The sequence below is a fragment of the Mauremys mutica genome, chromosome 12 (assembly GCF_020497125.1).
Source record: "Mauremys mutica isolate MM-2020 ecotype Southern chromosome 12, ASM2049712v1, whole genome shotgun sequence".
In the NCBI taxonomy this organism is placed as follows: domain Eukaryota; kingdom Metazoa; phylum Chordata; order Testudines; family Geoemydidae; genus Mauremys; species Mauremys mutica.
The window spans coordinates 15,364,212-15,502,436 of NC_059083.1; the positions used below are offsets into that span (position 1 = coordinate 15,364,212).

The 138,225-nt window shown below is 52.1% G+C and overlaps 6 protein-coding genes, 1 long non-coding RNA gene and 3 pseudogenes across 16 annotated transcripts; 7 read left to right on the forward strand and 3 right to left on the reverse strand.

Annotated features, from left to right (window-relative positions):
- Window positions 1-1,815: 1,815 nt before the first annotated feature.
- On the reverse strand, window positions 1,816-5,788 carry LOC123346051 (zinc finger protein 420-like). 2 transcript variants are annotated; one of them, XM_044983256.1, is made up of 3 exons: window positions 5,734-5,788; window positions 4,998-5,111; window positions 1,816-4,692 (listed from the first exon to the last, which is right to left on the reverse strand). In XM_044983256.1, the coding sequence occupies exons 1-3, from the start codon at window positions 5,765-5,767 to the stop codon at window positions 2,999-3,001; spliced, it is 1,842 nt and encodes a 613-aa protein (XP_044839191.1). In that variant the 5' UTR covers window positions 5,768-5,788; the 3' UTR covers window positions 1,816-2,998. The 2 variants fall into 2 exon arrangements, with proteins under 2 accessions (XP_044839191.1, XP_044839190.1); XM_044983255.1 differs by having other exon boundaries at window positions 1,816-4,695.
- A 7,697-nt stretch (window positions 5,789-13,485) lies between these two features.
- Window positions 13,486-17,777, reverse strand: LOC123346597 (annotated as a pseudogene).
- A 13,377-nt stretch (window positions 17,778-31,154) lies between these two features.
- LOC123346598 lies at window positions 31,155-46,578 on the forward strand (annotated as a pseudogene).
- Window positions 46,579-47,602: 1,024 nt separating this feature from the next.
- Window positions 47,603-51,775, forward strand: LOC123346599 (annotated as a pseudogene).
- Window positions 51,776-56,328: 4,553 nt separating this feature from the next.
- Window positions 56,329-74,415, forward strand: LOC123346054 (zinc finger protein 436-like). 3 transcript variants are annotated; one of them, XR_006572910.1, is made up of 4 exons: window positions 56,329-56,504; window positions 57,788-57,901; window positions 58,192-60,483; window positions 73,667-74,415. XR_006572910.1 is itself a non-coding variant. In XM_044983259.1 (3 exons), exons 1-3 carry the CDS (start codon window positions 56,378-56,380, stop codon window positions 59,469-59,471), a joined length of 1,521 nt encoding a protein of 506 aa, XP_044839194.1. In that variant the 5' UTR covers window positions 56,329-56,377; the 3' UTR covers window positions 59,472-61,547. The 3 variants fall into 3 exon arrangements, 2 of the variants coding, with proteins under 2 accessions (XP_044839194.1, XP_044839195.1); XM_044983259.1 differs by lacking the exon at window positions 73,667-74,415 and having other exon boundaries at window positions 58,192-61,547; XM_044983260.1 differs by lacking the exon at window positions 73,667-74,415 and having other exon boundaries at window positions 58,195-61,547.
- Window positions 70,093-73,673, forward strand: LOC123346057 (zinc finger protein 250-like). Of its 2 annotated transcripts, none has more exons than XM_044983264.1 (3): window positions 70,093-70,145; window positions 70,769-70,882; window positions 71,196-73,673. In XM_044983264.1, exons 1-3 carry the CDS (start codon window positions 70,112-70,114, stop codon window positions 72,470-72,472), a joined length of 1,425 nt encoding a protein of 474 aa, XP_044839199.1. In that variant the 5' UTR covers window positions 70,093-70,111; the 3' UTR covers window positions 72,473-73,673. The 2 variants fall into 2 exon arrangements, with proteins under 2 accessions (XP_044839199.1, XP_044839200.1); XM_044983265.1 differs by having other exon boundaries at window positions 71,199-73,673.
- Window positions 74,416-83,356: 8,941 nt separating the features above from the next.
- LOC123346049 (zinc finger protein 850-like) lies at window positions 83,357-88,367 on the forward strand. Of its 2 annotated transcripts, none has more exons than XM_044983252.1 (3): window positions 83,357-83,905; window positions 84,529-84,642; window positions 84,956-88,367. In XM_044983252.1, exons 1-3 carry the CDS (start codon window positions 83,779-83,781, stop codon window positions 86,818-86,820), a joined length of 2,106 nt encoding a protein of 701 aa, XP_044839187.1. In that variant the 5' UTR covers window positions 83,357-83,778; the 3' UTR covers window positions 86,821-88,367. The 2 variants fall into 2 exon arrangements, with proteins under 2 accessions (XP_044839187.1, XP_044839188.1); XM_044983253.1 differs by having other exon boundaries at window positions 84,959-88,367.
- A 10,259-nt stretch (window positions 88,368-98,626) lies between these two features.
- Window positions 98,627-102,544, forward strand: LOC123346056 (zinc finger protein 484-like). Of its 2 annotated transcripts, none has more exons than XM_044983263.1 (3): window positions 98,627-98,675; window positions 99,299-99,412; window positions 99,729-102,544. In XM_044983263.1, exons 1-3 carry the CDS (start codon window positions 98,642-98,644, stop codon window positions 101,000-101,002), a joined length of 1,422 nt encoding a protein of 473 aa, XP_044839198.1. In that variant the 5' UTR covers window positions 98,627-98,641; the 3' UTR covers window positions 101,003-102,544. The 2 variants fall into 2 exon arrangements, with proteins under 2 accessions (XP_044839198.1, XP_044839197.1); XM_044983262.1 differs by having other exon boundaries at window positions 99,726-102,542.
- Window positions 102,545-104,309: 1,765 nt separating this feature from the next.
- LOC123346067 lies at window positions 104,310-111,671 on the forward strand. The gene is made up of 6 exons (XR_006572911.1): window positions 104,310-106,352; window positions 107,213-107,347; window positions 107,548-107,650; window positions 108,723-108,788; window positions 109,614-110,623; window positions 110,758-111,671. It is a non-coding gene; the product is annotated as an uncharacterized LOC123346067 (long non-coding RNA).
- A 10,020-nt stretch (window positions 111,672-121,691) lies between these two features.
- Window positions 121,692-125,925, reverse strand: LOC123345090 (zinc finger protein 271-like). Of its 4 annotated transcripts, none has more exons than XM_044981731.1 (3): window positions 125,872-125,925; window positions 124,680-124,793; window positions 121,692-124,376 (listed from the first exon to the last, which is right to left on the reverse strand). In XM_044981731.1, the coding sequence occupies exons 1-3, from the start codon at window positions 125,903-125,905 to the stop codon at window positions 122,101-122,103; spliced, it is 2,424 nt and encodes an 807-aa protein (XP_044837666.1). In that variant the 5' UTR covers window positions 125,906-125,925; the 3' UTR covers window positions 121,692-122,100. The 4 variants fall into 4 exon arrangements, with proteins under 4 accessions (XP_044837666.1, XP_044837665.1, XP_044837669.1 ...); XM_044981730.1 differs by having other exon boundaries at window positions 121,692-124,379; XM_044981734.1 differs by having other exon boundaries at window positions 121,692-124,379; window positions 124,617-124,793; window positions 125,872-125,904.
- Window positions 125,926-138,225: the final 12,300 nt, after the last annotated feature.

Genomic DNA, 138,225 nt, shown 5'->3' on the forward strand with positions numbered 1-138,225 from the left:
TCCAATTTATTTATGTTGTTGGCCTTTATAGATACTCCAAATTGCAGCTGCGCTACTGGCACCATTTTATAGGTGATTAGTGAAGTCCCCCCCCTTCTTTTTTTCTTTTTAGAGGAAACCCAGGCCCTTTGCTGTGCTAACCTAATGGCAGCTCCTTTTGAGCAATTAGAATATATAGAGGTGACCTGAAAACTGGAGACGGGCAGTGTACATTTTATAGTCCCGAGCATAGCATTAATTAGTTTATTGCTATTTTAGCTTTATTTTTTCTATTATTTTTTTTTAGGTGAAGTACCATGCCACATTTATTGGCTAAACACTTTTAGATACTTTGGGGAGGCATTAGCATGGGAAGGGATATATTGCAATATGGTGCAGGTTAAATTATTGGTTACTGGGATTATTTTAGTACAGGTAAAATTTCCGGTGGCAGAACAGACTTTTCGGGTATACGTGTGATTATTTACCCTAGTTGGGTGACTAAGTAACAATCAGGGCCTTTTTCATTTCACATGCTATACATTTCGGGAACGGCCATTATATTTACCTTGCTATAGAACCCATTAATTTTAGATTTTGGGGGCTTATTTGTAGTGATAGTCTAGATTTCTATTTTTATTGACCCATTTGTTTTTTTACTTGTTTGCTTATATGTCATAGGTCTCACCCCCACTTAGAGCTGTTGGGTTCCAAAATGGGGACCTGCATTGGTTTCCCTCTAAACTAAAAATCCTAGTTTACATCTGGTAAAAGCTGCCACCACCCAATAAGGTACGTGTATTGGGACACAGTCCTTCCCCAAAATCCTTGGGGATCCCAAGAGCCCCAAATCCATGGAGTTCTTACACCTAGGAGAAATAAACCATTCCCCCCTGCTTCCTTCCCCCTCCCTTTTCCTAGGAGAGATACCGGAATCCAACTATAGAGGGATACCTCCCTCCTCTTCTTTCCCTGAGAATCCACCCAAGGAAAGATCAACCAAGTCCTTTACAGAAAAGATTTATTAAAGAATAAAAGAAAGTCACTGTCTCTGTAACCACGATGGAACAATATACAGGGTCTAAACTTATCAATCTCTGGAGAGAATTCCCCCTCCTTTCTTTCTCAGTAAAAGCAATAACGGTACAGACTTAAAGAAATTCTATAGCAAAACACAGAATTGCAAATACAGAAATAAAAGTATAAGAATACTAGTTCCTTGCTAATACTCACTAGCTTGAATAGAAGAATTTATTGCAGAAACCTGGGAGGACTTGATTAAGATGTCTGGACTCTCTTAATTCCCAAGAGAGACTCTCTAAAAAAAAACAAAGAACAGGAAAAAAAACTTCCCTCCACAGGGATTTGAAAATATCTTGTCCCTCATTGGTCCTCTGGTCAGGTGTCCACAGGTACTGCTTGTTAACCCTTTACAGGTAGACAAAAACCTTAACCCTTAACTAACTGTTTATGACATTATATGACTTCTTTTGAATTTTAAAGAATCTATTTTTTTGAGCAGAATTTTAGTAAATCACTAAGACATGAAGGCCTTGGCCACTGTATTTCATTAGAATATATTTGTATTTGGGTATATTACAGGGGAGGTAGTGGTGGTGGGGGAGATGGTAGGAGTAGCATTTGTGGCAGCAAAATGCCTTTGGTATTCATCGTCTGAAAGCCAACTGGGGAGTGCTATACATGCTGAAGGTACTTGTCCAAAAGCACAGCATGCATTACTTGGAATAAACCCCAAAGTCCAACGAACGCCACATTTCCAAGACTCGTCCCCATAATTTCCTTCTTGCTAGTATACAATATTTTGGGGTTTTTTTCCCCACCAGTGCCAGTTTTTAATGTTCTTTGTGGTCAGAAATCCCTGGGATTTGGTGGTTTCAGTAGAGCGAGTGTTCCTACCTCTTTCTTGGCACCGTGGTGGTTTAGCATTATGCAGGGGAGAGGTTACTAGCACATCACCCTGTAATGCTTTAGGTTTTTTAGCACAAGCCAAATGCATGGTAGTTCTGTCAGTGGACAAGGGAGAGGTTACTAGCATTTTATCTTATCCTTTTTTTCTGCTGCCCAAAAGAAACAGCAGCACCAGAAGGAGAGACAGGCTGATCATCAGTCGTAAAGTCCCCTTGAGGTGGAGAGGCCTTTTTGCAGTGAGAAGCACGGGTCCAGGCAGTCAGTTCTTGGCATTTTACAGCGGTGTTGGTAGTCAGCAGGACTTGATAAGGGCCTTTCCAGCGTGGAGCCAGGGCGGTCTTTCGCTGATGGACCTTTATGTAGATCCAGTTTTCTGGTTTCAGCAAGCGGCAAGGTTGTTCAGGTATAATCATTATTGTCGATTAAAAAAAAGGTAGAAAATCTTGCTCCAACTGTTTATCTTTGGAGCCCTACCTGGAGTAAGAGAGATTACCTGCCCGGGTGTGCAGTTCCTCTCTTGCAATTGCTTAAGAATAAACTGTCTCTGATTTGTTACAACCAACCTAAAAGTAAAAACTCTGTTTTCTTCCACAATTATTGATGCCATGACTCGGATGGTAACGCCCAGCTCAGCCAGCGGCACCTACTGCGGACTGTTCCCCTTCGAACCCCAAGGCGCCAATCAACAGGTAAGAGACCTTTTGAAATCTCTAATGGGGTATTGCCGCTCTCAATAAGATTACTTTGAAGTGATCAGGGCCAGCTCAAGCTTTTTTGCCACTCCAAGCAAAAAGTGCCGCCCCAGGCACGTGCTTCCTCGTCTGGTGCCTGGAGCCGGCCCTGGAAGTGGTACTGAGGATTTAGTTTTCCCTGATGTGTAACAAGGCCTGATCTGAGTCAATTACATGGAAGCTGCTTAACCCTTTTTGTCATGTGTCACAGAAGTTTAGATCCTGTGTGGATTCTCCCATGTTCAATGAGGTCTGATCTCCATGTGAAACTTTTCCCACAGTCCAAGCACTTACACAGTCACTCTCCTGTGTGGATTTTCTGGTGTTTAACCAGTGCTGATCTCTGTCTGAATGTTTACCTACAGAGCATTCACCTGTGGGGGTCTCTCTCCTGTGTGGACTGCCTGATGTCGAACAAGGTGTGACCTTCTTATGAAACTTTTCTCACAGTCCACGCACTTGTGGGGTCTCTCTCCTGTGTGGACTGACTGATGACAAACAAGGTCTAACCTTCGTATGAAACTTTCCCCACAGTCCAAGCACTTGTGGGGTCTCTCTCCTGTGTGGACTGACTGATGACAAACAAGGTCTGACCTTCTTATGAAACTTTTCCCACAGTCCAAGCACTTGTGGGGTCTCTCTCCTGTGTGGACTGCCTTATGTTGAACAAGGTGTGACCTTCTTATAAAACTTTTATCACAGTCCACGCACTTGTGGGGTCTCTCTCCTGTGTGGACTGACTGATGACAAACAAGGTCTGACCTTCGTATGAAACTTTCCCCACAGTCCAAACACTTGTGGGGTCTCTCTCCTGTGTGGACTGACTGATGACAAACAAGGTCTGACCTTCGTATGAAACTTTTCCCACAGTCCACGCACTTGTGGGGTCTCTCTCCTGTGTGAATTGCCTGATGGTGAACAAGGTCTGACCTTCTTATGAAACTTTTCCCACAGTCCACGCACTTGTGGGGTCTCTCTCCTGTGTGGACTGACTGATGACAAACAAGGTCTGACCTTCTTAAGAAACTTTCCCCACAGTCCAAGCACTTGTGAAGTCTCTCTCCTGTGTGGATTCTCCCGTGCTCAATGAGGTTTGATCTCCATGCGAAACTTTTCCCACAGTCCAAGCACTTATGGGGTCTCTCTCCTGTGTGGATTTTCTGGTGTTTAACCAGGGCTGACCTCCGTTTGAAACTTTTCCCACAGTCCAAGCACCTGTGGAGTCTCTCTCCTGTGTGGACTACTTCATGTCTAACAAGGTCTGACCTCTGTATGAAACTTTTCCCACAGTCCAAGCACTTATGGGGTCTCTCTCCTGTGTGGACTGCCTGATGATAAACAAATTCTGACCTTCGTATGAAACTTTTCCCACAGTCCAAGCACTTGTGGGGTCTCTCTCCTGTGTGGATTGCCTTATGTCGAACAAGGTGTGACCTTCTTATGAAACTTTTCTCACAGTCCACGCACTTGTGGGGTCTCTCTCCTGTGTGGACTGACTGATGACAAACAAGGTGTGACCTTCGTATGAAACTTTCCCCACAGTCCAAGCACTTGTGGGGTCTCTCTCCTGTGTGGACTGACTGATGATAAACAAGGTCTGACCTTTGTATGAAACTTTTCCCACAGTCCAAGCACTTGTGCGGTCTCTCTCCTGTGTGGATTGCCTGATGTGTAACAAGGTGGGACCTTTGCTTGAAACTTTTCCCACAGTCCAAGCACTTGTGGGGTCTCTCTCCTGTGTGTAATGCCTGATGTTTAACAAGGTGTGACCTCTGCATGAAACTTTTCCCACAGTCCAAGCACTTGTGGGGTCTCTCTCCTGTGTGGATTGCCTTATGTTTAACAAGGTGTGACCTTTGCATGAAACTTTCCCCACAGTCCAAGCACTTATGGGGCCTTTCTCCTGTGTGGCTTTTCTTAAGTGACTTTTGTGCTGAGTTTGGACTGAAACATTTCCCTTTAGCTCCTCCCACAAAGGTCGCCTGTGGTTGCACTTCTCCAGGAACTTCCTGATGTTGATTCTCCTCCTCATTCTCATTCCCTCGCTCAGCACCTGCTGGGAGAGAGACAATCCAGACAGGAGTCATTGTGCTGGGAAGAGAGGAATAGCACCGAGGGAAAACCCAACAGAGAGACTGAGCAATTGGATTCTGCCTCCACATCCCACCCAAAGTGAAGGAGAAATGGGAAGGAAACTCCTGCAGCTAAGAGGATGGGTGGAAAGTCGTGAGCGATATTTGCTGACTACAGCCCTGTCCTGGCTGAAACGAGGAAGAACTGAAGGTGTTTACTCACACCATATTTGGGGATTCTCAACTTTTTCCTTCCCTCCCTAGATGGTTCTGTGTCAGTCCTCACCTGTATGGAGGCATCTCGGAAGCCTTCTTTCCTCGCAGGCCTGGAGATCGGGCACCCACGGCTCTTCCCCTTGCTCCAGGCGGGCAATAAGCTCAGGTTTGGGAATGGGAAATCCTGCGCAGGGGGTGAAATCAGACCAGATCAGGGTGCATGGAGCATTGGTGGAGTATTTGTCACTAAGGACATTCCATGAGTGGAACCTGTCCCTGTGCTCTGTTGGAGGAATGTGGAATCCAAGAGGAAGGGAACGTGGTCACTGAGCCCCCTTGCGCAGAGGAAGTTGTCTGGGGAGGTGAGTTGAATTATTACTACACCCTCACTAGGCGTTCCCACGATCTGTGCGCTCTGGGGGCCTTGATGACTCACACAGTTCTGCACTTAAACCCCTGCCTCTTTCTAAACCTGCAAAGCCCAGAGCCCTCCCCTGGGCTGGAGCTAGTCCCAAGGAGGGAGGTGAACAGGGATTGTGTGTGCAGCCGAGAAACAACACAGACAGGACAATGCTGGATTTATGCCCCTTTGAAAGGTGGAGGGGTGGGGATGGTTTGGTTGTCCACTGGGTTTTGACACCCATGTTCCACTGGAGCGGGCACGGAGATGCAAGTCTCTCTCACATGGCAGCTGTGAATTATGGAACCCACTCACCTCCGATCTAACTGACATGGGAAGAACCTGAACACATTCAGATACGTAGGTCCCACGGCTTCTAATAACAGAGTGGATGGGAAGCCCTTACCCAGCGAGGTCACCGTCTCGTAGTTCTCCTGCATGACGTCCCTGTAGAGGGCTCTCTGAGCAGGGTCCAGCAGAGCTCCCTGCCCCTGGGTGAAATACACAGCCACCTCCTCGAAGGTCACCGGCATCTGAAACAACAAGAGTCCCCCACTCAGCACCTGCGGCCCCAGCCACAATTCCGCTAGTCATGGGAAAGAAAGAAAGAAAAAGGTGAATCTCTGGGAGGGCCAGAGTAGCAGAATCCCACCTCCACCCTGCTCAGAGCAGTCAGGAGGCTTCAGGGGGTGGGGAAAAGGTGAGAGCTCCTTGTCCCCGTTCCCCCCTACCGCCCCCCAGCACATGGAACAGGGCAGGGTCTTCTCATTTCCCACACACCTGCCAGCCACAGGGTGATATGAGAAGCAGAGCTCTGAGCCGGGGACAGGGACAGGAATCCCAACAGCTTCCCTGCGTATTTCACAGCAGCCTCTGGCTAATGCAGTGGCTCTTAAACTTTTTTACTGGTGACCCCTTTCACATCGCCAGCCTCTGAATGCGACCTCTCTTATAAATTAAAAACACTTTTTTATATATTGAACACCACTATAAATGAAGCAGGCAAACCGGCCCCCAGTCTGAGACCCCCCCCTCTAGGCTAATGGGTTCAGACTCCAGCACTGGGAGCATGGAAAATGTTCCCAGCCGTGCCGAGGGGGTTGTATCCTGTTTGAGAAATGGGGGAATGTCCCCTCCCCCGCCACCAATGGGCCTACTCAGAAAAACAGTAGGTTTATCACATGCTGTCTCCTCCCTGCCCCCACTCAGCAGCTCCCTGAAAATCCCCTACCTGAGCTGGCTCCATCACCGCCATTTCCCTTCCCTGTCTCCTGGAAGATGGTCCCATCTGGAGCAAAATGTGGATGTGATTCCTCAGCCTGTCGGGACGAGAGGAGTGATGGGGGAGGTACCAGAAGGGGCTTCAGTCCATGTCACACCCGGATTCCCCCCAGGTGCTTCAGACCCTCCCAGTAACGGCATCTCTGAGCCAAACACTAAAAAAAGTGCAGAATCAAAGGGGCCACTTTGGGGGATTGACACCCATTGCCGTGTAAACCCCTCCCGCTTAGCAATAGCCGGAGCCCTCTGGTGGCAACACCTGAAGAACGAGCTGCCCTAGACTCCTGCAGCAGCCCCCAGGGACAGGCAGGCAGAGGCTGAGCCCAGTGGCCCATCCGCACTCCCCTCTGCCAGAGCCAGCAGTGACTCCGGTCTGACAGGGGTGTGGCTGAGATGTGAATCCTGCAGGGAAAACAGACCAGGGCCTCGGGCAGCCCCCAAAATCCAAGAGACACAAACCCCACCAGCACCGGAGGAGGGTGCGCGGGGGCGGGGGCGGCTGGGTTTTGCCTTGTAGTCTCTGCGCCCTGAGGGGTTAGTCCCTGATCACTCCCAAAGCTGGTTTGATCAGTTCCAGCAGGAGAAAAGCTTTTCTCCGCCCCTCTCCCATAGTGTCCAATGGGGCGGAGAAGCTGCCTGGGCATCTCCCCCCTCCCTATATCCCCCCTTTCCCCCGCCAGTCTCCCCACACCCCCCTTCCCTCGCAGTGTCCCCCCCTCACATCTTCCCCCATTCCAGCCTCGCTCCCCTCAGCCCCACAATCCCCCTGATCCCCCCGCATCGCCCCATCTTCCCTTCAGTGCCCCCGCCCCCATCCCAGCCTGCCCCCCGCAGCCCCGCACCCGCCTCCTGCCCCCACCCCGCTCCCCCGCCTGCCCTCACCCCCGGCACCTCTTTAGCCTCCGCCCCCTGCAGCCCGGGGGGGGCGGGTCTCTCTCACCTTCCCTCCGAGCGGGGCCCCCGGGGCAGGGGCCGGGCCGGGCCGGGCCGGGCTGGGGGCTCTGCCCTGGGAGAGGCTCCTGGGGCGGGGGGGGAGCAGCGGGAAGGGCCCTGCTGGAGATTCCCCTCTCCCGGCTGCAGCCAGGGCTCCGGGCTCCCAGCACCAGCCGCCCCCCGGGGCTCGGGGATCTCGCCAGGAGCCTGGGAGCCAGAGTCACCGCAGCGACTGCGAGTCACTTCCTGCGGCCGGGCCTGAGCCCAGCGCCCGCTGCCCGGAGCCGCCTCCCGGCTGCTCCTGGGTCCTAGCGCTGAAGGGATCACGCTGCAGCATCTCTGGGTCCGGGTTCTCTTACACCCATCGCCTTGCACACCGGAAAAATGACACCCAGGCAATGACACCTACATTTGGTGCCGTCCATTGGCTCCCCAGACTCCCCACTAACCCCTGCCCCCCATGTACCCCGAACCACTCATCTGTGCGTTCCCCCTTCACCCCAACACCTGCACTCCCCTCCTGTGCCTCTAAACCCTGCACCGTGCCCCCGTCACACCAACCCCTGCTCTGTGCATGCACCCTTCACCCCAAGCACTTCCCTCTCCTGTGCCCCTAACCCCTGCTCTGTGCGTGCCCCCTCACCCCAGTCCCTGCATTCTCCTCCCGCACCCTTAACTCCTGCACTGTGAGTGTCCCCTCAAGCCAACCCCACATCTGCCTCTTGCACCAACGTGGGGGAACTGACCTGGATGCATAAGGGAGCTGTCATTGCTGCTCGCTGCCCGGCTGGACTGCTTCTCCTCCACCCTGTGCAGCCCTAGGGGGCTGGAGTCAGGAGCCCCGTCAGGCCTCCCTGCATCCAGGTCACTTTCCCCAGAAGGCAGGACAGAAACAGCTGCTGTTGCCTCATAGCACAGCCCAGGTGGGAAGTAACCTGGCTGCAGGGAGCCCTGGTGTTGTGTTTGGGGGATGGAGCGGGAGTGTGTGTGTGCCTGAGTCAGTGTAGCAGCGCACTGCCTCTTTAAGAAACCATTCAGCGTTAGGAACCTGAAGGCCTGTTCGGACACAAGCAGCTGCCAGCAGCTCCAGACCCACAGAGGCTGCAGCACCCACAGATTCCTCCTGTACTGTCACCCCAGCTCATTGGAGACCGGTACCCAGGTTGGGGGGTGATACCCTGACTTCAAACGCACAGCAGACGGGAGGAGCTCCCAGTCCAGAGTGGCCAGGGGCTCCAGGGAGGAAGTGGTGGGGCAGGAACAGGAGAGCAGGGGAGGGGTACCCCTGCTCCAGATGAATCACCTGGCTCAGCTCCTCCTCCAACAGCCCCCTGCAGCTGGGGTCTCCCCCCTCCCCAGACACTGCTGCTCACCTGCCTGCCACCTACCTCAGCCCAGCCGGCTCTCAGCACGACAGGTGGGAATCAGGCAAACCCAGCACAGGGTGTCTTCTTTGGTGGGCTGCCTGCCTGTACCGGCCACCCCAAAGGCCACCCTGAACCCTGCCCCAGATCCTGCCCCTTGGAGCTCCACCTCACCTGGGTTTGGGTGGTGTGATGTTCTGATTAAAATATGACCATAGAGATCACTGTTATATATTTGCCACAAATCTTGTACAATGTGTGACATGTGAGATGTCTATGTGAAGGTTACTATTTGCTGAAGATGATGATGCTATTTGTACACATGTATAATTTCTCTATCTGAAGATATGAATATTAGCCACACCCCTGTATTTCAAAGGTTGGCCCCTGTGGTAAGACCCATGAGTATTTAGCCAGCGCATTGTGAAGGGACTAGTCAAGGTGAATGGCCCATCTAGGTACACTTTGCTCACAAGGGCCCTCAGAAGATGCCCAGCTACACCTAATGGACTTTCTTGTGAAGGTTCAAACTAGAGTGAGGGTAATGGCTTCTGCTGTGATTAAGCAAAATTATGCACGGCCGTGTGACTCCATACCCCATCTTTACCTGTCACGTTCCACAGTAAGAACAATGGGATTCCCTCCACATGGCAGAAGCTATATAAGGCCATGGAATTTTTGGCGTCACCTCCATCTGGCCTCTTTCCTGCTCCAGCCTCTTTCCTGCACAAACCTCTGGACTATGCACTTATGCTAAGGGGAGCGTTCTAACTGGGGAACGGAGGACCTTCTAAAGATTTGGAAGCAACCAGAGACTTGATTTAAGCCAGTGCTTTATTCCAACACTCCTACAAACCTGAACCAAGAACTTTGCAATTATTGTGTGTATTTGATTCCTATAACCAATTTTAACTGTCACCTTTCTTTCTTTCTTTCCAGGGCTGTCTCTAGTGGGATATGGGGCCTGGGACAACCCTCCTCTCCCCTCCATCCCAGGCCCTGCCCCACCCCACCTCTTCCCACCCCTGCTCTGCTCCCTCCCACACCAGGGGGAGGGATAGCTCAGTGGTTAGAGCATTGGCCTGCTAAACCCAGGGGTGTGAGTTCAATCCTCGAGGGGGCCACTTAGGGATCTGGGGCAAAAATTGGTCCTGCTAGTGAAGGCAGGGGGCTGAACTTGATGACCTTGCAAGGTCCCTTCCAGTTCTAGGAGATTGGTGTATTTCCAATTATTACTTATTACCTTCCTCCAAACCCCCTTCCCTGAGCGATGTGGCTGGGAGCTGGGGTGGTTCGTTCCATTTCCCACCACTGCCAGCGTTACCTCACAGGGGAACCAGGGGAACTCTATACGTATAGTGGTGCAGGTATCACGAGCTAAGACAAGCCCTTTTTACTCAGAAGAGCAGACCCGCCCTCTGCCATATGTGTCACCGGTGCACTAGTACGCAGACAGATCACACCCCCCCCCTCTTCCCTACGTGCAGTGCGGGAAATAAAGCCAGACTATAAGTGAAGTTAGAAAACAACAGGTAAGTGTATTGCGGGAATAAGTACAAGGAGGGGAAGGGGATAAGCACGAACTCAACGGTAGCTATGGAAATTAACACAAAACAGTGAAACAGCAGCTTACGACAGGAGCACGAAGCTCAGGCCCAAAATACAAAATCACCCTGGCAATGACCACGTAAAACCCTGACTAAAGAACCCGAATGATCTCCCTATCAGCACGGCGGCGACGGCAGTGAAGCCCAGGACCTGCACTCATTGGGTAACTGGAACCCACCGAGGAGGAGCCCTGGAGAGTCCCTCCATGGCGACCGGGATGGAAGAAGCGGGCCGGGAACCCTCTGGAGATGTCGTCCCTAGGAGCAGAAGCAGGTGAGGTGGAATGTCGTCTTCTCTCTTCTCGTCCCTTCAGGAACGGTGGCATCCTTCGACCGCGCACCGATGCCGCGAAAGCCTGAGTCGCGCATGCACAGTCACTAGGACGGACTGCGGCACTTGTCCGTGGTCACAGTTCCTTTATGCAGTGTGTGGCGGGAAAACGGTACGGTCCTGGCAAAGGTGGGACATAGTCTGAGGTAAAATTGTTCTTGGGACCTCCCAGTGGCGGGAAAAACCAATTTGATCAAGGATGATCTAGGCCAGCATGACAGAGCACAAAGGAGGTCACAAGATGGAGGTTACAAAATGGTGGTTCAGACTCCATTTTGAATTGCTGCTCTGTCCTTACAAATTAAATCACACCCAACACCAGTGAGTGCGGGAGTGGGCCCAACCTCTGCTGACACCACCAGGTCCCCCGCTAATACTTCAGCCTGTCCTGGGCCTCTTTCTTTCTATAAATAAACCTTTAGATTGTATATACAAAAGGATTGGCAACAGTGTGATTTTTGAGTAAGATCTGAGTGTGTGGTGGGTCCTTTGGGATCAGAAGAACCTGTAATTTGAGGAGACAGGTTGTAAAGAACCACTCATCTTTCAATCCAGTGTTTGGGGGGGTGATACAAAGACTAGAATGCCTCTGGAAGCTGCTTTTATGACGTCTTGTTAGCCGGTGCAGTGAGATAGAAGTTTCCTGTTGTGGCTGGTTTGGTGTATCTTTTGGGAGGAAAAACACCTGCATTTTGGGGTGTATTTATCCTGTTTCTCAGCAGTGTGACCTGAATTTGGTATTCTCAGTGGTGACCCCCAAAGATGCAGTTACAGGTGGGCAGCTTTTCTCAGCATTAAGGGTGCAGCATGCGTACAAGCTTCTGCTACCAGGGCTCAGTCTCACTTGCAGCCTCCCTGCAGGAGAAACCCGGACATGGCCCGACTGCTGATCAGCCCTTGTGAGACTTGGAAAACTTCTCTCCGTGTTGGGCTGCTTAAGGCTCCCAGACAGCCCAGTTAAACGTGGTGGGGATTACTGAACATCTTCTTCACATCATATAAAACGTGCTACCAATCCTGAAGGATCAGACACATCACTCAGCAAGTTAATGATTTCTTTGCTTCTGACCAAAATAAATGCTTACAGCCAGTTCTTATTAACTAAACTAAGATTTCTCACAACAAGAAAAGAGAGAGCATATGGGTTAAAAGATCATGCAGAGATGAATAGAGTCCTTAGGTCAGTTTCACTGTAGAGATGATGCATTAGAATTGCAAAGAGTCCGTTTCAGAATCATTCATCAGGTGAACAATATACTTTTCAAGTAACCTTCTACTTCCTGAACAAAAAAACCAGGAGTACTTGTGGCACCTTAAAGACTAACAAATTTATTATAGCATGAGCTTTCGTGAGCTAAAGCTCACTTCTTCGGATGCATAGAATGGAACACACAGACAGGAGATATTTATACATACAGAGAACATGAAAAGGTGGAAGTATGCATACCAACAGGCAGAGTCTAATCAATTGAGATGAGCTATCGTTAGCAGGAGGCAAAAAAACTTTTTGAAGTGATAATTAAGATGGCCCATAGAAGGTGTGAGGAGAACTTAACATAGGGAAATAGATTCAATTGGTGTAATGACCCAACCATTCCCAGTCTTTATTTAGACCACAGTTAATGGTATCTAGTTTGCATATTAATTCAAGTTCAGCAGTCTCTCTTTGGAGTCTGTTTTTGAAGTTTTTTTGTTGCAAAATTGCCACCTTCAAGTCTGTAACTGAGTGGTTAGAAAGGTTGAAGTGTTCTCCCACTGGTTTTTGAATGTTATGATTCCTGATGTCAGATTTGTGTCCATTTATTCTTTTGCGTAGAGACTGTCCGGTTTGGCCAATGTACATGGCAGAGGGGCATTGCTGGCACATGATGGCATATATCACGTTGGTAGATGTGCAGGTGTACGAGCCCCTGATGGTGTGTCTGATGTGATTAGGTCCTGTGATGGTGTCACTTGAATGGATATGTGGACAGAGCTGGCATCGGGCTTTATTGCAAGGATAGGTTCCTGGGTTAGTGTTTATGTTGTATGGTGTGCGGTTGCTGGTGAGTATTTGCTTCAGGTTGGGAGGCTGTCTATAAGCGAGGACTGGCCTGTCTCCCAAGAGCTGTGAGAGTGAGGGATCATCTTTAAGGATAGGTTGTAAATCTTTGATGATGCGCTGGAGAGGTTTTAGTTGGGGGCTGTAGGTGACGGCTAGTGGTGTTCTGTTATTTTCTTTTTTAGGCCTGTCCTGTAGTAGGTGGCTTCTGGGTACTCTTCTGGCTCTGTCAATCTGTTTTTTCACTTCAGCAGGTGGGTATTGTAGGTTTAAGAATGCTTGATAGAGATCTTGTAGGTGTTTATCTCTGTCCGAGGGATTGGAGCAAATACGGTTGTATCTTAGAGCTTGGCTGTAGACAATGGATCGTGTGGTGTGTCCGGGATGGAAGCTGGAGGCATGTAAGTAAGTATAGTGGTCAGTGGGTTTCCGGTATAGGGTGGTATGTATGTGACCATCGTTTATTAACACAGTAGTGTCTAGGAAATGGACCGCTTGTGTGGATTGGTCTAGGCTGAGGTTGATGGTGGGATGGAAATTGTTAAAATCTCGGAACACCGGTAATTATTTACATGGATTAAAATAAGGTAAACATCCATAAAGCAGTTAATAGACAGTTTACTACAAACGTTACAGAGACATGTAGATAATGACGTTATTTTATCTACATGTTAATATTTTCTTTCCATCTCAGATTGAACAAAATACAACCCTTTGGTTACACTGTTAACCCTTAACAAGATGCAAATAAACAGACTATTACAATTACTATCTTCTTCCAGTTCTTTAACCATGAAAGTTTATATTTACATAGCTTATCTAATATGGAATGGCCCTAATTTCCATTTACACACATTTCTAAAATGTGTCTACAGGTTGAATCTGGGTCAATTAGCCTGCAAGTTGCTTAACCCTTTCTGGCCATGTGTCACAGAAGTTTAGATCCTGTGTGGATTCTCTCATGTTTAATGAGGTGTGATCTCTGTGTGTAACTTTTCCCACAGTTCAAGCACTTATGGGGTCTCTCTCCAGTGTGGATTCTCTGATGTGCTCTAAAATGTGATCGCCATGTGAAACATTTTCTACATTCCAAACACTAATGAGGTTTCTCTCCTGTGTGGATCCTCTGATGTGCTCTAAGATCTGACCTCTGTATGAAATTTTTCCCACAGTCCAAGCACTGATGGGGTCTCTCTCCAGTGTGGACTGCCTGATGTATTATAAGGTATGACCTCCATGTGAAACATTTTCCACATTCCAAACACTTATGAGGTTTCTCTCCTGTGTGGATCCTCTGATGTGTTCTAAGATCTGACCCATGTACGAAACTTTTGCCACAGTCCAAACACTTATGGGGTCTCTCTCCTGTGCGGATTGCCTGATGTTTAAAAAGATCTGACCTCCGTATGAACCTTTTTCCACAGTCTAAGCACTTATGGGGTTTCTCTCCCGTGTGGATTCCCTGATGTTTAAAAAGATCAGACCTATGTATAAAACTTTTCCCACAGTCCAAGCATTGATGAGGTCTCTCTCCTGTGTGGCTTTTCTGATGTTTAACAACGGATGACCTCCGTATGAAACTTTTCCCAGTCTAAGCACTTATGAGGTCTCTCTCCTGTGTGGATTGCCTGATGTAAAACAAGGGATAACCTCCGTATGAAACTTTTCCCACAGTCCAAACACTTATGGGGTTTCTCTCCTGTGTGGATTTTCTGATGTTTAACAATGGATGACCTCCATATGAAACTTTTTCCACAGTCCAAACACTTATGGGGTTTCTCTCCTGTGTGGATTTTCTGATGTTTAACAACGGATGACCTCCATATGAAACTTTTTCCACAGTCTAAACACTTAATGGGTCTTTCACTTGTGTGGATTCTCTGATGTGTTAGGCATTGAGAGGGTTTCTCCTCTGTGTGGCTTCTCCCATGGTTATTAAGGTCTAAGCAGTTATTGAAGCTTTCCCCATGGTCCAAGGATTGAAGAGGTTTCTCTCCAGTATGGATTGTCTGATGTGTTACAAGCTGTGCGCTCAGAATGAATCTTTTCCCACACTGCAGGCCGTCCCTGGGTGTCTCTTCCTTGGGATTTGTCTGCTGCACTCTGGGATCCTTGTTTCCTCCCCCACAGTTAATAGATTCATCCACTTTCTTCCCTGGGTGGTTTCCCAGCAGCCTCTGTGACCTCTGCCAATTTTCCCAGGCTTCTGCCTGCTCCAAGCAGTGGGAAAAATTCCATGCAGCACTTCCCATAAAGGTCTCCTGTGCTTCCACTTTACCAGGAACTTCTGCATCATGATTCTCCTCTTCATTCTCACTCACTCTCTCATCACCTGCTGGGAGAGAGACAATCGAGACAGGAGTCATTGTGCTGAGCAGAAAGAGGAATAGCACCGAGGACAAACCCAACACGAAGACTGAGCAATTGGATTCTCCCTCCACTTCTCACCCAAACACTCACAGAGAAGGAAAGCTGGAAAGGAAACTCCTGCAGCTAACGGGGTGGGTGGAAAGGCATGAGCGATATCTGCTGACCACAGCCCTGCCCTGGGTGAGAGGAGGAAGAACTGAGGGCGCTTACTCACAGCACGTTTTTGGAATTCTCAACTTTTTCCTTCATTCCCCAGATGGTTTCTGTGTCAGTCCTCACCTGTGCAATCGCCTCTCGGGTTCTCTCTTTTCTCGCAGGCCTGGAGATCGGGCACCCACGGCTCTTCCCCTCGTTCCAGCTGGGCGATCAGTTCAGGTTTGGGAATGGGAAATCCTGCGCAGGAGTGAAATCAGACCAGATCAGGGTGTTACGGGGTGCTCCAATGCTTTCTGAAAATATCCTTATCAATATGAATATGACATAACTGGAACATGCTTTATGCAAAAGATCCCATGGAAGATCATTGGAAAAGTTGTAATCTACTGAATATGGTTTTCCTATTTGTATGTATGTATCATTCTTATATTTACAGTTAGGAATATGAAGTACAAATCTAAGGTCCCATTGTGCTTATGCTAAGTGAGGGTCATTAATGATACTTTAAGAACTTAATTGCTCCATTTATCCAGAACAATGGGCTCAGAATGTTTTTTTTTTACCTGTAAATCTTCCTGTGTAGGTGAGGATCAGCCCATGAAAAATGGAGACGGGGGTCTTACAGAGGCATGGGACCATGTCACCTGATACTGGAATCCATTTTAAGCCGTTGACTTTTCCGTAAAGAACTGGGAGGGGAACAAGCTGGAACAAAGGACTCCCGCCTTTTGCCAAATCTATATGAGGGGGCTGCCAGTCATGGTGAGGAGACCCCTGCTTATCACCCAAGATGTCTGAGGAACTAACGGACACTAAACAGGGGAAAGGATTGGGCCCAGGTTAGAAATAAGTCTGGTCTGTGAAAGAAGCTTACTGAAACATTTTTGAGGGTGAGAAACTATTATTTGTAACCAGTTTCTTAGTGTATTAAGCTTAGCCTTGCGTGTTTGTTTTATTTTGCTTAGTGACTTTCTTTGTTCTGTCTGTTATTACTTAAAACCACTTAAATCCTACTTTTTTATAATTAATCAAATCACTTTTGCTTATTAATAAATTCAGTGTAAGTAATTGCTATACAGTTCGTGCATCTCTCTCTTTTAGTGATGAAGAGGGCGAACACTTAAGAAGTTACCCTGTGTAACGTGTACACAGAGTAAGATGGATTTATCTGGGGTTTAGATCCTATGGGGGCTGGGTATCTGAGTGCTGGAGATAGGGATCTTGCTGTGCTGTTTTCAGTAAAGATGTGCAGCTTGGGGGCATGGCCCGGACCCTGAATCTCAGCTGCAGCAGGTTGGAGGGTCTGGTTCAACAAGAGAGGGTACTGGGGGCCCAAGCTGGCAGGGAAAACAGGCTCAGTGGTCATTTCAGCACATCAGGTTACAGTCCCAAGGGGGTCTCCGTGACTGAACTCTTCGTACAGGGCGCATGGAGCATTGGGGGAGTGTCTGCCACAAAGGGCGTTGTGTGAACGGAACCTGTCCCCATGCTGTGCTGGTGAGAATATGGAACCTAACAGGATAGGAACATGGTCACTGAGCCGCCTTGGAGGAGGCAGGCATCTGGGGAGGAGACGGGAATTTTTACACCCTCACTAGGCGTTCCCAGGATCTGTGCTCTCTGGGGGACTTGCTGACGCACACCCAGCTCTGGTGTTAAACCTCTGCCTATCTCTAAACCTGCAGAGCCCAGAGCCCTCCCCATAGCTGGAGCTATTTCCAAGAAGGGAGGTGAACAGGGAATTGCATCTATTTCCCCATGTTAAGTATCGGCACCCCTTTGTGTCAACTGTCAGAAATGAGCCATCTTAATTATCACTACAAAAGATCTTAATTATAACAACTCATCTTAATTAATTAACCTGTTAGAGCTGGTATGGCAACTTTCACCTTTTCATGTTCTCTGTATGTATAAATATCTTCTTACTATATGTTCCATTCTGTGCATCTGATGAAGTGGGCTGTAGCCCACGAAAGCTTATGCTCAAATAAATACGTTAGTCTGTAAGGTGCCGCAAGTACTCCTGTTCTCTTTGCGGATACAGACTAACACGGCTGCTACTATGAAATGTGTCGGACTGGGAATCATACAGACAGGACAATGAATGAATTCTGTCCCTCTGAAACCTGGAGGGATGGGGATTTGCTAGCATGGCCATTAGGATTTGACACCTGTAACCCATTGGAGAGGGCACGGAGATGCAAGTCTCTCTCACAGCACCTGTGCATTACGCAAAACATTCCCCTCTGATCTAACTGACCAGGGAAGAACCTGACCAGAGTCCGACACACTGACCCCAGCAATAACCGAGGGGATGGGAATCCCTTACCCAGCGAGGTCACCGTCTCGTAGTTCTCCCGCATGACGTCCCTGTAGAGGGCTCTCTGACCGGGGTCCAGCAGAGCCCCTTGCCCCTGGGTGAAATACACAGCCACCTCCTCGAAGGCCTCTGCCATCTGAAACAACAAGAGTCCCCCACTCAGCACCTGCTGCCCCAGCCACAATCCCGCTAGTCACAGGAAAAGGAAAAGAACTCAAAGCTCTGGGAGGGCCAGAGTAACAAACTCAGACCCCTACTGTTCAGAGCAGGCAGGAGGCTTCAGGGGGTGGGAGAAGGTGAGAGCTCCTTGTCCCCCCAGCACACAGAGCAGGGCAGGGTCTTCTCATTTCCCACACACCTGCCAGCCACAGGCTGATGCGGGAAGCAGAGCTCTGAGCCGGGGACAGGGATCCCGACAGCTTCCCTTCGTATTTCACAGCCAGTGGGTTCAGGCTCCAGTCCTGTGCAGGGGGGGTTGTGTCCTGTTTTTGAATTGGGCGAATGTCCCTCTCCCCAACTGCCACCAATGGTCCTACTCAGAAAATCAGCAGGTTTATCACACCCTGTCTCTTCCATGCTTCTCCCTTTCCTCCCAAGCAGCTCCCTAAAAACCCAGGGACAGGCAGGCAGAGGCTGATCTCATTGGCCCATCTGCACTCACCCCCGGCCAGAGCCAGCAGTGACTCCGGTCTGACACCAGTGTGGCTGAGATCTGAATCGTGCACGGAAATCAGACCAAGACCCAGGGCAAATCGAGCAACCCCATAACACTCAGGAATCAGAACCCCAAAGATTATAAGTGTGCCTCTTTTTTTAGAGTGGTAGCCGTGTTAGTCTGTATCAGCAAAAACAATGAGGAGTCCTTGTGGCACCTTTGAGAATAACAAATTTATTTGGGCTAAAATTTTTTGGGCTGGAATCATGAAAGTTATGCCCAAATAAATCTGTTAGTCTCTAAGGTGCCACAAGGATTCCTTGCTGGTTTTTCTCATTTTTAAATAAATCCAATGTAAGCTGGGAGCAGCGTGTGTGCGCGCAGGAAGGGAGGGGGTTGCATGTGGCTATCTGCCCTGTAACTACTACTTGCATCCAACGAAGTGGGTATTCACCCACGAAAGCTCATGCTCCCAAACGTCTGTTAGTCTATAAGGTGCCACAGGATTCTTCGCTGCTTTTACAGATCCAGACTAACACGGATCTGTACCCCTCTGATACCTGCCTTGTAACTAGGCACTGTCGGGGAAATGTAACTTGGACAGACGACATTGTCTGTTATCCCTGTCGTACATGGGGATGGTCATAGCGCTGTGTCTGTGACTGCCATGCTCACAAAGGTGTGAGGCACAGTCTGGCAGGTGTAACAAAAACAAATCAAGCTCACTTTACTCATGTGATGAGTTTTGAGATAAGCCTATGAAATCAGTCAGCACTGCCCTCAAATTACAACATTCCAATAGAAACAGGAACTGTTACAGTGTCACCCTGAGATGTGATTGCAGAAGCTACTCGCAACTATTCATATTTCCCATGAAGATTTGCTATTACAAATATAAATACCATGGTACAATTACATCCCTCCACACAACGCTAGTGAAGTTGAAGAGGTCACAGTAATAAAATAATATTTTGATAAGGAACTAATGTAAAGGAGGGAAACTGCCCAGCCTGGATTCCAAGAGGAGTGAAACTCAGGGGCACAGGGACAGTGGCGAGGACACGTGGATGAAGCGCTGGGCGGCTTTACGCAGACACAGGGACTGAGACCTGGATTCTTTAAACACTGGAAGCAGATGTGACAGTGAGATCTTTGGGGGGGGTGTCTGCAAATATTTCACTGTGTTAGACAATAAGGCCAGATATATGCTTAAGCCAAATAAGGCCAGATATATGCTTAAGCCAAATATATCCTCAGGCATTTGTCATTTTCCCCGCTTGTTTTTCCAGTTGCTACCCCCGTCCAAAATTACATGGACACAAGATATATATATATTGTATACCAAAAATGGGAATGAGTTAAACAAATGTGCCTGCCCATGGGAGAGGATGCAAAGAAAGGGGGGAGGCGAACAGGTGGTCCCTAATTTCTGCCAGACACAAATGTAAAGAATGCATATGTTGCCGGCCCAAAAGGCCTGAGGCAGCAAACAGTGATTCGTTGCCCGGAGTGCCTCGCTTTAATTAGACACACCAGGGTGGAGAAGCAAAAAAAGTTTATTTGAGATTTCAAAGCACGTGCTCGGAGACACAGTCAGGTCTTAGATTAAGCACACCCCATACAAGCAGCTTTTTGTTTTTATACATGATTTTAGCTAAGCATGTTTATTACCCCCAATGCCCAGCTCCCCCCTTTCCCCCCCTTTTTTTTTTCCTTTTTAGTTCTTATACAGCAAATACATTATGAAGCAGCAATTACTTTAAACAGGTTAGATTATACTTGGCAAAAAACATATTATTTTATTAGTAACTTTTTTTGACTGGTCATTTTGTTTTACTTCCTTTAGCCAGGTGCAAGCAGGCTGTATAATTGCTTCCTGGTACTGATAACTAGTTGCCACACATTTTATTTTTTTTATTTAGCCTGTGGAGTTAATTAAAGTTTAAACATGGAAGCGGTTCAGACAAGCAGAGGCCTAATACAGGGAGCCTTCATTGGCACTGTTATTTTCTACCCCTCTGTCAACACTGGGTCATGCCTGGTGCCACCAACAATTCCCTCCTTTGAGAATACTCAACAAACCTTTGGCTGAGTGTTCTCATATACTGTGGACAAAACGTAATTGAGTTCTATGGAGCTGGGGCTGTCAATGAGAGGGTACATAGGGACCTTCGGGACACGGGGGGTACAAAGTTTACGGAGGAGCAGTTTAAAACAAGCAAGCAGGAGAAGGGTGACCAGGCACAGTATCACACCTGTGAGGAGGAGACGCACAAGGCCACTTCCCAGTCCTCCTAGGTTGGGCAACCAACTCCAAAGGGAATCAAAAATTGTGGGTTCCCTTTCCTGGGCCTTCCACTCCTTGAAAGCCTGTTCGGCTGACAGGATGTGTTTGTTAATGTCCTGTGAGTTTTCTGGGACATAAGTACAGCATTCGTTTCCAATAAGGGCACATACCCCGCCCTGAGAGGCTAAAACATAATTTAGGGCCTGTCTGTTCTGCAAGGCCAGCAACCGGAGCTGATAAAGCTCTGAGTTAAGACTTTTTTCTATGGCCAGGGTCTCATTAGCAAACTTGGTGAGAAACGTAGAGAGCTTACGGTAAATTTGAGACAGCCGGCCCACCCCATAGGATGGGAGGAGGATCATGCCAAGTCTGTCTCCCTCCCTAATGGGCTCTGGGGTGGCATACAAGGACCTACGCTGCCTGGGGCGACCAGGGGGCAGCTTAGGGAGCACTCGAAGGGGAGGGGCAAGATATTCTACATAACAGTTTTTATACCACCGATTTGGGAGCCATTTATAGGCAGAGGTACCATAAACGTAAAAGGAGTGGCCATTTTTTACCAACCCATTATTTTTATTTTTTTATTGTTTTGCTTTGGCACCATTGAGAGTTCCAAACCGGGCGATGGAGTTGGATTTGTCATTAACATAGACTGGGAGAGAATCATTATCATCAGGGGAGACATAATACTGACAGGTGCTATTTCCAGCAGACCAAGTGTGATTGTCGGACTGGAACTGTCGATAGCATACTAACCCGGGGTCCACTGACCGTAGCCTAATAGGGGTAGGAATACGTGTCGAGTTGGCCTGCGGTTCCCAGGGGTCGTCCCTCAATGCATACTGGGATTCAATAGTACAGTTTTGTGACAAGAGGGTACCCGAGGTGTTCTTTCCCCTACTGAACCATCCCCAACAGAGATCTGACCAATTTTGGGGAACCACCCTCCAGGGCAACCCAGCTGCATGGTGCGGGATTTGGGAGCATATCCAGCAGTTAGAGAGATTAAACTTTTGGGCAAAGCAAATCTTCAGGTTTTTATACGTATTTGACTCTAATTTGTTAGGGGTTCCCCTCCATCCCGCATGTGCCTGGGGAGAAACGGGAGTCAACGAGAGGAGTGTTCCCATAGCAAAGAGTAACATTGTGGCAAGCCCTAGGCCTGGATCCATACTGGGCAAGTGATCCTAAGGCCTAACAATTACAATTCCCCAAATACCCACAAAATTACTATTACTAACAATAAGCAGATTAAAAACAAAAGGGACCAGGCCCACAGGTTAGGCTGGCCCTGTGAAAATAAACACAGCCAACGCTCAGAGTGTTTACGGGGAGTGCGCTGTAACTGTCCAAAGGGGTCACAGGGCATTCCCAGCAGGCCTTACTGTCGCCTGAATAACAGCTTAAGTCCCAGATTGTCGTTGGCAGTCTTCTCCGCAGGTTGGACAGTCCACCGTTCAGGAGCTGGCACTGCTTTCAGACGGGAGTAGTGGATCCAGTTCTTGTATCCCTCGACCTTTGCTGCTGTGTGGGTGATCAGCAGGACGGTGTGAGGTCCCTTCCACTTCTCTTGGAGAGGCTCGTCCTTCCAGGTACGAACGAGAACGGAGTCACCAGGCTGCAGGGAGTGGACAGGGGCATCCAGCGGGAGAGGCTGCAAATCTTTGGTATACCTGTGGAGAGAACAGAGAACAGCAGACAGAGAGCACATGTACTGAGATAAGAAACCGCAGCCTACCTTCCACTCCCCTAACAGAACTGGTGTACCATTCATAGGCCATGCCCTTCCAAACATAATCTCGAAGGGACTAAGCCCTAACCTGCCCTTTGGGAGAGCACGAACTCGGAGCAAAACAAGGGGTAAGGCATCAGGCCACCGAAGAGAAGCCTCTTGGCAGACCTTTGAGAGATGCCGCTTGAGTGTCTGATTAGTACGTTCCACTACTCCACTGGCCTGTGGTCGCCATGGAGTGTGGAGCTTCCAGGTGATTTGTAGAACATCCGAAATCCCCTGAATGACTTGCGATGTGAAGTGTGTTCCATTGTCAGATTCCATCCACTGGGGGAGTCCAAAGCGAGGAATGATCTCCTTGACAAACTTGAGAGCCACTGTTCTGGCAGTGTTGTTTCGGCATGGGAAGGCTTCAGGCCATCCGCTGAATCGATTCACCATGACAAGGAGGTACCTGAACCCTTGGGTCCGGGGGAATTCAGTGAAGTCTACTTGCCACACCAATCCTGGCCCTGGGGTAGGTTCCAGAGTGGCTGGTGGCACTGACACTCCTGGTCGAGGGTTGTTCTTTTGACAGACTAAACACTCAGCCTGTACCTGGGAACCCAGGGGTCTTAATCCAGAGGTTAGAAAATACTTATTCATAAGCTGGGTGAGAGCCTCCCTTCCAGCGTGAGTGGTCTGATGTAGTTTCTGTAGTACTGGCCGTATTAGGCTTTTAGGTAGGAGCATTTTTCCTTCTGTGGAGTGGAGCCATCCCTCCTTTTCCTGGAGCCCAAGGGAGTCGGCCAGATTCCTTTCTTCACGAGAGTACTGAGGGGCTGGGAGCTCACCCACTGATGGGATGAGGGCATGCACATGGGCCTCCTCAGCTTCCAATGGTTCCAGGGTGGCAGCCCGCTTGGTTTCCCTGTCGGCCCTGGCGTTGCCCTTGGCTACGTCCTGGTCTTCTCGTTGATGAGCTTTGCAGTGCACCACTGCTACCTCTGAGGGGAGCTGCACCGCTTCCAGAAGCCGGAGAATCTGTGTCCCATGCTTGACCGGGGACCCCTGAGCTGTAAGCATTCCCCTTTGTTTCCACAGACCAGCGTGAGCATGCAATACCCCAAAAGCATATTTTGAGTCAGTAAAAATATTAACCCGTTTGTCTTTTGCCAGTTCAAGTGCACGGGTTAATGCTACTAGTTCAGCAAGCTGGGCAGATGTTCCAGCAGGTAAACTCTCTGCTTCCACTGTATCGTAGAGGGTCACAACAGCATAGCCCGCCCTCCTTTGCCCATCTATGACAGCACTGCTTCCATTAGTATACCACTCACAGTCTGCATTTGAGAGCGGTTGATTTTTTAAATCTGGACGGCTGGAGTACTGGGCATTTATGATTTCTAAACAGTTATGTTTCTGCTCCTCTGTTTCTGGTAACATAGTGGCTGGGTTGAGGGAGGGGCAGGTCTGCAGGGTAACTTCAGGATTTTCTAGGAGTTTAGCCTGGTACCGAGCTACCCGAGCTTGCGTGAGCCAGAGACCACCCTTAGTGTCCAGCAGGGCTTGAACCATATGAGGGGTATACACCTGCACAGTCCCCCCCAAAGTCAGTTTCTTTGCTTCACTAAGCACTAGGGCAGTTGCCGCGACAGCTCGCAAGCAAGCTGGCCACCCCTTGGCAACTTGATCCAGTTGTTTAGAGAAATATGCCACAGGACGTTTCCAAGTGCCTAATAATTGAGTAAGCACCCCTAGAGCCACTCCCTTCCTTTCATGCACATACAGTTGAAACGGCTTAAAGATGTCTGGGAGACCGAGTGCTGGAGCTTCCATTAGCTTTTTCTTTAACACTTTAAATGCCTTGTCAGCTTCTGAGGACCAGTGAAAGGGATCGTGATCCATTTCCTTAACACATTCATACAAGGGCTTAGCCCACAGTCCGAACTCTGGGATCCATATTTTGCAAAAGCCTGCCATGCCCAGAAAAGCCCTGAGCTGTTTACGATTGCTTGGGATAGGAATTTGACAGATGGCTTCCTTCCTCTTGTTTGAAAGCTGTCTCTCCCCCTGTCTTATGTGAAATCCTAAGTACTGTACTTCTGAGAGGGCAATTTGAGCCTTGCTCTGAGCTACCCGGTATCCTCTGAGTCCAACAAAGTTCAGGAGGCTCACAGTGGCGTGGAGGCAAGGGGTTAATCCCACCGCCCCTATTAACAGGTCGTCCACATACTGCACGAGGAGAATCCCGTCCGGAATATTCCACTCCTCCAGGTCTTTGGCCAGAGCCTGGCCGAACAGCGTGGGGGAGTTCTTAAATCCCTGTGCTAACACAGTCCAGCAAAGTTGCTTCTTAACTTTTCGGTCGTCTTCCCACTCGAAGGAGAAAATCTCCTGAGATTGTGTGTCGACCGGAATTGTGAAGAAAGCATCTTTCAGGTCTAGGACTGAAAAGTGGGTGTACTGCCCTCCTATAGATGCCAACAGTGTATATGGGTTTGGAACAAGGGGGTGCAGAGTCTTAACCCGTTCATTAACTGCCCTCAGGTCCTGGACCAGCCGATAGGTGCCATTGGGCTTTCGAACAGGCAGGATGGGGGTGTTCCAGGCTGACTGACATTCTCGCAGTACCCCGTACTTTAGAAACTGATTTATAGTTTCCTGCAGCCCTTCTCTGGCCTCCCTCTTTATCGGATACTGCTTGATTCGCACCGGACTTTTTCCTGGCAGGAGCTGAACTTTAATGGGGGTGTGATGTGCTGCCTTTCCTGGGACCCCTGATGCCCATACTAGAGGAAAAACCTGGTCCTCCCACTGGCTCCACTCTGGGGCTTGCATGGCTGAGGGCTCAACTGCAAGAGTCATTATCCAGGCATTCTCTGGGGGCAAGGTGAGGGTGATTTCATTTTGGGTGAAGTGCAGGGTGGCACCTAAGCGACAAAGCAGATCCCGTCCCAGTAGAGGCGTTGGGCAGTCGGGGAGGTAAACCAGCTTGTGGGAGAGAATTTTGTCTCCCAAAGCACATTCTGCTGGGGCATACACTGGACATTTGATTCCTTTTCCTGTAGCGCCGACCACAGTGAGGGAATCTGCCACAGGCAGCCGGAGGGGTTGATTTACAGCGGTTCGAGCTGCTCCAGAGTCTACTAAAAAGTTTATTTCAGAATTTCCCACCCGCATTTTTACTCGGGGTTCCGGGGGCAGGATAGTCCGTCTCCCCTGACACCCCTAGTCTTGATTCTCTGCTGCCATCATAGGGGTATCTTCCCTCTCTGGGCACTCATTTTTTCAGTGTCCCTCCTTCCGGCATATGGCACACTGATTGCGACCCAAACGCCTTTCCTGTGAGCCAGGGCGCCCATGTCCATGACCTCTCATCCCCCGGCCCCTTCCACCACCTTTCTGAAACTTTCTCTTGTTACTGGCCTGTACTGCTGCAACCATCATTTTTACTTGCCTTTTTTTTTTTTCTCCCTCTCTAAGGCTGTAAACCTTGTTTGCAGTTTTCAAAATTTGTGCCACAGACATGCCCATCAAATTTTCCTTTTTTTGCAATTTCCTTTTAATGTCAGGGGCAGCACGGCTGGTAAAGATACCTTTTATAATTGCCTCAGTTGCTGCATTATCAGGGTCTGCGTTAGTGTTTTGCCGAATGGTATCCCGGATGCGCTGCAGAAAAGCGACCGGACTTTTCTTAGGCTCCTGTATGAGCTCATAAGGCTTGGCCCAATTGTTATGGCGAACAGCTGAGCGTCGGAGTCCTAGCAAGAGCAGCTCCTTGTACACAGTGAGGCGGGTCTGACCATTAGGCTCATTAGGATTCCACCTAGGATCTGCTAGGGGGACCATATTGGCAGGAGTGGCAACATTAGCTGGATCCCGATCATGCCTTAGTTGTGCTTCTTCTCTTGCCTTAGCTATAACCTGATTCCTCTCCACTTCAGACAACAGGGTCCTCATAAGGATATTACAGTCATCCCAGTCAGGCTTGTGACTGGCAAAACATCCCTCAAAAACCGAAATAAACTTGCTGGGATTCGTGGAGAATTCCCCTGCCTGTGCCTTAAAGGCTGCTAAGTCCACTGGGTTAAAAGGCACATGTGAGTAAACTAGCATAGTAGTGGCCCGGCGCCCCTCTGCTCCCGGGCGAGCCACCACAGTCTCAGTAATCAACGGATAAAATCCCACTGAAGGAGCAATCTCTGAAACCTGAGGCACCTGGTCTTTATACGGTGGGGGTGTAGGAGCCGAAGGGGACACCGACTCTGCCATTACAACCGGGGAGGGGTTCGGGGAACTAACAACAGTGACTGCCGAGCCTGTCGGAGTCAGATTACACTCTTGCAACAGATTTGACCTATCTCTCAACAACATAAACAACTGTGCATACATAAATTTATTCCACTTATTTATTTGCTGACAAAACAAAGCTAATTGAAGGATTGTGTTGTAATTAAGTGATCCCTCCGGTGGCCACCTTTTTTGGCCCTCTAGCTGATACTGAGGCCAGTTTACTGTACAGAATCTTTTTAGTTTACTTTTAGTTAATGGATCTTTTTTAAACACTTTTTAATTTATTAGAATGCATTTTAAGGGTGTACACCGTACCCTGCCTGTACTCTGTCCCTGCCCCATACCTATGGGAAGACACTGGGCGTCCCCAGGTCTTAACAGGCAAACAAAAGGTTAACAGCACTGGACTGTTCCTACCTTGTCCACGAGACCGGTTCCCCACCGTCGCCCGTAGCTGCTTCTCCACTATCTGAGCGCGTTGCACCGTAGTGCCCTCCGGGGTCGACCACACCGCGTCTCCGCCGAGGCCCCCGATGAAGTCACCGGTGCGCGCTAAGCATCGGTCGTCGCTGCAATCCGTCGACCTCCAGGAGGGGTCCGGGCAAGGCTAAATTTAGCCTCAAGCCCACCCAGGGACGCCAAAACTGTTGCCGGCCCAAAAGGCCTGAGGCAGCAAACAGTGATTCGTTGCCCGGAGTGCCTCGCTCCAATTAGACACACCAGGGTGGAGAAGCAAAAAAAGTTTATTTGAGATCTCAAAGCACGTGCTCGGAGACACAGTCAGGTCTCAGATCAAGCACACCCCATACAAGCAGCTCTCTGTCTTTATACATGATCTTAGCTAAGCATGTCTATTACCCCCAATGCCCAGCTCCCCCCTCCTCCCCCCTCTTCTCCCTCCTTTTTAGTTCCCATACAGCAAATACATTATGAAGCAGCAATTACTCTAAACAGGTTAGATCATACTTGGCAAAAAACATATTATTTCATTAGTAACTTTTCTTGACCGGTCATTCTGTTTCACTCCCTTTAGCCAGGTGCAAGCAGGCTGTATAATTGCCTCCTGGTACTGATAACTAGTTGCCACACATTCCATTCTTTCCATCTAGCCTGTGGAGTTAATTAAAGTTTAAACATGGAAGCGGTTCAGACAAGCAGAGGCCTAATACAGGGAGCCTTCATTGGCACTGTCATTTTCCACCCCTCTGTCAACACTGGGTCATGCCTGGTGCCACCAACACATAGGTTAGCAGAATTCGACACACTAAGCTGTTTGTTCGTGGGTATAAAAGAACATGCTTCGGGCCTGTATAGTGTGCTCCTTTCTCAGGCGCGAGCCGAGAGGGACACCCGCTCAGCTGACCGAATAAAGAATCTGGTAACCGTCCCCCTGTCTCTCCGTGCCTCCTTGGGGTAATTGGAAAAGCTCCAGGGGGAACGAGCCTATTTGGCTAACAACTGGATCAAGTCTCCTTTGCTATTACAAATATAAATACCATGGTACAATTACATCCCTCCACACAACGCTAGTGAAGTTGAAGAGGTCACAGTAATAAAATAATATTTTGATAAGGAACTAATGTAAAGGAGGGAAACTGCCCAGCCTGGATTCCAAGAGGAGTGAAACTCAGGGGCACAGGGACAGTGGCGAGGACACACGGATGAAGCGCTGGGCGGCTTTACGCAGACACAGGGACTGAGACCTGGATTCTTTAAACACTGGAAGCAGGTGTGACAGTGAGATCTTTGGGGGGGTGTCTGCAAATATTTCACTGGATCAAGTCTCCTTTAGCAGCTCAGTAACATCTTGTACAGGAGGAGAGTGGCCCTGTCTGGGCACTGCGATGCACTGGGCCTTTAAGGACACGGCCCTGGGAAAAAGGAGAGGAAAAGTCCCCCTCCCTTTCTCCACCCCCCTTTTTTTTTTGCATCCACTGCAGTTGGCTCCCCCATCTAAGGGAACTTTTATTTCTTCTGCCCCTCCCTATTCCTGGGGTTTCCTCTCCGCTCTGCCTGGCGGGGCCTGTACCCCGGCTCTCACCCCCACCCTGCTCCCCACGTGGCTCTGTCCCGGGCTGGCGGCAGCTTTCCCGGGCCCCGGGCGGGAATCGCAGCCAGCTCCGCGGGGAGCAGCCTGGGGCCAAACCTCCCCCTGCAGCCCGGGGGTGCCGGGGGGGGGCGGGTCTCTCTCACCTTCCCTCCGAGCGGGGCCCCCCGGGGCAGGGGCCGGGCCGGGCTGGGGGCTCTGCCCTGGGAGAGGCTCCTGGGGGGGAGCAGCGGGAAGGGCCCTGCTGGAGATTCCCCTCTCCCGGCTGCAGCCAGGGCTCCGGGCTCCCAGCACCAGCCGCCCCCCGGGGCTCGGGGATCTCGCCAGGAGCCTGGGAGCCAGAGTCACCGCAGCGGCTGCGAGTCGCTTCCTGCGGCCGGGCCGGAGCTATAAAGGCCGCTCCCCGAGCTGCGGTTGTGAGTTTCGGGGTCCGGGTCTAGCCTGGGTGAGTGGAGCTTCTGGTTCGTCCCCTCCCCGGGCAGGGCTCCCCATGGCCCAGCCCGGGGGTGTCACCGGGGCTTCCACTGAGCAGGGATCGGGGCGGAAGCGAATGCCCCGGTCTCCCTGCACGGCCGGGCGGGCTCTTGTCTGGGCAGGAGATGGAGCAGGGAGGGCAGCAGGGAGGGCTGTTGGCGGAGGGGGGAGCGGGGTTGCCCCATGGCCGTTGATGGTGGGGGGCCCAATGTAAGCGCTCTAGTGATATGCAGCGGGGTTCAGGGCGGGTGCTCCAGAGACAAAGGAGTTTTGGTTTCTAGAGCGACTCTGGATGCCAGGTTAAGGAGTCTCTGTCCTATCAGCAGGAGATGGCTCTAGCAGGGAGCTGCTCCTCAGGTTATAGCCCACTGGGATGCAAGCTTGGGAAGTCCCTCCTTGGCAGCGCCAGACTTGTCAGGCTTTAGTACCAAAGCAGGATGGGCTCTAGGCACCAGCAAAGCAAGCAACTGCCCGGGGTGGCACATTTCCAGGGGCGTCATTCTGGCCAGCCTTTTTCTTTGAGGCACTTGCACTCTCAGAGCTGTGCCACTTAGATGGGGTGAGGGCAGGGGTGGCTCTAGCCATTTCACCGCCCCAAGCATGGCGGCACGCCGCGGGGGGCGCTCTGCCGGTTGCCGGTCCCGTGGCTCCGGTGGACCTCCCACAGACGTGCCTGCGGATGCTCCACCAAAGCCGCGGGACCAGCGGACCCTCCGCAGGCACACCTGCGGGAGGTCCACCGGAGACGCCTGCCGCCCTCCTGGCGACCGGCAGAGCGCCCCTCGCGGCAGGCCGCCCCAAGCACGCGCTTGGCGTGCTGGGGCCTGGAGCCGCCCCTGGGTGAGGGCGCTGTGCCCTCGGCCCCAGCTGGAAGGGGAAGCCCCAGCCCCGGGATGCTGAACTGCCAGGGCCCAGCCACTAGCTGGGGAGGAGCGGGCGAGTCGAGCCGGGGCTGCGCCGCCTCAGCTGTGCACTGGCTGCTGCTTTGCCTTGTGCCACCCCTTATATCGGGGCGTCTCTGTGTGGCCGGGTGGGGGAGGGGGTAAAGCTGGGAGAAGGTGACATCACTCTCTCCGCTTCCAGCGCTGCCTGCGAGCCCCAGCATCGCCTGAGCTTGGGTCGGCAAAAAGCCTAGAGCCGGCCCTGGACCCAAGGGAAAGGCTGCTGCAGCTGGTGTCCAGGAAGCTCCAGGCAGGTAAGGAAGCCAGGGCCTGGGAAAGACCAGTTGCTGCACCTTAGTCTCTTCGGAGAAGGCAGGCAGGGAGTGGCTGTTGTGCCTCCCTGGAGAGCCCAGCACCAGCTGTTATGGGGGGAGGGGGGCAGGAGCTGGAGGCGCTGGGAGTAAAAGCTTAGAGCCAGCTGCATGCAGGAGGGTCTCGGAGAGGCTCTGGCTGTGAGGGAACCGCACTGAGCCGCCAGGCAGCTGGGGCCAGGTCCAGCTCTGTGCAGCAGCCCTGAGCCGGAGTGTGCAGGGGGGAAGGGCAGGAAAGGAGCCAGCTGTGCCCGGGAGGTGTGGGGCAGGTGCTGGGCCCTGAGGGCTAGAGCCAGCTGTGTGCAGGGGGGAGGGAGGGAGCGGGAGCCAGCTGTGCAGCGGAGGTGAGCTGGGAAGAGGGGCTGTGGGCGCTGCGGAGGGCAGGTGCGAGCACTGGCCGCTCTGCAGCATGGCGAGGGTTGAGGGAGCCGGCGCCCTGCCGCCAAGTGCCCTGCCCACCCAGGGAAGCTCCGTGACGGTTTTACAGACCCCAGGCCTGTGCCCTGGGGAAGAGTCAGGTGGCTGCAGTGGATATAAACCCCGACAGGAATCGGGGAGGGGGGGGAGGGGAGAGTGGGATATGAGACCCCCCCCACACACACACACACATTGCTTCTGGGGAGCAGGAAGGGCTGTTGGCTGTGTGGGGGATCCAACCTACCCCTTTCCCACTGCAGCTTGAGATCATTGCTCCTTGTTCTGTCATCTGCCACCACTGAGAACAGCCGAGCTCCAGCCTCTTTGGAACCCCCCTTCAGGTAGTTGAAGGCTGCTATCAAATTCCCCCTCACGCTTCTATTCTGCAGGCTAAACAAGTTCCCCCAGCCTCTCCTCGTAAGTCATGTGCCCCAGCCCCCTGATCATTTTTATTGCCCTCTGCTGGATTATCTCCAATTTGTTCATGTCCTTTCTGTAGTGGAGGGCGCAAAACTGGACACAATACTCCAGATGAGGCCTCACCAGTGCCGAATAGAGGGGAATAATCACTTCCCTCGATTTGCTGGCAATGCTCCTGCTAATGCAGCCCAATATGCTATTAGCCTTCTTGGCAACAAGGGCACCCTGCTGACTTGTATCCAGCTTCTCGTCCACTGTAACCCCTAGTTCCTTTTCTGCAGAACTGCTGCTTAGCCAGTCGGCCCCAGCCTGTAGCAGTGCAGGGGATTCTTCCTTCCTAAGTGCAGGACTCTGCACTTGTCCTGGTTGAACCTCATCAGATTTCTTTTGGACCAATCCTCCAATTTGCCTAGGTCACTCTGGACCCTATCCCTACCCTCCATCGTATCTACCTCTCAGTAGCTCAGTAACCTACAGCTTGTCACAAAGGGACCCAGTGGCAGTTCAGCCCTGGTAACGCCCTGTCTCTCCCCACAGGATGCTGCCATTCACGGACTGGGTGCTGGAGCTGCTGAGCATGGAGCGGACCCCCCTCCATGCTTACACCATTTCCGCCCTGCTCCTTGCCCTGCTGGCCCTGCTCTTCCGCACCCTCCTGCAGCTCGGGAACTCCTGGCACTGCTACTATGTGAACTGCCAGCGGCTGCGCTGCTTCCCAGAGCCCCCGCGTCGCAACTGGCTGCTGGGACACTTGGGAATGGTAGGTGTCATGTCACGTGGAGGTGGGGAGGGGGCGAGTGTCTTCTCTTCCCTCTTACTCCTTGCTGCCACTGAGACATGGCTTGATCCCTGCTGGGAGATGCCACCCTTGCCCACCCCAAGGGAGGGGCTGGTGGAATAGCCCCTGCGAGGGCTGGGGGTAGGTGACTCTGCTGGTTCAGGCCTCTCCCTCCATCCCAGGTGAAAGGTTTTGTTCCCAGCTGGTGCATGGCCTGGAAGGTTGCTCAGGGAGTCGTGCCCATCCATCAGACACATGGGAATGGGGCTGGGACCGAGCAGGGGTAGGAGACAAGGGTCCTGGGACAGCTCCACCAGGTTCTCAGCACACGCCCTGTCTGGCACCAGAGTGGGCAGCGTCTGAACCCAACGAGGAAGCTGGAGTCAGAGGCATCGGTCACACTGCTGTTCCCATCCTGCTGTGGATCGGGCCCTTCCTATGGCTGCTGGCTCTGATGCACCCCTGATACAGCAGGGCCCTGGGCTCCATCTCTGGCACTGGATGGGGCGGGAGTGGTGGGGCAGCTGGGGCTCTGGCCCACATGCAGAATGAGGGGGGGGGGTGAATGGCCCCCTACCCACCCAGTGCCCTGCACTCAAATGCCGCATTCTCCAGGCAGGGCCCAAGGCTGAGTGTGGGATGTGCCCTGGTGGGTGACTCTGGGCTCCGGTGCCCAGACACTTGCCCAGTGGCAGGGGGCTGTAAGGGAACCAATCCATAGAAGCCTCTCTGCTCGCCCCTGCCCCTGCCATGCTCCCTGGCCCAGCCCTGTGCCACCCCTGCCAGCCCGCTGCACCCCCATGGCTCTGCCTGCATTGGCGGTGAGTGGCCCCTGGGCCTGTTCGGTCGCCTTTGCTGTGGAGCAGGAAGGGTTATAAAGCCCTTGGCGGGATGGCCCCACCTGGTGTAGCTGTGGCAAGGGCGTAGCCAATCACCATGTGCCGTGATATCAGGCATGGGCCATGCTCAGGAGTGAGGGTCTTGACAGATACACTTGGTGCGGCACGGCACGTGGCAGTGGGCAGATCCCTGCCTCTGATCAGAGGATCTGATTCTGCCCCATCTGGTGTGCACTGACTTGCTCTGGACTCTAGGAGGGACCCAATCCTACCCTATATTAACTCTGCCCTGTCCCTCCTGCAGTTCATATCTGATGAGGAGGGGCTGAGTTTGGTGTCCCAAACAGTGGCTACATTCTCCCAGGCCTGTGTGACATGGATGGGGCCCTTCCTACCAGTCCTGGCCCTGGTGCACCCTGATTACCTCAAGCCGATCACAACAGCCTCAGGTACGCTGGCTCCTGGGGGTGGTGGTGAGACTGAGGGTATGTCTGCACTGCATGTAGACACCCGTGGCTGGCCCGTGTCAGCTGGCTCGGGCTGTGTCAGGCTTCCTTCTCCGCTCTGAACTTTAGGGTACAGATGTGGGGACCCATATGAAAGACCCCCTAAGCTTATTTACCAGCTTAGGGTAACAGTAAGCTGCCACCACCAAGCATGTTTCAAATCTTGGTGGTGGCACTTGGGAAATAGTTGGGGGGAGAGGCAGAGTTCCAAGTCCCGAGCGCCCCCCCCCTTTCCTGGGCAGATGTGAGACTAATTCCTCCCCCCCCCCAAGTCCTTACACCCCTGTTCCTGGGTAGGCTTGACAGTATACCCTCACCAATTAGTCCTGGTGAACACGGATCCAAAACCCTTGGATCTTAAAACAAGGAAAAATCATTTAGGTTCTTAAAAGAATTTTATTAAAAAGAAAAGGTAAAGTTCATCTCTGTAAAATCGGGATGGAAATAACTTTACGGGGTAATCAGATTCAGAGAGCCCAGAGGAACCCCCTCTAGCCTTAGGTTTAAAGTTACAGCAAACAGAGGTAAACCCTCTAGCAAAAGGAACATATACGGGTTGAGAAAACAAAGATGAAAACTATGAGAGACTGGTTCAGAAAGATTTGGAGAACATGGATTGATGTCCAGTCCCTCTTAGTCCCAAGAGTGAACACCACCAAAACAAAGAGCACAAACAAAAGCCTCCTTCCCCCGCCCAAGATTTGAAAGTATCATGTCCCCTTATTGGTCCTTTAGGTCAGGTGTCAGCCAGGTTAGCTGAGCTTCTTAACCCTTTACAGGTAAAAGGATTTTGGTGCCTCTGGCCAGGAGGGATTTTACAGAATTGTACACAGGAGGGTTGTTGCCCTTCCCTTTATAGTTATGACAGGCCATTACACTGCAGTGTAGATATTTTGGTTGGGGCTGGAGCCTGGCCTCTGGGTCCTCCCCGCCATGGGGTCCCAGAACTTAGGCTCAGGGCTGTAGAACTGCAGTATAGACATTGGGATCAGGCTGGAGCCCGAGTCAGCTGACAGGTGTCTAATTGCAGTGTAGACACAACCTGTGGGGCTAGAGATGAGAGACACTACCTGGGCCCCTCTAGCCTGTCCCCGGGGAACCTATGCAGGACTGGCCTCAGCAGTGTGTTCTCCAGGGCCCTGGCCAGGCTGCTGTGACCATCCCAAGGGACAGGGCTCCCAGCCAGTCCCTCACCCCCAGCAGGGCCGGCTTTAGGAAGTGTGGGGCCCAATTCGAACATTTTTGGCGAGGCCCCGGCAGGGATGACTAAAAAAAAAAAAACTTGTAAAAAAAAGCCTTTCATTTCTTAGCAACCGGTTCCCTGTAAAAAGTTCTGCTTTAAGGGATGTGCCACAGTATGTATTTTTTGTACCAATAGGGTTACCATACGTCCGTATTTTTAAAAATTCCTCCCGGATGGCGATTTAAGAACCAAAAAGCTGGACATGTCTGGGAAAATGCGGCTGTATGTTAACCCTGCCTAAAGTTCTTTTTTAAAAAGATAGGCCTGAACTAGAAATGAGCTCCGTTTCACATGTGTGGGTCCCCACCACACCTTGGGGGTGTGCTAAGGTGACCAGATGTCCAGATTTTATAGGGACAGTCCCGATTTTGGGGTCTTTTTCTTATATAGGATCCTACTACCCCCCACCCCTGTTCCAATTTTTCACACTTGCTGTCTGGTCACTCTAGGGTGTGCACATGTGTGGGTCCCAGCTGTTCCCTGCCCCCCTCACTGAAGCAGGTGTGCAGGGTTACTGCCCTGGGAACTGCAGGGCTCCAGTGGACATGGGGCTGGCTGGAGGCAGGGCAGGGGCTGACTGGAGGTAGGATCTGTCTGCAAGCAGGGCAAGGGGTGTGGGGCTGGCTGGAGACAGGGGGATGTGGGGTGGGCTGGCTGGCTTCAGGCAGGGCCGCAGGGGGGTGCGGCAGGGGTTGGCTGGAGATAGGGCAGGTGGTGTGGGGCTGGTGCTGGCAGGGGCTGGCTGCAGGCAGGGCAGGGAGTGCGGGGCTGGCTGCAGGCAGGGGGTGCGGGTACAGGGGGTACAGCCCACCCTGTACAGTGAGTGCCCCCTCCTCCTCCCTCCCCCACCAGGGTAGCAGCAGCAGCCCTTTGCTCGGGGGCTATTTAAAGGGCCTGGGGCTCCCCTGCTTCCACCGCCCCAGCCCTTTAAATAGCCATGGGAGCCCTGGGGAAGCGGCAGGGCTCCGGGGGCTATTTAAAGGACCGGGGCAGTAGAGGCAGCTGGAGCCACCCGCTACCCCAGGACTCTGGGGTTTTTTTAAAGGGCCTGGGGCTCCCCTGCTTCTACCACCCTGGCCCTTTAAATAGCCACGAGAGCCCTGGGGAAGCGGTGGTGTTCCAGGGGCTATTTAAAGAGCCGGGGCAGTAGAAGCAAGGGGAGCCCCAGACTTTTTAAATAGCCCCTAGGGCTCCAGCAGTGGGGCTCTGGTGGCAATTTAAAGGGCCTGAGGCTCCAGCCCCTGCTGGGAGCCCCAGGCCCTTTAAATTGCCCCTGGGGAAGCTGGGCCACTCCGGTACAGCGCACTGGCAGGGCTTGGGTGCGGGGCCCTCTTAGGCGCGGGGCCCGATTCGGGGGAATTGGTTGAATTGGCCTACAGCCGGCCCTGACCCCCAGTGTGACATCATGCTGGTATGAAGGTTTTCCTGATCTTCCCCAGGGTGGGGCTGGGATCCAGTCACCTGGGGCCCTGCAGAGCAGCCCAACCAGAGCCCTGGGGAAGGCACCAGAGGGGACAATCCGCCTGGGGAGCTAATGGGCCTCTCCCAGCAATAGCTCCACAGGGGCTGCACTGTCCAGCCTGGATCTCGCTCTGCTCCAGGTCAACCCCCCCACCCCCACCCCCGTGGGTCGTAACCCTCATGTTCTCGTACATAATCAGTGCAGACCCCTTGGCTCAACTGACTCGCTCCTGCCCGGGTGAACCGATCCTTCCCTGCCACCTTGGCTGCTCTCCTCTGGGTTCTGCACTGTGGGCCCAGCAGCCTCTTCTGGCCTTGACAGCTGGGATTGGGTTACCGTAGAGAGGGGGCCAGGGGGCCCAGAGCTGAATGCAGGGTGGGTCAGGCCAGGAGGGACCGTTCTGCTCCTCTAATCTGACTGCCCGTGTCACACAAGCCAGAGACCCTCCCCAGAGCTCCCTGCAGCCGGCCCCGAGCTCCTGGCTGTGCTGGAGGGAGTGTTACAAAGGGACAGCCCATCTCCAGGTAAAGACTCCCAGGGATGGCAAAGCCCCTGTGTCCCTGGGCCAGTTGTTCCCAGGGCTCATTCCCCTCCTGTCAAACACTTGCACGGCGCTGCCAGTCTGAGTTTGTTCCTGCTGGATGGCAGAGCCCTCTGCTGCCAGGCATTGCTGCCCAGGGAGGGGCTGGTAGCTGGGATCTAGGCACCTGTTTTCCTGCTCTTGAAGAAACTAAATCCATTGGGCTCCTATGGCCTTCCCCGGAGAGGCTGGTTTTCCAGCGTTTGAGTTGTTCTGGTGGCTCCTCCTGGACCCCTCCCCTGCTGTCACTGTGCTATTGGAGGTGGGGGCACAGTGGAGGGAAGGGCTATTGCCTCCCTGCTTCATTGTGGGACAGCTCTGCCCAGGCAGCCCCAGGAAGCTTTAGTCTGTCTCGGGGGCCGTGCTGCATTGGAAACCCCATTGGACCCGGGCTGGGTTCTGCAGCATCCCCTTCCTCCGAGGCAGTTCTGGATCCCCCCAGAGAATGGGCTGCCTTAGTCCAGCTTCTCCAGCTCCCTTGATGTTACTGCTCTTAACTGCAGGCCAGTGTCTGCACCAGCTCACCCTGGGTGAAGGCCGTCAACGTGCTCTGCGCAGGGAGGCAGGGGAATAAAATGGGGCTATGTAGCTGCGGGGGCCAGGTGTTCATGGGGGTCTTCCTTGGGCCCTGGTATGGGCTGATTCCTGTTTGACTCTTGAGAGATTGTGTCATTGGCTGCTCTGGGGAGTCCAGCCCAGCCCAGCCAGCCCCTGCTACCCTCTGGATGCAGGGGCACCCGCAAGCTGCCTGCTGCCATATGGGGATGGGCCGGAGTCCAGCGATGCCCCTGGGCCCCATGGGGGGGGGCAGGTGTGCAGGAGCAGGCAGAGCGCCTCCACGGGCTGCAGACTGTGAGCTTCCTGACAGCTACTGCTCCACCTTTAGAAGTGAGGAGATGGTGCCCCTGTGGCAACCACCCCCCCAACCCGCACCTGGTGCTGCCTGGAGCCATGGACAAGCCCTCACCCCACCAGAGCCACTGAGCACTAGCAACTCCTCTCCTGGGCACCGGGAGCACAGACTGGCTGTCTCCTGCATGGAGAGCCAATGGTCCATAGCTGGGACTGAGGCTCTCAGCTCCACCAGCGCTGTGCCCGGGCTCCTGGGAACAGCAGGAGAGACCCAGCCATGCAGGGCAGACCTAAGGCAGCACCCAGCAGGAGCTGCTACACCGCAAAGACCCCTCCAGCCTGGGCAGGGTGATGGCTCAGACACTCTGAGCAGCAGGGCCAAGGGCACTGCCTGGCTGAACTCCTTGGGGGCAGCAAGCAGAGCCACCTCCCCACTGGGGACCTGTGTCATCATTGGTCTTGCGGGAGCAGCTGGGCCCCATGGGGAGGACGCGGAAACACTCCAGAGGCAGGATAGTGATGGCCAGCAATGATCAGTGACGTGGGGAGCCTGTGCTGGCCCTGTCCCCTCCCTGCCACCCACGGAGAGTGGCCCCTGCTAGGGCTGGTTGCCCAGTGCTCTGGTGTCTCTCGTAGTGCCAGTCACCCGGGTGCTGAGAGGAGTCAGCGGGTGTAGCAGAGGGTGAGGGTTCTCTGCAGCTCTGCCCCCCTAGCACCGCCCTGGTGAGCGAGTTGCTGGGGCTGTGCCCTGCAGGGGGATGTGCCATGAGCAGAAGCCAGACTCCGAAGGAGTCCAGTCCCCGGCCTGGTTGGTGCTCCCTGGCCTGGGGGCTCCTGCTCCATCCTCTGCCACCCCCTTGTGGAGGCGACATCTCTGTTCCCGTTAACGTACTGCTGCCACTCTTTCCAATTAGCCCTGTTCCAAGTGGCGCCTGGGCCCGCAGGGCCAAGGGCACGTGGAGCTAAGCGGGGCCTGTTTGCTCATCCCTGAACTGCTGCCCATTCCAGCAGCTAGGGGCTGTGCCCAGGGACCCAGTTCCATCTGCTGAAACTTTGTAAACAATCCCTGTTGCTGATGCAGTAGCAGGAACAGAGTCCTGCTCCCTCCCCCAGTGCCAGGCTGGCTTGGCAGGACGCAGACGGGGGAGATCTGGCTTTAGTGCTCCAAGCCAATGGCTGGGTCTGAGCGGAGAGAGTTGCTCCCCGGAGCAGAGCTGTATGTCACTGTGCCAGGACAGGGGTGTTTCGGGGCTCAGGAGCTGCCAGTCCAGTGGGGTGGCTCAGCACTCAATCTCCTGCTCAGCTCAGCTGGATGGCAGAGAAGCACAGGGCAGGGGTGCAGTGCTGGGGCTGTGTGAATGCACGTAGCTAGTTCATGCCAGGGCTGAGGGCTCATGCCCCTTGGTTCAGCTCTGCACAGAGAACAGCTGGGAGCCCGTGTTCGCGATAACACAGGGAGCCCCAAGTGGCCCCATCCAACCTACTGCCAGGTGAGGGCAGTCTCCCCTCCCTCATTAGAAATGAAGCTGGGGGCACTCTGAGAACAGCCCGCAGTGCATCTGCCTGGGGAGCTGCTGCTCCTGCAGTGGGCTGAGTCAGGCACTGGGCCCAGCGCGTCGTCCTGGCCGGAGTCCCAGCTGGCCCATGGCTCCTCGTTGTAGGGTCAGAACACGGAGGAGGGGATGCAGTGCGTGGACGAGCTTGTCGGGCGCTATGGCCACTCCTGCCTTTGGTGGTTTAGCCCCTGGCTTCCCATTCTGCCGCTCTTCCACCCAGAGGCAGTTAAACCCGTGCTGCTGGAGTCAGGTAGTGAGGGTGGCCCCAGCGCCAGGAGTTTGTGTGTCCATCCTGGGGCTCAGCAGGGGTTGGATTCCCAGCAGGCGCCTGGAACTATCTGTTGTGTGTGCTGCTCCCTAGAGAAGCCCCTGGCCAGGAGGACTGGCTGCTGAGACCAGCCCTCCTCCACAGGGCTGAGGAGGAAGCTGCCTGGCTCTTGGAGCTGGGGAAGGGCTCAGGTCTTGGGCTGAGCTCTGCTCGGCACATGGCTGCTGCCAACCCAGGGTCCTTAGTGAGTTCCCCTGGCCCCAGAGGGGTTGGGGCAGAGGCTGTAGCCAGCCCTTAGCATCCTGAGAGGAGCACGTCCCCCTGGCTGCAGCTGCCATCAGCCTCTGCGCCAGTGACTCATGGGAACAAAGGTTCCTTGCAGCCCTGCCGGCATCCCTGGCTGGTGATAGGCGAGTGGGGGCAGCCCAGTGGGTCTGATAGCATCTAGCCAGCTCAGGGACACCCCCCCCCCCGCTTCGTCAGCTCAGTCCATGGTCCTGAAGGGAGTGCAGCAGGGGTGAAGGGGACAATCAGGGAGGTGGTGCAGGGGAGAAACAGGTCAGGGGGGTCTCATAAGGACTAAATGCCCAATGTTCTTGGGGGACAGAGAGTGTGGGGGGTGCATGACCGTGAGACTAGTGGGATGTCAGGGGAAATCTGGAGAATGGTTCAGAGAGGGGGGTGGAAGAGATGGGAATAGAACCCAGGATTCCTGGCTCCTAGCCCTCTTCAGGCCCTGTGGTAGCCACAGGATCGCCACCCTGCTCCCAGAGCCGGGGATTACAATTAATAGGGAGCTTTGAAGATGCCAAGCTCTGTACTGTGAAGGCCCCATGTGACTGCCGAGCTCTCACGGTCCGTGACTGCCCCAGGTGCAGTGTCTGTCGCTCTGCAGGCCCGGCCCAGGCTGCAGATGCTGCTTGTGCCCCGTGTCCTGCCTGTCCAGTGACTCGCTCGGAGCAGAGCCTGCTCTGCGTGAGGGCCTGGTGGCTCAGCGCCTGGTCCCTGTCATGTGGCTCCTTCACCCTGTTCACTGAGCCTGTCCTGCTGCCCCAGCAGCCGCCCTCCTGGCTGCTAGGGAGGAGCCTGGAGCAGGGTGTCCAGCAGGGCTCTGCCTTGTCTGACGGGGGCTCCTTTCACAGAGGGATGCTCCAACGCTCCTTAGGAAACAGCCAGTGGAGCAGGCGGGTGCTGGACAGACCCACGTTCCTGTGGCTGCCCCTTTCCAGACTAATAGGTCCTGCAGCTCTAGCCGGGGCTCCTTCCCTGTGTCCTGGTCCGTGTATGTGTGTGTGAGCGCTGGCACCGGGGTGCACCCCAATACCGCCCCCCATTCTGTGTGTCTGAGCAGCAGTGCCGGGGTGTGCCCCATTACAGCCTCCCAAGCCGTGTGTATCTGAGTGCTAGCGCCAGGGTCTGCCCCATTAGCGTCCCCCATGCTGTGCTGTGTGTGTGTGAGCGCTGGCACCGGGGTGCACCCCAATACCGCCCCCTGTGCCATGTGTGTCTGAGCGCTAGCGCCGGGGTCTGCCCCATTACTGCCCCCCGTGCCGTGTGTGTGCCTCAGCACTAACTCCCGAGCCTGCCCTGTCTCTGGTCTCCCCCACAGCTGCCATCGCGCCCAAGGACATGGGAGCCAGCCTTACCCTGCTCTGCTGTGAGAACCCCCAATCCCGGGCTGTTCACGCACAGCCTCTGGCATGTAACTGCTCCTTGGACAATGCAACTGAATGACACTAGCCAATATCTCTGGTCCCAGACACAACCCCAGGAACCTCCGTCTTGCAGTGTCCAGTTATGCCTGCTGGAGCCTGCAAGTTTATATAAGTTCATCAGTGTAACAAAGAAATTGATATGTACCAGGCTTGTTATCCCAAGGAGAGTCTCTGCCACACTTCAAACCAAGTTGTGGGGGAGACGGATAGCTCAGTGTTTTGAGCATTGGCCTGCTAAACCCAGGGTTGTGAGTTGAGGGGGCCACTTAGAGATCTGGGGCAAAAATCAGTACTTGGTCCTGCTAGTGAAGGCAGGGAGCTGGACTCAATGACCTTTCAAGGTCCCTTCCAGTTCTAGGAGATAGGTATATCTCCTATTATTATTATTACCAAACACACTGCTTCAGGTAGGATAAACAAACAGATTTATTAGCTACAAAGATTGATTATAATCACTTAAAATCTAAGCATAGCAAGTTGGATTTGGTCCAATGAAATAAAAGCAAAACACATTCTAAGCTGATCTTAGCACTTTCAGTGCCCTTACAAACTTAGATGCTCCTCACCACAGGCTGGCTGGTTGCTCTTCAGCCAGGCTCTCTCCTTTGAGCAATGCTTCAGTCACTTGGTGGTGGTATTTGTAGATGGAGGTGGACGAGAGAGGAAGAGCCTGGCAAACGTCTCTCCCTTTTATCATGTTCTTTCTTCTCTCTTGGCTATGCTCCCCCCGCCCTCGGGGTCATGTGAGCATTACCTCATCGTGGTCCTTGACTAACCAAGGGAAAGGGGGTGACTCACCAAAGTTCCCTCACCAAAGGCTCTTGAGCAAAGTCAGCTGTCATGGGATAAGAGGGAAGGTCCTTTCTGGATCAGTAACTGGTTAAAAGACAGGAAACAAAGGGTAGGAATAATGGAGAGAGGTAAATAGTGGTGCCCCCCAGGGGTCTGTCCTGGGACCAGTGCTATTCAACATATTCATAAATGATCTGAAAAAGGGGGCACACAGGTGATAAAATTTGCAGATGATACAAAACTGCCCAAGATAAACCCAAAGCAGACTGCAAAGAGTTTCCAAAGGATCTCTCCAAACTGGGTGACTGGGCAACAAAATGGCAGATGAAATTCAATGCTGATAAATGCCAAGTAACGCACATTGGGAAACATAATCCCAACAACACATACAAATGGATGGGGCCTAAATTAGCTGTTACCACACAAGAAAGATCTTGGCGTCATTGTGGATAGTTCTCTGAAAACATCCACTCAATGTGCAGCGTCAACCAAAGAAGCGAACAGAATGTTGGGAACTGTTAGAAAAGGGATAAATAATAAGACAGAAAATATCCTATTGTCTCTGTATAAATCCATGGTACACCCACATCCTGAATCCTGCGGGAAGGTGTGGTTGCCCCATCTCAAAAAAGTTATATTGGAATTGGGGTTTGGGACAGTTTCCTTATGAGGAATGATTAAAAAGACTGGGAATTTTCAGCTCGGAAAAGAGGTGACTAAGGGGGTATGGCCACTGTCGGCAGACAGGACATGGGGCTGGATGGAGCATTGGGCTGACCCAGCCTGTCTGTCCTTATGTCGGTGTGGAGCTGGAGCTACTCATGCCATAGCCGTGAGCACCAGCACATGGGTGTGCACAGGATCACGCACAGACCTTGACATGCGCACACACCTCTCTGCACATACCACCACGCACCTGCACATACCACTACGCACCTGCACCTGCATGTTCATGCCCACGTGTCCCCACAAACACACGTATTTCACTCACACCCCCACCCACGCTCCGTGCACGCATTGCACACCCATGCACACTCTCGTGCCTGCCCAACATGCACCAGGGAGGTTGGGTCTCGTTGAGCACCCCAGCTGGCTGTGACCTGGGGGCCTGGGCTACGGGATCTCTGCCATGGCTACCAGGCTCTGAGCTGAGTGCCTGTCATCTCAGGGGATGGTTTGCTGCTGAGCAATGGTGCAAAATGGGTGCGGCACCGGCGCATGCTGACGCCAGCCTTCCACTTCGACATCCTGAAGCCCTACGTGAAGATCTTCAACCAGAGCACTGACATCATGCATGTGAGTACCTCCCCTCCCCCCACGGCACCAAATCCATGCCTGTGCCTCTGGTCCCTCCTACGGCACAAGCTGCCCTGGCCAGGGGCGGCTCTAGCGATTTCACCACCCCAAGCATGGCGGCACGCCGCGGGGGGCGCTCTGCCGGTCGCCGGTCCCGCAGCTCCAGTGGACCTCCCGCAGACGTGTCTGCGGAGGGTCCGCTGGTCCCGCGGCTCCGGTGGACCTCCTGCAGGCACGCCTGCTGATGCTCCACCAAAGCCGCGGGACCAGCGGACCTTCCGCAGGCACGCCTGTGGGAGGTCCACCGGAGCCGCCTGCTGCCCTCCCAGCGACCGGCAGAGCGCCCCCCATGGTGTGCCGCCCCAAGCACGCGCTTGGCGTGCTGGGGTCTGGAGCTGGCCCTGGCCCTGGCACCCTGCTACCCCCAGCCTGCCTGTGACCCTGCCCTCCTCCCGTGGCATATGCTGCACCATCACTACACTGTGCCCCTGGCCCTGCACCCCCCCCTCACTCCAGGGCATATAGTGCACCGATACCCTGCCCACCCACCCGCCTGCCCACTGCTCTTGCACCCGTCCCAAGCGTATGCCCAGCCCTGTCACTGCACCAATCCACTAACCTACTCCCCTGTCTGCTTGCCTGTCTCTGACGCTGGCCCACCCGCACTGCGTGGGCACCGGGCTCTGCAATGCCGTCCCTGCGGGCAGCTGCTCGGGTACGGCTCTCACGGGCACTGATCTCCCACAGGCCAAGTGGCGCAGGCTGGTGGTGTCAGGCTCCACCTCCCTGGACATGTTTGAACAGGTCAGCCTCATGACCCTGGACAGTCTGCAGAAATGCATCTTCAGCTACAACAGCAACTGCCAGGAGTGAGTGACACGGGGGCAGCTGTCCCAGCAGGGCCCTGCACTGACCCGAGGGTGGGAGCCCCCTCATTGCGGGAGGTCAGAGTTGGGAGAATGGGCTGCAGGGTCCCTCCCTTCCTGGCCTGGCCGCAGCGAGCCCGTCCGGATTCATGGAATGGGTCCCTGAACTGGTGGGTGTTACTGCCGGCCTGGGCAGGAGCAGGGGGCCTTCCGGGGAAGGTGAGTCTGGAGGTGTTGGGGGGTTTCTGTAGTGGCTGCACCAGGCTTTGGTCAGCACTGGGGGTGGAGCTCCTCAGCTCACTGGGCAGAGGCTGGTGCTTGGTGCTTCCACTCGCTGGTCTGTCTGCGAATGCCTGTGGGGTCGGCCTGGCTGTGCTCAGGGCCGGCTCTACTGTTTTTGCCTCCAAGCAGCGCGCCGAATTGCCGCCACGGACGGCGGGGGCAGTCCGTGTGCCGTTAGGGCAGCACATGTTCTGTCCAACTGCTGCCCTCCCCTCCCCGCTGGGGTCCCTTCACCTCTGCCAACCCCGCAAGCTGGAGGGCTTCCCCTGCAAGATGGGCCTAGGCTGCTCCCCAGTGCCCGAGGACCCTGCCACTCAGGTGTGCGTGCCCCTCCCCCGCCACTCACGATGTCATACGTCCCCTCAGTGCCAGCTCCATGCAGCTGTGAATCTGTCCCAACCCTGGTGCCTGGCTCATGGGCTCACACTGGGCATCTCATGCATCCATCTCGGGGGCCAGCGCTAAGCTCTGCTCTCTGCAGGGAGGACCTGTCCCAGATGCCCTTCTCCACCATGTGCATCAAGGAGAGTCTGCGCCTGCACCCACCCATCACGGCCGTGTCCCGGCGCTGCACCAAGGACATCAAACTGCCCGACGGACGTGTCCTACCCAAAGGTACCAGCCTCCTTCCCTGCCCCCAGCCATAACCCCTGAGGTGCTCAACCCCTCCCCTCCTTCTCCCTTTCCTCTCTAAGGAGGCAGCTTCCTCTCTGGCAGGGAATGTCTGTCTGATCAGTATCTACGGGACGCATCACAATCCTGCTGTCTGGCCAGAGCCCCAGGTATTGCTGGTCACTCTGTTCTACCCTTTGGCTATACTCCACCCCACGGCCACTTCCAATGTGACACTAGGGGGCGCTGTGCTGAGGGGGCAGGATTGAGGGGCTCGGTAGGTGGCGCTGTCCCCTCGCAGTCACTGCTGACCCAGTGCCTCACATGGCACTAGGGGGCGCTGTGCTGCAGGGGGCAGGATTGGGGAGCTCGGTAGGGGGAGCTGTCCCCTTGCAGTCACTGCTAACTCAGTGCCCCAGCATAGCACTAGGGGGCGCTGTGCTGCAAGGGGCGGGATTGGGGAGCTCGGTAGGGGGAGCTGTCCCCTCACAATCACTGCTGACTCAGTGCCCCAGCATAGCACTAGGGGGCGCTGAAACACCAGCAGTCTAGCAGCTACCTATTCCCAGCGACCCTCCCCAGAGAGGAAGCTTTCCCCTGCCCCCGAGCTCGCCTAGAGGGGAGTGAGGGTCACACCCCCATTCACACTGGGCAGGGCTGGGTCACTGGGCTCGGCCCGGCTCTGAGTGCTGGGTGGAGGCAGAACCATCCCCGCTGCCAGCGCACGGTCCCAGTGGGCAGCTCGGTCTTGGGGAGCCTGGTGTCCATGCTGTACTGGGGGCGGGGGCTGCCTTTGCTCCCTCCTCGGCTCAGGGACACCCCCCCCTCAGCTCCCCTCACCATGCCCTGTGCTTGCTGCTCCAGGTCTATAATCCGCACCGCTTCCACCCAGAGAACTCCAAGAACAAGCCCCCACTGGCCTTCATGCCCTTCTCTGCTGGACCCAGGTAACCTGCCTGCTGGGCTCAGAGCCCCTCGCCGCACGAACTACCTCTCCTCCTTTCTCCTCCTCCCCCCACCCCCGGCTGCTCACCAGTGAGTGGCTCCCTGTTGGTGCCCTGGCTGCAGTGAAGCATTGTGGGATACGCAGGAGTTGGCCTCTGATCAGTGCTGGGGTCAGCTGTTATTGCTGAGGATCTGCCCCTTCTCCCACAGGGGGCTTGGGCTCCCCCCAGCGTCTGTCTGTCCCTGCGGGCAGTGCGTTCTGGGGTGTCTGTCCCTCCTCCCCCATCCCTGCTCTCACATGGCGGGTGGTTTCTGGGCGAAGAGCACCGGCTGACACACCTGGCTCTCTCACAGGAACTGCATCGGGCAGAACTTCGCCATGGCAGAGATGAAGGTGGTGCTGGCGCTGACGCTGCTGCGCTTCGCCGTGCGGCTGGATGAGAGCAGGCCTGTGCGGCGCAAGCCCGAGCTGATCCTGCGCAGCGAGAACGGGCTGTGGCTGAACCTGGAGCCGCTGGGGCCCAGCCATGAGAGCCGGCCCCCCGCACCGTGCTCCTAGGGCCATCCACTGCCACCCGCTGCGGGGGATCCAGCCTGCTCCACACAGCTCAGGGGCCTGCCGAGTGGCAGACCAGGTGGGGATCATGGTGGGGCCAGAGGTTAGCAGACACCTGGGAGTCAGCTCTCTCCTCTAATCTAGACCAGCCCTCTGTACCAAAGCAGGCGCTGTGGGGTCCAGGCATGGGGCTCAGATCCTGGGAACCCCTAGTGAGGGTGTAAAAATTCCCGTCTCCTCCCCAGACGCCTGCCTCCCCCAAGGCAGTTCAGTGATCATGTTCTTGTCCTCTTAGGTTCCATATTCCCACCAGCACAGCACGGGGACAGGTTCTGTTCCCACAGTGCCCTTTGTGACAGACACTCCCCCAATGCTCCATGCGCCCTGTGCGAAGATTTCAGTCACAGAAACCCCCTTGGGACTGTAACCTGATGTGCTGAAATGACGACTGAGCCTGCTTTCCCTGCCAGCTTGGGCCCCCAGTACCCTCTCTTGTTGAACCAGACCCTCTAACCTGCTGCAGCTGAGATTCAGGGTCTGGGCCATGCCCCCAAGCTGCACATCTTAACTGAAAACAGCACAGCAAGATCCCTATCTCCAGCACTCAGATACCCAGCCCCCATAGGATCCATACCCCAGATAAATCCGTCTTACTCTGTGTACACGTTACACAGGGTAACTTCTTATGTGTTCGCCCTCTTCATCACTAAAAGAGAGAGATGCACGAACTGTATAGCAATTACTTACACTGGATTTATTAATAAGCAAAAGTGATTTGATTAATTATAAAAAAGTAGGATTTAAGTGGTTTTAAGTAATAACAGACAGAACAAAGTAAGTCACTAAGCAAAATAAAACAAACACGCAAGGCTAAGCTTAATACACTAAGAAACTGGTTACAAATAATAGTTTCTCACCCTCAAAAATGTTTCAGTAAGCTTCTTTCACAGACCAGACTTATTTCTAACCTGGGCCCAATCCTTTCCCCTGTTTAGTGTCCGTTAGTTCCTCAGACATCTTGGGTGATAAGCAGGGGTCTCCTCACCATGACTGGCAGCCCCCTCATATAGATTTGGCAAAAGGCGGGAGTCCTTTGTTCCAGCTTGTCCCCCTCCCAATTCTTTACGGAAAAGTCAACGGCTTAAAATGGATTCCAGTATCAGGTGACATGGTCCCATGCCTCTGTAAGACCCCCGTCTCCATTTTTCATGGGCTGATCCTCACCTACACAGGAAGATTTACAGGTAAAAAAAAACATTCTGAGCCCATTGTTCTGGATAAATGGAGCAATTAAGTTCTTAAAGTATCATTAATGACCCTCACTTAGCATAAGCACAATGGGAGCTTAGATTTCTACTTCATATTCCTAACTGTAAATATAAGAATGATACATACATACAAATAGGAAAACCATATTCAGTAGATTACAACTTTTCCAATGATCTTCCATGGGATCTTTTGCATAAAGCATGTTCCAGTTATGTCATATTCATATTGATAAGGATATTTTCAGAAAGCATTGGAGCACCCCGTAACACCCTGATCTGGTCTGATTTCACCCCTGCACAGGATTTCCCATTCCCAAACCTGAACTGATCGCCCAGCTGGAATGAGGGAAAGAGCCGTGGGTGCCCGATCTCCAGGCCTGCGAAGGAACAGAGATCCCGAGAGGCACCCACAAAGGTGAGGGCTGACACAGAAACCATCTGGGGAATGAAGGAAAAAGTTGAGAATTCCAAAAACGTGCTGTGAGTAAGCACCCTCGGTTCTTCCTCCTCTCACCCAGGGCAGGGCTGTGGTCAGCAGATATCGCTCATGCCTTTCCACCCACCCCGTTAGCTGCAGGAGTTTCCTTTCCAGCTTTCCTTCTCTGTGAGTGTTTGGGTGAGAAGTGGAGGGAGAATCCAATTGCTCAGTCTTCGTGTTGGGTTTGTCCTCGGTGCTATTCCTCTTTCTGCTTAGCACAGACTCCTGTCTCGATTGTCTCTCTCCCAGCAGGTGATGAGAGAGTGAGTGAGAATGAAGAGGAGAATCATGATGCAGAAGTTCCTGGTAAAGTGGAAGCACAGGAGACCTTTATGGGAAGTGCTGCATGGAATTTTTCCCACTGCTTGGAGCAGGCAGAAGCCTGGGAAAATTGGCAGAGGTCACAGAGGCTGCTGGGAAACCACCCAGGGAAGAAAGTGGCTGAATCTATTAACTGTGGGGGAAGAGACAAGGATCCCAGAGTGCAGCAGACAAATCCCAAGGAAGAGACACCCAGGGACGGCCTGCAGTGTGGGAAAAGATTCATTCTGAGTGCACAGCTTGTAACACATCAGACAATCCATACTGGAGAGAAACCTCTTCAATCCTTGGACCATGGGGAAAGCTTCAACAACCGCTTAGACCTTAATAACCATGGGAGAAGCCACAGAGAGGAGAAACCCTGTCAATGCCTAACACATCAGAGAATCCACACAAGTGAAAGACCCAATAAGTGTTTAGACTGTGGAAAAAGTTTCATATGGAGGTCATCCGTTGTTAAACATGAGAAACCCCGTAAGTGTTTGGACTGTGGGAAAAGTTTCATACGGAGGTTATCCCTTGTTTTACATCAGGCAATCCACACAGGAGAGAGACCTCATAAGTGCTTAGACTGTGGGAAAAGTTTCATACGGAGGTCATCCCTTGTTAAACATCAGAAAAGCCACACAGGAGAGAGACCTCATCAATGCTTGGACTGTGGGAAAAGTTTTATACATAGGTCTGATCTTTTTAAACATCAGGGAATCCACACGGGAGAGAGACCCCATAAGTTCTTAGACTGTGGAAAAAGTTTCATACGGAGGTCAGATCTTTTTAAACATCAGGCAATCCACACGGGAGAGAGACCCCATAAGTGTTTGGACTGTGGCAAAAGTTTCGTACAGAGGTCAGATCTTAGAACACATCAGAGGATCCACACAGGAGAGAAACCTCATAAGTGTTTGGAATGTGGAAAATGTTTCACATGGCGATCACATTTTAGAGCACATCAGAGAATCCACACTGGAGAGAGACCCCATCAGTGCTTGGACTGTGGGAAAAATTTCATATAGAGGTCATATCTTAGAGCACATCAGAGGATCCACACTGGAGAGAAACCTCATAAGTGTTTGGAATGTAGAAAATGTTTCACATGGCGATCACATTTTAGAGCACATCAGAGAATCCACACTGGAGAGAGACCCCATAAGTGCTTGAACTGTGGGAAAAGTTACACACACAGATCACACCTCATTAAACATGAGAGAATCCACACAGGATCTAAACTTCTGTGACACATGGCCAGAAAGGGTTAAGCAACTTGCAGGCTAATTGACCCAGATTCAACCTGTAGACACATTTTAGAAATGTGTGTAAATGGAAATTAGGGCCATTCCATATTAGATAAGCTATGTAAATATAAACTTTCATGGTTAAAGAACTGGAAGAAGATAGTAATTGTAATAGTCTGTTTATTTGCATCTTGTTAAGGGTTAACAGTGTAACCAAAGGGTTGTATTTTGTTCAATCTGAGATGGAAAGAAAATATTGACATGTAGATAAAATAACGTCATTATCTACATGTCTCTGTAACGTTTGTAGTAAACTGTCTATTAACTGTTTTATGGATATTTACCTTATTTTAATCCATGTAAATAATTACCGGTGATGTTCAGGAAGTAGGTTACTTGAAATGTATATTGTTCACCTGGTGAATGATTCTGAAACGGACTCTTTGCAATTCTAATGCATCATCTCTACAGTGAAACTGACCTAAGGACTCTATTCATCTCTGCATGATCTTTTAACCCATATGCTCTCTCTTTTCTTGTTGTGAGAAATCTTAGTTTAGTTAATAAGAACTGGCTGTAAGCGTGTATTTTGGTCAGAAGCAAAGAAATCATTAACATGCTGAGTGATGTGTCTGATCCTTCGGGATTGGTAGCACGTTTTATATGATGTGAAGAAGATGTTCAGTAATCCCCATCACGTTTAACTGGGCTGTCTGGGAGCCTTAAGCAGCCCAACACGGAGAGAAGTTTTCACAAGGGCTGATCAGCCGTCGGGCCATGTCCAGGTTTCTCCTGCAGGGAGGCTGCAAGTGAGACTGAGCCCTGGTAGCAGAAGCTTGTACGCATGCTGCACCCTTAATGCTGAGAAAAGCTGCCCACCTGTAACTGCATCTTTGGGGGTCACCACTGAGAATACCAAATTCAGGTCACACTGCTGAGAAACAGGATAAATACACCCCAAAATGCAGGTGTTTTTCCTCCCAAAAGATACACCAAACCAGCCACAACAGGAAACTTCTATCTCACCACACCGGCTAACAAGACGTCATAAAAGCAGCTTCCAGAGGCATTCTAGTCTTTGTATCACCCATCCCAAACACTGGATTGAAAGATGAGTGGTTCTTTACAACCTGTCTCCTCAAATTACAGGTTCTTCTGATCCCAAAGGACCCACCACACACTCAGATCTTACCCAAAAATCACACCGTTGCCAATCCTTTTGTATATACAATCTAAAGGTTTAATTATAGAAAGAAAGAGGCCCAGGACAGGCTGAAGTATTAGCGGGGGACCTGGTGCTGTCAGCAGAGGTCGGGCCCACTCCCGCACTCACTGGTGTTGGGTGTGATTTAATTTGTAAGGACAGAGCAGCAATTCAAAATGGAGTCTGAACCACCATTTTGTAACCTCCATCTTGTGACCTCCTTTGTGCTCTGTCATGCTGGCCTAGATCATCCTTGATCAAACTGCTTTTTCCCGCCACTGGGCGGTCCCAAGAACAATTTTACCTCAGACTATTTCCTGCCTTTGCCGGGACCGTACCGTTTTCCCGCCACACACTGCATAAAGGAACTATGACCACGGACAGGTGCCGCAGTCCGTCCTAGTGACTATGCGTGCGCGGCTCAGGTCTTCGCGGCATCGATGCATGGTCAAAGGATGCCACCATTCCTGAAGGGACGAGAAGAGAGAAGACGACATTCCACCTCACCTGCTTCTGCTCCTGGGGACGACATCTCCAGAGGGTTCCTGGCCCGCTTCTTCCATCCCGGTCGCCATGGAGGGACTCTCCAGGGCTCCTCCTCGGTGGGCTCCAGTTATCCAATGAGTGCAGGTCCTGGGCTTCACTGCCGCTGCGCCGTGCCAATAGGAAGATCATTCGGGTTCTTTAGTCAGGGTTTTACGTGGTTATTGCCAAGGTGATTTTGTATTTTTGGCCTGAGCTTTGTGCTCCTGTCATAAGCTGCTGTTTCACTGTTTTGTGTTAATTTCCATAGCTACCGTTGAGTTCATGCTTATCCCCTTCCCCTCCTTGTACTTATTCCCGCAATACACTTACCTGTTGTTTTCTAACTTCACTTATAGTCTGGCTTTATTTCCCGCACTGCACGTAGGGAAGAGGGGGGGTGATCTGTCTGCGTACTAGTGCACCGGTGACACACATGGCAGAGGGCGGGTCTGCTCTTCTGAGTAAAAAGGGCTTGTCTTAGCTCGTGATACCTGCACCACTATACGTATAGAGTTACCTTGGTTCCCCTGTGAGGTAACGCTGGCAGTGGTGGGAAATGGAACGAACTGCCCCAGCTCGCTCCGCCCACCCCGGCTCCCAGCCACATCGCTCAGGGGAGGGGGTTTGGAGGAAGGTGTGGGAGGGAGCAGAGCAGGGGTGGGAAGAGGTGGGGTACAGGCAGGGCCTTGGATGGAGGAGAGGGGAGGGTTGTCCCAGGCCCCATATTCCACTAGGGACGGCCCTGGAAAGAAAGAAAGGAAGGAAGGTGACAGTTAAAATTGGTTAAAGGAATCAAATACACACAATAATTGCAAAGTTCTTGGTTCGGGGTTTGTAGGAGTGTTGGAATAAAGCACTTGCTTAAATCAAGTCTCTGGTTGCTTCCAAATCTTTGGAAGGTTCCCCGTTCCCCGATTGGAACGCTCCCCTTAGCATAAGTGCATAGTCCAGAGGTTTGTGCAGGAAAGAGGCCAGATGGAGGTGATGCCAAAAATTCCATGGCCTTTTATAGCTTCTGCCATGTGGAGGGAATCCCATTGTTCTTACCGTGGAACGTGACAGGTAAAGATGGGGTATGGAGTCACACGGCCGTGCATAATTTTGCTTAATCACAGCAGAAGCCATTACCCACACTCTAGTTTGAACCTTCACAGGAAAGTCCATTAGGTGCAGCTGGACATCTTCCGTGGGCCCTTGTGAGCAAAGTGTACCTAGATGGGCCATTCACCTTGACTAGTCCCTTCACAATGCGCTGGCTAAATACTCATGGGTCTTACCACAGGGGCCAACCTTTGAAATACAGGGGTGTGGCTAATATTCATATCTTCAGATAGAGAAATTATACATGCGAACAAATAGCATCATTGTCTTCAGCAAATGGTAGCCTTTCCATAGACGTCTCACATGTCACACATTGTACCAGATTTGTGGCAAATATATAACGGTGGTTGCAACAGTGATCTGTGGTCATATTTTAATCAGAACCCAGGGGAGCTGGAGCTCCAAGGGGCAGGACCTGGGGCAGGGTTCAGGGTGGCCTTTGGGGTGGCCAGTACGGGCAGGCAGCCCACCAAAGAAGACACCCTGTGCAGGGTTTGCCTGATTCCCACCTGTCGTGCTGAGAGCCGGCTGGGCTGAGGTAGGTGACAGGCAGGTGAGCAGCAGTGTCTGGGGAGGGGGGAGACCCCAGCTGCAGGGGGCTGTTGGAGGAGGAGCTGAGCCAGGTGATTCATCTGGAGCAGGGGTGCCCAGCTGCTGCTCCTGCCCCACCACTTCCTCCCTGGAGCCCCTGGCCACTCTGGACTGGAAGCTCTTCCTGTCTGCTGTGCGTTTGAATTCGGGGTATCACCCCCCCCCCACCTGGGTACCGGTCTCCAATGAGCTGGGGTGACAGTACAGGAGGAATCTGTGGGTGCTGCAGCTTCTGTGGGTCTGGAGCTGCTGGCAGCTGCTTGTGTCCGAACAGGCCTTCAGGTTCCTAACGCTGAATGGTTTCTTAAAGAGACAGTGCGCTGCTACACTGACTCAGGCACACACACACTCCCGCTCCATCCCCCAAACACAACACCAGGGCTCCCTGCAGCCAGGTTACTTCCCACCTGGGCTGTGCTATGAGGCAACAGCTGCTGTTTCTGTCCTGCCCTCTGGGGAAAGTGACCTGGATGCAGGGAGGCCTGACTGGGCTCCTGACTCCCCCGCCTCACAGCCCCCTAGGGGTGCACAGGGTGGAGAAGCAGCAGTACAGCCGGGCAGCGAGCAGCAATAACAGCTCCCTTATGCATCCAGGTCAGTTCCCCCACGTTGGTGCAAGAGGCAGATGTGGGGTTGGCTTGAGGGGACACTCACAGTGCAGGAGTTAAGGGTGCGGGAGGAGAATGCAGGGACTGGGGTGAGGGGGCACGCACAGAGCAGGGGTTAGGGGCACAGGAGAGGGAAGTGCTTGGGGTGAAGGGTGCATGCACAGAGCAGGGGTTGGTGTGACGGGGGCACGGTGCAGGGTTTAGAGGCACAGGAGGGGAGTGCAGGTGTTGGGGTGAAGGGGGAATGCACAGAACAGGGGTTGGGGTGCAGGAGGGGGCAGGGGTTATGGTGAAGGGGGCACTGTGCAGGGTTGAGGGAACAGGTGCAGGAGGAGCAGGGGTTGGAGTGAAGGGGGCACCGTGCAGGGTTGAGGGGACAGGGGTTGGGGTGAAGCGAGTGCAGGGGTTGGGTTGCAGGAGGGGAGTGCAGGTGTTGGGGTGAAGGGGGAACGCACAGATGAGTGGTTCGGGGTACATGGGGGGCAGGGGTTAGTGGGGAGTTTGGGGAGCCAATGGAGGGCACCAAATGTAGGTGTCATTGCCTGGGTGTCATTTTTCCGGTGTGCAAGGCGATGGGTGTAAGAGAAGCCGGACCCAGAGATGCTGCAGCGCGATCCCTTCAGCGCTAGGACCCAGGAGCTGCCGGGAGGCGGTTCCGGGGCAGCGAGCGCTGGGCTCCGGCCCGGCCGCAGGAAGTGACTCGCAGCCGCTGCGGTGACTCTGGCTCCCAGGCTCCCAGCGAGATCCCCGAGCCCCGGGGGGCGGCTGGTGCTGGGAGCCCGGAGCCCTGGCTGCAGCCGGGAGAGGGGAATCTCCAGCAGGGCCCTTCCCGCTGCTCCCCCCCAGGAGCCTCTCCCAGGGCAGAGCCCCCAGCCCGGCCCGGCCCCTGCCCCGGGGGCCCCGCTCGGAGGGAAGGTGAGAGAGACCCGCCCCCCCGGCACCCCCGGGCTGCAGGGGCCGGAGGCTAAAGAGGTGCCGGGGGTGAGGGCAGGCGGGGGAGCGGGGTGGGGGCAGGAGGCGGGTGCGGGAGCTGCGGGGGGCAGGCTGGGATGGGGGCGGGGGGCACTGAAGGGAAGATGGGGCGATGCGGGGGGATCGGGGGATTGTGGGGCTGAGGGGAGCGAGGCTGGGATGGGGGGAGATGTGAGTGGGGGCACTGCGAGGGAAGGGGAGTGTGGGGAGACTGGCGGGGAAAAGGGGGGAGATGGGGAGGCGGGAGGGGGGAGATGCCCAGGCAGCTTCTCCGCCCCATGGGACACGACTCGGGAGGGGCGGAGAGAAGCTTTTCTCCTGCTGGAACTGATCAAACCAGCTTTGGGAGTGATCAGGGACTAACCCCTCAGGGCGCAGAGACTACAAGGCAAAACCCAGCCCTCCCCTCCCCCCCGCACCCTCCTCCAGTGCTGGTGGGGTTTGTGTCTCTTGGGGTTTGGGGGCTGCCCGAGGCCCTGGTCTGTTTTCCCTGCAGGATTCACATCTCAGCCACACCCGTGTCATACTGGAGTCACTGCTGGCTCTGGCAGGGGGGAGTGCGGATGGGCCACTGGGCTCAGCCTCTGCCTGCCTGTCCCTGGGGGCTGCTGCAGGAGTCCAGGGCAGCTCGTTCTTCAGGTGTTGCCACCAGAGGGCTCCGGCTATTGCTAAGGGGGAGGGGTTTACACAGCAATGGGGGAAATCCCCCAAAGTGGCCCCTTTGATTCTGCACTTTTTTTAGTATTTGACTCAGAGATGCCGTTACTGGGAGGGTCTGAAGAGTCTGGGGGGAATCGGGGTGTGACATGGACTGAAGCCCCTTCTGTAACCTCCCCCCATCACTCCTCTCGTCCCGACAGGCTGAGGAATCACATCCACATTTTGCTCCAGATGGGACCATCTTCCAGAAGACAGGGAAGGGAAATGGCGGTGATGGAGCCAGCTCAGGTAGGGGATTTTCAGGGAGCTGCTGAGTGGGGGCAGGGAGGAGACAGCATGTGATAAACCTACTGTTTTTCTGAGTAGGCCCATTGGTGGCAGGGGAGGGGACATTCCCCCATTTCTCAAACAGGATACAACCCCCTCGGCACGGCTGGGAACATTTTCCATGCTCCCAGTGCTGGAGTCTGAACCCATTAGCCTGGGGGGGTGGGTCTCAAACTGGGAGCTGGTTTGCCTGCTTCATTTATAGTGGTGGTCAATATATAAAAAAGTGTTTTTAATTTATAAGAGAGGTCGCATTTAGAGGCTGGCGATGTGAAAGGGGTCACCAGTAAAAAAGTTTAAGAGCCACTGCATTAGCCAGAGCCTGCTGTGAAATACGCAGGGAAGCTGTCAGGATTCCTGTCCCCGTCCCCAGCTCAGAGCTCTGCTTCCCGTATCAGCCTGTGGCTGGCAGGCGTGTGGGAAATGAGAAGACCCTGCCCTGCTCCGTGTGCTGGGGGGCAGTAGGGGGGAACGGGGGACAAGGAGCTCTCACCTTCTCCCCACCCCCTGAAGCCTCCTAGGTGCTCTGAGCAGGGTGGAGGTGGGATTCTGCTACTCTGGACCTCCCAGAGATTCACCTTTTTCTTTCTTTCCCATGACTAGCGGGATTGTGGCTGGGGCCGCAGGCGCTGAGTGGGGGACTCTTGTTGTTTCAGATGCCGGTGACCTTCGAGGAGGTGGCTGTGTATTTCACCCAGGGGCAGGGGGCTCTGCTGGACCCTGCTCAGAGAGCCCTCTACAGGGACGTCATGCAGGAGAACTACGAGACGGTGACCTCGCTGGGTAAGTGTCACGGAGTTCCCGGGTGATGCTCTGGAACTGCTCCCCACAAAGCCAGTCAGGACTTTGGGGAGCCTCCTCTCCCTTGGAGCAGACTGTCTTCAGGGCAAGAAGCTCACATGGCTTCACCTTCCTGGGTCTGACCTTGGAGCATTCAGCATATGCACCTCCGTGTGCTTCCCATGGCGAGTTCCCCCAGGTGGGGTCCTGGGGAAGCCAGAGGGTCCTTCACCCCCACTTCGCTTCGCAGTCAGACGACACTCTTAGCCAGCCAGTAAAATAGAGGTTTATTAGATGACAGGAACAAGGTCTAAAACAGAGCTTGTAGGTACAGTGAACCCCTCAGCCGGGTCCATTTTGGGGCCCAGCAAGCCAAACAACCCTGTCTGCACTTACTTCCCATCCCCAGCCAGCCCCAAACTGAACTCCCCTCCAGCCCCTCCTTTCTGGCCTTTGTCTCTTTCCTGGGCCAGGAGGTCACCTCATCTCTTTGTTCACCTTTAGCTATCCCCTTGCAGGGGGGGAAGGGCCCCAGCCATTTGTTGCCAGGATACAAAGTGTTGGCCATTTATGCACACTGGAGACTTAAGAAATGCATAGGGGAAACTGAGGCACCCACAGAGTATTCAGAGGAAACATTAAGAAAAGTCCCACTTCCTCACAGTAAGGGAGTCCTGTCTCCTCAGATACTAGAAGCCGTGGGGTCTGCGTATCTGAATCTGGTCAGGTTCTTCCCTGGTCAGTTAGATCAGAGGTGAGTGGGTTCCATAAATCACAGCTGCCATTTGAGAGAGACTTGCATCTGTGTGCCCTCTGCAGTCGGACATGGGTGTCAATACCCAATGGACAAGCTAAACCATCCCCACCCCTCCAGCTTTCAAAGGGGCATAAATCCAGCATTGTCCTGTCTGTGTTGTTTCTCGGCTGCACACACAATCCCTGTTCACCTCCCTCGTTGGGACTAGCTCCAGCCCTGGAGAGGGCTCTGGGCTCTGCAGGTTTAGAAAGAGGCAGGGGTTTAAGTCCAGAGCTGTGTGTGAGTCAGCAAGGCCACCAGCGCACAGATCCTGGGAACGCCTAGTGAGGGTGTAGTAATAATTCAACTCACCTCCCCAGACAACTTCCTCTGCGCAAGGGGGCTCAGTGACCATGTTCCTGTCATCTTGGATTCCATGTTGCTCCAGCAGAGCACAGGGACAGGTTCCACTCACAGGATGTCCTTTGTGACAAATACTCCACCAATGCCCTATGCATTTAGATCTGGTCTGATTTCACCCCCTGCGCAGGATTTCCCATTCCCAAACCTGAGCTGATCGCCCGGCTGGAACGAGGGGAAGAGCCATGGGTGCCCGATCTCCAGGCTTGCGACGAAAGAGAGATCCTGAGAGGCGCCCGCACAGGTGAGGACTGACACAGAAACCATCTGGGGAATGAAAGGAAAAGTTGAGAATCCCAAAATACAGCGGAACGCCCTCAGTTCTTCCTCGTTTCAGCCAGGGCAGGGCTGGAGTCAGCAGATATCGCTCCCACGTTTTCACCTATCCTGTGAGCTGCAGGAGTGTTTGGGTGAGAAGTGGAGGCAGAATCCAAATGCTCAGTCTTCACAGCGTTAGTGTGTTGGGTTTTCCATCTGTGTTATTCCTCTTTCTCCCCAGCACAATGACTCCTGTCTGGATTGTCTCTCTCCCAGCAGGTGCTGAGCGAGGGAGTGAGAACGTGGAGGGGAATCATCATGACAAAGTTCCTGGGGAAGTGGAACCACAGGGGACCTTTGTGGGAAGAGCTGAAGGGAATTTTTCCCAGTGTGTGGAACAGGGAGAAGCCTGGGGAAATGGGCACAGGTCACAGAAGCTGCTGGGAAACCACCCAAGGAAGAAAGTGGATGAATCTATTAACAGTGGGGGAGTAGACAAGGATCCCAGAGCGCAGCAGACAAATCCCAATGAAGAGACACCATGGCACTGCTGGCAGTGTGGGAAAGGATTCATTGTGAGATCACAGCTTGTGACACATCAGACAATCCATACTGGAGAGAAACCCCTTCAATGCTTGGACCGTAGCGAAAGTTTCAGTAACCGCTCAGATCTTAATACCCAGGGGGGAAGCCACACTGGAGAGAAGCCCATTCAGTGCCGTGAGTGCAGGAAATGTTTCAGTTCTAAGTCAGCACTAATTTCACATCAAGAAAGCCACACAGGAGAGAGACGCCATAAGTGCTTGGACTGTGTGAAAAGTTTCAAGCGACGGTCAGACTTTCTTAAACATCGGGTAATCCACACAGGAGAGAGACCCCATAAGTGCTTGGATTGTGGGAAAAGTTTCAAGCAGAGCTCACACGTTCGTAGACATCAGGCAACCCACACAGGAGAGAGACCTCACAAGTGCTTGGATTGTGGGACAAGTTTCAGGCAGAGGTCACACCTTCGTAGACATCAGGCAATCCATACAGGAGAGAGCCCTCATAAGTGCTTAGATTGTGGGAAAAGTTTCACACGGAGATCAGACCTTGTCAGTCATCAGGCAATCCACACAGGAGAGAGACCCCATAAGTGCCTGGACTGTGGGAAAAGTTTCAAGCGGAGATCAGACCTTGTTCATCACCGGGCAATCCACACAGGAGAGAGACCCCATAAATGCTTGGACTGTGGGAAAAGTTTCACAGGGAGGTCAAAGCTTGTTAAGCATCAGGCAATCCACACAGGAGAGAGACCCCATAAATGCTTCGACTGTGGGAAATACTTTATAACGACATCAGCGCTTATTAAACATCAGGCAATCCACACAGGACAGAGACCCCATAAGTGCTTGGACTGTGGGAAAAGTTTCATATGGAGGTCAGACCTTCTTAAACATCAGAAAATCCACACAGGAGAGAGACCCCATAAGTGCTTGGACTGTGGGAAAAGTTTCAGAGAGAGATCACAGCTCAATAAACATGGTAGAATCCACACAGGATCTAAAGTTCTGTGACAAGTGACCAGAAAGGATTAAGCAGCTTGCATGTAACTGACTCAGCTCAAGCCTTGTTACACAACAAGCAAGCCACACAGGAGAGAGACTTTATAGATGCTTGGCATGTCAGAAAAGCTTCAGTAACCGAGAATCCACATAGGTATGAAAGACCCTAGGAATAGTCTGACTGCAGAAAAAAATTCAATTTGACCTCACACCTCAGTGACTCACAGAGCAGAGAGGCCTTGAATATGGGGGAAGCTCCATTAGGTGCTCCCGGAGTATCAGCATCCAGAAATCCGCAGAGGGAAGAAACTTCTGAGATGTTCTCAGTGCAGAAAATGCTCCAAGTGGAGCTAACACCATGTTGGACTCCTCCACGAAGCAGGGGAATTCTCTCAGGGCCCTGACCAGGCCATAGTAACAACCCCATTTCCTCGTTCCCACACACATCAGGGGCATTTGGCTCCCAAGGATCCAGCTGCCCATTGCTGGGGTGAGGATCCAGCAGCAACTGGTCAGTGACCCTCTGCCTGGTCTAAGCAAACCCCAGACAGATGAGGAGAAGCCCCCATCAGCCCCTGCTCCCTGCTACAGCCCTGGCTGCTGAGCTGATGGGCCACAGGTGGGGAAGGGAAAGAGAGAAACTCCTCCAGCCGCTCCCTCTGCCTGGCTGAAGTCCCCCCCTCCCTTCCCCTCCCAGCCGGGATCCCCCTGCCATGGAGATGAGAAGAAGGACACTTGGGCCAGGCCCCACCATCACTCTAGACCCCTGTCTCCACTCCTCAAATTCCACCAGCCCCTGGACTGGGCTTTGGGGGAATCAAATATCCCCGGCCTGAATCCCCCATTGTGCTGGGCTCTGGGGGAATCAAATATTGAGACACCAGGGTTTGGGTTCTGGGGGGGAAACCGTGGATTGAATGGCTGGGGCTGGTGGAGCTGGGGAGCAGGGGGAGCTGGGTGCTGGGACTATCGAGTGTTTGGGGCTCATGGGATAAGGGCAGAGGGAGAGCACAGGGGTAGAGAGGTGCTGCCTCTCTTTACTCAGCCCCTCTGCCCCCGCCCGTCTGCATTCAGACAGCACCACTGAGAGGGACTGGTTCCTACAGGGCCTTTTGTGGGAGGCCTGGAGACCCCACCTCTGCCTCCGCACCATCAGTCTCTGAAGTTCTGGCTCCGCTAGGAGGTGTGGTGGGGATTAGCCAGCAGATCTCTGTGACCCTCCACCAGATTTCCTAGTGTAAACTCACTCTGAGCATCTTATGTGCTCTGACCAGTGCTCCCTCGTCTTTTACATCCATGTGCGGAATGAATTTGGTTCTATGCACCAGGATGTGACACATCATCTCCATACTGGCGCACAGAAGAGAATTCATGTGGTGGGGGTGAGGCCAAGGGGTTCGGAGCGTGGGAGGGGGCTCAGGGCTGGGCAGAGGGTTGGGTGTGGAGGGGTGAGGGCTCTGGCTAGGCCTGTGGGGTGGGGCTGGGAATGAGGGAATTGGGTTGCAGGCTGCGTTGGTGACAGGACTCTCCCCAGCCCACTCTCACCACAGCAACTCGGGGCCAGGTGAGAGGCACCTCTCCCCAGCGGTCGCAGCTCCTGTGGTCCTGGGCCGGGCTGAGGGAGGGGTTCCTCTCCCCAGCAGCTCCAGTGGATCCGGGCTAAGCCCTCAGAGGGGCCCCTCCCTGCCTGCCTCCACGGTCCTCGATAGCCTGCAGGGAACACAGTTTCTGACCCCCCCCCCCCCTCCAATCTCCCGTTAGCAGAGTGATTGCTAGTCCCTGAGTTCCCCCTGGGGGGCCAGACTTTCTCATTCCCAGATAGTCTCGCATTACACCAGGCCGTGCCGGAAAGCATTTAGTGTTTGTACATTTTATCCCTTATGCACCAGAACTAACTAGATGCTAAAAAAGTGGGGAGCAGGGACAGTAAAATGGGGTGTTTTAGCTTCTCTGCTATTTCAGGGTGACGGGATGAGTGTGAGAGATTCCCTCCTTCCCCTAAAAAAAGAATGAGGCGTTCTTGTGGCACCTTAGAAACGAACACCTTTATTTGGGCTTAAGCTTTTTGTGGGCTAAAATCCACTTCAGATGCATAGAGTGGAACATACAGGAGGAAGATATATATACAGAGAACATGAAAAGATGGGGGTTGCCATACCAACTCTAAGAGACTAGTCAATTAAGGTGAGCTATTAGGAGGAGAAAAAAAAACGTTTGTAGTGATAATCAGGATGGCCCATTACAAACAGTTGACAAGGTGTGAGTAAAGTAGGGGAAACTGATAATAGCTCACCCGAGTTGATTAGTCTCACAGAGTTGGTATGGCAAGCTCCATCTTTTCATGGTGTGTGTGTGTGTGTGTGTGTGTGTTCCTACTGTATGCTCCACTCCATGCATCTGATGAAGTGCGTCATAGCCCACGAAAGCTTATGCCCAAATAAATTTGTTAGTCTCTAAGGTGCCACAAGGAGTCCTCGTTCTTTTTGCGGATACAGACTAATACGGCTCCCACTCTGAAACCTCCTTCCCCTGTCACTGTCACGCTCCACTCTCAACACAGCAGGCTCTGTCCCAGCCATGGAAAGTTTAACCTGTCTCCGTTCTATCCCTCCATCTCCCAAGGTGTCACTTACCACCCTGTCCCTGGCTCTCCATGCTTAGGAGTCACAGCTTTGATGTCTATGGTCTTGGGTCAGACTCCTGAGTGCTGGAGAAAGAAGTGTAACAGAACTCGAAAGTGGTCAGGGAAATCTCTGTGAACTTCAAAGCACAGTTTGATCTTCAGATTTTATAGCCCTGTTTCCATCTATTGGTAAAATTGCTTCCTGGCTTTTTCTAGGTTTAGTCCAGATCATTTGTAGATGGGAAGGACGTTTTGTCTTTCATTCTCTTTCTTTTATGATGATGATGCTAACACTTTTGTAACTCATACAGCCAGGGCCGCCCAGAGGATTCCGGGGGCCCGGGGTCTTCGGCGGCCGGGGGGGCCCTTCCGTTCCGGGACCCGCCGCCAGAGTGCCCCGAAGACCCGCGGCGGGAGCCCCCCGCCGCCGAATTACCGCCGAAGCGGGACCGCCGCAGAAGCGCAGCCCGGTCTTCGGCGGTAATTCGGTGGCGGGGGGGGTCCCCGCCGCGGGTCTTCCGGGCACTTAGGCGGCGGGTCCCGGAACAGAAGGGGCCCCCCGCCGCCGAAGACCGGGCTGCGCTTCGGCGGCGGCGGCGGGTCCCGCTCCCGGTCCCGCCCCCGGCCCCGACGGTCCCGCTCCTCCCCCCCGCCCCCGGTCCCGGCCCCAGCCTCTTACCGAGCGCGTCTCCGGCGGGGCCTGAGCTCCGTCCCGCTCAGAGCCGCGTGGTGAGGGGGCGGGGCTGTGAGCTCCACGCCGAGCGGAGGCAGCTGCCCCGCCCCCTCCCCACGGCGCTCTGAGCGGGGCGGGGCTCAGGCCCCGTTGGAGCTCCCAGCCCCGCCCCGCTCACCATGCGTCTCTGAGCAGGACGGAGCTCAGGCCCCGCCAGAGACGTGCTCGGTAAGAGGCTGGGGGCGGGGGCGGGACCGTCTCTGAGCAGGGCGGGGCTCAGGGGCCCCGCCGGAGACGCTGAGGCTCCAGGAGAGGGGCGGAGGCGGGAGCCTCCGCTCTTCTCTTGGGGGCCCCTGCGGAGCTCGGGGCCCGGGGCAAATTGCCCCCTTTGCCCCCCCCTCAGGGCGGCCCTGCATACAGCTGAATAAGGAGGTGAGAAGTGAAGCCGGTTTAGCCACTTCAGAAGAAAATGGATAAATTTCTTAAGAGTCTCTGAGATTTCACTTTATGAATGTGAAATCATTTTATAGTCCATCCTGGCCTGTGGGTTTTCTCTCTTCGTGAAGGCCGTGAGGTCACACATTTAATATTAGTTTAGTTGGATAGGTTGTAGCTCAGATTTCCTGCAGATTTCAAGAGACAAATGGTCATTTGCGTGAATCATCCTTTTTTAGATATTATTTTATTTTAATGTTTGTGTAACCCTTTGTCGTGAGATTTTTGTGTGGTTTGAACAATGACAGTAATAATAATAATAATTGGAGATATACCAATCTCCTAAAACTGGAAGAAACCTTGAAAGGTCATCGAGTCCAGCCCCCTGCCTTCACTAGCAGGACCAATTTTTGCCCCAGATCCCTAAGTGGCCCCCTCAACCCTGGGTTAGCAGGCCAATGCTCAAACCACTGAGCTATCCCTCTAGTGATCAGTGTCTCTCAGCATGAACACTGATGGTGAGAGCTAGGGTACGTCCAGACTACCCGCCATATCCGCAGGTAGCAATCGATTTTTCGGGGATCGATATATCGCGTCTCATCTTGACGCGATATATCGATCCCCGAACGCGCTCCCGTCGACTCTGGAACTCCACTGGACCGAGATCCACAAAAGAACAACTCTTTAAAATGGGACAACTTGGTTTTGCTGTGTTCCTAATAAGGAAATATTAATGAGGAAATGTGCTTATCTGTATATTGTTAAAAATCTATGTAAGCTTTTATTGTTTTCATCTTTGCAGAGCGGCTCGGTGCAGCTGTCTCTCCCCGCATGCTTGTATTACAATAAAGAAGCCTCAGGCTGTCTGATCCAAATGCAAGGCGTGGTAATTTCCATGACACTGCCTGATCCCGGCAGAGATGTGAGATACCGTTGGGAGGGGGAGAAGTTGGGGGAACAGAGCTGGGAAACTGCTGGGTTTGCTCCTCCGAGCCTGACAGCCGAGGCTGAGAACTGTGAACTCGCTGCACCGGTACCAGAGAGGGAGGGACTCAACTTGGCCTGTGAGTGTCGTGTGAAGCTGCCCCTGAACTCTAAAGGTCCATGAATGACACCCCGGACAGTGATAGGGGAGGCAGTAGCGTCTCCCTATTCTTGAGATGCCAAACTTGGGCTGAGGCAAGAAGGGAGCCGGGGATGTCAACAGACCTGGGCAGCCTTGAAGCCAGGCCAACCCCCATCACTGAGGCCAGAGGGAGATGAGGAACCTGACAGTCCACCTGGTCACCCCTTCCCCATCTACCTCAGTGTCCTGTGTTGGGATGACAGAGACTCTCTTTGCCCCCCATGCTCACCACGTATGTATGGTTCTGATATATCGTGTACAACGTAGGCCTGGTGAGGGATCATTGGAAAAGTCATGATCTGCCGTTGAAATGTGTGTAACACCAGTGCATGTAGAATGGTGAGTTTTTACTGTATGTTTGTTGCTAGGGTGACCATATCCCAGGTGCCCAAAAAGAGACACTGAGGAAGGTGGGAGCTGGAGGGGGTAGAGTGGGTGCTGGAGGGGATGCGGCAGGGGTATTCACAAGGTGAGGTGTAGTTAGGGTGACCAGAGGTCCCAATTTTTATAGGGACAGTCCTGATTTTTGCGTCTCTTTCTTATATAGGCTCCTATTACCCCCACTCCCCCATCCCAATTTTTCACATTTGCTGTCTGGTCACCCTAGGTGTAGTGCAGTTTCCCACTCTGGGAGAAGAGGGGTTAAAGCAGCCCTTGGGGAGGCTGTGCAAAGCCCAGCCAATGAGAGGAGGACTTGCGGAGAGAGCCAATGGAAAGGAGGCTTGATGGAGCAGCCAGCGAGGGCCATATAAAAAGGACTGTTCTGCAGAGCAGAGAACAGTCTCTTTCTCCAGCCTGATGGAAGAGGACTAGCTGTCTATAAAGAGAAGTGTCAGGAAGAGCAGGGTGGGGTCAGGCGAGTAAGCGGAGCTGCAGCCTGACTGGCTGCCAGACAGAAGCCCCGATAGGAGGCAGGGAAGGTGCTGGGGCTACCGGGAAGTGGCCCAGGGATAAAAAGGTAAGTAGCAGCACTTGGAGGAGAGGCAGTAAGTGCTGCTGCTAGAGGGTCCGGGAGGGGGGGGCAGAGAAGCAAGCGGGTCTGTCCCACTTGCTGCCATAGAGAGTGGCCCATCGAAGAACCGCACTTTGTCCCTGAGGGAAGGGCTGTATAGGGGCTGCAGTTCGGCGACAGGCTGGGAGCAAGGGCTGCTGGTTCTCCTGTATGACGTGACCTGATTAAAATATCATATGGATCATTGTTGCAACCACTGTTCTACGTTTGCAAGAAATCTTGTGCAAAGCTGGTCAAGTGAGGTGCCTATGGAAAGGATTGCAATAGCTGGGTATGATTGTTCTAGTTGCATGCATATGTTATTGTTGTGTTTGAAATTATGAGTATTGGCTACATACTTGTACTTCCATGAGTTTGATTCTCAGTAGCCCCAGTGAAGCATTTGGCCAGCGTATTGCGAAGGGATGATTCAAATTGCATGGCCCATCAAGAAGTACCTGACTGACAATGGGCCTCGGGAGATGCCAGTCCACATCTGATGAGCCTTCCTGGGAACATTCAAACTAGCATGTGGGCCATGGCTTCTGCCTGTAAAGAACTGAGTCATGTGTGGATGGGTGATTTGCCCATGTGATGGCTCATGTGACTGGACATTGTTACTGTTCTTTTCAATGGGATTCCCTGCACATGATGCAAGATATAAAAGACCCTTGAAACATCTCCATCTTAGCTCTTTCCTGCTCCAGCTTCTCTGCTGCTAAAACCCCTGGACTATGCATTTATACGAAGGGGAGCGTTCCAACCGGGGAACGGAGGTCCTTCTAATGCTTTGTGAGTAACCAGAAACTTGATATAAACCTGCAGTTTATTCCATCGCTGCCGAATCAAGAGCTTTGTGATTATTGTATGTACTTGATTCCTTGGACCAATTTTAACTCACCTTTCTTTTTATTAATAAATTTTTAAATGTTAGATACTAAAGAATTGGCAACAGCATGATTTCTGGGTAAGATCTGATTTGTATATTGACATGAGTGTGTAGCTGATCCTTTGGGATCAGGAGAACCTTTAACTGGGGACACTGATTTTAATGACCACTCATCCCTCTAAGCAATGCTTCCAGTGATGATACAAGGGACTGGAGTATCCGAGGGAATTGCTTCTCTGATTTTGTTAGCCAGAGTGATGACAAAGAAGTTTGCTTTTCGCTGTACCTTGTGAGTGAAGGACTACCTATCATGGGCTGTGCCTGCCCTTGGTCTCAGCAGTTCATCCTGAATCGGATACTCTCAGTAGTGTCCCACTAAAGCAAACCTTTACACCGCAGCAAGGGGGGGAATGGAGTTTGGGGCACAGCCAGAGGGCTGTACCTTGAAGAGGACACTGGGCCAGGAGAGATGCGGATCTGGCTTCTGAAGACATGGAGCCAGCGAAGCAGTGACAGAGCGTGAGACGCCACCAGAGGAGGGTGCCCTGCTGATGGGCTGAGATAATTCCCTGGACGACCAGCAGCAGCTCTCTCCCAGCAATGCGGCTGCACTACAAGCTGTGTGTGACCTGCTGGGCTGCCCCCCTCCACTGCCTCTTCCCCGCAAAGAGTGAGGCAGGAACGTTCCCCCCTCTTACCTCTGTGCATATTTATTGCTTTCTCCTAACGTTAGTTAGGATTATAGGGGAAAGTGTCAGAGCGGCCACCAGCGAGAGTTGCTGGCCACACTCTGAGGCCACCCAATTTGGTCATGAGACCCCCTGGGCCAGAGGCTCGTGATGGGCCCTTCTGATCATAGCGCCTGGGAGTGGATCAGGAGCCGGACCCAGAGATGCTGCAGCGCGATCCTTCAGCGCTAGGACCCAGGAGCAGCCGGGAGGCGGCTCCGGGGCAGCGAGCGCTGGGCTCAGGCCCGGCCGCAGGAAGTGACTCGCAGCCGCTGCGGTGACTCTGGCTCCCAGGCTCCTGGCGAGATCCCCAAGCCCCGGGGGGCGGCTGGTGCTGGGAGCCCGGAGCCCTGGCTGCAGCCGGGAGAGGGGAATCTCCAGCAGGGCCCTTCCCGCTGCTCCCCCCACCCAGGAGCCTCTCCCAGGGCAGAGCCCCCAGCCCGGCCCGGCCCCTGCCCCGGGGGGCCCCGCTCGGAGGGAAGGTGAGAGAGACCCGGCCCCCCCCCCCGGCACCCCCGGGCTGCAGGGGGCGGAGGCTAAAGAGGTGCAGGGGGTGAGGGCAGGCGGGGGAGCGGGGTGGGGGCAGGAGGCGGCTGCGGGGGGCAGGCTGGGATGGGGCGGTCCCAGTGTGTTATTGTCTAGGGTGACCAGACAGCAAGTGTGAAAAATCAGGACAAGAGGTGGGGGGTGATAGGAGCCTATATATGAAAAAGACCCAAAAATCGGGACATCTGGTCACCCTATGTATTGTCAGACACCCCCGTGCTGGTGGGGTCTGTGTCTCATTAGTTTTGGGGTCTGCCCGGAGCCCTGGTCTGATTTTCCTACAGGATTCAGATCTCAGCCCCACCAGAGTCGCTGCTGATTCTGGCCGGTAGGGAGAGTGGATGGGCCAATGCAATCAGCCTTTGTCTGCCTGTCCCTGGGGGCTGCTGCAGGAGTCCAGGGCAGCTCGTTCTTCAGGTGATGCCACCAGAGGGCTCCGGCTGTTCCTCAGGGAGAGGAGTTTACAGGGCAGTGCGGGGAAATCCCCCAAAGTGGCCCCTTTTTTTCCTTTTCTTTTTCTAGCATTTGGCTCAGAGCTGCTGTTACTGGAAGGGTCTGAAGAGCCTCGGGGGAATGTGGAAGTGTGAAAAGGGGATTTGCAGCAGCCATCTTAGTGTTTTTAAGAGACAGAGCAGAAGACAGGCTGTGAGGGAAAATTTAGCCGGCCTTTAGCTTTAGTCAAGGTCCTCTGAGTTTGGTCAAGCTTGCTTACAGGCCTTGAACTAAGATCCTGCTTGTTTCTTTGTACAAGGGGCAGAAGGAGTCAGAGTGGCTGGGGAGAGGTGCCTCTCACCCGGTCCCGAGCTGCTGCGGTGAGAGAGGGCTGGGGGGTGTCCTCTCTCCACCGCAGTCTGCACCCCAAACCCCTTTTAAGGGAAAATCCAGTGGCATCCAAACCTTATAGGCCCAAGCCTCATGTCGAGCCACCAGGGTCAGCTCGCTGAAATGAGGGCACAGAGGAGGCAGTGGAAAGTATCCAATAGTCCCCTAGCCAAAAACAATTGTGCCATATCCTTCACGGTCACCGTTTAACCGCAAAAGGACAGACAGTAAATACCAGGAGAGGCCTAACATGGGAAGAATTTAAGTTTGCTCTAATTTATATTGATTTTGCAACATTTCTAGTAAGGAAATAACAAGGAAATGTCTGCAGCCTTGTGTAACGAGTTTGTGCTTTTAAGCTTTATAAGCCTGTCTGTAACCAGCTTCGGGGAGGCTGTTTCCAATAGCGGTCTGCCCCTGTGCGCTGGTAATCAATCAAAGGCCTCAGGCTGTTCTGATCCAAACACAACGCCTGGTCGTTTTTCCACGACAAGGCTAACCCTAACCCTAACGTCACGAGATTTGTAGAAGCGGGGATTGTGCGAGGCGGATGGGGAAACGACATGGGAAGCTGTTTTCTAACCTTGCTTTAAGAGAAGAATGGGAAGGAAAATGTATAACAAGATTCAGCTGTATCCTTGATATATGTGAGGGGAACCTATAAATATGTGCTTTAAACTGTTGTACTTTGGAGCAGGGGCAGCTCTAGAAATCCGGCCGCCCAAGCAGGCGGCATGCCGCAGGGGGCGCGCTGCCGGTCACCAGTCCCGCGGCTCCGGTGCAGTTTCCGCAGTCATGCCTGCGGGAGGTCCGCTAGTCCGCGGCTCCTGACTGCGGAAGGTCCGCCGGAGCCGCCTGCCGCCCTGCTGGCAAAATGCCGCTCCAAGCGCGCTCTTGGTGCGCTGGGGTCTGGAGCCGGCCCTGCTTTGGAGACCTGCCTAAGAAAGGGAACCCCCCCTCTCCGCAGGCTCCCCCTGCAATTGCTTGAAATAAACTGCCTCTGACTTGCTGCTAACAAACACAAGAGTGAAGACTCTGTTTCTTCCATGGGAATCTGCGGGTGACATGGACTGAAGCCCCTTCTGTAACCTCCCCCATTGCTCCTCTCGCCCCGACAGACTGAGGAATCGCGTCCACATTTCGCTCCAGATGGTCCCGTCTTCCAGGAGACAGGGAAGGGAAATGGCTGTGATGGAGCCAGCTCAGGTAGGAGATTTTCAGGGAGCTACTGGGCGGGGTGAGGGAGAGGCAGAGAGGAGACAGGGTGTGAGAAACCTGCTGATTTTCTGAGTAGGCCCATTGGAGGCGGGGGAGGGGAGAGGGGACATTCCCCCATTTCTCAAACAGGATACAACCCCGTAGGCAGGCCTGGGAACATTTTCCAGACTTCCAGTGCTGGAGTCTGGACCCACTGGCCTGAGGCTGCTGTGAAATACGAAGTGAAGCTGTTGGGATTCCTGTCCCTGTCCCCGGCTCAGAGCTCTGCTTCCCATGTCAGGCTGTGGCTGGCAGGCATGTGGGAAATAAGAAATCCCGGCCCTGCTCCGTCTGATGTGGGGGACAGGGAGCGCTCACCTTCTTCCCACCCTGAAGACTCTGTGCTGGGTGGTGGTGGGATTCTGCCAGTCTGGCCCTCCCAGAGCTTCACATTTTTTTCCCTTTCCCGTGACTAGTGGGATTGTCGCTGGGGCAGCAGGCGCTGAGTGGGGGACTCTTGTTGTTTCAGATGCCGGTGACCTTCGAGGAGGTGGCTGTGTATTTCACCCAGGGGCAGGGAGCTCTGCTCGACCCCGCTCAGAGAGCCCTCTACAGGGACGTCATGCAGGAGACCTACGAGATGGTGACCTCGCTGGGTAAGGGCTTCCCGTCCACTCTGTTATTAGAAGCCGTGGGACCTACGTATCTGAATGTGTTCAGGTTCTTCCTCAGTCAGTTACATTAGAGGCGAATGGGTTCCATAATGCACAGCTGCCATGTGAGAGAGACTTGCATCTCTGTGCTCTCTCCAGTGGAACATGGGTGTCAAAACCCAGTGGACAACCAAACCATCCCCCCATGCCACCTTTCAAAGGGGCATAAATCCAGCATTGTCCTGTCTGTGTGGTTTCTTGGCTGCACACACAATCCCTATTCACCTCCCTCGTTGGGACTAGCTCCAGCCCTGGGGAGGGCTCTGGGCTCTGCAGGTTTAGAAAGAGGCAGCAGTTTAAGTGCAGAGCCGTGTGTGTGAGTCAGCAAGGCCCCCAGCGCACAGATCCTGGGAACGCCTAGTGAGGGTGTAGTAATAATTCAACTCACCTCCCCAGACAACTTCCTCTGCGCAAGGGGGCCCAGTGACCACGTTCCCTTCCTCTTGGATGCCACGTTCCTCCAACAGAGCACAGGGACAGGTTCCACTCACGGAATGTCCTTAGTGACAAATACTCCACCAATGCTCCATGCACCCTGATCTGGTCTGATTTCACCCCCTGCGCAGGATTTCCTCTTGCCAAACCTGAGCTTATCGCCCGCCTGGAGCAAGGGGAAGAGCCGTGGGTGCCCGATCTCCAGGCCTGCGAGGAAAAAAGGCTTCCAAGATGCACCCATACAGGTGAGGACTGACACAGAAACCATCTAGGGAGTGAAGGAAAAGGTTGAGAATCCCCAAATATGGTGTGAGTAAGTACCCACAGTTCTTCCTCGTTTCAGCTAGGACAGGGCTGTAGTCAGCAAATATCGCTCACGACTTTCCACCCAGCCTCTTAGCTGCAGGAGTTTCCTTCCCATTTCTCCTTCACTTTGAGTGTTTGGGTGGGATGTGGAGGCAGAATCCAATTGCTCAGTCTCTCTGTTGGGTTTTCCCTCGGTGCTATTCCTCTTTCTTCCAAGCACAATGACTCCTGTCTGGATTGTCTCTCTCCCAGCAGGTGCTGAGCGAGGGAATGAGAATGAGGAGGAGGAGAATCATCAGGAAGTTCCTGGAGAAGTGCAACCACAGACGACCTTTGTGGGAGGAGCTGAAGGGAAATGTTTCAGTCCAAAGTCAGCACAAAAGTCACTTAATAAAAGACATACAGGAGAAAGACCCCACAAGTGCTTGGACTGTGGGAAAAGTTTCAAGCAAAGTTCCCACCTTGTTCAACATCAGGCAATCCACACAGGAGAGAGACCCCACAAGTGCTTGGACTGTGGGAAAAGTTTCATAAGAAGGTCAGACCTTGTTTGTCATCAGGCAATCCACACAGGAGTGGGACCCCACAAGTGCGTGGACTGTGGGAAAAGTTTCATACGGAGGTCACAGCTTGTTCAACATCAGGCACTCCACACAGGAGAGAGACCCCACAAGTGCGTGGACTGTGAGAAAAGTTTCAGAAGAAGGTCAACCCTTGTTCAACATCAGGCAATCCACACAGGAGAGAGACCCCATAAGTGCTTGGACTGTGGGAAAAGTTTCACACGAAGGTCAGAATTTGTTTATCATCAGGCAATCCACACAGGAGTGGGACCCCACAAGTGCGTGGACTGTGAGAAAAGTTTCAGAATAAGGTCAACCCTTGTTCGACATCAGGCAATCCACACAGGAGAGAAACCCCATATGTGCTTGGACTGTGGGAAAAGTTTTATACGGAGGTCACAGCTTGTTCTACATCAGGCAATCCACACAGGAGAGAGACCCCACAAGTGCTTGGACTGTGGGAAAAGTTTCATACGAAGGTCAGACCTTGTTTGTCATCAGTCAGGCCACACAGGAGAGAGACCCCACAAGTGCGTGGACTGTGAGAAAAGTTTCATAAGAAGGTCAGACCTTGTTCGACATCAGGCAATCCACACAGGAGAGAGACCCCACAAGTGCTTGGACTGTGGGAAAAGTTTCCTAAGAAGGTCAGAGCTTGTTTGTCATCAGTCAGTCCACACAGGAGAGAGACCCCATAAGTGCTTGGACTGTGGGAAAAGTTTCATACGGAGGTCAGAACTTTTTTATCATCAGGCAATCCACACAGGAGAGAGACCTCACAGGTGTTCAGACTGTGGGAAAAGTTTCATACGGAGGTCACAGCTTGTTCGACATCAGGCAATCCACACAGGAGGGAGACCCCACAAGTGCTTGGACTGTGGGAAAAGTTTCAAACGGAGGTCACACTTTGTTCAACATCAGGCAGTCCACACAGGAGAGAGACCCCCACAGGTGCTTGCTCTGTAAGTAAACATTCAGACAGAGATCAGGCCTGGTTAAACACCATAAAATCCACATAGGAGAGTGACTGTGTAAGTGCTTGGACTGGGGAAAAGTTTCACATGGAGATCAGACCTCGTTCAACATGGGAGAATCCACACAGGAGAGAGACTCCACAAGTGCTTGGACTGTGGGAAAAGTTTCATAAAGAGATCACACCTCATTAAACATGAGAGAATCCACACAGGATCTAAACTTCTGTGACACATGACAAAGAGGGTTAAGCAGCTTCCATGTAATTGACTCAGATCAGGCCTTGTTACACATCAGGGAAAACTAAATCCTCAGTACCACTTCCAGGGCCGGCTCCAGGCATCAGACGAGGAAGCACGTGCCTGGGGCGGCACTTTTTGCTTGGGGTGGCAAAAAAAGCTTGAGCTGTCCCTGATCACTTCAAAGTAATCTTATTGAGAGCGGCAACAGTTCCTCAGTACCTCTCTGCATTTGATTTTGTTACAAAATCAATAAGTTCGGATGGCATGAGCCCCAGAGGGACAGACGGTTCCACGGGCAGTCCTCCTTCGATACCCCATTAGAGATTTCAAAAGGTCTCTTACCTCTTGATTGGCGCCTTGAGGTTCGAAGGGGAACAGTCCGCAGTAGCTGCCGCGGGCTCAGCTGAGCGTTACCATCCGAGTCACGGCATCAATAATTGTGGAAGAAAACAGAGTTTTTACTTTTAGGTTGGTTGTAACAAATCAGAGACAGTTTATTCTTAAGCAATTGCAAGAGAGGAACTGTACACCCAGGCAGGGAATCTCTCTTACTCCAGGTAGGGCTCCAAAGATAAACAGTTGGAGGAAGCCTTTCTACCTTTTTTTTAATCGACAATAATGATTATACATGAACAACCTTGCGACTTGCTGAAACCAGAAAACTAGATCTACATGAAGGTTCATCAGCGAGAGACCACCCCAGCTCCACGCTGGAAAGGCCCTTATCAAGTCCTGCTGACTACCAACACCGCTGTAAAATGCCAAGAACTGACTGCCTGGACCCGTGCTTCTCACTGCAAAAAGACCTCTCCACCTCAAGAGGACTTTACGACTGATGATCAGCCTGTTTCTCCTTCTGGTGCCGCTGGTTTTTTTGGGCAGCAGGAAAAAAGGACAAGATAAAGTGCTAGTAACCTCTCCCTTGTCCACTGACAGGGGTAGAGAGGTGCTGCCTCTCTTTACTCAGCCCCTCTGCCCCCGCCCGTCTGCATTCAGACAGCACCACTGAGAGGGACTGGTTCCTACAGGGCCTTTTGTAGGAGGCCTGGAGACCCCACCTCTGCCTCCGCACCATCAGCCTCTGAAGTTCTGGCTCTGCTAGGAGGTGTGGTGGGGATTAGCCAGCAGATCTCTGTGACTCTCCACCAGATTTCCTAGTGTAAACTCACTCTGAGCATCTTATGTGCTCTGACCAGTGCTCCCTCGTCTTTTACATCCATGTGCGGAATGAATTTGGTTCTATGCACCAGGATGTGACACATCATCTCCATACTGGCGCACAGAAGATAATTCATGTGGGGGTGGGGCCAAGGGGTTCGGAGAGTGGGAGGGGGCTCAGGGCTGGGCAGAGGGTTGGGTGTGGAGGGGTGATGGCTCTGGCTAGGCCTGTGAGGTGGGGCTGGGAATGAGGGAATTGGGTTGCAGGCTGCGTTGGGGACAGGACTCTCCCCAGCCCACTCTCACCACAGCAGCTCGGGGCCGGGTGAGAGCAGGGCCGGCTCTGGCTTTTTTGCCGCCCCAAGCAAAAAAAAAAGGGGGGGGGCGCCGGAGTGGCAAAGCAGGGGAAAAAAACAAAAACCCACAGTGCGGCCGGAGCGGTAAAGCAGGGTGGTGGAACAAAAAAACGGCACGGCTGAAACGGCAAAGCAGGGGGGAAAAAAGAAACCTGTAGCACAGCCGGAGCGGGAAAGCACGGGGGGGAAAAAAAACCAAAAAACACTGCACGGCTGGAGCTGCAAAGCAGGTGAAAAAAAAACAACCTGCGGAGCGGCTGGAGCGGCAAAGCGGGGTGTGGGAGGGGAACGGCGCGGCCGGCAAAGCAGGGGAAAAACCAAAACAAAACCCTCCAGGGCTGCCGGAGCCAGGGGACTCCCTGTGCTGCAGTGCACGCCTGGTCTAATGGGGAGGGAGCGGGGGCCAGAGAGAGAAGGGGGTGGCCAGGGCTTCAGCGGGGTGCTCACCCCGTGGCCCTGATCGCCGCGCTGTCTGCAGGGAGGGCTCTGCGCTGCTCCGGTCGGCGGGGAGGGAAGAACGCGGGCTGCCCTGCCGAGTTTGTTGCAGAGCGCTCCCCTCCTCCACACTGCTGCCCCCTACAGGGCGGCCAGAGCAGGAAACAACGTGCCGCCCTAGCCTTGGGCGTTGCCGCCCCGTAGAATCTGCCGCCCCAAGCAAGAGCTTGCTTGACTGGTGCCTGGAGCCGGCCCTGGGTGAGAGGCACCTCTCCCCAGCCATCGCAGCTCCTGTGGTCCTGGGCCGGGCTGAGGGAGGGGTTCCTCTCCCCTGCAGCTCCAGTGGACCCGGGCTAAGCCTCCCTGCCTGCCTCCATGGCCCTCGATAGCCTGCAGTGCAGCTGCGTAGCCTGCAGGGAACACAGTTTCTGACCCCCCCCCACCCCAATCTCCCGTTAGCAGAGTGATTGCTAGTTCCTGAGTTCCCCCTTGGCAGCCAGACTTTCTCGTTCCCAAATAGTCTCGCATTACACCAGGCCGTGCCGGAAAGCATTTAGTGTTTGTACATTTTATCCCTTATGCACCAGAATTAACTAGATGCTAAAAAAGTGTGGAGCAGGGACAGTAAAATGGGGTGTTTTAGCTTCTCTGCTATTCCAGGGTGACGGGATGAGTGTGAGAGATTCCCTCCTTCCCCTAAAAAAACAATGAGGCATTCTTGTGGCACCTTAGAAACGAACACCTTTATTTGGGCATAAGCTTTGGTGGGCTAAAACCCACTTCAGATGCATAGAGTGGAACATACAGGGGGAAGATATACATACAGAGAACATGAAAAGATGGGGGTTGCCATGCCAACTCTGAGACTAGTCAATTAAGGTGAGCTATTAGGAGGAGAAAAAAACGTTTGTAGTGATAATCAGGATGGCCCATTTCAAACAATTGACAAGACGGTGTGAGTAACAGTAGGGGAAAACTGATAATAGCTCACCTGGGATGATTAGTCTAACAGAGTTGGTATGGCAACCTTCATTTTTTCATGGTGTGTGTGTGTGTGTGTGTGTGTGTTCCTACTGTATGCTCCACTCCATGCATCTGATGAAGTGCGTCATAGCCCACGAAAGCTTATGCCCAAATAAATTTGTTAGTCTCTAAGGTGCCACAAGGAGTCCTCGTTCTTTTTGTGGATACAGACTAATACGGCTCCCACTCTGAAACCCCCTTCCTCTGTCACTGTCACGCTCCACTCTCAACACAGCAGGCTCTGTCCCAGCCATGGAAAGTTTAACCTGTCTCCGTTCTATCCCTGCATCTCCCAAGGTGTCACTTACCACCTGTCCCTGGCTCTCCAGGCTTAGGAGTCACAGCTTTGATGTCTATGGTCTTAGGTCAGACGCCTGAGTGCTGGAGAAGGAAGTGTCACAGACGTGGGAGTGGGCAGGGAAATCTCAATGAACTTCAAGGCACAGTTTGACCTTCAGATTTTATAGCCCTGTTTCCATCTATTGATAAAATTGCTTCCTGGCTTTTTCTAGGTTTAGTCCAGATCATTTGTAGATGGGAAGGTGGTTTTGTCTTTCATTCTCTTTCTTTTATGATGATGATGCTAAAACTTTTGTAACTCATACAGCCGAATAAGGAGGTGAGAAGTGAAGCTGGTTTAACCACTTCAGAAGAAAATGGGTAAATTTCTTAAGAGTCTCTGAGATTTTACTTTATGAATGTGAAATCATTTTATAGTCCACCCTGGCCTGTGGGTTTGTTCTCTTCGTGAAGGCCGTGAGGTCACACATTTGATATTAGTTTAGTTGGATAGGTTGTAGCTCAGATTTCCTGCAGATTTCAAGAGACAAATGGTCATTTGCACGAATCATCCTTTTTTAGATATTATTTTATTTTAATGTTTGTGTAACCCTTTGTCGTGAGATTTTTGTGTGTGTGGTTTGAACAATGACAGTAATAATAATAATAATTGGAGATATACCAATCTCCTAAAACTGGAAGAAACCTTGAAAGGTCATCGAGTCCAGCCCCCTGCCTTCACTAGCAGGACCAATTTTTGCCCCAGATCCCTAAGTGGCCCCCTCAACCCTGGGTTAGCAGGCCAATGCTCAAACCACTGAGCTATCCCTCTAGTGATCAGTGTCTCTCAGCATGAACACTGATGGTGAGAGCTAGGGTACGTCCAGACTACCCGCCATATCCGCAGGTAGCAATCGATTTTTCGGGGATCGATATATCGCGTCTCATTTAGATGCGATATATCGATCCCCAAACGCGCTCCTGTCGACTCTGGAACTCCACTGGAGCGAGTGGAGTTAGCGGAGTCGACACGGGGAGCCGCTGACGTCGATCCTGCGCCGTGAAGACCCGAGGTAAATCGATCTAAGATACTTTGACTTCAGCTATGCTATTCACGTAGCTGAAGTTGCGTATCTTAGATCGATACCCCCTCCCCCAGTGTAGACCTGCCCCTAGATTCAGAATGCGAGAGGCAGAGACTGAAATGGAAGTTACTGCCTGTGAAAGCAATGTTAAGTGAGCCTAAACTTTTGTCAAGTTAACTGTGTACATGATAAAGAGGGGGAATGAGGCAGCTCTGAGAAACACAATTGCAACAGGTAATCTTAAGAAAGCCGTTAACCGCAAAAGAACAACTCTCTAAAACGGGACAACTTGGTTTTGCTGTGTTCCTAATAAGGAAATATTAATGAGGAAATGTGCTTATCTGTATATTGTTAAAAATCTATGTAAGCTTTTATTGTTTTCATCTTTGCAGAACGGCTCGGTGCAGCTGTCTCTCCCCACATGCTTGTATTACAATAAAGAAGCCTCAGGCTGTCTGATCCAAACGCAAGGCGTGGGTAATTTCCACGACACTGTCTGATCCCTGCAGAGATGTGAGATACCGTTGGGAGGGGGAGAAGTTGGGGGAACAGAGCTGGGAATCTGCTGGGTTTGCTCCTCCGAGCCTGACAGCCAAGGCTGAGAACTGTGAACTCGCTGCACTGGTACCAGAGAGGGAGGGACTCAACTTGGACTGGCTGTGTCGTGTGAAGCTGCCCCTGAACTCTAAAGGTCCATGAACGACACCCCGGACAATGATAGGGGAGGCAGTAGCGTCTCCCTATTCTTGAGATGCCAAACTTGGGCTGAGGCAAGAAGGGAGCTGGGGATGTCAACAGACCTGGGCAGCCTTGAAGCCAGGCCAACCCCCATCACTGAGGCCAGAGGGAGATGAGGAACCTGACAGTCCACCCGGTCACCCCTTCCCCATCTACCTCAGTGTCCTGTGTTGGGATGACAGAGATTCTCTTTGCCCCCCATGCTCACCACTTATGTATGGTTCTGATATATCGTGTACAACGTAGGCCTGGTGAGGGATCATTGGAAAAGTCATGATCTGCCGTTGAAATGCGTGTAACACCAGTGCATGTAGAATGGTGAGTTTTTAGTGTATGTTTGTTGTTAGGGTGACCATATCCCAGGTGCCCAAAAAGAGACACTGAGGAAGGTGGGAGCTGGAGAGGGTAGAGTGGGTGCTGGAGGGGATGCGGCAGGGGTATTCACAAGGTGAGGTGTAGTTAAGGTGACCAGAAGTCCTGATTTTTATAGGGACAGTCCTGATTTTTGGGTCTCTTTCTTATATAGGCTCCTATTACCCCCACTCCCCCATCCCAATTTTTCACATTTGCTGTCTGGTCACCCTAGGTGTAGTGCAGTTTCCCACTCTGGGAGAAGAGGGGTTAAAGCAGCCCTTGGGGAGGCTGTGCAAAGCCCAGCCAATGAGAGGAGGACTTGTGGAGAGAGCCAATGGAAAGGAGGCTTGATGGAGCAGCCAGCGAGGGCCATATAAAAAGGACTGTTCTGCAGAGCAGAGAGCAGTCTCTTTCTCCAGCCTGATGGAAGAGGACTAGCTGTCTATAAAGAGAAGTGTCAGGAACAGCAGGGTGGGGTCAGGCGAGTAAGCGGAGCTGCAGCCTGACTGGCTGCCAGACAGAAGCCCCAATAGGAGGCAGGGAAGGTGCTGGGGCTACCGGGAAGTGGCCCAGGGATAAAGAGGTAAGTAGCAGCACTTGGAGGGGAGGCAGTAAGTGCTGCTGCTAGAGAGTCGGGGCGGGGGGCAGAGAAGCACGCGGGTCTGTCCCACTTGCTGCCAAAGAGAGTGGCCCATCGAAGAACCGCAGTTTGCCCCTGAGGGAAGGGCTGTACTAGGGGCTGCAGTTCGGCACCACGGCGACAGGCTGGGAGCAAGGGCTGCTGGTTCTCCTGTATGACGTGACCTGATTAAAATATCATATGGATCATTGTTGCAACCACTGTTCTACGTTTGCAAGAAATCTTGTGCAAAGCTGGTCAAGTGAGGTGCCTATGGAAAGGATTGCAATAGCTGGGTATGATTGTTCTAGTTGCATGCATATGTTATTGTTGTGTTTGAAATTATGAGTATTGGCTACATACTTGTACTTCCATGAGTTTGATTCTGAGTAGCACCAGTGAAGCATTTGGCGAGCATATTGTGAAGGGACGATTCAGATTGCATGGCCCATCAAGAAGTACCTGACTGACAATGGGCCTCGGGAGATGCCAGTCCACATCTGATGAGCCTTCCTGGGAACATTCCAACTAGCATGTGGGCCATGGTTTCTGCCTGTAAAGAACTGAGTCATGCGTGGATGGGTGATTTGCCCATGTGATGGCTCATGTGACTGGACATTGTTACTGTTCTTTTCAATGGGATTCCCTGCACATGATGCAAGATATAAAAGACCCTTGAAACATCTCCATCTTACCTCTTTCCTGCTCCAGCTTCTCTGCTGCTCAAACCCCTGGACTATGCATTTATACGAAGGGGAGCATTCCAACCGGGGAACGGAGGTCCTTCTAATGCTTTGTGAGTAACCAGAAACTTGATATAAACCTGCAGTTTATTCCATCGCTGCCGAATCAAGAGCTTTGTGATTATTGTATGTACTTGATTCCTTGGACCAATTTTAACTCACCTTTTTATTAATAAACTTTTAAATGTTAGATACTAAAGAATTGGCAACAGCATGATTTCTGGGTAAGATCTGATTTGTATATTGACATGAGTGTGCAGCTGATCCTTTGGGATCAGGAGAACCTTTAACTGGGGACACTGATTTTAATGACCACTCATCCCTCTAAGCAATGCTTCCAGTGATGATACAAGGGACTGGAGTATCCGAGGGAATTGCTTCTCTGACTTTGTTAGCCGGAGTGATGACAAAGAAGTTCGCTTTTCGGTATACCTTGTGAGTGAAGGACTACCTATCATGGGCTGTGCCTGCCCTTGGTCTCAGCAGTTCATCCTGAATCGGATACTCTCAGTAGTGTCCCACTAAAGCAAACCTTTACACCGCAGAAAGGGGGGGAATGGAGTTTGGGCCACAGCCAGAGGGCTGTACCTTGAAGAGGACACTGGGCCAGGAGAGATGCGGATCTGGCTTCTGAAGACATGGAGCCAGCGAAGAAGTGACAGAGCGTGAGACACCACCAGAGGAGGGTGCCCTACTGATGGGCTGAGATAATTCCCTGGACGTGCACTACAAACTCTGTGTGACCTGCTGGGCTGCCCCCCTCCACTTCCTCTTCCACACAAAGAGTGAGGCAGGAACGTTTCCCCCCTCTTACCTCTGTGCATATTTATTGGTTTCTCCTAACGTTAGTTAGGATTCTAGGGGAAAGTGTCAGAGCGGCCACCAGCGAGAGTTCCTGGCCACACTCTGAGGCCACCAAATTTGGTCATGAGACCCCCTGGGCCAGATGCTCGTGATGGGCCCTTCTGATCATAGCGCCTGGGAGTGGAACAGGAGCAGGACCCATTGGCTACACTTGCATTTCAAAGCGCTGCCGCGGCAGCGCTTTTAAGCGCTAAGTGTAGTCAAAGCGCCAGCGCTGGGAGAAAACTCTCCCAGCGCTGTCCGTACTCCACCTCCCTGTGGGGAATAACGGACAGCGCTGGCTCCCAGCGCTGGGGCTTTGACTACACTGGCGCTTTGTAGCGCCGCAATTTGCAGCGCTGCAGAGGGTGTGTTTTCACACCCTGCTGCAGCGCTGCAAATTTGTAAGTGTAGCCATGAGATGCTGCAGCTCGATCCCTTCAGCGCTAGGACCCAGGAGCCGCCGGGAGGCGGCTCCGGGCAGCGAGCGCTGGGCTCCGGCCCGGCCGCAGGAAGTGACTCGCAGGCGCTGCGGTGACTCTGGCTCCCAGGCTCCTGGCGAGATCCCCGAGCCCCGGGGGGCGGCTGGTGCTGGGAGCCCGGAGCCCTGGCTGCAGCCGGGAGAGGGGAATCTCCAGCACGGCCCTTCCCGCTGCTCCCCCCCCAGGAGCCTCTCCCAGGGCAGAGCCCCCAGCCCGGCCCGGCCCCTGCCCCGGGGGGCCCCGCTCGGAGGGAAGGTGAGAGAGACCCGCCCCCCCCGGCACCCCCGGGCTGCAGGGGGCGGAGGCTAAAGAGGTGCAGGGGGTGAGGGCAGGCGGGGGAGCGGGGTGGGGGCAGGAGGCGGGTGCTGGGGCTGCGGGGGGCAGGCTGGGATGGGGCGGTCCCAGTGTGTTATTGTCTAGGGTGACCAGACAGCAAGTGTGAAAAATCAGGACAGGAGGTGGGGGGTGATAGGAGCCTATATATGGAAAAGACCCAAAAATCGGGACCATCCCTATAAAATCCCTATAAAAATACATCTGGTCATCCTATGTATTGTCAGAAACCCCCATGCTGGCGGGGTCTGTGTCTCATGAGTTTTGGGGTCTGCCCGGGGCCCTGGTCTGATTTTCCTGCAGGATTCAGATCTCAGCCCCACCGGAGTCACTGCTGATTCTGGCCGGTAGGGAGAGTGGATGGGCCAATGGAATCAGCCTTTGTCTGCCTGTCCCTGGGGGCTGCTGCGGGAGTCCAGGGCAGCTCGTTCTTCAGGTGATGCCACCAGAGGGCTCCGGCTGTTCCTCAGGGAGAGGAGTTTACAGGGCAGGGGCCCCTTTTTTTCCTTTTCTTTTTATCTTATTTGGCTCAGAGTTGCTGTTACTGGAAGGGTCAGAAGAGCCTCTGGGGAATGTGGAAGTGTGAAAAGGGGATTTGCAGCAGCCATCTTAGTGTTTTTAAGAGACAGAGCAGAAGACAGGCTGTGAGGGAAAATTTAGCCGGCCTTAAGCTTTAGTCAAGGTCCTCTGAGTTTGCTCAAGCTTGCTTACAGGCCTTGAACTAAGATCCTGCTTGTTTCTGTGTACAAGGGGCAGAAGGAGTCAGAGTGGAAAAAATCCCCTCCCTAGGCTCGACCCAGGTCCACCAGAGCTGCTGGGGAGAGGAACCCCTCCCTCAGCCCGGCTCAGCACCACAGCAGCTGCCGTGGCTGGGGAGAGGTGCCTCTCACCCGGCCCCCGAGCTGCTGCGGTGAGAGAGGGCTGGGGGGTGTCCTCTCCCCACCGCAGTCTGCACCCCAAACCCCTTGTAAGGGAAAATCCAGTGGCATCCAAACCTTATAGGCCCAAGCCTCATGTCGAGCTGCCAGGGTCAGCTCACTGAAATGAGGGCACAGAGGAGGCAGTGGAAAGTATCCAACAGTCCCCTAGCCAAAAACAATTGTGCCATATCCTTCACGGTCGCCGTTTAACCGCAAAAGGACAGACAGTAAATACCAGGAGAGGCCTGACATTGGAAGAATTTAAGTTTGCTCTAATTTATATTGATTTTGCAACATTTCTAGTAAGGAAATAACAAGGAAATGTCTGCAGCCTTGTGTAACGAGTTTGTGCTTTTAAGCTTTATAAGCCTGTCTGTAACCAGTTTCGGGGAGGCTGTTTCCAGTAGCGGTCCACCCCTGTGCGCTGGTAATCAATCAAAGGCCTCAGGCTGTTCTGATCCAAACACAACGCGTGGTCGTTTTTCCACGACAAGGCTAACCCTAACGTCACGAGATTTGTAGAAGCGGCGATTGTGCGAGGCGGATGGGGAAACGACATGGGAAGCTGTTTTCTAACCTTGCTTTAAGAGAAGAATGGGAAGGAAAATGTATAACAAGATTCAGCTGTATCTGTTGATATATGTGAGGGGAACCTATAAATATGTGCTTTAAACTGTTGTACTTTGGAGCAGGGGCAGCTCTAGGAATCCGGCCACCCCAAGCAGGCGGCATGCCGCAGGGGGCGCGCTGCCGGTCGCCAGTCCCGCGGCTCTGGTGGAGCTTCCACAGGCATGACTGCGGAAGGTCCACCGGAGCCGCCTGCCGCCCTGCTGGCAAAATGCCGCTCCAAGCACGCGCTTGGTGCGCTGGGGTCTGGAGCCGGCTCTGCTTTGGAGACCTGCCTAAGAAAGGGAACCCCCCCTCTCCGTAGGCTCCCCCTGCAATTGCTTGAAATAAACTGCCTCTGACTTGCTGCTAACAAACACAAGAGTGAAGACTCTGTTTCTTCCATGGGAATCTGCGGGTGACATGGACTGAAGCCCCTTCTGTAACCTCCCCCATTGCTCCTCTCGCCCCGACAGACTGAGGAATCACGTCCACATTTCGCTCCAGATCGTCCCGTCTTCCAGGAGACTGGGAAGGGAAATGGCTGTGATGGAGCCAGCTCAGGTAGGAGATTTTCAGGGAGCTACTGGGCGGGGTGAGGGAGAGGCAGAGAGGAGACAGGGTGTGAGAAACCTGCTGATTTTCTGAGTAGGCCCATTCGAGGCGGGGGAGGGGAGAGGGGACATTCCCCCAATTCTCAAACAGGATACAACCCCGTAGGCAGGCCTGGGAACATTTTCCAGACTCCCAGTGCTGGAGCCTGGACCCACTGGCCTGAGGCTGCTGTGAAATACGAAGTGAAGCTGTTGGGATTCCTGTCCCTGTCCCCGGCTCAGAGCTCTGCTTCCCATGTCAGGCTGTGGCTGGCAGGCATGTGGGAAATAAGAAATCCCGGCCCTGCTCCGTCTGATGTGGGGGACAGGGAGCGCTCACCTTCTTCCCACCCTGAAGACTCTGAGCTGGGTGGTGGTGGGATTCTGCCAGTCTGGCCCTCCCAGAGCTTCACATTTTTTTCCCTTTCCCGTGACTAGTGGGATTGTATCTGGGGCAGCAGGCGCTGAGGGAGGGACTCTTGTTGTTTCAGATGCCGGTGACCTTCGAGGAGGTGGCTGTGTATTTCACCCAGGGGCAGGGGGCTCTGCTGGACCCCGCTCAGAGAGCCCTCTACAGGGACGTCATGCAGGAGAACTACGAGATGGTGACCTCGCTGGGTAAGGGCTTCCCGTCCACTCTGTTATTAAAAGCCAGGGGACCTACGTATCTGAATGTGTTCAAGTTCTTCCTCAGTCAGTTACATTAGAGGTGAATGGGTTCCATAATGCACAGCTTCCATGTGAGAGAGACTTGCATCTCTGTGCCCTCTCCAGTGGAACATGGGTGTCAAAACCCAGTGGACAAGCTAAACCATTCCCACCCCTGCAGCTTTCAAAGGGGCATAAATCCAGCATTGTCCTGTCTGTGTTGTTTCTTGGCTGCACACACAATCCTTGTTCACCTCCCTCGTTGGGACTAGCTCCAACCATGGGGAGGGCTCTGGGCTCTGCAGGTTTAGAAAGAGGCAGGGGTTTAAGTCCAGAGCCATGTGTGTGTCAACAAGGCCCCCAGCGCACAGATCCTGGGAACGCCTAGTGAGGGTGTAGTAATAATTCAACTCACCTCCCCAGACAATTTCCTCTGCGCAAGGGGGCCCAGTGACCATGTTCCCATCCTCTTGGATGCCACGTTCCTCCAACAGAGCACAGGGACAGGTTCCACTCACGGAATGTCCTTAGTGACAAATACTCCACCAATGCTCCATGCACCCTGATTTGGTCTGATTTCACCCCCTGCGCAGGATTTCCCCTTGCCAAACCTGAGCTTATCGCCCGCCTGGAGCAAGGGGAAGAGCCGTGGGTGCCCGATCTCCAGGCCTGCGAGGAAAGAAGGCTTCCGAGTTGCCCCCATACAGGTGAGGACTGACACAGAAACCATCTAGGGAGGGAAGGAAAAAGTTGAGAATCCCCAAATATGGTGTGAGTAAGCACCCCCTGTTCTTCCTCGTTTCTGCCAGGACAGGGCTGTAGTCAGCAAATATCGCTCATGACTTTCCACCCATCCTCTTAGCTGCAGGAGTTTCCTTCCCATTTCTCCTTCACTTTGAGTGTTTGGGTGGGATGTGGAGGCAGAGTCCAATTGCTCAGTCTCTTTGTTGGGTTTTCCCTCGGTGCTATTCCTCTTTCTTCCCAGCACAATGACTCCTGTCTGGATTGTCTCTCTCCCAGCAGGTGCTGAGCCAGGGACTGAGAATGAGGAAGAGGAGAATCATCAGGAAGTTCCTGGAGAAGTGCAACCCCAGGCGACCTTTGTGGGAGGAGCTGAAGGGAAATGTTTCAGTCCAAAGTCAGCACAAAAATCACTTAATAAAAGCCATACAGGAGAGAGACCCCATAAGTGCTTGGACTGTGGGAAAAGTTTCACACGAAGGTCAGAATTTGTTTATCATCAGGCAATCCACACAGGAGAGAGACCCCACAAGTGCGTGGACTGTGAGAAAAGTTTCAGAAGAAGGTCAACCCTTGTTCGACATCAGGCAATCCACACAGGAGAGAGACCCCATAAGTGCTTGGACTGTGGGAAAAGTTTCACACGAAGGTCAGAATTTGTTTATCATCAGGCAATCCACACAGGAGTGGGACTCCATATGTGCTTGGACTGTGGGAAAAGTTTCATACGGAGGTCACAGCTTGTTCAACATCAGGCACTCCACACAGGAGAGAGACCCCACAAGTGCTTGGACTGTGGGAAAAGTTTCATAAAAAGGTCAAACCTTGTTTGTCATCAGGCAATCCACACAGGAGTGGGACTCCATGTGTGCTTGGACTGTGGGAAAAGTTTCATACGAAGGTCAGAATTTGTTTATCATCAGGCAATCCACACAGGAGAGAGACCCCACAAGTGCGTGGACTGTGAGAAAAGTTTCAGAAGAAGGTCAACCCTTGTTCGACATCAGGCAATCCACACAGGAGAGAGACCCCATAAGTGCTTGGACTGTGGGAAAAGTTTCACACGAAGGTCAGAATTTGTTTATCATCAGGCAATCCACACAGGAGAGAGACCCCACAAGTGCGTGGACTGTGAGAAAAGTTTCAGAAGAAGGTCAACCCTTGTTCAACATCAGGCACTCCACACAGGAGAGAGACCCCACAAGTGCTTGGACTGTGGGAAAAGTTTCAAGCAAAGGTCCCACCTTGTTCAACATCAGACAATCCACACAGGAGAGAGACCCCACAAGTGCTTGGACTGTGGGAAAAGTTTCATAAAAAGGTCAAACCTTGTTTGTCATCAGGCAATCCACACAGGAGTGGAACCCCAGAAGTGCTTGGACTGTGGGAAAAGTTTCAAGCAAAGGTCCCACCTTGTTCAACATCAGGCACTCCACACAGAAGAGAGACCCCACAAGTGCGTGGACTGTGAGAAAAGTTTCAGAAGAAGGTCAACCCTTGTTCAACATCAGGCAATCCACACAGGAGAGAGACCCCATAAGTGCTTGGACTGTGGGAAAAGTTTCACACGAAGGTCAGAATTTGTTTATCATCAGGCAATCCACACAGGAGTGGGACCCCACAAGTGCGTGGACTGTGAGAAAAGTTTCAGAAGAAGGTCAACCCTTGTTCGACATCAGGCAATCCACACAGGAGAGAAACCCCATATGTGCTTGGACTGTGGGAAAAGTTTCAAGCAAAGGTCCCACCTTGTTCAACATCAGGCAGTCCACACAGGAGAGAGACCTCACAGGTGTTCAGACTGTGGGAAAAGTTTCAAGCAAAGGTCCCACCTTGTTTGTCATCAGTCAGGCCACACAGGAGAGAGACCCCACAAGTGCGTGGACTGTGAGAAAAGTTTCATAAGAAGGTCAGACCTTGTTCGACATCAGGCAATCCACACAGGAGAGAGACCCCACAAGTGCTTGGACTGTGGGAAAAGTTTCATACGGAGGTCAGAACTTGTTTATCATCAGGCAATCCACACAGGAGAGAGACCTCACAGGTGTTCAGACTGTGGGAAAAGTTTCATACGGAGGTCACACCTTGTTCAACATCAGGCAGTCCACACAGGAGAGAGACCCCGACAGGTGCTTGCTCTGTAAGTAAACATTCAGACAGAGATCAGCCCTGGTTAAACACCAGAAAATCCACATAAGAGAGTGACTGTGTAAGTGCTTGGACTGGGGAAAAGTTTCACATGGAGATCAGACCTCGTTCAACATGGGAGAATCCACACAGGAGAGAGACTCCACAAGTGCTTGGACTGTGGGAAAAGTTTCATAAAGAGATCACACCTCATTAAACATGAGAGAATCCACACAGGATCTAAACTTCTGTGACACATGACAAAAAGGGTTAAGCAGCTTCCATGTAATTGACTCACATCAGGCCTTGCTACACATCAGGGAAAACTAAATCCTCAGTACCACTTCCAGGGCCGGCTCCAGGCATCAGACGAGGAAGCACGTGCCTGGGGCGGCACTTTTTGCTTGGGGTGGCAAAAAAAGCTTGAGCTGGCCCTGATCACTTCAAAGTAATCTTATTGAGAGCAGCAACAGTTCCTCAGTACCTCTCTGCATTTGATTTTGTTACAAAATCAATAAGTTCGGATGGCATGAGCCCCAGAGGGACAGACGGTTCCACGAGCAGTCCTCCTTCGATACCCCATTAGAGATTTCAGAAGGTCTCTTACCTCTTGATTGGCGCCTTGGGGTTCAAAGGGGAACAGTCCGCAGTAGCTGCCGCGGGCTCAGCCTGGCGTTACCATCCGAGTCACGGCATCAATAACTGTGGAAGAAAACAGAGTTTTTACTTTTAGGTTGGTTGTAACAAATCAGAGACAGTTTATTCTTAAGCAATTGCAAGAGGGGAACTGCACACCCGGGCAGGGAATCTCTCTTCCTCCAGGTGGGGCTCCAAAGATAAACAGTTGGAGCAAGACTTTCTACCTTTTGTTTTAATTGACAATAATGATTATACATGAACAACCTTGCCACTTGCTGAAACCAGAAAGCTAGATCTACATGAAGCTCCATCAGCGAAAGACCACTCTGGCTCCACGCTGGAAAGGCCCTTATCAAGTCCTGCTGACTACCAACACCGCTGTAAAATGCCAAGAACTGACTGCCTGGACCCGTGCTTCTCACTGCAAAAAGGCCTCTCCACCTCAAGAGCACTTTACGACTGATGATCAGCCTGTTTCTCCTTCTGGTGCCGCTGTTTTTTTTGGGCAGCAGGAAAAAAGGACAAGATAAAGTGCTAGTAACCTCTCCCTTGTCCACTGACAGGGGTAGAGAGGTGCTGGCTCTCTTCACTCAGCCCCTCTGCCCCCGCCCATCTGCATGCAGACAGCACCACTGAGAGGGACTGGTTCCTACAGGGCCTTTTGTAGGAGGCCTGGAGACCCCACCTCTGCCTCCGCACCATCAGCCTCTGAAGTTCTGGCTCCGCTAGGAGGTGTGGTGGGGATTAGCCAGCAGATCTCTGTGATCCTCCACCGGATTTCCTAGTGTAAACTCACTTTGAGCATCTTATGTGCTCTGACCAGTGCTCCCTCGTCTTTTACATCCATGTGCGGAATGAATTTGGTTCTATGCACCAGGATGTGACACATCATCTCCATATTGGCGCACAGGAGATTATTCATGTGTTGGGGTTGGGGCCAAGGGGTTCGGAGAGTGGGAGGGGGCTCAGGGCTGGGCAGAGGGTTGGGTGTGGAGGGGTGATGGCTCTGGCTAGGCCTGTGAGGTGGGGCTGGGAATGAGGGAATTGGGTTGCAGGCTGCGTTGGGGACAGGACTCTCCCCAGCCCACTCTCACCACAGCAGCTCGGGGCCAGGTGAGAGCAGGGCCGGCTCTGGCTTTTTTGCCGCCCCAAGCAAAAAAAAAAGGGGGGGGGCCGCCGGAGTGGCAAAGCAGGGAAAAACCCCAAAACCCACAGTGCGGCCAGAGCGGCAAAGCGGGGTAGGGGGAACAAATAAACAGCGCGTCTGGAACGGCAAAGTGTGTGGGCGGGGAGAAATGCAGCAAAGCCGGAGCAGCAAAGCAGGGGGGAAAAAAAAACAAAAACCCACAGTGCGGCCGGAGCGGTAAAGCAGGGTGGGGGGAACAAAAAAATGGCGTGGCTGAATCGGCAAAGCAGGGGGGGGAAAGAAACCTGCAGCACAGCCGGAGCGGGTCAGCACGGGGGGAAAAACAAAACAAAAAACACTGCACGGCTGGAGCTGCAAAGCAGGTGAAAAAAAAACAACCTGCGGAGCGGCTGGAGCGGCAAAGCGGGGGGTGGGGGGGGGGAACGGCGCGGCCGGCAAAGCAGGGGAAAAAACAAAACAAAACCCTCCAGGGCTGCCGGAGCCAGGGGACTCCCTGTGCTGCAGTGCACGCCTGGTCTAATGGGGAGGGAGCGGGGGCCAGAGAGAGAAGGGGGTGGCCAGGGCTTCAGCGGGGCGCTTACCCCGCGGCCTTGATCGCCGCGCTGTCTGCAGGGAGGGCTCTGCGCTGCTCCGGTCGGTGGGGAGGGAAGGACGCGGGCTGCCCTGCCGAGTTTGCTGCAGAGCGCTCCCCTCCTCCACACTGCCGCCCCCTACAGGGCGGCCAGAGCAGGAAACAACGTGCCGCCCTAGCCTTGGGCGTTGCCGCCCCGTAGAATCTGCTGTCCCAAGCAAGAGCTTGCTTGGCTGGTGCCTGGAGCCGGCCCTGGGTGAGAGGCATCTCTCCCCAGCCATTGCAGCTCCTGTGGTCCTGGGCCGGGCTGAGGGAGGGGTTCCTCTCCCCTGCAGCTCCAGTGGACCCGAGCTAAGCCTCCATGGCCCTCGATAGCCTGCAGTGCAGCTGCGTAGCCTGCAGGGAACACAGTTTCTGACCCCCCCCCCCAATCTCCCGTTAGCAGAGTGATTGCTAGTTCCTGAGTTCCCCCTTGGCGGCCAGACTTTCTCGTTCCCAGATAGTCTCGCATTACACGAGGCCGTGACGGAAAGCATTGAGTGTTTGTACATTTTATCCCTTATGCACCAGAACTAACTAGATGCTAAAAAAGTGTGGAGCAGGGACAGTAAAATGGGGTGTTTTAGCTTCTCTGCTATTTCAGGGTGACAGGATGAGTGTGAGAGATTCCCTCCTTCCCCTAAAAAAAACAATGAGGCGTTCTTGTGCCACCTTAGAAACGAACACCTTTATTTGGGCATAAGCTTTGGTGGGCTAAAACCCACTTCAGATGCATAGAGTGGAACATACAGGGGGAAGATATACATACAGAGAACATGAAAAGATGGGGGTTGCCATGCCAACTCTGAGACTAGTCAATTAAGGTGAGCTATTAGGAGGAGAAAAAAAACGTTTGTAGTGATAATCAGGGTGGCCCATTTCAAACAGTTGACAAGACGGTGTGAGTAACAGTAGGGGAAAACTGATAATAGCTCACCTGGGATGATTAGTCTTACAGAGTTGGTATGGCAACCTCCATCTTTTCATGGTGTGTGTGTGTGTGTCTTCCTACTGTATGCTCCACTCCATGCATCTGATGAAGTGCGTCATAGCCCACGAAAGCTTATGCCCAAATAAATGTGTTAGTTTCTAAGGTGCCACAAGGAGTCCTCGTTCTTTTTGTGGATACAGACTAATACGGCTCCCTCTCTGAAACCCCCTTCCTCTGTCACTGTCACGCTCCACTCTCAACACAGCAGGCTCTGTCCCAGCCATGGAAAGTTTAACCTGTCTCCCTTCTATCCCTCCATCTCCCAAGGTGTCACTTACCACCTGTCCCTGGCTCTCCATGCTTAGGAGTCACAGCTTTGATGGCTATGGTCTTAGGTCAGACGCCTGAGTGCTGGAGAAGGAAGTGTCACAGACGTGGGAGTGGGCAGGGAAATCTCAATGAAATTCAAAGCACAGTTTGACCTTCAGATTTTATAGCCCTGTTTCCATCTACTGATAAAATTGCTTCCTGGCTTTTTCTAGGTTTAGTCCAGATCATTTGTAGATAGGAAGGTGGTTTTGTCTTTCATTCTCTTTCTTTTATGATGATGATGCTAAAACTTTTCTAACTCATACAGCCGAATAAGGAGGTGAGAAGTGAAGCTGGTTTAACCACTTCAGAAGAAAATGGGTAAATTTCTTAAGAGTCTCTGAGATTTTACTTTATGAATGTGAAATCATTTTATAGTCCACCCTGGCCTGTGGGTTTTTCTCTCTTCGTGAAGGCCATGAGGTCACACATTTGATATTAGTTTAGTTGGATAGGTTGTAGCTCAGATTTCCTGCAGATTTCAAGAGACAAATGGTCATTTGCACGAATCATCCTTTTTTAGATATTATTTTATTTTAATGTTTGCGTAACCCTTTGTCGTGAGATTTTTGTGTGGTTTGAACAATGACAGTAATAATAATAATAATTGGAGATATACCAATCTCCTAAAACTGGAAGAAACCTTGAAAGGTCATCGAGTCCAGCCCCCTGCCTTCACTAGCAGGACCAATTTTTGCCCCAGATCCCTAAGTGGCCCCCTCAACCATGGGTTAGCAGGCCAATCCTCAAACCACTGAGCTATCCCTCTAGTGATCAGTGTCTCTCAGCATGAACACTGATGGTGAGAGCTAGGGTACGTCCAGACTACCCGCCATATCCGCAGGTAGCAATCGATTTTTCGGGGATCGATATATCGCGTTTCATCTAGATGCGATATATCGATCCCCGAACGCGCTCCTGTCGACTCTGGAACTCCACTGGAGTGAGTGGAGTTAGCAGAGTCGACACGGGGAGCCGCGGACGTCGATCCTGCGCCGTGAAGACCCGAGGTAAATCGATCTAAGATACTTTGACTTCAGCTATGCTATTCACGTAGCTGAAGTTGTGTATCTTAGATCGATACCCCCTCCCCCAGTGTAGACCTGCCCCTAGATTCAGAATGCGAGAGGCAGAGACTGAAATGGAAGTTACTGCCTGTGAAAGCAATGTTAAGTGAGCCTAAACTTTTGTCAAGTTAACTGTGTACATGATAAAGAGGGAATGAGGGAGCTCTGAGAAACACAATTGCAACAGGTAATCTTAAGAAAGCCGTTAACCGCAAAAGAACAACTCTTTAAAACGGGACAACTTGGTTTTGCTGTGTTCCTAATAAGGAAATATTAATGAGGAAATGTGCTTATCTGTATATTGTTAAAAATCTATGTAAGCTTTTATTGTTTTCATCTTTGCAGAGCAGCTCGGTGCAGCTGTCTCTCCCCGCATGCTTGTATTACAATAAAGAGGCATCAGGCTGTCTGATCCAAACGCAAGGCATGGGTAATTTCCATGACACTGCCTGATCCCTGCAGAGATGTGAGATACCGTTGGGAGGGGGAGAAGTTGGGGGAACAGAGCTAGGAAACTGCTGGGTTTGCTCTTCCGAGCCTGACAGCCGAGGCTGAGAAGTGTGAACTCGCTGCACCGGTACCAGAGAGGGAGGGACTCAACTTGGACTGGCTGAGTCGTGTGAAGCTGCCCCTGAACTCTAAAGGTCCATGAATGACACCCCGGACAATGATAGGGGAGGCAGTAGCGTCTCCCTATTCTTGAGATGCCAAACTTGGGCTGAGGCAAGAAGGGAGCCGGGGATGTCAACAGACCTGGGCAGCCTTGAAGCCAGGCCGACCCCCATCACTGAGGCCAGAGGGAGATGAGGAACCCGACAGTCCACCCGGTCACCCCTTCCCCATCTACCTCAGTGTCCTGTGTTGGGATGACAGAGACTCTCTTTGCCCCCCATGCTCACCACTTATGTATGGTTCTGATATATCGTGTACAACGTAGGCCTGGTGAGGGATCATTGGAAAGGTCATGATCTGCCGTTGAAATGTGTGTAACACCAGTGCATGTAGAATGGTGCATTTTTAGTGTATGTTTGTTGCTAGGGTGACCATATCCCAGGTGCCCAAAAAGAGACACTGAGGAAGGTGGGAGCTGGAGAGGGTAGAGTGGGTGCTGGAGGGGATGCGGCAGGGGTATTCACAAGTTGAGGTGTAGTTAAGGTGACCAGAAGCCCTGATTTTTATAGGGACAGTCCTGATTTTTGTGTCTTTTTCTTATATAGGCTCCTATTACCCCCACTCCCCCATCCCAATTTTTCACATTTGCTGTCTGGTCACCCTAGGTGTAGTGCAGTTTCCCACTCTGGCAGAAGAGGGGTTAAAGCAGCCCTTGGGGAGGCTGTGCAAAGCCCAGCCAATGAGAGGAGGACTTGCGGAGAGAGCCAATGGAAAGGAGGCTTGATGGAGCAGCCAGCGAGGGCCATATAAAAAGGACTGTTCTGCAGAGCAGAGAGCAGTCTCTTTCTCCAGCCTGATGGAAGAGGACTAGCTGTCTATAAAGAGAAGTGTCAGGAAGAGCAGGGTGGGGTCAGGCGAGTAAGCGGAGCTGCAGCCTGACTGGCTGCCAGACAGAAGCCCCAATAGGAGGCAGGGAAGGTGCTGGGGCTACAGGGAAGTGGCCCAGGGATAAAGAGGTAAGTAGCAGCACTTGGAGGGGAGGCAGTAAGTGCTGCTGCTAGAGGGTCCTGGGGGAGGGGCCCAGAGAAGCAAGCGGGTCTGTCCCACTTGCTGCCATAGAGAGTGGGCCATCGAAGAACCGCAGTTTGCCCCTGAGGGAAGGGCTGTACTAGGGGCTGCAGTTCGGCACCACGGCGACAGGCTGGGAGCAAGGGCTGCTGGTTCTTCTGTATGACGTGACCTGATTAAAATATCATATGGATCATTGTTGCAACCACTGTTCTGTGTTTGCAAGAAATCTTGTGCAAAGGTGGTCAAGTGAGGTGCCTATGGAAAGGATAGCAATAGCTGGGTATGTTTGTTCTAGGCCTGGTCCACACTAAAAAGGGGGTTCAAATTAGGGTACGCAAATTCAGCTACGGGAATAGCGTAGCTGAATTCGAAGTACCCAAATTCGAACTACTCACCCGTCCAGACTCGGCGGGGTCGAAGTCCGCGGCTCCCCCGTCGACTCCACCACCGCCATTTGCAGTGGTGGAGTACCGGAGTCGACCGCGGCGCTTCCGGAGTTCGAACTATCGCGTCTAGATCAGACGCGATAGTTCGAACTCCGAGAAGTCGAACTCACCGTGTAGACCGGACGGTGAGTATGGACCTGCCCCTAGTTGCAAGCATATGTTATTGTTGTGTTTGAAATTATGAGTATTGGCTACATACATGTACTTCCATGACTTTGATTCTGAGTAGCATCAGTGAAGCATTTGGCCAGCGTATTGTGAGGGGACGATTCAAATTGCATGGCCCATCAAGAAGTACCTGACTGACAACAGACCTTGGGAGATGCCAGTCCACATCTGATGAGCCTTCCTGGGAACATTCAAACTAGTGTGTGCGCCATGGCTTTTGCCTGTAAAGAACTGAGTCATGCGTGGATGGGTGATTTGCCCATGTGATGGCTCATGTGACTGGACATTGTTACTGTTCTTTTCAATGGGATTCCCTGCACATGATGCAAGATATAAAAGACCCTGGAAACATCTCCATCTTACCAGACGGGGGGGCAAGAGGAGCAATTTGCCCCAGGTCCCGAGCCCCACAGGGGCCCCCACGAGAGTTTTTGGGGCCCCTGGAGTGGGGTCCCTCACTTGCTCCGGGGGACCCGGAAAACTCTTGTGGGGCCGGGCCCAGGAGCTTCTTCGCTCCTGGTCTTCTCCCGCGGGGGGTCCTTCCGCTCTGGGGCGGAACGACCCCCCGCTGGCGAATTACCGCCAAAGACGGAGCGGGACCCGCCGCCGAAGTGCCCCCAAGACCCGCGGCGGGGGTCCCCCACCGCCGAATTACCGCCGAAGACCGGGCTGCACTTCGGTGGCGGGTCCCGCTTCGGCGGCCGGGGGGCCCTCGCCGCGGGTCTTCGGGGGACATCGGCGGCGGGTCCCAGAACGGAACGGCCCCCCACCGCCGAAGACCCTGGGCCCCCGGAATCCTCGGGGCGGCCCTGCATCTTACCTCTTTCCTGCTCCAGCTTCTCTGCTGCTCAAACCCCTGGACTATGCATTTATACGAAGGGGAGCGTTCCAACCGGGGAATGGAGGTCCTTCTAATGATTTGGGAATAACAGGAACCTTGATATAAGCCTGCAGTTTATTCCATCGCTGCCGAATCAAGAGCTTTGTGATTATTGTATGTATTTGATTCCTTGGACCAATTTTAACTCACCTTTCTTTTTATTAATAAACTTTTAAATGTTAAATACTAAAGAATTGGCAACGGCATGATTTCTGGGTAAGATCTGATTTGTATATTGACATGAGTGTGCAGCTGATCCTTTGGGATCAGGAGAACCTTTAACTGGGGACACTGGTTTTAATGACCACTCATCCCTCTAAGCAATGCTTCTAGTGGTGATACAAGGGGACTGGAGTATCCGAGGGAATTCCTTCTCTGACTTTGTTATCCAGAGTGATGACAAAGAAGTTCGCTTTTCGCTGTACCTTGTGAGTGAAGGACTACCTATCATGGGCTGTGCCTGCCCTTGGTCTCAGCAGTTCATCCTGAATTGGATACTCTCAGTAGTGTCCCACTAAAGCAAACCTTTACACCGCAGAAAGGGGGGGGAACGGAGTTTGGGGTTCAGCCAGAGGGCTGTACCCCGAAGAGGACACTGGTCCAGGAGAGATGCAGCTCTGGCTTCTGAAGACATGGAGCCAGCGAAGCAGTGACAGAGCGTGAGACACCACCAGAGGAGGGTGCCCTGCTGGTGGACTGAGATAATTCCCTGGACGACCAGCAGCAGCTCTCTCCCAGCAATGCGGCTGCACTACAAGCTGTGTGTGACCTGCTGGGCTGCCCCCCTCCACTGCCTCTTCCCCGCAAAGAGAGAGGCAGGAACGTTCCCCCCTCTTACCTCTGTGCATATTTATTGGTTTCTCCTAAAGTTAGTTAGGATTATAGGGGAAAGTGTCAGAGCGGCCACCAGCGAGAGTTGCTGGCCACACTCTGAGGCCACCCAATTTGGTCATGAGACCCCCTGGGCCAGAGGCTCGTGATGGGCCCTTCTCATCATAGCGCCTGGGAGTGGAACAGGAGCCGGAACCAGAGATGCTGCAGCGCGATCACTTCAGCGCTAGGACCCGGGAGCAGCCGGGAGGCGGCTCCAGGCAGCGAGCGCTGGGCTCCGGCCCGGCCGCAGGAAGTGACTCGCAGCCGCTGCGGTGACTCTGGCTCCCAGGCTCCTGGCGAGATCCCCGAGCCCCGGGGGGCGGCTGGTGCGGGGAGCCCGGAGCCCTGGCTGCAGCCGGGAGAGGGGAATCTCCAGCAGGGCCCTTCCCGCTGCTCCCCCCGCAGGAGCCTCTCCCAGGGCAGAGCCCCCAGCCCGGCCCGGCCCCTGCCCCGGGGGGCCCCGCTCGGAGGGAAGGTGAGAGAGACCCGCCCCCCCCGGCACCCCCGGGCTGCAGGGGGCGGAGGCTAAAGAGGTGCCGGGGGTGAGGGCAGGCGGGGGAGCGGGGTGGGGGCAGGAGGCGGGTGCGGGGGCTGCGGGGGGCAGGCTGGGATGGGATGGTCCCAGTGTGTTATTGTCTAGGGTGACCAGACAGCAAGTGTGAAAAATCAGGACAGGAGGTGGGGGGTGATAGGAGCCTATATATGAAAAAGACCCAAAAATCGGGACATCTGGTCACCCTATGTATTGTCAGACACCCACGTGCTGCTGGGGTCTGTGTCTCATGAGTTTCGGGGTCTGCCCGGAGCCCTGGTCTGATTTTCCTGCAGGATTCAGATCTCAGCCCCACCAGAGTCGCTGCTGATTCTGGCTGGTAGGGAGAGTGGATGGGCCAATGGAATCAGCCTTTGTCTGCCTGTCCCTGGGGGCTGCTGGGGGAGTCCAGGGCAGCTCGTTCTTCGGGTGATGCCACCAGAGGGCTCTGGCTGTTCCTCAGGGAGAGGAGTTTACAGGGCAGTGCAGGGAAATCCCCCAAAGTGGCCCCTTTTTTTCCTTTTCTTTTTCTAGCATTTGCTGTTACTGGAAGGGTCTGAAGAGCCTCGGGGGAATGTGGAAGTCTGAAAATGGGATTTGCAGCAGCCATCTTAGTGTTTTTAAGAGACAGAGCAGAAGACAGGCTGTGAGGGAAAATTTAGCCGGCCTTAAACTTTAGACAAGGGCCTACGTTTGGTCAAGCTTGCTTACAGGCCTTGAACTAAGATCCTGCTTGTTTCTGTGTACAAGGGGCAGAAGGAGTCAGAGTGGAAAAAATCCCCTCCCCAGGCTCGACCCAGGTCCACCAGAGCTGCTGGGGAGAGGAACCCCTCCCTCAGCCCGGCTCAGGACCACAGCACCTGCCGTGGCTGGGGAGATGTGCCTCTCACCCGTCCCCGAGCTGCTGCGGTGAGAGAGGGCTGGGGGGTGTCCTCTCCCCACCGCAGTCTGCACCCCAAAACCCTTGTAAGGGAAAATCCAGTGGCATCCAAACCTTATAGGCCCAAGCCTCATGTCGAGCTGCCAAGGTCAGCTCGCTGAAATGAGGGCACAGAGGAGACAGTGGAAAGTATCCAACAATCCCCTAGCCAAAAACAATTGTGCCATATCCTTCACAGTCGCCGTTTAACCGCAAAAGGACAGACATTAAATACCAGGAGAGGTCTAACGTGGGAAGAATTTAAGTTTGCTCTAATTTATATTGATTTTGCAATATTTCTAGTAAGGAAATAACAAGGAAATGTCTGCAGCCTTGTGTAACGAGTTTGTGCTTTTAAGCTTTATAAGCCTGTGTGTAACCAGCTTCGGGGAGGCTGTTTCCAATAGCGGTCCGCCCCTGTGCGCTGGTAATCAATCAAAGGCCTCAGGCTGTTCTGATCCAAACAGAATGCGTGGTCGTTTTTCCACGACAAGGCTAACCCTAACCCTAACGTCACGAGATTTGTAGAAGCGGCGATTGTGCGAGACAAACGACATGGGAAGCTGTTTTCTAACCTTGCTTTCAGATAAGAATGGGAAGGAAAATGTATAACAAGATTCAGCTGTATCCGTTGATATATGTGAGGGGAACCTATAAATATGTGCTTTAAACTGTTGTACTTTGGAGACCTGCCTAAGAAAGGGAACCCCCCCTCTCCGTATGCTCCCCCTGCAGTTGCTTGAATTAAACTGCCTCTGACTTGCTGCTAACAAACACAAGAGTGAAGACTCTGTTTCTTCCATGGGAATCTGCGGGTGACATGGACTGAAGCCCCTTCTGTAACCTCCCCCATTGCTCCTCTCGCCCCGACAGACTGAGGAATCACGTCCACATTTCGCTCCAGATGGTCCCGTCTTCCAGGAGACTGGGAAGGGAAATGGCTGTGATGGAGCCAGCTCAGGTAGGAGATTTTCAGGGAGCTACTGGGCGGGGTGAGGGAGCGGCAGAGAGGAGACAGGGTGTGAGAAACCTGCTGATTTTCTGAGAAGGCCCATTGGAGGCGGGGGAGGGGTGAGGGGACATTCCCCCATTTCTCAAACAGGATACAACCCCGTAGGCAGGCCTGGGAACATTTTCCAGACTCCCAGTGCTGGAGCCTGGACCCACTGGCCTCAGGCTGCTGTGAAATATGCAGGGAAGTTGTTGGGATTCCTGTCCCTGTCCCCGGCTCAGAGCTCTGCTTCCCATGTCAGGCTGTGGCTGGCAGGCATGTGGGAAATAAGAAATCCCGGCCCTGCTCCGTCTGATGTGGGGGGCAGGGAGCGCTCACCTTCTTCCCACCCTGAAGACTCTGAGCTGGGTGGTGGTGGGATTCTGCCAGTCTGGCCCTCCCAGAGCTTCACATTTTTTTCCCCTTCCCGTGACTCGTGGGATTGTATCTGGGGCAGCAGGTGCTGAGGGAGGGACTCTTGTTGTTTCAGATGCTGGTGGCCTTCGAGGAGGTGGCTGTGTATTTCACCCAGGGGCAGGGAGCTCTGCTGGACCCTGCTCAGAGAGCCCTCTACAGGGACGTCATGCAGGAGAACTATGAGATGGTGACCTCGCTGGGTAAGGGCTTCCCGTCCACTCTGTTATTAGAAGCCATGGGACCTACGTATCTGAATGTGTTCAGGTTCTTCCTCAGTCAGTTACATTAGAGGCGAATGGGTTCCATAATGCACAGCTGCCATGTGAGAGAGACTTGCATCTCTGTGCCCTCTCCAGTGGAACATGGGTGTCAAAACCCAGTGGACAACCAAACCATCCCCCCATGCCACCTTTCAAAGGGGCATAAATCCAGCATTGTCCTGTCTGTGTGGTTTCTTGGCTGCACACACAATCCCTGTTCACCTCCCTCGTTGGGACTAGCTCCAGCCCTGGGGAGGGCTCTGGGCTCTGCAGGTTTAGAAAGAGGCAGGGGTTTAAGTGCAGAGCTGTGTGTGTGTCAGCAAGGCCCCCAGAGCGCACAGATCCTGGGAACGCCTAGTGAGGGTGTAGTAATAATTCAACTCACCTCCCCAGACAACTTCCTCTGTGCAAGGGGGCCCAGTGACCACGTTTCCTTCCTCTTGGATGCCACGTTCCTCCAACAGAGCACAGAGACAGGTTCCACTCACTGAATGTCCTTAGTGACAAATACTCCACCAATGCTCCATGCACCCTGATCTGGTCTGATTTCACCCCCTGCACAGGATTTCCCCTTGCCAAACCTGAGCTTATCGCCCGCCTGGAGCAAGGGGAAGAGCCGTGGGTGCCCGATCTCCAGGCCTGCGAGGAAAAAAGGCTTCCAAGATGCACCCATACAGGTGAGGACTGACACAGAAACCATCTAGGGAGTGAAGGAAAAAGTTGAGAATCCCCAAATATGGTGTGAGTAAGCACCCCCTGTTCTTCCTCGTTTCAGCTAGGACAGGGCTGTAGTCAGCAAATATCGCTCACGACTTTCCACCCATCCTCTTAGCTGCAGGAGTTTCCTTCCCATTTCTCCTTCACTTTGAGTGTTTGGGTGGGATGTGGAGGCAGAATCCAATTGCTCAGTCTCTCAGTTGGGTTTTCCCTCGGTGCTATTCCTCTTTCTCCCCAGCACAATGACTCCTGTCTGGATTGTCTCTCTCCCAGCAGGTGCTGAGCGAGGGAATGAGAATGAGGAGGAGGAGAATCATAAGGAAGTTCCTGGAGAAGTGCAACCCCAGGCAACCTTTGTGGGAGGAGCTGAAGGGAAATGTTTCAGTCCAAAGTCAGCACAAAAGTCACTTAATAAAAGACATACAGGAGAGAGACCCCATAAGTGCTTGGACTGTGGGAAAAGTTTCATGCAAAGGTCATACCTTGTTAAACATCAGGCAATCCACACAGGAGAGAGACCCCACAAGTGCTTGGACTGTGGGAAGAGTTTCATAAGAAGGTCAACCCTTGTTCGACATCAGGCAATCCACACAGGAGAGAGACCCCATAAGTGCTTGGACTGTGGGAAAAGTTTCAAACGAAGGTCAGAATTTGTTTATCATCAGGCAATCCACACAGGAGTGGGACTCCATATGTGCTTGGACTGTGGGAAAAGTTTCATACGGAGGTCACAGCTTGTTCGACATCAGGCAATCCACACAGGAGAGAGACCCCACAAGTGCGTGGACTGTGAGAAAAGTTTCAGAAGAAGGTCAACCCTTGTTCAACATCAGGCAATCCACACAGGAGAGAGACCCCATAAGTGCTTGGACTGTGGGAAAAGTTTCACACGAAGGTCAGAATTTGTTTATCATCAGGCAATCCACACAGGAGTGGGACCCCACAAGTGCGTGGACTGTGAGAAAAGTTTCAGAAGAAGGTCAACCCTTGTTCAACATCAGGCAATCCACACAGGAGAGAAACCCCATATGTGCTTGGACTGTGGGAAAAGTTTCATACGGAGGTCACAGCTTGTTCGACATCAGGCAATCCACACAGGAGAGAGACCCCACAAGTGCTTGGACTGTGGGAAAAGTTTCATACGAAGGTCAGACCTTGTTTGTCATCAGTCAGGCCACACAGGAGAGAGACCCCACAAGTGCGTGGACTGTGAGAAAAGTTTCATAAGAAGGTCAGACCTTGTTCGACATCAGGCAATCCACACAGGAGAGAGACCCCACAAGTGCGTGGACTGTGGGAAAAGTTTCATACGGAGGTCAGAACTTGTTTATCATCAGGCAATCCACACAGGAGAGAGACCTCACAGGTGTTCAGACTGTGGGAAAAGTTTCATACGGAGGTCAGAACTTGTTTATCATCAGGCAATCCACACAGGAGAGAGACTCCACAAGTGCTTGGACTGTGGGAAAAGTTTCAAACGGAGGTCACACCTTATTCAACATCAGGCAGTCCACACAGGAGAGAGACCCCCACAGGTGCTTGCTCTGTAGGTAAACATTCAGACAGAGATCAGCCCTGGTTAAACACCAGAAAATCCACATAGGAGAGTGACTGTGTAAGTGCTTGGACTGGGGAAAAGTTTCACATGGAGATCAGACCTCGTTCAACATGGGAGAATCCACACAGGAGAGAGACTCCACAAGTGCTTGGACTGAGGGAAAAGTTTCATAAAGAGATCACACCTCATTAAACATGAGAGAATCCACACAGGATGTAAACTTCTGTGACACATGACAAAAAGGGTTAAGCAGCTTCCATGTAATTGACTCAGATCAGGCCTTGCTACACATCAGGGAAAACTAAATCCTCAGTACCACTTCCAGGGCCAGCTCCAGGCATCAGACGAGGAAGCACGTGCCTGGGGTGGCACTTTTTGCTTGGGGTGGCAAAAAAAGCTTGAGCTGGCCCTGATCACTTCAAACTAATCTTATTGAGAGCGGCAACAGTTCCTCAGTACCTCTCTGCATTTGAGTTTGTTACAAAATCAATAAGTTCGGATGGCATGAGCCCCAGAGGGACAGACGGTTCCACGGGCAGTCCTCCTTCGATACCCCATTAGAGATTTCAGAAGGTCTCTTACCTCTTGATTGGCGCCTTGGGGTTCAAAGGGGAACAGTCCGCAGTAGCTGCCGCGGGCTCAGCCTGGCGTTACCATCCGAGTCACGGCATCAATAATTGTGGAAGAAAACAGAGTTTTTACTTTTAGGTTGGTTGTAACAAATCAGAGACAGTTTATTCTTAAGCAATTGCAAGAGGGGAACTGCACACCCGGGCAGGGAATCTCTCTTACTCCAGGTAGGGCTCCAAAGATAAACAGTTGGAGCAAGACTTTCTACCTTTCTTTTAATCGACAATAATGATTATAGCTGAACAACCTTCCCACTTGCTGAAACCAGAAAACTGGATCTACATAAAGGTCCATCAGCGAAAGTCCTCCCTGGCTCCACGCTGGAAAGGCCCTTATCAAGTCCTGCTGACTACCAACACCGCTGTAAAATGCCAAGAACTGACTGCCTGGACCCGTGCTTCTCACTGCAAAAAGGCCTCTCCACCTCAAGAGGACTTTATGACTGATGATCAGCCCTTTTCTCCTTCTGGTGCCGCTGTTTTTTTTGGGCAGCAGGAAAAAAGGACAAGATAAAGTGCTAGTAACCTCTCCCTTGTCCACTGACAGGGGTAGAGAGGTGCTGCCTCTCTTTACTCAGCCCCTCTGCCCCCGCCCGTCTGCATTCAGACAGCACCACTGAGAGGGACTGGTTCCTACAGGGCCTTTTGTGGGAGGCCTGGAGACCCCACCTCTGCCTCCGCACCATCAGCCTCTGAAGTTCTGGCTCCGCTAGGAGGTGTGGTGGGGATTAGCCAGCAGATCTCTGTGACTCTCCACCAGATTTCCTAGTGTAAACTCACTCTGAGCATCTTATGTGCTCTGACCAGTGCTCCCTCGTCTTTTACATCCATGTGCGGAATGAATTTGGTTCTATGCACCAGAATGTGACGCATCATCTCCATACTGGCGCACAAAAGATAATTCATGTGGGGCTGGGGCCAAGGGGTTCGGAGAGTGGGAGGGGGCTCAGGGCTGGGCAGAGGGTTGGGTGTGGAGGGGTGATGGCTCTGGCTAGGCCTGTGAGGTGGGGCTGGGAATGAGGGAATTGGGTTGCAGGCTGCGTTGGGGACAGGACTCTCCCCAGCCCACTCTCACCACAGCAGCTCGGGGCCAGGTGAGAGCAGGGCCGGCTCTGGCTTTTTTGCCACCCCAAGCAAAAAAAAAAAAAGGTGGGGGGGCCACCGGAGTGGCAAAGCAGGGAAAAAAAACAAAAACCCACAGCACGGCCAGAGCGGCAAAGCGGGGTAGGGGGAACAAATAAACAGCGCGTCTGGAACGGCAAAGTGTGTGTGGGGGGGAATGCAGCAAAGCCGGAGCAGCAAAGCAGGGGGGAAAAAAACAAAAACCCACAGTGCGGCCGGAGCGGTAAAGCAGGGTGGGGGGAACAAAAAAACGGCACGACTGAAACGGCAAAGCAGGGGGGAAAAAAGAAACCTGCAGCACAGCCGGAGCGGGAAAGCACGGGGGGAAAAAAAACCCAAAAAACACTGCACGGCTGGAGCTGCAAAGCAGGTGAAAAAAAAACAACCTGTGGAGGGGCTGGAGCGGCAAAGCGGGGTGTGGGGGGGGAACGGCGCGGCCGGCAAAGCAGGGGAAAAAACAAAACAAAACCCTACAGGGCTGCCGGAGCCAGGGGACTCCCTGTGCTGCAGTGCACGCCTGGTCTAATGGGGAGGGAGCGGGGGCCAGAGAGAGAAGGGGGCGGCCAGGGCTTCAGTGGGGCTTTCACCCCGCGGCCTTGATCGCCGCGCCGCCTGCCGGGAGGGCTCTGTGCTGCTCCGGTCGGCGGGGAGGGAAGGATACGGGCTGCCCTGCCTAGTTTGCTGCAGGGCGCTCCCCTCCTCCACACTGCCGTCCCCTACAGGGCGGCCAGAGCAGGAAACAATGTGCCGCCCTAGTCTTGGGCATTGCCGCCCCGTAGAATCTGCCATCCCAAGCAAGAGCTTGCTTGGCTGGTGCCTGGAGCCGGCCCTGGGTGAGAGGCACCTCTCCCCAGCCATCGCAGCTCCTGTGGTCCGGGGCCGGGCTGAGGGAGGGGTTCCTCTCCCCTGCAGCTCCAGTGAACCCGGGCTAAGCCTCCATGGCCCTCGATAGCCTGCAGTGCAGCTGCGTAGCCTGCAGGGAACACAGTTTCTGACCCCCCCACCCCAATCTCCCGTTAGCGGAGTGATTGCTAGTCCCTGAGTTCCCCCTTGGGGGCCAGACTTTCTCGTTCCCAGATAGTCTCCCATTACACCAGGCCATGCCAGAAAGCATTTAGTGTTTGTACATTTTATCCCTTATGCACCAGAATTAACTAGATGCTAAAAAAGTGGGGAGCAGGGACAGTAAAATGGGGTGTTTTAGCTTCTCTGCTATTTCAGGGTGATGGGGTGAGTGCGAGAGATTCCCTCCTTCCTCTAAAAAAAGAATGAGGCGTTCTTGTGGCACCTTAGAGACTAACAAATTTATTTGGGCATAAGCTTTAAAGGTAATAATTGGAGATATACCAATCTCCTAGAACTGGAAGGGACCTTGAAAGGTCATTGAGTCCAGCCCCCTGCTTTCACTAGCAGGACCAATTTTTGCCCCAAATCCATAAGTGGCCTTCTCAAGGATTGAACTCACAACCCTAGGTTTAGCAGGCCAATGCTCAAACCACTGAGCTATCCCTCCCCCTAAAACCCACTTCAGATGCATAGAGTGGAACATACAGGAGGAAGATATACATACAAAGAACATGAAAAGATGGGGGTTGCCATACCAACTCTAAGAGACTAGTCAATTAAGGCGAGCTATTAGGAGGAGAAAAAAAAACGTTTGTAGTGATAATCAGGGTGGCCCATTTCAAACAGTTGACACGACAGTGTGAGTAACAGTAGGGGAAAACTGATACTAGCTCGTCTGAGTTGATTAGTCTCACAGAGTTGGTATGGCAGCCTCCATCTTTTCATGGTGTGTGTGTGTGTATGTGTGTGTCTTCCTACTGTATGCTCCACTTCATGCATCTGATGAAGTGCGTCATAGCCCACGAAAGCTTATGCCCAAATAAATTTGTTAGTCTCTAAGGTGCCACAAGGAGTCCTTTTTCTTTTTGCGGATACAGACTAATACGGCTCCCACTCTGAAACCTCCTTCCCCTGTCACTGTCACGCTCCACTCTCAACACATCAGGCTCAGTCCCAGCCATGGAAAGTTTAACCTGTCTCCGTTCTATCTCTCCATCTCCCAAGGTGTCACTTACCACCCTGTCCCTGGCTCTCCAGGCTTAGGAGTCACAACTTTGATGTCTATGGTCTTAGGTCAGACGCCTGAGTGCTGGAGAAGGAAGTGTCACAGACTTGGGAGTGGGCAGGGAAATCTCAATGAACTTCAAAGCACAGTTTGACCTTCAGATTTTATAGCCCTGTTTCCATCTATTGATAAAATTGCTTCCTGGCTTTTTCTAGGTTTAGTCCAGATCATTTATAGATGGGAAGGTTGTTTTGTCTTTCATTCTCTTTCTTTTATGATGATGCTGCTAAAACTTTTGTAACTCATACAGCCGAATAAGCAGGTGAGAAGTGAAGCCGGTTTAGCCACTTCAGAAGAAAATGGGTAAATTTCTTAAGAGTCTCTGAGATTTCAACTTCATGAATGTGAAATCATTGTATAGTCCACCCTGGCCTGTGGGTTTTTCTCTCTTTGTGACGGCCGTGAGGTCACGTCTTTGATATTAGTTTAGTTGGATAGGTTGTAGCTCAGATTTCCTGCAGATTTCAAGAGACATTTGGTCATTGGCACGAATCATCCTTTTTTAGATATTATTTTATTTTAATGTTTGTGTAACCCTTTGTCGTGAGATTTTTGTGTGTGTGGTTTGAACAATGACAGTAATAATAATAATAATTGGAGATATACCAATCTCCTAAAACTGGAAGAAACCTTGAAAGGTCATCGAGTCCAGCCCCCTGCCCCAGATCCCTAAGTGGCCCCCTCAACCCTGGGTTAGCAGGCCAATGCTCACACCACTGAGCTATCCCTCCAGTGATCAGTGTCTCTCAGCATGAACACTGATGGTGAGAGTAGGGTACGTCCAGACTATCCGCCATATCCGCAGGTAGCAATCGATTTTTCGGGGATCAATATATCGCGTCTCATCTAGACGCGATATATCGATCCCCGAACGCGCTCCTGTCGACTCTGGAACTCCACTGGAGCGAGTGGAGGTAGCGGAGTCGACACGGGGAGCCACGGACGTCGATCCTGCACCGTGAAGACCCGAGGTAAATCAATCCAAGATACTTTGACTTCAGTTATGCTATTCACGTAGCTGAAGTTGCGTGTCTTAGATCGATACCCCCTCCCCCAGTGTAGACCAGCCCCTAGATTCAGAATGCGAGAGGCAGAGACTGAAATGGAAGTTACTGCCTGTGAAAGCAATGTTAAGTGAGCCTATACCTTTGTCAAGTTAACTGTGTACATGATAAAGAGGGGAAAAGAGGGAGCTCCGAGAAACACAATTGCAACAGGTAATCTTAAGAAAGCCATTAACCGCAAAAGAACAACTCTTTAAAACGGGACAACTTGGTTTTGCTGTGTTCCTAATAAGGAAATATTAATGAGGAAATGTGCTTATCTGTATATTGTTAAAAATCTATGTAAGCTTTTATTGTTTTCATCTTTGCAGAGCGGCTCGGTGCAGCTGTCTCTCCCTGCATGCTTGTATTACAATAAAGAGGCATCAGGCTGTCTGATCCAAACGCAAGGCCTGGGTAATTTCCACGACACTGTCTGATCCCTGCAGAGATGGGAGGGGGAGAATTTGGGGGAACAGAGCTGGGAAACTGCTGGGTTTGCTCCTCCGAGCCTGACAGCCGAGGCTGAGAACTGTGAACTTGCTGCACCGGTACCAGAGAGGGAGGGACTCAACTTGGACTGGCTGAGTCGTGTGAAGCTGCCCCTGAACTCTAAAGGTCCTTGAACGACACCCCAGACAATGATAGGGGAGGCAGTAGCGTCTCCCTATTTTTGAGATGCCAAACTTGGGCTGAGGCAAGAAGGGAGTGGGGATGTCAATAGACCTGGGCAGCTTTGCACTTCTGCTGCACCTGCAAGCCCCAAGGTTTCAATGGTAAGACCAACAGTGACTTATTTACTAAGCCAAAGGAATCTTCCTCCCAATGCCAGGGGAGCACTGCTATTCCTGCTTGTTGTGGAGGCCCAAATTCTCCCCTCAGTTCATTGCCCTCCTGCTGAGTCAGTTCCAGCCAGGTTGTTCCATGGCTGCCTCACCAGAATCCAGGATAGGTCATGGGTCTGACCCCTACAGGTGTCTGTTCCTGTCTGTCTCTGCACCCCAGGCCCCTGCTTCCCCAGAACAGAGGAGAGACCACAGCTGTGCCTGGTGAAGCAGCTTTCATCGGTATATCTGTTCCCAAAAGACAGTGATGCTACCTCCAGGTTTCAGTGGAAGCTCTCCCCTCTATTAGTCATTCCTGCATGTTTCTGCCAGTCGCATCCAGATGAATCCCTTTTTGTCCTGGAATAGATGAGCAGTCACACAGATGAGTTCCCTTTGATTGAACGCAGCACTCGGTAGGGAACAAGTCAATGGTGTGACGCTCTTTTTCAGGAATGCAGAGCTACGTTTCACCTCTGTTTCCCGTTTTTGGGACTGAAGAGACTCCAACATGCGATCAATAAGCACCTTGGTGCCAGAGCCGAGCTGAAGCCTGAAGAGTTCCAGGTGGACATTTGCAGACACCTTGTGAGTGAGCTGTTGAACTGTATGAGATTATTGACTGGAGGGTGATGAGAAATGTAAATCTGCCCCAGATTCCCACTTTTCCCACTTCTACCCAGCCACCTGTTCTTTCTCTTATTTACCTGTGGTTCATAAAAGCATGTGCTGGCAGTCAAAGGGCACTTCTAGCCAGAGAGAGCTCATGTGTCCCTGATTTCCTCTAGGCCAAAGAGAATGCAGAGCTGCTGGAGAACTTGTACAGCACCACCATCACATACTTCAGTAGCAGCTGGGAAGGGATCCGGGCGGTTGCCGCCAAGTTAGCTGGTGAGAGATGATGCCCAGTGTCCCTTTTGATATTCCCATTGAGGGAGACAGAAAAAATCCCACTGTGCAGCGCTGAGCTGCCATTAATCTCTCTGTGCCTCAGCTTCCCAGCCATAGATGGAGATGTTAATGTCCCTACCTCTCCAGGATGGTGGTCGGAGGAATTCATTAGTTGCTATAAAGTGCTTCGGGATTGTTGCAGGGGAAGCACGGTGCAGTCATTTCGTAGTAGCGGCTGGGACACTGTCACGTAGGGCATGGTTACACTTTGAGCTGGGGGTATAATTCCCAGCTTGATGAGACACACCCGCACTAGCCCTGTGTGCTAAAAATAGAGAGTAGCTGCGACGGCAGGAGCAGCAGGAGGTTTAACCACCCCAAGTATGATCCCATCCAAACCCCAAAGTCTATTCTCACAGTGGCTGCTCCTCCCACGGCTTGTGCTGCCTTAGCTACATTCTAATGCTAGCGCTGTCAGAGCTAGTGTGGGCCCGTCCCATTGAACTGGGAGTGATACCCCCAGCTCAAAGTGCAGACCTACCCAGTGCTGTTCAGTGCTCCTCACTGTGACTTCATCACTGGGAGGCATGCAGCCCACCTCCCCACAGCGCCTGCTGTTTCACCTTCCTGGCCACACCACCTCCTCTTTGACCCAGTGCCCTCTTCTCCCTAGCACACCCATGTGAGACAGGCAGGCATTGGGGCTCACCTATCAGTCACCTTGTGAGATCCCTGCTTAGAACTCGCTTATTCCTGGCTCCAGTCCTTTGCTCAGACCACTAGACCAAGACACTATCTTAGTACGTCTCCAATAACTGACTGCAGTGGCAAGAGGAGCACAGACTGTTTCAAGCAAATGGGTTTTATGTAAAGATTCTTTTTAAAAAATGTCTCTCTCATTCTCTTCAGTGTGGACTCTAAACTGCTCTAGCATCCTCTTGCCCACAGCTCACCCTTAGGCCCACAGTAGGAGACCCCAAAGACCTGTCTAGGGGCTGCTAATATCACTTTGCACTCAACAAGGGAAGGTTTTGTTGTTGTTGTTGTTATTTATTTGATATTGTGTATTTAGGCATCATCCTGGAACACACAGACACTCAGCGTATGAAATGGCTGGACCTGGAACATGTGCTGATGTGTAAGTGATAAATACAGCTGAAGTCCTGCTCATTAGTGAGTTATAAAGGAATTTAGCTGACAAGCAGCAGTAACCAATACCACTGGTGCAAAGTGCATCAGCCATACATCAAAGGACAAATTCACTCTTGCCCAGTAGAAAGTCAGCCTTAATTTCCCCTGAAGGAGGAAGCTGCAGAAGGTGTGATATGAGTCAGTGCATCTCCTGGTTGTCCTGGCAATGCCCCCTCCCCAGCCAGTGCTATCCACACTTTGGGCTTTATTGGCTCTCTGTGGACTCCCCAAGTGAGAAGTAGCCACTTTCTGCTACCCCAAATTTCCCACCAGCAATTTTCCTTCCAGTAGGTGCCCTGTGTCATGCGCAAAGCAGCTTGGACCTGGCCTCTGTTAAATTCCAGGTTTAGTTGAGCTCAGGCAGTGGCTCCTGAATAGAGCTGGAAAATAACTGAAAAGTGGAAGCTATTGAAACAATGGACCTTCTTCCATTTGCAGCGGAGTGGATGACTTTCTGGCAGAGTCAGGGTCTCCCCACAGTTGGGAGCATGGAAGGGACCCAATGGGGGACCCTAAAGCTTTGTTTGTATTGGAGAGCTGCTGTAGTGTGGTATTCAGAAGTAATAAGTCTCCGGCTATTTCAGGCACAGGTGACTATATGAAAAGTGAGGCCTATTCATCTCTCATGTATTTTCCACCCCAATAGAAGGACTGAGCCCAGTTTCACATTTTTCCATGTGATCATTCTGCTCAGGTACTTCAAGGTTCTGTGATCACGCTTAGCTGTGATTTGACAGTCTGTTCACTAACGTGATGTCCTCTGTAATTTCAGCTCTCCAGGTCCTAGAGAAAGACCCAAGTCCCACTGTCCAGCTGGTGGCAACTGAGATCATAAGTGACATCTGTCCTGGCCGAGCGCTTGGCGAATGAAGCAGAACGGAGACAAACAGAACAAGGCACTCCAGTGGTATAAGGGCCCTACCATCAATCAAATGTTAACCCCACCCCTTGACCCTGGCAGCAAGATGTGTCATGTGACCCCTCTAAGAACTCCTCCCACTTTCCTCTACCAATCAGGATGGGTTTCGCCCCAATAGGAATGCCCCGAGAGAAGACTTGACCAATCAGGTGGAGTTCCGGGGCAGGTGACCTGTCCTTTGTGTGACCCCTCTAAGAACTCCTCCCACCGCCATCTACCGATCAGGGTGGGTTTCAGCCACTGGGGATCACTCCAAGAGGAGATTTGACCAACTGGAGGGAATTCTGGGGTGGGGTGACCCATCCGGAAGTGCTTCATGTGACCCCTCTAGGAACTCCTCTCACCACCCTTTACCAATTACGATGGGTTTCAGCTGCAGAGGACTGCCCCAAGAGGAGAGTTGACCAAAACAGGGTAGGTTCTCGGAAGGGGTGAACGTCCCAGAAGAGGGTCGTGTGACCCCTCTAAGAACTCCTTCCAATGCCCTCTGCCAATCAGAGTGCAGCACATCACCTCATAAGTCCCAGCGCTGGGCAGAGGAGGCCATCTCTTACCAAGAAGATGTGTTTTATGAATTGTGGAAAGGCTGAGAGGAGACATGGACTCTTTTTTACCACTCCCCTGAGAACTTCAGACTTTGTTTTAGCCCCGAGGACCTTTGGGCTTGTATGGATAAAGCGCTATAGCAGTTACAGTTCCGAGGAGGGCCCTTTGACTCGACCATTGATAGATACCTCGGGACCTGACCCCGAACCCTCGTGAAGAACCCCGTTGAGTGTGACGACCCCCCCCCAAAGTGGGAAGATGATCATGGCTTGGGGGAGTCACTGGTGGACAAGGTGAATGGGAAAGACATTGCTCAGGTAAATGAATTATTAAGAAGCGATGGTCGATCATGAGGGTATAATGGGGTTAGGAATCGACTTGGCATTGCATAAATCTAAGAACAAGCAGGGGGTTGCTTACACTGATTTTTGTCTGAAAAATCTCTCAACAGCTCGACGATGCCTTTCAAGAGGCCTTTGAGAACTTACACATCGGTAGCCCTGTCGTGCATCAGCTGTTTTTGCTCCTGTCTGAGATGCAGATCTCAAGAGGAAAATCCGGAAAAGGACAAAATAGAAGAATGAACCAGCTCAGAGTCTTTCGTTGTAGGGGTCATGGCGTCCATTTTTACAGGTGGCTGTCAAAGGTTGTGTTAAACCAGGGAATTAATTAAACTTATTTAAATGTGTCCCTATGACTGTATCCCCCTTCATACTTGTGTTAGTAAAAGACGGTACCAGGAACAGTCCTGTCTCCACAGACAGCTCTGTTAATGAAAATATATTACATCCCCAGGGAAGCTGGGAGTTTTGGTGGGGGAATCCTCTTTTTCGAGTGGCCAAAAAGCACAGTAAAACTTTAAATAGAAGACAGGTAAAAGCTTAGCTTTCAGATCAGATGCTTACACGTTACACAAACTGGCTCAAATACCTTTTAAAAGAAACAAGACCATTGTTTCAGATGTGGACGCGCAATGGCAGGCAGATCTGGTAGATGTGCACCGGTTCTCCAAACACAACGGAGGCTTTAAGACGTGTTATCTGACTTTATAAAGAGTGACAACCAGAGCTTTCACAGAACTGTACGTACCAGACCTGCTGATGTTAATCCTTCACATTCTCTGAAGATATGGAAAACAGTTTATAGAGATGGTTTTAAAATAAAACCAGTTGTTGCCCCTTTTAGAAAAGGCGACCACGTGAGACTATCTAAAGTCAAAGGAGCCTTTGAAAAAGGTTATGAACAGACGTTTACTGATGAGCTATTTATAGTGGATGAAGCCTTAACCAGGAGCCAGAGACCTATATACTGATTAAAAGATTACGAGGGTGAGACAGTTACTGGATCTTTTTACCCTGAAGAATTGCTCCTGGCAATGAGGCCCCAAGCGAAAAAATAAAAAATAAAAAAGGGGGGGAGGCAGAGTGCCGCCCCTTAGAAAGTGCCGCCCCAAGCACACGCTTGGAGGGCTGGTGCCTACGCATTTCAAAACCCTCCCGATTTGCAACCGGTTGCAGTTTCTGCTGCACAATGTAACCATCTGGGCTCCTGCTCAGGACTTGCTGCCGCCTGGTCCATGGGGTTGCGAATCAGGAGGGACAGGGTTTGTGGTCGAAAACACTCACATTCTGCTTCCTCCTGGCTAATGTGCCAAATGGACCTATTGCAGGGTTCTGGGGGGTTCTGCATTTTAATTTAATTTTAATTGAAGCTTTTTAAGCATTTTAAAAACCTTATTTACTTTATATACAACAATAGTTTAGTTATATATTATAGCCATAAAAAGAGACCTTCTAAAAAATATTAAAATGTATTACTGGCATGCAAAACCTTAAATGAGAGAGACTAAATGAAGACTCGGCACAGCTCTTCTGAAAGGTTGCCAAACCCTGATCTTTTGGATGATTGAGGCATGCTCTTTCACTGTTTTGTGTGTGAATACGTGAAAAGGGAGGTAAGGTTTGGGGGTACAGAGCACTCCCCTTACCCAAGGTGATAACCAGAGTGGCCCCATTCATTTTTTCCACTGGCTTCCTCCTTGATTATTTCCAATGACTTGGTTCCCTATGCACCTGTCACTGGTCCAGGGATGGTTGCAAATCTGGAGGGATGGGGTTTGCGGTCAAAAATGCTCACAATCTGCTTCCTCCTGGCTAATGTGCCAAATTGACCTATTGGATGAGTGAGGCGCGCGCTTTCCCTTGTTTGTGTGTGAATACGTGAAAAGGGAGGTAAGGTTTGGGGGTATGGAGAACGCCCATGATGAGACCACTTTCTTTTCTTAAATTTATTTTTTATAATTTTATAATTTGCATTATATATATGGACACAAATACAGAGAATAATTTTTTCAAGTAAAAAACATGTTTTATTAAATTCTGATTATACATAATGCAACCCAACGAAATATAGTTTTATGTTTTGAACAAGAGGCATTTAAACTATGGGTTTTTCTATTGGGGTTTTTTTGGGGGTAATGAAGTGAACTATGCACATTTCTTGCAGTTGTACTCTTTTTCTTCTCATCTGTCAGGTTTTCTTGATTGGTTCCTTCTGCAATGCAGGGTATATGTGCCCACCTCTTGCAAGAATCACACCATCTAAATTGTTTTAAACCAAGCAAAATTACTTATATGTCAGCCAAAGACATATAAAAAAACAGACCTCGCACAGATAAACAATATAGAAATTGGCAGCAATAAAGAAATCACCATGATTACAGGCTTGCAAACCATTTAAGAAATGACTATATTGTGAAGATTCTTTATTATTCATGCAGTTAGCCAGGAAGACCCTTATTATTTGGGTACTTTTAACAGATTTGCCCATTACTTGGGATATGCTAATTTATTGTGGTTACTTGTCTTGGTTTTCCTCGATATTTCTACTCTTCTGGGTGGTGGTGGTGGGGGGGGTTGTGTAAGTCTATCAATGTACTGGTTGTGTTCCCAATGGAATGATTCAAACAGCACTTTCAAGCTGACACCCTTATTTGTCCCAGATTTAGCATGTCCCTATCATCACCCTTACATCACAAGGAGAGCCTAAATAAAATAAGTTACATTCTTAAAGATTAATACCTGTGGTAGAAAAGGAAACAGAGAGATAAAAATGAGGGAACTCACCCACTCCAGGAAGTTTGAACTCGTGAGTCTGCATTGATGTTCTTAACTCAGAATCTTGATTCTGTCAGGAGTAGATGTTGTTACCTAGGGAAGTGGTGGAATCTCCATCCTTAGAGATTTTTAAGCTCAGGCTTCAGAAAGCCCTGGCTGGGATGATGTAGTTGGGGCTTGGTCCTGCTTTGAGCAGGGGGTTGGACTAGATGACCTCCTGTGGTCCCTTCCAAACCTGAGATTCTATGATTCTAAATCAGATTCTTTGGGTCTATGCACGCATAAGAATTCTTAATTGAGAGGGAGGAAATGGTTTGGTAGAGAAAATATGCAATTGGTTGAATTGGTTGATGGGAGAACGCTAGATTTGTTTATGGGTAAACCGAGGACTGAAGGAATTTCTTTAGGCTAGATAATAGGAGCTGATCACTTCTTACTATGGGTGGTGTTCCTTCATGGGGCTGACAATTAATTTGTCTGCTTCAGTATTTTGGATATCAATCAGAGTTTCACTACTAGAAGTCTGTCCTACTGCTACGGTGGGTGTGAATGAGGATAGAGGTGTTGCCTAAAGCTTGTCACCAAGGAAGTAGGTATGTCTCGCACCTCCATTAACTGCTTTATGCAAGGTTTTTCTCAGATCAGTTTTGGTTGTGCTGGGGTAGGGGAAAAGACTGGATAACGTGCCCTGGTTTCCAAAGAAGACAGGTATTATCTGTGACCGCTGAGTTCTTAACAGGATATTGATCATAAAATATTTAACCATATGTTGTGACTACTTACATTAAAGAAATCCATTCACCTTAGTTTAGGAGTGAGACCACTGATTGACAGAAAGTAATCTGGTGTTGCAGATCCCCATAGCGCAATTGTTTTTTCTTCTCCACTGTCAGTGCAGCTTTCATTTTGGCGAGTTTTGCACAAACATGCATCCAAAAATTCTGCAGCCACTGGTCATCAGCCCAAGCCTTCATTGTTGCAGAAGATTTTTGCCCTTGGGAACGATGTAGGGTGAAACCATATAATACACTTACTGAATATTTGTGAATCAGCTTCTACACACAAGCAATGACGTGTGAACATGGAACTGTAAGAGCTGGATTCACAGGCAAGAGTAATGCAGCAAAAGGAAATCCTAAAATTTGTGAACTGTTCTGATACTTTACATAGACAAATAGTTATGAGATACTCTTTTAAATACTCAAGAGCTGTGATGCAGAATTTGATGCAGTGAAATAATTTCCCTATATTCCATCAAGTCTCCTGTAGCAGTAAATTAGCACCGGGGAAGCAGATTTTTATATTTTTAGTGGCATCCAGAAAAGGTCCAAGGGAGTTTTCCTGTGGGAGGGGGATTAGAGTCAGTACCGACTTTACAATGGTGCCAACGGTGCCGTGGCACCAGGCCCATCGTGCATCTTACTGCAGACACAGTGCTCAGAATTAAGCAATGTTCTCAGGGCTATTGTACTCTGTACTAGTTTTCAGTTGCCAGCTACATGCTTCAGCCATGCCACTTTCTCACTAGGCTATATCCTGAATATTGTGACTGGGAATGAGGCGGGGGCAGGGAGTGTAGCAGATGCAAATTTGAGGTGAATATTGTCTTGTCAATACTGTCCTGGGTTTATGATGCTTTATGCCATGGACTGAAGCAAAGTGGCTGGTGAATAATCAAGAATCTGGTTAATAATTGTTCTCTAAATTCAGCTTTCTTCTTTCTCTCTCTGTGAATGATCACTAATTCAAAATAGTAGTGTGCAAGTTGACTGGATAATGGTAATAGCATAATCTCTTGTTATAACATTGTAAACCATACTACCTGGTTTTTATATTAAACACCTACTATACATAATACAATAAATCTGACAGAAACAAAACCTAGGAAAAGTTTATTCTTTCTGCATCTTATTTACAGTTTTACAGTAATCTCTCGCTTCAGAATGCCTCTTGGGTCACCCATACTGTTTGCAATAGGATTCAACATGTGGCTTGGCAGCTGACTCTTTACTGATTCCTGAACAGCTGGTAGCTCAATATTAATCTGAGATAGATACTATATGCAGAAGCACAACTCTGTATATATGGGGAGGGGGTGATTATTGACCTTTGTGCATATGTAATAGTTTTTGGTGTTTGTAAGACTAGGTATAATAATGAACTTTGGAAAAGTTCCTGTTTGGTGTGAGAGATGTTACTTGTATCTAAATGCACTCCCCTTCCCCACACCCAGCCCTATGCATGCTGACTTGGAAATATCACTACTGTAGTGTCAGCTTTTAAGAGAGCTTCACATGCAGAGCCGTCACTAGGGATTTTTGCACACAAGGCAAGGAACAGAGGCAGCATGTCCAGCTCTTCCCTATTGAAAGGAAGGATCCACCAACGAATTTCTGCAAAAGAGCCGTATGTGCCTCCCCTCTCCATTGATGACGACCAGCGGCAATTCAGCAATGGGTCCCCCAGTCCCTCTCAGAGGGAAGGACTTGATGCCGAACTGCAGCTGAAGGAGAGACTTTCTGAGCCCCTCACTTTCCATGCCCGAGGCAAGAGCCTCACTCGCCTTGCCCTCGTTACGGCAATGTTCACATGCACCACTTCTAGTATTACGGTAAGTTAAAACAAGCTACAGTACATTGGGACATTAATGCTCTATTACAGTGTTTGCATTAGCATATTAAAAACTATAACACTTAACAGACTAGTTAGGGCCGGCTTTAGGAAGTTTGGGGCCCACCCAATTCAAACATTTTTGGCGGGGCCCCAGCAGGGATGACTTTTAAAAAAAGAAAAAAAAGTTTAAAAAAAAGCCTTTCCTTTCTTAGCAACCGCTTCCCTATAAAAAGTTCTGATTTAAGGGATGTGCCAGAGTATGTATTTCTGGTACCAATAGGGTTACCATATGTCCATATTTAAAAATTCCTCCTGGAAAGCAATTTAGGTAATAGGTAATAATTGGAGATATACCAATCTCCTAGAACTGGAAGGGACCTTGAAAGGTCATTGAGTCCAGCCCCCAGCCTTCACTAGCAGGACCAATGTTTTGCCCCAGATCCCTAAGTGACCTCCTCAAGGATTGAACTCACAATCCTGGGTTTAGCAGGCAAATGCTCAAACCACTGAGCTATCCCTCCCCCCCCAAGAACCAAAAAGTCTGACATGTCTGGAAAAATACGGCTGTATGTTAACCCTACCTACAGTTATTTTTTAAAAAGATGGGACTGAACTAGAAATGAGCTCCGTTTCACATGTGTGGGTCCCCGCCACTCCCTGGGAATGTGCTAGGGTGACCAGATGTCCCGATTTTATAGAGACTGTCCCAATTTTGGGGTCTTTTTCTTATATAGGATCCTATTAACCTCCACCCCATCCCGATTTTTCACACTTGCTGTCTGGTCACCCTAGGGTGTGCACATGTGTGGGTACCAGCTGCTCTCTTCTCCCATCATTGAAGCAGGTGGGCAGGGTTACTGCCCAGGGGATTGCAGGGCACCAGTGGACATGGGGCTGGCTGCAGGCAGGGCAAGGGGTGCAGCAATGGCTGGAGACAGGGGTGTGTGGGGCGGGGTGGGGTGGGGTGGGGTGGGCTGGCTGGCTTCAAGCAGGGCCATAGCGGGGTGTGGCATAGATTGGTAGTGCTGAAGACAGAGGAGTGCAGGAATGGCTGGCTTCAGGCAGGGGGGGGTGCAGCAGGGGTTGGCTGGAGACAGGGCACGGGGTGCAGGTACAGGGGGTACAGACCACCTGGTATGGTAAGTGCTCCCTCCTCCTCCTCCCTCCCCCACCAGGGTAGCAGCAGCCGCCTGGGGCTCCCCTGCTTCCACAGCCCTGGCCATGTACACAGCTGCCGGAGCCCTGGGGAAGCGTTGGGGCTCCAGTGGCTATTTAAAGGGCTGGGGCGATAGAAGCAATGGGAGCCACAGACTTTTTAAGTAGCCCACAGATCCCCACAGCCCTACCCCAGGGCTCCAGCAGTGTGGCTGTGGTGGCAATTTAAAGGGCCCCCAGGCCCTTTAAATTGTCCCCTGGAGAAGCCGGGCCACACTGGTACAGTGCACCGACTCTTGCCAACACACCGAACCGGGGCTTGGGCGCGGGACCCTCTTAGGGGCAGGGCCCGATTCAGGGGAATTGGTTGAATTAGCCTAAAGCCGGCCCTGCCAGTATATCCAGGACATTACTAGCACACTTTTCCCCCACCAATACCTAGTAGTTGCACTGTCATCTCCCATAGCTATTTACATTGCAGCTTTATTGTTAAAACTAAATTGGGAAGAAAGACGACTGATTCAGAACTTGTTTAATGGTTACTTTATTGCTAAAGGGTGTAGTGGGGTGTAGACTTGGAGAGAGGAAGGTTTCTATGATGTAGGCAAGATCAAGTATTTTATCCAAAACCAGACTATGAATGGTGCTGGTCTTCTTGGTGTCTGACCTTGAGCTATTGTCAAAAGTTTGAGGGTGACTCTTCTCCTTCCTCATATTTTGGTTAAGATTCCATTGATAAAGGGATTGGCCTCAAATACCTGTTTGTAGGACTCTTCCACAGTGTAGTTTTCATCTTGGGTTGGGTAAAGCATGTACTTTAGTCTTTGTAATTATCTGTTATAACTCTGTAGCTTTTTATGAAGGCAGGAGTAAAAGAAAAGTAGCTGCAATAGTTCCACAGTTAACTAACACTGAAAATGTACATAATTTAAATCAGAATCCTAATCTTAATTTTTGCTTAATAAATAAATCCATAAGAAAACTATGTTGGGAAACTGCTATAGGGAAGTGCACTTCTCCTATATAGGTCATAAGGATCCTATCTGTCTGAAACTGGCTGCTCTTTCTTTCTTTGAGCTGCAGAGTGACTGATGCTTTTCAGACATCAGTTGTGGGTACAGTAGGATTTCATTGTATCTTCTCTCCTGGCACCAGCTACTGTTCTCCCTTCTTGTTGTATTGATAGTGGGTGGGTGTGTCTCACCTTTCTTTAAAATCATATATGCTAGGGACAGTCTTGTCCTCTTCTCTCCTGATGTCAGTGTAGATGCAGGCAGTGCAAAGTGTACTACAGTCATATAGTATCTCAAATGCAAAGCTGCATTTCAATGATCTGAGGTTTGAAGAACAATGTGGAACTAGCTGTTTTACAGGATGGCTCGATTTCATTCCTGTAGTAACATAACTGGTGATAGGAAAGCAGGGAGAGAGAGAGGTGTGTGCTCTGCAAGGCTGCTGGCCACGGGGCCAGTGGATGTGGGTGGGCTGGGTAGGATCTCGGGAGTCACGTCTCAGGGATCTGCCCACTCCCCAGCACTGCTCCAGCTCTGAGCTGTCTCCACTGCCTGGGACCTGTGTGGCCCCACCTGCCTCCCTGGGGGAAGAGCCACCTGGGACTAGTGCAGAGGCTGGGCCAGTCTCCGCCACTCACAGGGAACAGTCGGGGAAGGGGGAAGCTCAGCTGGGTCCTGAGGGAGCCTGGCCCGGGTAGGCTCTGCTCCTGCTCTAGCCTGGCTGCTTCCACCACTCCCAAGAGGCTGGAGTTATCCTGCCCCAGGACCAGCTCTGGCTGTGCTGCCATCTCAGCCTGGCAGCCTGGCTGGGGGTTAGGGTGTAGGAGAGTAGGTCTCTAGTGGGTCTGGGTAGGTGCTGGGCACTGGGGGTGGGGAGATCTGTGTGTTGGGGGGCTGTCAGTGGGGGAGATCTGTGTGTGTGTGTGTGGGCACTGGGAAGTGTGGGGGGTCTGTGCGGGGCACTGTGCAGTTGTGGTGGTGGGGGGCACTGGACAGTGAGGGGATCTGTAGGGAGGCTCTGGGTGGGAAGGTATGGGGCACTGTGCAGTTGTGAGAGGGCTGTGGGGGGGTCTTCAGCTGGGGGGCACTGGTCAGTGAGAGGATCTGTGGGGGTTCTGAGTGGGTGGGGGAGTGATCTGGGAGGGCACTGGGCAGGGGAGTTTGTGGGGGGCTCTGGATGGTGCAGCACTGGGCATAGAGAGTCGGAGGGGTGCTGGGCAGGGGGTTTGTGGGGGTCTCTGGGTGGTGTGGCACTGCGCATAGGGAGCCAGAGCGGTGGTGTGGCACTGGGCGTAGGGAGCCAGAGGGGTGCTGGGCAGGGGATAGTATGGTGCAGCATGGGCCCACCCCCAAGGGGAAGCAGCACAATGGCAGTGCTGTGACGGGCTGGACAGCGTGGGTCTGGCAGCTCCCGGTTTGTAAACAGTGCCCTTGTACTGGGCTGGGTGGAGTGGGGCTGTCCCTGCCGTGCCATGACCCATCTCCCATTGCCCTCGGCCAGCCCCTCGCTCTGAGGACTCTGCCCCCCTGCCCCATGTCCCCATTTCCCCCATGGGGGCCCACAAATATGTTTAGCACCGGGCCCACAAAAGGTTAATCCGGCCCTGTTTGGGGTGCAGGCTCTGGGATGGAGTTGGGGTGCAAGAGGGTTGCAGGCTATGTAGAGTTTGAGTGACGGGTGCAGGCTGACCTGGGGCAGGGGATTCGGGTACAGGAGAGGGTACAGACATTTGGGCTCTGGGAGGGAGTTACCAAATCAGCATGTTGTATAAGAGAAAGGAGCTGCAGGGATTTCATATAGACATAGAAAATGATAGAAGACACTTTTCCATAGTCAAAATGTGAGAGGCAGAGTGTGAGGGAGGGAGGGGGCGTCTGTACAATATTTCACCGCATTCAGTCTCCTGGCTGGAGCAGTAACAGCCCCGCAGCACTTGTATAGGATCGAGAGGAGCTGCGGTGTCTGAGCTTTGACAGTCTAGGAATTGGGCTGCCGGTGCCTTTGAGACCCAGCCCCAGGAACCCGCCCCCTGCTCCAGAGCTGACACGCAGCAGAACTGAAAACAGCCTGTGCCCCCCCCACAGCCCCGACACCCCCAGATTTGCGAGTGCAGCAGGTGGCTCATCCCGAGGGGCCACTGTCCCCCCACCCCCTCCCTAAACGGGGGTTTTGTCCCCGCACAGGGTCTGGCAGCGTCTCCTCCCCTGGGCTTAACCCCGGCTCCCACCCCCCCCACCCCCGATTTTTCCCCTTCAGCCTCTCTCCTGCCGCTGCCTACAGCAGCTTGACCCCCTCTGGCCAGTAAATTTGTGTCCCCCGCTCAGACCCTGCCAGCCCCCCCGCTGCGATTTGCCCCCTTGAGCATTTTAAATGCCCCCAAAGAGGCGGCAGCAAATCGTAAGTAGAAGTGAGGGCAGAGAGAGGGCAGCGGCGACAGCAAAGATTACTGGGCATGCTCAGTTCGGGTGCGCATGCTCAGTGCAGCCAAAGCAGGGAATCTGGAGCGGTAAATGTTTCTGTCGTCACACCAGCATAACAAGCAGGTGCCTGGGGGGGGCCAGTGAAAAGGGGCAGCACGTCCAGCCATTCTGTGGCAATTCAGCCGCGTGGCCGTCACTCCGGCCGCGTGGCCATCATTCCCTCTGGGAGTCAAGGACCTGCCGCCAAATTGTCGCTTGGGCAGCAAAAACACTAGAGCCGGCCCTGCCTGCACCCCAGCCCCTGCACTGCCCCCAACTCCTGTACCGTGCCACCTTCACCACAACCCCTACACTGTGCATGTACCCCTCACCCCATGCCCTTTGCTCTCCTGAACCGCTAATCCCTGCAGTTTTCCCCCTCCACCCCAATGCCTGTACCCCTCCTGCACCCCTAATCCCTGCACTGTGTGCGCCCCCTCACCCCAGTCCCTGCATTCCCCTCTCGCACCCCAACCCCTGCACTGTGAGTCCCCACTCACGCTCAGGGATAGCTCAGTGGTTTGAGCAGTGGCCTGCTAAACCCAGACTTGTGAGCTCAATTCTTGAGGGAGCCATTTAGGGATTGGGGGGGGAACGGAGATTAGCCCTGCTTTGAGCAGGGGGTTGGACTAGATGACCTCCTGTTGTCCCTGCCAACCCTGAGATTCTATGATTCTAATCCCACTCCTGCACCCACGTGGGCATGCCTAAGGCAGCTGACATTGCTAACCTGCTGATTGCAATGCTGAAAGACATTATTGTTTGGCACCAAGAAACACAATTTTCCACAGTATTTGCTCGATTCTTAACCATCTACCTGCGACGTGTGTTAGAATGACCATTTGACATGTATCAACTTGTGATATCTCCACTCTAGATGAATTTCCAGCTATGCGACCTTGATGTATATTCGAGTTAAGTGTCACTAGAATTGCAGCTCTTGCCGCTGGAGGATATGTTTCATTGTGGCTGAGTTATTGCTTATCAAAACTGCAGAGTGGGAACAACAGGCTTTTCAAGTAACCTATTTCGTAAACATCACTGGTAATTAATTACATGGATTAAAACAAGGTAAATATCCATAAAGCAGTTAATGAACAGTTTACCACAAACTTTAAAGAGACATGTAGACAATGACATTATTACACCGAAATTTTATCTATATGTTAATATTTCCTTTCCATCTCAGATTGAACAGAATACAACCCTAGACAGGAACTCTTTGGTTACACTGTTAACCTCTAACAAGATGTAAGTAAACATAGACAATTACAATTACTAGCTTCTTCCAGTTCTTTAACCATAAAAGTTTACATTTCAAAGCTCTAGCTTATCTATTGTGGAATGGCCCTAATTAGCATTTACAGACAACTCTAACCTAAAGGTTGAATCTGGGTCAATTAGCCTGCAAGTTGCTTAACCCTTCCTGGCCACGTGTCACAGAAGTTTAGATCCTGTGTGGATTCTCCCGTGTTTAGTGAGGTGTGAGCTCCGTGTGTAGCTTTTCCCACAGTCCAAGCACTTATAGGGTCTCTCTCCAGTGTGGATTCTCTGATGTGAAACAAGGGCTGATCGGCTTATGAAACTTTTCCCACAGTCCAAACACTTATGGGGTCTCTCTCCAGTGTGGATCCTCTGATGTGCTTTAAGATGTGATCTGTATGTGAAACATTTTCCACATTCCAAACACTTATAGGGTCTCTCTCCTGTGTGGCTTACCTGATGTTTAATGAGGTCTGACCTCCATACAAAAGCTTTCCCACAGTCTAAGCACTTGTTGGGTCTCTCTCCTGTGTGGATTGCCTGATGTTTAATAAGGTTTGACCGCCGTACAAAATTTTTCCCACAGCCCACGCACTGATTGGGCTTCTCCCCTGTGTGGATTTTCTGATGTTTAACAAGCCAAGACCCCCGTATAAAACTTTTTCCACAGTCTAAGCACTTATGAGAGTTTTCTCTTGTGTGGATTCTCTGATGTTTAACAAGGGCTGACCTCTCTATAAAACTTTTCCCACAGTCCACACATTTGTGAGGTCTCTCTCCTGTGTGGATTCTCTGATGTTTAACAAGATCTGACCTCCGTATGAAACTTTTCCCACAGACTAAACACTTATGGGATCTTACCCCTGTGTGGATTACCTGATGTTTAATAAGATCTGACCGCCGTACAAATTTTTTCCCACATTCTAAGCACTTATGGGGGCTTTCTCCTGTGTGGATTCTCTGATGTAAAACAAGTGATGATGGGATTCTGAAACTTTCCCCACAGTCCAAACACGTATAGGATCTCCCTCTCGTGTGGATTTTCTGATGTTTAACAAGGTCTGACTTCTGTATGTAACTTTTTCCACAGTCCACACACTTGTGAGGTCTCTCTCCTGTGTGGATTCTCTGATGTTTAGCAAGGTCTGACCTCTGTTTGAAACTTTTTCCACAGTCCACACATTTGTGAGGTCTCTCTTCTGTGTGGATTCGCTGATGTTTAACAAGGTCTGACCTTTGTTTGAAACTTTTCCCACAGACTAAACACTTATGGGATCTTACTCCTGTGTGGAATGCCTGATGTTTAATAAGGTGTGACCTCCATATGAAACTTTTTCCACAGTGTAAGCACTTATGGGGTCTCTCTCCTGTGTGGATTTTCTGATGGAAAACAAGGGCCGATGTGATTCTGAACGTTTTCCCACAATCCAAGCACTTATGGGGTCTCTCTCCTGTGTGAATTCTCTGATGTTTAACAAGGGCTGACTTTTGTACAAAACTTTTTCCACAGTCCACACACTTGTAAGGTCTCTCTCCTGTGTGGATTCTCTGATGTTTAGCAAGGTCTGATCTCTGTATGAAACTTTTTCCACAGTCCATGCATTTGTGAGGTCTCTCTCCTGTGTGGATTCTCTGATGTTTAACAAGGTCTGACCTCCGTATGAAACTTTTCCCACAGACTAAACACTTATGGGATCTTACTCCTGCGTGGAATGCCTGATGTTTAACAAGGTCTGACTTCCATATGAAACTTTTTCCACAGTCTAAGCACTTATGGGGTCTCTCTCCTGTGTGGATTGTCTGGTGTTTAAAAAGGGCTGACCTCCACCTGAAACTTTTCCCACAGTACACGCACTTGTGAGGTCTCTCTCCTGTGTGGATTCTCTGATGTTTATCAAGGTCTGAACTCTGTATGAAACTTTCTCCACAGTCCATGCACTTATCTCCTGTGTGGCTTATATGATGTGTAATTATTTCTGACTTCCAAATGAAACATTTCCTGCACTCGAGGCATTGAGCGGGGTTCTCTTCTGTGTGGCGTCTGCCATGGTTATTAAGGTCTAAGCAGTTGCTAAAGCTTTCTCCACGATCCAAGCATTGAAGGGGTTTCTCTCCAGTATGGCTTGTCTGATGTGTTACAAGCTGTGAGCTCAGAATGAATCTTTTCCCACACTGCAGGCAGTGCCAGGGTGTCTCTTGCTTTGGATTTGTCTGCTGTGCTCTGGGATCCTTGTCTCCTCTCCCACGGATAATATATTCATCCGCTTTCTTCTCTGGGTGGTTTCCCACAAGCTTCTCTGACCTGTGCCAATTTCCACAAGCTTCTCCCTGTTCCCAGCACTGGGAAAAATTCCCTTCAGCTCTTCCCATAAAGGTCTCCTGTGGTTCCACTTTACCAGGAACATCTGCATCATGATTCTCCTCTTCATTCTCACTCACTCTCTTATCACCTGCTGGGACAGAGACAATCGAGACAGGAGTCATTGTGCTGGGGAGAAAGAGGAATGGCACCAAGGGAAAACCCAACACAAAGACTGAGCAATTGGATTCTGCCTCCACTTCTCACCCAAACACTCACAGGGAAGGAAACTCCTGCAGCTAAGAGGGTGGGTGAAAAAGCATGAGTGATATCTGCTGACTACAGCCCTGCCCTGGGTGAGAGGAGGAAGAACTGAGGGCGTCACTCACACCATATTTTTGGGATTCTCAACTTTTTCCTTCATTCCCCAGAAGGTTTCTGTGTCAGTCTTCACCTGTGCGAGTGCCTCTTGGGCTCTCTCTTTCTTCGCACGCCTGGAGATCGGGCACCCACGGCTCTTCCCCTTGTTCCAGCTGGGTGATCAGCTCAGGTTTGGGAATGGGAAACCCTGTAGAGGGGTGAAATCAGACCAGATCAGGGTCTGAATATGACATAAAGCTCCCATGTAAGGTATAATTGGAAAAGTTGTTGTCATAAATATAAAGGGAAGGAAAACAACCTTCCTGTATACAGTACTATAAAATCCCTCCTGGACAGAGGCACAAAATCCTTTTACCTGTAAAGGGTTAAGAAGCTCAGGTAACCTAGCTGGCACCTGACCAAAAGGACCAATAAGGGGACAAGATACTTTCAAATCTGGGGGTGGAGGGGAAAGGGGGGGACTTTGTCTGTCTGTTCTGGGTGGTTGCTGGAGACAGATCAAGAAAGGAAGCAATCCAACCCCATTAGATTTGCAAGGGAATGCGTTAGCTTACTTTTATTTTGGCTTGTGATTCTCTCTGTGCTGAGAGGGAGGTGTATTCCTGGTTTTCTTTTTGAAACTTTAAAGTTTTGCCCAGAGGGAAATCCTCTGTGTTTTGAATCTGACTGCCCTGTGAGATTATCTTCCATTCTAATTTTGCAGAGGTGCTGCTTTTACTTTTTTTCTTTCTAATAAAGTTATTTTTTTTTTTAAGAATCTAATTTTTTTTTTTTAGTGTCCTAAAAAACCCAAGGTTGGTCTGTGCTCATCTTGTTTATTCTCAAGCCTCCTCAGGAAAGGGGATGTAAAGGCTTGGGGGATATTAGGGAGGAGTAGGAACTCCAAGTGGTCCTTTCCCTGAGTTTTGTCTAATCACTTGGTGGTGGCAGCATTACCTAATCCAAGGAACAAGGGAGAATTTGTGCCTTGGGGAGTTTTTAACCTAAACTGGTAGAAAGAAGCTTAGGGGGAATCAATACAGACAGGACAATGAATGAATTCTGTCCCTTTGAAACCTGGTGGGATGGGGATGAGCTAGCATGGCCATTAACTTTTGACACCTGTATCCCATTGGAGAGGGTACGGAGATGCAAGTCTCTCTCACAGCAGCTGTGCATTATGGAACCCACTCGCCTCTGATCTAACTGACCAGGGAAGAACCTGACTGAATTCAGACACACAGACCCCACGGCTTCTAGTATCTGAGGGGACGGGAATCCCTTACCCAGCGAGGTCACCGTCTCGTAGTTCTCCTGCATGACGTCCCTGTAGAGGGCTCTCTGAGCGGGGTCCAGCAGAGCCCCCTGCCCCTGGGTGAAATACACAGCCACCTCCTCGAAGGTCACCGGCACCTGAAACAACAAGAGTCCCCCACTCAGCACCTGCTGCCCAAGCCACAATCCTGCTATTCGCAGGGAAAGGGAAAAAAACGTGAAGCTCTGGGAGGCCAGAGTAACAGAATCAGACCCCTACTGCTCAGAGCAGCCAGGTTGTTTCAGGGGGTGGGAGGTGAGATCTCCTTGTCCCCCAGCACACGGAGCAGGGCAGGGTCTTCTCATTTCCCACACACCTGCCAGCCACAGGCTGATACGGGAAGCAGAGCTCTGAGCCAGGGACAGGGACAGGAATCCCAACAGCTTCCCTGCGTATTTCACAGCAGCCTCTGGCTACTGGGCTCAGGCTCCAGGTCTGTGCAGGGGGGTTGTGTCCTGTTTTTGAAATGGGCAAATGTCCCTCTCACCCACTGCCGCCAATGGTCCTGCACAGAAAATCAGCAGGTTTCTCACACCCTGTCTCTTTCCTGCTTCTCCCTCCCCACACCCAGCAGCTCCCTGAAAATCCCCTACCTGAGCTGGCTCCATCACAGCCATTTCCCTTCCCTGTCTCCTGGAAGACGGGCCCATCTGGAGCGAAACGTGGACGAGATTCCTCAGCCTGTCGGGGCGAGAGGGGAGGTTACAGAAGGGACTTCAGTCCATGTCACACCCCGATTCCCCCCAGGCTCTTCAGACCCTCCCAGTAACAGCATCTCTAAGCCAAATGCTAGAAAAAGAGCAGAATCAAAGGGGCCACTTTGGGGGACTGCCCCCCATTGCAGTGTAAACCCCTCCCGCTTAGCAATATCCAGAGCCCTCAGGTGGGAACACCTGAAGAATGAGCTGCACTGGACTCCCCCGGCAGCCCCCAGGGACAGGCAGGCAGATGCTGAGCCCATTGGCCCATCCGCACTACCCACTGCCAGAGCCAGCAGTGACTCCGATCTGACACCGGTGTGGCTGAGATCTGAATCCTGCACGGAAATCAGAACAGGGCCCCAGGCAACATGGGCAACCCCTTAACACTCAGGAATCAGAGCCCCAAAGATCATGAGTTTGTCTCTTTTTTTAAGTGGTAGCCGTGTTAGTCTGTATCAGCAAAAACAACAAGAAGTTCTTGTGGCACCATAGGGCATGGCTACACTTGTAGATATAGAGCACTGTGAGTTAAACCCGCCTTCAGAGAGCGCAGTAGGGAATGCAATGAAGTGTGTCCACACTGACAGCTGCCCGCGCACTGGCGTGGACACATTTGCGGAACTTGCAGCAGCATTGGGAGTGGTGCATTATGGGCAGCTATCCCACACAGCACCTCTTCCCATTCTGGCGCTGTGGCTTGTGGGAAGAGGGTGGGGGGGCATTCTGGGGCCTGTCCCAACACCCCCTGATGCATCGCTTCACATCCCAGCATTCCCTGTGCTTCCGTCCACATTTGGCGCCATCTTTCAACATTTTTTTACTGTGCGCTCTGTCTTCCCTTTCGGTCTGCGGGAATGGAGCTCCAACTGCTGAGGAATATGCTGATGAGTCTCGCCAGCACGTCATGTTTGGCAGTCGAGTTATTCCTTAGGATCCAAAGTGACAGTGAGGAATCCGATGATATCGACTCGAGTAACACTTATGACACGAGTTTGCTTGTGGCATTCACGGACATGCTCAGCACTGTGGAACGCCACTTCTGGGCTCGGGAAACAAGCACTGAGTGATGGGATCACATCGTCAGGCAAGTCTGAGCAGTGGCAGCAGAACTTTCGGATGAGAAAAGTCACTTTCATGGGACTGTGTGAGCAGCTCTCCCCCACTCTGTGGCGCAAGGACACAAGATTGAGAGCTGCCCTGCCGATGGAGAAGCTGGCAACTCCAGACCAGATGGAGTGGAAAAGTCGACCGTTGGAATCGTGTTGATGCAAGTTTGCAGGGCCATTAATCACATCCTGCTCAGAAGAACCGTGACTCTGGGTAACGTGCAGGACATTGTGGCTGGCTTCGCATAAATGGGTTTCCCTAACTGCGGATGGGCGATAGATGGGACGCATATTCAATTCTGGCACCAGCCCACCTAGCCTCCAACTACGTTAATTGGAAGGGGTAATTCTCTACAGTTCTCCAAGTGCTTGTGGATCACCAAAGGCGTTGCATCAACATTAACCCAGGCTGGGCCAGAAAGGTGCATGACACATGCATCTTTTGGAACACTGCCCTGTTCAGGCAGCTGCAAGCCAGGAGTTTTTTCCCAGACCAGAAGATCACCATGGGAGAAGTCGAAATGCCCATTGTGATCCTTGGAGACCCTGCTTACCCTTTAATGCCGTGGCTCATGAAACCCTACACAGGGAGCCTTGACAGCAGCAAGGAGCGGTTCAACAACAGGCTGAGCCGGTGCAGAATGACTGTGGAGTGTGATTTTGGCTGTTTAAAGGTCCACTGGTGCTCTCTGTATGGGAAGCGGGACCTGGCCAATGACAACATCTCTGCGGTTATATCCGCGTGCTGCACCCTCCATAACATTTGTGAAGGGAAGGGTGAACGATTCACTCAGGCATGAAAGTCGGAGGTTCAACACCTGGAGGCTGAATTTGAACAGCCAGAGAGCAGGGCTGTTAGAGGGGCCCAGTGCTGGGCTGCAAGGATTAGGGATGCCTTGAGGGAGCAAGTTGAGGCTGAAAGCCACCAGTAATGTTTGGTGCCCTGCACGGGGGTAAAGTGCAGTGGTTCCAATGTTAGTAGGAATCTATGTTTGCTAAGCTGACTTGCAGTGCCTGTTGCTTTCCTGGGCTAAGGTATCTTTTACTTTATGCAATAATAAATAATGTTTTCAAAGCCAAAAAAGCCATTGATTGAAAAGGAAATTCATTTATTGAAAAAAACCACAACTGCTTGGGAAACAGAAAGGGCACGGGGGTGGGGTGGGGAACGGTACACTCACAGATTTGCGTATGTCCTGTCTGGAGTGCTGTGCAATGAGTGCTGCACTTCAGGATGGCTATACTGCATGGGGATGGGGGTTGAGTGCAGTGGATAAGGGTCGTAGTTTGCAGGGCTGGGGGGTGAAGCTACAAGTGTTTGAGGCAGCTGGTGGCGATAAGAACCCGGATGTTGGGGAAAGTGGGTTGGAGGTGAAATGGGAGCACAAGGGAAAGAGTTTTGGGACGAGGGCTGCAAGGATGGGCGGGCGCGGTAGTGCTCCGCCTGCATGGCTACGAGCACCTGGATAGAGTCTGCTTGGCACACCATTATGCTGATTAGCCAATCTGTGCTTTTCTGCCGGAGCACCGTGCTTTTGTGCCAGCACTTCTCGTTCTGGCAGCGGCTCCTCCTTTCACTCTCTCACCACTCCTGCACTTATTGATTTTCATTACTTGAATGCTGCATTACTTCATGCAACGTGTCTTCCTTGCTTCTATGTGGCCCCTTTCTGATTCTTTGGAGTCTTCCGGCTGGTGATAACACGGATGGCTGAGATCTCAAGGTTGCATCTGTAAAGGCAAAATGCAACACATAATAGAGGCAGCAATGTTCACACCATGCAGAGCAATGATTTCCCTGTACTTAAGGGCAAGCACAGTCTACACAATAGCATAATATATTTGTCCCAAAGCGAGTGCACATAAACCCACAGGACCCCCAAAATGGTAAGCACAGGGTCAAGCATGACTGATTGTTTCACGGCTGTACTGTCCTCTGGGTTTCTGTGCCTTGGGGAGAGCCAATAGCTGCAGGGGTACCCTATACTGAACACTGTCCCCACATTTTCCACAGGAGTTCGTCCTGGAAGATATCTCGCTGCTGAGGGTGACCTGAGAAGCAAGGGAGGGTCTTTTACTGCAATGCGGCTTCTGCCCTGGACCATATGCAGCTTGGAGGTGTGCAGCAATGGTCCCCCCGCCCCTCACGGCACAGTGGCGCGGACAGGTTAGCCAGACTGGGACAAGGACCACGGTAGCTCTCCCGAGAAACCTGCGCAAGTGGATTGCCCAAGTTCTGGATGAGACCTTTGAAGAGCTCACTGAGGCCGATTACTGTGATGTGAGAGAGCACATCAACGTCCTATCTAGGCATGCATGGAGCCTTAACCCTCCTCGCCCCAAGAGCCCGCACCGAATAACCTCCTTCCGAAAATAAAAGCCGCTTACCGGAAACCTCCTCTCATGTTTGTCCTTCCCCGAGCACCAGTCGCCGCGACTGGCTACTTTCCTCCTGGCTTGAGAACAGCTCCTGGCTGCATGCACCTAGGGATTCTGGGGTGCCTTCCTCCACCTCAGCACCCTCGCTCCCACTTTGCTCCTCCTCCTCCTTCTGCCTTGTTGAACTGGGCTCTAAAGTTTCCATGTTGGTACTCGGAGTGGAGGTGGGGTCGCCCCCAAGTATCGTGTCCAGCTCTTTGTAGAAACGGCAGGTCGCGGGGGCAGCACCGGAGCGGTTGTTTGCCTCGTGGGCTTTGCAGTAGGCACTCCACAGATCCTTCACTTTAATCCTGCACTGCAGTGCATCCCGGTCATGCCCCTTTCCATCATGGCCCTTGATATCTGCCTGAAGGTGTCGTAATTGCTACGGCAGGAGCACAGCTGGGACTGGACAGCTTCCTCCCCACAAACACTGATGAGGTCCAGCAACTCGCCATTGCTCCATACTGGGGATCGCCTGGCACGTGGAGGCATGGTCACCTGGAAAGATGCGCTGAGAGCACTCCACGCCTGGCTGAGCAAACAGGAAGGGGAATTTCAAAATTCCCAGAGAATTTAAAGGGCCGGTCTGACAGTTGGTCACCTGTGGGCAAGGCAGTAGAGTTCAAAGTGATGACCAGAGTGGCTAGAACAGGCATCGTGGGACATTTCTGGAGGCCAATCAGAGCGCAGTAACAGGACAGGGCGTCCACACTGCTGCCACGGTGCTCCAGCAGGGGTGCAGCAAACGTTATTCCACTCGCTGAGGCGAGTACCAGGAGCGCTCTAGCCACAGAGTCAGCGCGCTCTACGTGCCTTGCCAGTGTGGACGGGGAGTGAGCTAGTGGGCACGGGGCTCCTTTATTGCGCACTAATTCACAAGTGTAGCCAAGCCCTTGGAGACTAACATTTATTTGGGCATAAGCTTTCATGGGCTAGAATCACAAAAGTTATGCCCAAATAAATTTGTTAGTCTCTAAGGTGCCACAAGGACTCCTCATTGGTTTTTCTTTTTTAAGAAATCCAATGTAAGCTGGGAGCAATGTGTGCGCAGGAAGGGAGGGGGGTCACATGGATATCTGCCTTGTAACTAGGCACTGCCAGGGAAATGTAACTTGGACAGACAGCAGTGTCTGTTATCCCTCGTACGTGGGGATGGTCATATCGGTGAGTCTGTGACTGCCATGCTCACAAAGGTGTGAGGCACAGTCTGGCAGGTGGAAAAACATATTAAGCTCACTTCACTCATGTGATGAGTTTTGAGGCCAGCCTATGAAATCAGTCAGCACTACCCTCACATTACAATATTACAATAGAAACAGGAACTGTTACAGTGACACTGTGAGATGTGATTGCTGAAGCTACTCACAACTATTCATATTTCCCATGATTATTTGCCGTTAAAAATAAGAATTCCATGGCAGAATGACGTCCCTCCGCACAACACTAATGAAGTTGAAGATGAAGAGCTCAGAGAAATGACAATAATATTTTGATAAGGAACTAATGTAAAGGAGGGAAACTGCCCAGACTGGATTCCAAGAGGAGTGAAACTCAGGGGAACAGGGACAGTGGCGAGGACACACGGATGAAGCGCTGGGCGGCTTTACGCAGACACAGGGACTGAGACCTGGATTCTTTTAAACACTCGAAGCAGGTGTGACAGTGAGATCTTTGTGGGGGTGTCTGCAAATATTTCACAGGATCAAGTCTCCTTTAGCAGCTCAGTGACATCTTGTACAGGGGGGAGAGTGGCCCTGTCTGGGCACTGCGATGCACTGGGCTTTTAAGGACACGGCCCTGGGAAATGGGAGCTGAGATCCTGGGAAAGGGGGGCAGGAAAACGCGTCTCAATCCCCCTCCTCCTTTTTTTTTTTTCAACCGCTGCAGCTGGCTCCGCCCATCCGGGGGAACTTTTCTCCCCTCTGCCCCTCCCTAGTCCTGGGTTTCCGCCTCCGGCCCGCCTGGCGGGGCCTGTGCCCCGGTTCTCCCCCCTCAATCCCCTCCACATGCCGCTGTCTCAGCCCCCAGCACGGCTCGGCCGGACTCCACCCTCACCCCTCCGCACACACCGGGGCTGGCGGCAGCTTTCCCGGGCCCCGGGCGGGAATCGCAGCCAGCTCCGCTGGGAGCAGCCTGGGGCCAAACCTCCCCCTGCAGCCCGGGGGTGCCGGGGGGGGGCGGGTCTCTCTCACCTTCCCTCCGAGCGGGGCCCCCCGGGGCAGGGGCCGGGCCGGGCTGGGGGCTCTGCCCTGGGAGAGGCTCCTGGCGGGGGAGCAGCGGGAAGGGCCCTGCTGGAGATTCCCCTCTCCCGGCTGCAGCCAGGGCTCCGGGCTCCCAGCACCAGCCGCCCCCCGGGGCTCGGGGATCTCGCCAGGAGCCTGGGAGCCAGAGGCACCGCAGCGGCTGCGAGTCACTTCCTGCTGCCGGGCCCGAGCCCAGCGCTCGCTGCCCGGAGCCGCCTCCCAGCCGCTCCTGGGTCCTAGCGATCAACCCAGCACCTTGTTCCCGGAAAATGACACCCGGGCAAACTTGCATTTGGTGCCCTCCATGGGCTCCCCACTAGTCCCTGCCCCCTCCTGTACCCGCAACCCCGGGTGCAGGGCAAGGCACAGTGCAGGGGTTGGGGAATGCAGCCTGCATTCCCCTCTTGTGCCCCTTGTCCTGCACCCCAACACCTGTCCCCTTCTTCACCCGAACCCCTGCTCTGTGCATGCCCTCTTCACCCCAACACCTGCTCCTCCTGCACCTGCCCCCTCTTGTGCCCCTAAACCAGTGGTTCTTAACCTTTACTGCAGCCTGCACCCCTTTGGGTCTCAAAATACGTTCCCGCCCCCTTATCAAACATTGTTGAAGTAGGTCAGTTCTTTAAACCTAGGTATATTTTTGATTGCATATTACAGTAATCATTAAAATGTATTATGTTAATAAATACATAGGTTTGATTAAACAAAGTAGTTGTACTTATGTGCCTCTGCTTAGTTTGTGTTTTCGATTATTTACCTTCTAAAAAAAAATCTGGCGTGTCTCGCACCCCCAGAAAGGGCGCCTCAAACCCCCATGGGGTGAGTGCATTCCAGGTTAAGAACCACTGCCCTACACCCTGCACTGTGCCCCTTTCACCCCAAGCCCTTCCCACTCCTATACTGCTAACCCCTGCACTTTTCCCCTTCCATCTCAAAGCCTTTATCCCTCCTGCTCCCCGACCCCTGCACTGTGCATGCCCCCTCACCTCAGTCCCTGCATCCCCTCCTGCACCCCTAACCCCTGCACTGTGAGTCTCCCCTCACACTAACCCCGCATCTGCCTCCTGCACCCACGTGGGAAACTGACCTGGATGCATAAGGGAGCTGCCACCCCTAGGGGGTTGTGAGGTCGGGGAGTCAGGAGCCCCATCAGGCCTCCCTGCATCCAGGTCACTTTCCCCAGAGGACAGGAGAGAAACAGCTGCTGTTGCCTCATCGTACAGCGCAGGTGGGAAGTAACCTGGATGCCAGGAGGCCTGGTGTTGTGTTGAGGTGGGGGGAGTGTGTGTGTGCCTGAGGGAGTGTTAGGAACCTGAAGGCCTGTTCAGACACAAGAAGCTGCCAGCAGCTCCAGACCCAGAGAGGCTGCAGCACCCACAGGTTGCCCCTATGCCGTCACCCCAGCTCATTGAGACCGGTACCCAGGTGGGGACTGATACCCTGGCTTCAAACGCACAGCAGACAGGAGGAGCTTCCAGTCCAGAGTGGCCAGGGGCCCCAGGGAGGAAGAGGGGAGGAGCAGTAGAGCAGGGGAGGGGTGGGACACCCCTACTCCAGATGAATCACCTGGCTCAGCTCCTCCAACAGTCCCTGCAGCTGGGGTCTCCCCCACCCACCTCCAGACACTGCTGCTCGCCTGCCTGCCTGCCACCTACCTCAGCCCAGCCGGCTCTCAGCAGGACAGGTGGGAATCAGGCAAACCCAGGGCAGGGTGTCCTCTTTGGTGGTCTGCCTGCCCGTACCGGCCACCCTGAACCCTGCCCAGGGCCGCCCAGAGGATTCAGGGGGCCTGGGGCAAAGCAATTTCAGGGGCACCTTCCATAAAAAGAAGTTGCAATACTATAGAATACTGTATTCTCGTAGGGGCCCCCGTGGGGCCTGAGGCAAATTGCCCCACTTGGCCCCACCCTGGGCAGCCCTGCCCCTGCCCCTGATCCTGCCCCTTGGAGCTCCACCTCCCCTGGGATTGGGTGGTGTGACGTTCTGATTAAAATATGACCATAGAGATCACTATTGCAACCACTGTTATGTATTTGCCACAAATCTTCTAGAATGTGTGACATGTGAGCTGTCTACGGAAAGGTTATCATTTCCTGAATACAATGATGCTATTTGCATGCATGTATAATTTCTCTATCTGAAGGTATAAATGTTAGCCACACACCTGTATTTCAAATGTTGGCCCCTGTGGTAAGACCCATGAGGTATTTAGCCAGCACATTGTGAAGGGACTAGTCAAATTGAATGGCCCATCAAGGTACACTTAGCTCACAAGGAAGACACCCAGCTGCGCTGCACCTAACGGACTTTCCTGTGAACGTTCAAACTAGAGCGATGGCTTCTGCTGTGATTAAGCAAAATTATGCACGGCCGTGTGACTCCATACCCCATCTTTACCTGTCACGTTCCACAGTAAGAACAATGGGATTTCCTCCACATGGCAGAAGCTATAAAAGGCCATGGAATTTTTGGAACCCCCTCCCTCTGGCCTCTTTCCTGCACAAACCTCTGGACTATGCACTTATGCTAAGGGGAGCGTTCCAACCGGGGAACGGAGGACCTTCCAAAGATTTGAAAGCAACCAGAGATTTGACTTAAACCAGTGGTTTATTCCATCACTGCTACAAACCTGAACCGAGAACTTTGCAATTATTCTATGTATTTGATTCCTTTAACCAATTTTAACTCTCACCTACCTACCTACCTACCTACCTTTCTTTCTTTCCAGGGCCGTCCCTAGGGGGATATGGGGCCTGGGACAACCCTTCCCTCACCTCCATCTCAGGCCCTGCCCCTCTGAGACTTGAAAACTTCTCTCTGTGTTGGGCTCCTTAAAGCTTTGCTTTGAACTGCCTCTCTAGTCATAGGCCACCTGCACTGGTGAAAACCGTGGTGCTGTCTCGACTGGCTAAGGCAGACTTGTAAGAGACAGAAGGCAAAAGGAGAGAGACAAGTAAGGTGAGGAAGGAGAATGAGGCCTGAGGGGAAGGGTGACAGCGGAACCCCAATCTCCTATCCCAGGGGGTGTTTAGGATTTAGCCAAAGCCAGTGCAACTGAGGATGTTGGCTGGTTCCCCTGTTCTCATGCTGAAAGATGAGCTGAATGATGAAAGACCATTGGGCGAGACAGGAGATGGTGGGCGAGACATACCCCAGGGTCCAGTGCGGACTGTTGAACTGCTGAATTCTCCATCCCAGGACATGTTTTACACTGCTGCCCTGTGTGAACAACAAACCCCTCCATGCTGTGCTCACACCCAGCCACTGGATTCAAAGTCACTCCCAGCGATACAGCACTGCACGCGAGTAGCCAGCCAGTGATGAATTAAAGTACAGAGCAACCCCAGCCAGTCCTCTACTCCGAGTCTTGCACCCCAGCCGTGCGTCTTCTACTGTCCAGTCCATACACAGTGTTACCAGATTGCCTGTTTCTTTGGGGTACGCTCATTTATTAGGGGCGGCGGGGGAGGGGGGCTGTTCTGTAATTCTATCAACACACACACACACACACACACACACACACACACACACACACACCCGTCTGAGTGGACTGGGTCAATCAGCACTTTCAAGCTGACCCCTTATATGTCCCTGGACTCAGTGGGTTGGGTTAAGCAGCACATTGAGGCTGTCACCCTTATGTGCCAAGGGACCGCACCGGAATAGAGTAAGCCTGAGCAGGCTGGGTCGAACCTGCACTTCCAGGCTGCCACCCTCCTATGCCCCTGGACTCAGTCGTCTGGGTCGAGCAGCACTTTCAAGCCGCCACCCTCATACGTCACAGGTTCAGCACGTCCCTATCCCCACTTTCACGTCACAATTGTACTGGCAGTAACCTACCTGATGAGCAAACCCCACAGTATTCTGGGCACTGCAGGGAGCTTTAGCTTAGGTAAGAGAAGCGTTGCTGTAGAGTGAATGGGGGAAGCTAAAAACACAAAAGAGTAAAGTTCAGCAAGAGAGAGAGAAGCAACCACCTGAACCATAAATGGTATTTATTGAATAATGATGATAACTACACAAGGAGCTAAACCAACGTAACAGTTACATTATTAAAGGTTGCAAAAGTTCTATACAGAAAACTAGACCTGCCTCAGATAGAAAAGAAAACCAAGAGAGAGGATCTTACCATTTCCACGAAGCTTGAACTGGTTGGGGTTCCCAGGTGATGGTGGTAGCTCAGGGAGGGTCCTGTGGGCAGGAGACAGGCAGAGTCTCCAGCACAGTCAGGAGAAGATGAAATCCCAGTAGAACTGATGCAGAGTTTGGATCCAGGCATCAGAACACTTACCGGAGTGCGAGGAAGGGTTCTTTTAGGGAAAAGACAAGGGTTCAAGGGAGAACACTAGATTTGTTTATGGGTAAACTGATGACTCCAGGGTTTTCTTTAGGCTAGACAATAGGAGTTGATCACTCTTGGCTATGGGTGGTGTTTTCTTCCAGGGAGCTCACAATGCAACTAGGCTGCTTCAGTATTTTGGATATCAGTCAAGGATTTATTACTAGAATTGGTCTGATAACTGCTGAGCAGGGTGTGTGCAGGCATAGCTTTATTAACACATGGAGCACAGATCCCCCATGATGCAGTGCTTCCCTGCTTTTCTGGTCCCAGAGTTCAGTGCAGTTCTTGGGTTGGAATCTGTTCTCCAGTCTGTATGGTGATGGAGGTGCCTCCCTGCCCCATCTTTCATGTAGATGAGGCATGGGGAGTTGCCTTAATCTTGTCACCTTTGTCAGGAGGGGTCTAGGTGTGTCTTCCCCCGCCCTTCACTGCTCTCTGCAAGTCTTTTCTCTGATCGGTTTTGATTCAAGCAGAGGCTGATGGTGGGGGGGAGGTTGGGGGGTGTCTTTCATGAGTCAGACAGGCTGGATACTGCGCCTTGGTTCCCCAAGAACACAGAGCTGCCTGGTATCAACTGTGGTGTACAAGCTCATTAGTGCCTCATCCCAGCAAAGGATGGTGATTAGGGGACAGCCTGGTTATCTCAAGTGAAATCCCCCGAACACTTCAATAAAAACGCACCGGTTGGGATAAAAACAAGTTTATTAACTAGAGCCAGGTAGGTTTTAAGGGATCACAAGTGAGAAAGGCGTAAAAGTTCTGAATTGGTTACAACAAAAATAAAAGGTAAACGCACATTTTAAATCCCAGACTTTACCAAGCCAAGGAAGATTTGAAGGAAGCTTCTCTCACCCCACCCGCTGTTGCAGGCAGTTCACAGTTCTTAGGACCCAGGCTGGATTTCCTTCCAGCCTTGGTCTGTTCTCCCCAGTCCAAGGCCCCTGTTGACTTTCAAGCCATCTTGTTGCCTTGGGAGAGGAGAGGTGAAAATGGAGGCAATTCTCCCTTGTTCCTTTGTACCATTCTCCTCTTTGAGGTTCACCCCCAGCCGGGGGGCAGGCGACAATCAGTCTGTGGCCTAAGTGAGCGTCCAGCCGTCATTCCGGTGAATTGTAACTCTCTTGTTCCCGGCTCCACAGCTGCTGAAGGGCCGGCTGAGCAATTACTGGCCACTTAGCACCTAGCTGGTGTGCAGGTGCTGCTGTCTCTGGGGAGCTCCTCTGTGGGCGTTTTCCACATTTCCAGCATGGTTCCAGTAACAAACCCATCGCAAATTCTCATAACTCCATACACAATGTTGATGCACACGATTTAACAGGACAATAATATGCAGGAGACCATCACTTTTCATAGGACATCTCACAGGGCTTGTACTTTGTACAAGATTTATCATAATTTTGTAACAGTGGTAACCATAATAGCATAGACCAGTGGGTCTCAAATTTCTTTCATCAGGTCCCTTAACTGTGTCTGTCGTCACTTAACCCCCCCGCCCCGGAATCCCACAAGTAG

Excerpts from the sequence above, each read along its gene's own strand:
- LOC123345090 (XM_044981730.1), bottom strand. The coding sequence starts at position 125,905 with ATGCAGGAGAACTACGAGACGGTGACCTCGCTGG. Across the intron at positions 124,794-125,871 it reads CGAGACGGTGACCTCGCTGG|GGTTTCCCATTCCCAAACCT; the intron begins GTAAGGGATTCC and ends ACCCCTCTACAG. Across the intron at positions 124,380-124,679 it reads CCCAAGAGGCACTCGCACAG|CAGGTGATAAGAGAGTGAGT; the intron begins GTGAAGACTGAC and ends TCTCTGTCCCAG.
- LOC123346056 (XM_044983262.1), top strand. The coding sequence starts at position 98,642 with ATGCAGGAGAACTATGAGATGGTGACCTCGCTGG. Across the intron at positions 98,676-99,298 it reads TGAGATGGTGACCTCGCTGG|GATTTCCCCTTGCCAAACCT; the intron begins GTAAGGGCTTCC and ends CCCCCTGCACAG. Across the intron at positions 99,413-99,725 it reads TCCAAGATGCACCCATACAG|CAGGTGCTGAGCGAGGGAAT; the intron begins GTGAGGACTGAC and ends TCTCTCTCCCAG.
- LOC123346057 (XM_044983264.1), top strand. The coding sequence starts at position 70,112 with ATGCAGGAGACCTACGAGATGGTGACCTCGCTGG. Across the intron at positions 70,146-70,768 it reads CGAGATGGTGACCTCGCTGG|GATTTCCTCTTGCCAAACCT; the intron begins GTAAGGGCTTCC and ends CCCCCTGCGCAG. Across the intron at positions 70,883-71,195 it reads TCCAAGATGCACCCATACAG|CAGGTGCTGAGCGAGGGAAT; the intron begins GTGAGGACTGAC and ends TCTCTCTCCCAG.
- LOC123346049 (XM_044983252.1), top strand. The coding sequence starts at position 83,779 with ATGCCGGTGACCTTCGAGGAGGTGGCTGTGTATTTCACCCAGGGGCAG. Across the intron at positions 83,906-84,528 it reads CGAGATGGTGACCTCGCTGG|GATTTCCCCTTGCCAAACCT; the intron begins GTAAGGGCTTCC and ends CCCCCTGCGCAG. Across the intron at positions 84,643-84,955 it reads TCCGAGTTGCCCCCATACAG|CAGGTGCTGAGCCAGGGACT; the intron begins GTGAGGACTGAC and ends TCTCTCTCCCAG.
- LOC123346054 (XM_044983259.1), top strand. The coding sequence starts at position 56,378 with ATGCCGGTGACCTTCGAGGAGGTGGCTGTGTATTTCACCCAGGGGCAG. Across the intron at positions 56,505-57,787 it reads CGAGACGGTGACCTCGCTGG|GATTTCCCATTCCCAAACCT; the intron begins GTAAGTGTCACG and ends CCCCCTGCGCAG. Across the intron at positions 57,902-58,191 it reads CCTGAGAGGCGCCCGCACAG|CAGGTGCTGAGCGAGGGAGT; the intron begins GTGAGGACTGAC and ends TCTCTCTCCCAG.
- LOC123346051 (XM_044983255.1), bottom strand. The coding sequence starts at position 5,767 with ATGCAGGAGAACTACGAGACGGTGACCTCGCTGG. Across the intron at positions 5,112-5,733 it reads CGAGACGGTGACCTCGCTGG|GATTTCCCATTCCCAAACCT; the intron begins GTAAGGGCTTCC and ends CCCCCTGCGCAG. Across the intron at positions 4,696-4,997 it reads TCCGAGATGCCTCCATACAG|CAGGTGCTGAGCGAGGGAAT; the intron begins GTGAGGACTGAC and ends TCTCTCTCCCAG.